Below are 144,179 nucleotides of genomic sequence, written 5' to 3' on the forward strand. Positions count from 1 at the left end.
AACTATAGATAAGGTGAATGAGGAACTATAAAGGAAAGAGTAGAAAAAGAAAAAGGTGAATTCTTTGAGAAAACAATCAAAGACTGTACTGAGCACATGGATTCACTATTATCGGCACTTAACTCAACAATTTTGGAATATAAAGAACTATATAGAGAAGATTACAAGCCTCACCACCTAACTGAAGATATTGGTGAGGAATATAAGAACACACACAAAAAAATAGATGATATTGCAGATAATATGATAGGTTCTTCAGGACTTATCTCAATTTTTGAGCAGGAAATTGCATTTTTTGAGGAGAAGTTGGAGAAAACTGAGAAAGAGAAAGCTAGAATAAGGTTAAAGGCCCGAGAACTGAAAAAGAAAACTTGGTCCAAGATTGGACAGTCTTATCACTCAGCGGGTTGAGCTATCAAAGGCATCAATTCAAGGAGAACAATCACCGGAGCAACAGATGCACTATCTCACCAACTTGATCTAGCAAACAGAGACCATTCTTTCTGATAATAGCAAATTCATGCAAACCTTGAATTTAATTTAAGTAGACATTTTTCAACTTTTACAAAACCGGTTATAAGCTATGAGGTAGCATTTTTGTATTCTTTGATTCTTTTTGACATCCTTTGCCATTCATGTCAAAGGGAGAGTAGTATGGAGAAAAATAATGCATAGATGAGATCACTTGCTCAGGGGGAGCACACTCTTTTGGGGATCAGATTTTGGACTTCTTTTTTGCATAACAATTTTGAATTTTTCTCATGAGTGTTGCCATCAATGTCAAAGGGGGAGATTGTTAGCATTCTACACTCTATGAGAATATGGTTAATGTTGTCATTGATGGCAACCAATTGGTAATAGGTTTCTACATAGGCACTGACATCACAAACATCATAGACCAGCAGGCACCAACACCGACAGGCACTTTCACCGACATCCAGATTACACCAACAATGAAGTATACCGGCTCTCAGTCCGACATGAGACAAATTTATGTTTATATGAATTGTATTGTAAATGTAATTAATTATATGTAAGCCAACATGATGTACTGTAAAGACTCATATTTGTATGAGATCTTATATATCATTTTTTATGCATATAGGACATTTTTATAATAGCATGGAATAGAAGGATATTATGTAAAGACAGTGAAAGGTTTTTGGTTAAGGTATCTGATTGAGCATAAACTAGTATTCAACCAAGCATTTGAGATGCTATTTTGAGCATTACATTGTATTAGATTTTAATTATCCATTTTGTAGTCAATGAGAATCTTCTATTGAGTAGTGAGCTCTAAGCTGTTGGCCTTCCTGGATGTGCAGGCTCATGTTATAAGTAATATTTATTCATATTGGCCAGTGAGTAAATATTGTGGGTCACAAATCCCACTAGGGTTTTTCCCACACTGATTTTCCTCACCAAAATATTTTGTGTTATGGTGTGCATTTATGATGTTTCTATTATTTCTCTTTACTGCATTATTTCTTGTTTACCAATATATTTATTTGGGTTACAAAGTTATAAATAAGTTTAAATATTCCTTTAACTGGTTAGACACTGATTTTGCCCCCCTCTCAGTGTCTTTGGGGCTGTCATTAAATCTAACAACCCCCCCCTCTCAGTAATCTACTGGATTCTTATTCTTTCATCATACCATCACAAGGAGGGTCCCCAATCTCACTTGTCCTTGAATACTCACACATACATGGCTAGACTAGAAGGAATACACTAAACAATCCCGAACTAACTCAAAATCTAACCAAATAACTATCTCTCATTGATGAAAAGAGTGTGGTCAATCAAGTATCTTCTTTGCAATATCAATGGTAACACACGAGTGTCCTCTAACCAAGGCTCACACTGTACATATGGTCATCAAATAATAGTCCATAGAATCAATGACACATCTCCAATACTCCAACTTACCTAGATTATGTTGAGTAATGATACCTCTATACAAATAAACAAATGGTTGACCATCTCCTTGAACTCTATCATGTACTAGCTATGTTATAGCTCTATACTCCCAATACCAAATCTGTAGGAGCATGCATCTAGTAGAAAAACTCAAGCCGCCATCATACACAACCTGATGCAAATTATGATATAAATGTGCCAACATACACACACCCCACACATGATGAGTCTTATTCTCCATCATTCTCTAAAGAATACTGCCCCATCCCACAACAAACCCTCATGACCTCCTATCCGAGTAGAGGAATCCACCAATCAAACCGGCAAGCACAATTGGGAGAGTCTCATATTGCATGATCGTATCCTCCCATCTAATCTCTCCATCATCTATGGTGTCATCTCCAAAAATAGTCATGAGTGCCTCAGTGCCTCCCATGTCCTGATAATCATACTGGACAAGCTCTCCAGTGATAGGGATGCATAAAATCCCATAGACATCCTCTAGGGTAACACTGATCTCACCAGTCGGCAAGTGAAATGTGTTATGCTCATTGTGCCTTCTCTCTGCTAAAGTTGTAAGTAAACCCCTATTATGCGTAATATCTGACATATACAAGAGGTGATGAATACAACAAGCATCAATGTCTCTCACCTCAACCTGAGATAACTTTGTAACTAAGTGGCGCATCACAAGGAATTTCTCCACACACTGGTGAACACCAAGTTTCTCCTATTTAATCAGACAAGTTTGTCTATCAATCATCTATGCTATCAATCAAACATTTCAAGCAAATCTTCTCTTTCAGTAAAATCACACTATCAATCAAATGATCAACATCAGTTTGGTCTCTTAGAGCTCCTATCAAATTACTCAAACCATCAATCATGGTTTTAACATACAACTATCCTATCTATCAAAACATCTATCAAGCAATCAAATTGTTTATCAATCAGCAATCTGTCTATCAATCAAACATCAATATATCCAATTGAAGAATAAAACATCAAATCAAAGGCAATTAAAGTGGATTTAATCATTGGATCAATCAAAGTCCTAAAAACAAAACAAAGTGTTGTGCATTATAACAAATACGCAACCCAAATGTGCATAGGCGTAAATAAATTGAGTGCAATAACCTATATCACAAATGCGTGACAAAATATACGAAGGCGCAGTCCCAGGTAAAAACAATAACCTATAGAATATATGCACAACCCTAGCATACAAAAGCACAACCCAAGCAAAAGTGCTAACTGGGATGACATATGCGTGGATACATGGGGTGAATGCATGAAACAAGCAAAAACGCTAACCTAAAGAGAGGAATTTTGTAATGCGAAGATTATGTAAGCGGTTATTCTGGTAAGGGTTTAGGGTTTCAGAACCAGAACAGTCAGAGCTTGAACCAAGCCTCTATCAGGCATAGTAGATGCATTAAATGAGCTCATTTTTATGTTTTCTTATTCAAACTGACTGTAGTCAATGAGACTCCTTTGTGATGAGCAGTGTGCTCTAGGTTATAGGCCTTCCTACAAGTGCAGGGCCCCATATTATGTAATATCTTTTCATATGGCCAATGTATTGATATTGTGGGTCACAAATCCCACCGTGGTTTTTCCTCTTTGAGGTTTTCCACATATAATTCTATGTGTTATGGTATTCATTTTTATGATTGGCTTATCGATTATTTTACTTCTTTCAATCTTATATGTATCAGTTTACCGGTTGGTGAATGCATGTTATAATAAGGTTAAAATTGAAAATTCTAGTACAACACTAATTCACCCCCACCCTCCTCTCAGTGTTATTGGATTCCAACAATTGGCATTAGAGCCTTGTGCCTTGGAGGCAGTCTAACAGCTTAAGGGAGATCCTGAATCTAGAATCCATGGATATGAGTTTGGAGAAGTGGCTTGAGGTAGAAATTGAAGATTATGATGTTGAAAGGATGAAGAACTTGAAGTTACAAGATGAATTGAATTTGTCCAAGGAATTAATTCTTATCCTACTGGAGAGCCTATCATATGTCCAATCCAGGAGGAAGGAACTTCTGCAAAATCAGGATAATGAAGAGAAAGATGCCCTTATTGAAAGATGTCAGAAGCTGAGAAAGTAGAACACGGTCATGAGGAATGAAATGCAAGCCCCAACTATGAGGATGTCAAAGGAGATTGAAGACCTGAAGATAAATGAAGAAAACCTTGGGAGATCTTTGAAAGATAGATCTAAAGAATGCATCTAGTTGGTTCATGTAAATGATATGTTGATAACTGATTTAGTGCAATCCCAAAGAAATGAACAAGAACTTGAAAGACAAATGATAATTCTGAGAGATGTTCTGACTATTGCAAGTGAGTACAAGGACAAATTCAAGGTTAGTTTAGCATAGCTTGATGAAGTATTGAAAAACCAAAGACAAAATGGATATTCTACTCGACTTGGATTTAATCAAGGTCAATACTCTGGTACTGAAAATGAAGATCAAAACCAAAAGGCACTGGTAATGCAGCTTAATGATTACAAATTTAATGGTAGATACTTTGTTTGTAATAAATTTGGTGACATGGATAGGAAATGTAGAAATTGAGAAAATTAGAATTATAATTATACTCTCGTTCAGTGTTCTAAATGCAATAAGTATGGTCATAAGAGAGAAGATTCCAGAATGGATGTAAAATGTTATGCATGTGGAAAATTTGGACATATGGATAATCAGTGTAGGTCAAGCAATTATACGGGTTATAGAAAATCAATTCAAAAGAACAATGTTACATGTTATGCATGCAACAAGATTGGACACATAGCTATATTTTGTAGAAGCAAAAATCCACCAATTAACAATGATGGATCAAATGATAAAGGGAAGGAAAAATTAAATGAAATCCAACAAGATCATATAAAGAAATGGGTCAAAAAGTTAGATGATCAATTAGTAGATGGGAATGCTCCAGTTACTCAACCGACAGAGGAGGTTGTTCCCGGATTGGTAGGAAGCTCATCTGATAACTGAGGTAGATGACTTAGGGGTAGATGAAATTCATGATAATATTGCTTAAGCCCTAGGAAGGAGTTCTAGAAGATGTTCCAGACATTGGAAAGATTTATTCGGCATGAAGATGTTTGACTGAGATCTGATATGTTCCACTAGAATTTATTGAGATCAATGATGGATTAGGGTTTCTTTAAGGTTAAAAGGTTGAATCCACTTAATTTTTGATGACCTTGCATTTAGAGCGATTAAGAGTGATACAGAGCGAGTCTAAGGCAATTCAGTGTGATTAGATATCTTCTTCAGCGATTCCACCAACAATCAAAAGAGTTCTTTAGGGTTTCATCAGAAACCGTTTCTTGGGTAATTATTGAAATCATATTTTCATGATCGAAGCGGGATCATCCTCTGCATCTACTATCATTTCAAATCCTACTGTTGTCAAGGTCAAGGATCATCCTAGGCCGATTTTCAAGCAATGTCAACATATTGCCACCTTGGATGATTCGGTTGGTGCATTTTCTTATGTTCCAGAAGGAGTTATATATGTGGAAGACATCAGAGTATACATTCATTACCACATTGAGTATTTGGTTACCAGTGATATCAAGAGCATGTATATGAGCGAGTTTATGGGAGACTCTAGAAAGATCAAGCCTAAGTATAAGCACATTGAGGATCTAGGGTTTATTGACATTTTGGATATCTCTCAATTTGAAGATGAGATTATCATATATGTATTGAGTAAAGTGCATGGAGAATTCATTTGTTTGGACATAACTTATAAGATCACGAAGGAGGCCATTAGGGCCATCACCAGTTTGTCGTAGATTGGTCAGCATCCATAGAAAAAGATTTCTAATGATCAGGTTAATAAGCTCACCAGTGCAACTTCACACTAATGATCGATGAGGGTCAACACCATCACTGATAGAGACATCAAATTTGGCAGCATGATCATTTGATATAGGGTAACTCAATCCAATCATCTCAATTTTGTTTCTAGCTCCTACATTTATGCCGCACATAAGATCATGGGGGAAAATGAGAAATTAGATCTCTGTGGATGGATGTTAGATGATTTGTTAATTAACCTTGGGAAGAAAAAAGGAGAGAAGAAGGGGACATTCCGGTATGGAAATCTTATTGCCTATTTGATTCTATTTTTCATTAATTAAACACCCTATTTTGGGAAGAGACAATGGGCATTTGATATCCTAGTAGGAAGACAACTGAAATAATCTATTGCTACTCTAGGTCGCTAGTGAGATGATAAGGTTTGGGGTTACTTCAAGGCATTCTAGAAGGCAATGAAATCTAGGAAGAGGGTTCCTAAACAAATTTTTGAGAAATATTTAACTGAGATTTGTTTTATGGTTAAAAAGGATGAAACCTTGATGGAAGCAGTCAAACCCCAAAAGATATGGATAAAAGAGATGGGATATGAGGTTGATGTTGATATTTTGGATGCTTAAGCAAAGATGTTAATTGATGCACCTATTGATGAAGCTGAGAAATCCTTTGGTACTGTAAAACAGAAGAAGCAAGAGGTTCAAACTGAATTTAACTGGAAGAAGAGGGAGAAATAGAAAGGCAAGACCATCAAATTTGTTGAACAAATATCTTAGGACATCAAGGCATTAATGGATGTTGTTCTAGAAATAGGAAGGAAGAGGAAAGAGCCTGAAGTCTTTATTGAGCCTATTCCATTAGACTCTGGAACTGACGATGACACACCTTTATCATTTAAGAGGGTATTGAAAAAGAAAGGTGAGGAGACTAAGGAGGAAGCAATGAAGAAACAGGTAAGGAAGGTCACAATCAAGGTACTGACAAAGAAAAGAGCTCCAAAGGAGACACCTTTTGTACCATCCGATACTAGAAGAAAAAAGAATATGGAAACCTTGTTATTGTATATGTTAATGTAACTATTATTCCACCTAAGACTTGTGCATGATTGCTAGATGAAATAACTAAGGATGGTATGTTGAAAAATGTATGATCACTTAGATAATGATGAGTAGAAAGAAATTGAGGAAGCAATTTTATTATATTTGGATATATATAAGAAAGCTTTGTTGGAATTGAGAACCAAATACTGGCACAACTATATGACAACCTAGATGTTAGGAGATTATCAGCTATGGAGGAGGATAAGAACATAAAGATTCAATAGTTATTGACTACTTGTGGATCCATTACTCCAAATGATTTGGATGTGACACTTGAGGTTGCAGACAAAACAATTTTTCATAGTAAGCACATGATAGTTAGTCTTATGTTAGGAAGGGTTAATGAGATAATCACTGAGACCCACAAGGCATGGGTTCAATTCTTTGCTGAAAACCCAAGTTTCTACACTTCATTGAAAGCCAAAACAAACACTACTAACATCCCAGTTGAAGGGAAACACAAAGGTATAGTGGGTACCTCATCTACAATTTTGAAAGATAATAAGGCATTGGATGTGGAGCTCCTGATAGAATCTAATGTACATGACACAAAGGTGATACCGACAAATGTAGAGATACCGACTTATTCATAGAATGTACAGGTAACAAATGTTGAGGATAATAGTCCTCTGGATCAGAATGTATAGGTTGAGGACACAGTTCATAAGGAGGAACCGACAGTAACTGATATGGCACCAAGTAGAAAAGCCACCAGTGCAAAAGAGGAAGCTATTAATGTTAATCAACCACAAAAGGAGAAGAAAGAGGAATCCGGCAGGGAACCGGTAGTGAGCACATCATTGTTGTCAATTGACACCTCATAGGTAGAGCATAATAGCATAACTCAGATGAGTTCTACTGAGATCATGATGATGGTTTCTTAGAAGATAATGAAGGAAGGATCAGTGGACAAAGGAATTATTGATCAGTCAATCCCAATTTTCCATAGACTTGTCCTGGAGTGCCATTTTGACAAAGGAGCAATCCCATCGGGCAAGCTCAAAATAATCACAGAGCACATTTCTAAGGACTTTCAATCTTTACAGCACATATCTAACCAACATGAATTGGAGAGATTCACACAAGCTAAGAGAGATACTTTTGATCAGATGATTGAATCTGAGAAGAAAGAGATTTTTGATAAATTGAAGTTGATTGTGTTAGATAGTTCAAATAACCGGAAGACAACTGAGAGGGAGGGAATCAATTGTCTTAGATTACTGAAGCTATTAGCAATTTAAAACTTTAATACTGGAACCTAAAATGTCAATACCAGAATAATAGTTAAACCAATTACACATAAACAATAATCATAGAATACAAACCATCCACATGACACCAAGATTTATACGTGGAAAACCCAGTAAAGGAAAAAACCACAATGGGAATCCTACCCATAGATAGATAATACTTCTACAGTAAGTATGTGAATTACAATTGAGGGGCTTTCACTTGCAAGAAGACCAACAACCTAGAGCACACCGCTCATCACAAAAGGAGCCTCACTGACTATATAGAAATCCGGACTACAATCAAGAGAAGTGTTGAACTACAAAAGATAGTATCTTGTATGCCTGAGTATAGTTCTGGTTAATCTCAAAACCAAAGGACTCAATCCTCTTACATAAACCCAATTTGATCTCCAATTATCAACCAAATCCTCTACCTGAATGATATTACATTATTCGCACATTACATTCCTTGACCATGACCTTTTTCATAACCATGATGATCTACAATGAGATCTTACATCTATATATACAAACCCTCGACCGTAAACAATTAGGTCAGCCACCACATAATAAACCAATTATATAATTACAAACCATGTTAGCCTTAGACCAAACAAATAATATCCAGCACATAAGACATCCTAGAAACACATCGAGAGGTCCAATCCACACGTTACATTAAAGTCGATCCATAAACTAGATCAATTGGGACCCAATATAGGTCCACATGCTACAACAATGATCTCCATCCACCAAGTCTTCAAACATGATCACCAAAAGCATCCTGAAACTCCACCAAAAGCTGCACCAACACCACTTATGCAATTCATGAAAGATATTCATCAAAAGCTTTGCTGGTGAAACCATCGCCGAAACCAGAAACTAAGCTTCTAAGCAAGCATGATAGCATTTGATCACCAAACCGAAACCAACTGACCAACTATAAGCATGAGTATCATGAACAAGCCAATTCCATAACCAAATCATACCAGAGCCTACCGTATCATGCTAGATCCAAATCAACCAGAAACTACTCAACCTACCGAGACCGAAAGCGTGTCGGTAAATCATCCAAACAACTAGTGTTGGCATCAATGACAAAACATCAATGCAACACATAATTAATTCTACCAAATGTCCAACAATCTCCCCTTTTGGCATTGATGGCAACACTAGATTTGAAAAACATCTAAGTACCAACAAATGCCAAACAAGTCTCCCCCAATAGAAGACAACCAACAATCTCCTACATATAGCTCTGAATGTCAATATCTCTCCCCTTTACTTTTCTTACTCTAATCTCTCCCCCTTTGACCTTTTATTTTTCTTTCCCTATCTTTTTCACATCAATATCTCTCCCCCTTTGATAATGCATGCCGAATTGATGTCAAACAACATTAATCAAGTCTCTATCAGAGGGGCAAAAACTCCCAATCTGTCTCTTAGGTACCCAAATGTTTCTGTGGGCAAAGGTTTAATGAATATATCTGCAATCTTCTCTTTAGTGTTCACAGGAATGAATCTAACTTCATTTCCTTCCACCTTTTCCTTCAAAAAGTTATACTTGATAGATATGTGTTTTTTTAAGAATCAAATAACGGATTCTTTGATATATATATAGCAGTAGAGTTATCATAGTAAATGACTACTGATGCATCACAATCTACCTTTATATACTTCAACATTTGCTTCATCCATAAAACTTGCATACAGTTAGTAGTAGCAACAACATACTCAGCTTCAACATTAGATAAAGAAGTACATGGTTGTTTCTTCTTGATCCATGAAACCAACTTCTTTCCAAAAAAGAAAGCTCCACCGGAAGTGCTTTTTTGGTCATCAATATCTCTAGCCCAATCAACATCTGTATATGCACATAAAGTAAAGTTATTATCCTTAGGATACTAGAAGCCATATTCCGATGTACCTTGCAAGTATCTAAAAACCCTTTTCACCGCAATCTCATGATTTTCTCTAGGATCACTCTGAAATCTTGAAACAATACAAACAACATTCATAATGTCAGTCCTAGTCTAAGTCAAATAAAGTAGACCTCCAATCATAGATTTGTATCTGTTGGTGTAAATAATTATTCATCATGGATATTATTACACTTACTTAAGTTTACTTAGGATAATGCATTTCATAGTAGTTTGGATATGAGACACTTGGGTGTTTGTGCCACATTGGGATAGTGTGTGTAGGAGAAATTCCACCTCTTATGGTGTTGATCTTGTTATTACACTATCATATCCACTTATTGTGGAGTGATAATTCCACCTTCGGTGGGTGATCCACCTCATGTGGAATATTATATTATTTCTCCTACCTACCCACACCTATTTCCTACCTACCCTTGTTTCTTATTGAGCCACATGTCATGTTTGTGTGCTCATACATATCCCTAGCCTTGCCTATATAAGCAGGCTCATCTACATTGTATGTAATAACGATAATCCAGTTGATTATTGATCATTTTCTATTGATAAGAATATAGTTTATTCTTGTCCCATATTATGTCTCTTTCATGTACATTTCAATGACTTCTTGATCTTGGCAAAATCCAACATGGTATCAGAGCTATTGGAGCTTCATTGATTCGTCTTGAAGAGGCATTATTGTGACATCAAGAGGCAGATCTGAGGAGCATCATCATTTGGAGGCATCCTAGACCAGATCCGACCTCTCCATTGCGTCCGGAAGGCCATTTCCATGAATTTTGGTTATAAAGTTGGCCTATTTTGGTGAGAAAAATTTTTTTCCCCAATTTTGCTTATCGTATGGATTTTTCGAATATTCATTATTTTTTCAAAAAAAAAATTTCTGCATTTTGTTTTGAAAAATCGAAAAAATCAAAAAAAATTTTTTGAAAAAGCATATCAAAAAAAATTTGAAAATAAAGCAGAAAAATCAAAAAAAAGGGGGAGATTTTTTTGGGGGGTTCGCAGACCCCCCCGTGACCTGTCGTACTGCAGGTACTGTGCCCGCAGATCGTACCTGCCGCCACACTGTATTCCACACGCCGTACCTCGTCCCCTGCGCCGAAGTCTCGCCGCCGCCTGTCAGCCGACCTCGTCCCTCCGCCCATCGTCCGCAGGTTCCCCGGCCTCCCGGCGCCGCCCGCGCCAAGCCCCCGGCTCCGCCCAGGCTCCCGACCACCTCTCCACAGAGCGCCCGAGTAGTAACCGCCACCGCCACCTGAGCGGCTCCTCCAGTTCCGCTCCCCCTACAGCTTCACGGCGCCACCCTCCGGCAGCTCGCGGCTCCGGCAGTTTCCGGCAGCTCCGGTCTCTCGGCCTCCGGCCCGTCTGACAGGACACAGTCAACCGCCACGCAGGTTCTTCTGCCACGTCAGCTTAGCCAGCTCTTCGTACACTCATCCGCCACAACACGCAGATCAAACCGTACGACACGTACACAGTACGGACTGCCACATCAACAGCCAAATCACTCTGCCACGTCGTCTATACCGTACAGTACGGAACGTACAGTCACAGGCCACATAATCCGTCCGTACAGTACGGACGCCCAATCAGCCAGGTAGCAAAGTTTTGGTGACGGTCATATGGCCGTCAAATTTAACCTAGTGTTTTTCTGACGTCAGCGCCACATCAGCAGGGTTTGGAAATTTTTTGACCCCCTCTCATTTGCATTTTTGATTTTGCAGTTCAACTTCAAATGGCCATAACTTGCTCATTTTTGCTCCTTTTTGGGTGCAATTTTTTTTGAAATGGGCTAGAATTTCGTGCTCTCCGCAGTGGTGAAAGAATTTTTTAATTTTGATGCACGGATTTTTCAGAAAATGCAGTTTTTGGTGACTATCCCTGAGTAATCCCAGTTTTTGCAACTTCAGAGGCTTCGTTTGGGGTCATCTGACCTCCTTTTCAGGTGCTGTTTTTTTTGAAAGTGCGTATTTTTTCATCTACTTTCACATGATGCTATCAGATTGATGTCATTGTAAGTAGAAATTGTACTTTCAGATCTTGGCCTTTTTTGGCTCTCTTGGTACTTGTATATTTGCTTGAATCTCAGTTAGATTCATTGCAATATTGATTGAAGTCTCTTGTATCTCATTTGAGAAGTTGTAAAACTTGCATCATAAGCCCACTTTGCCTTGTTTTGCAAGTGGCTCATTGTAATCGCACTAAGTATAAAGTGCCAAAATCATCACTTTAGGGGGGGTACTTTGATTGATTGAATTTGGGGGGTGTCTCTTGTGCTTGTGTGCTCTTGTGTTCTTTCCTTTTTGCTGCTATGGGTTCTTCTAAGTTTCCTCTCTTAACTCCACATAATTATGCTACTTGGAAAATTGATGCATGGAGTAAACTTATGGAAAAAGGAATCACTCATTACATTGATGGAACTATTGTTGCTCCAGCTGATCCTAAGGCTGATCCAGTTGGTCACTTAGATTGGCTCACTAAAAATATCATGGCAATTGGTACCTTAAGAAAGTATGTATCAAAGGATCTCATTTTTCATATTGAGAAATGCACTCTAATCAAGGATGCTTGGCAAAAGTTTCAAGACTTGTATGGTCAAGTTGATGAGATTAGGGGATATCAAATTGATAGTGATCTCACCATGTTAGATCCCAAGAACTTTGATACTATACAAGATTATGTCACTAAGGCAAATGAGTTGAGGGCACAACTCAAAGATTGTGGCATTGATAAAAAGGATACTCAATTGATATTCAACTTGATAGGGAAGCTTCCACAAGAATATGCAGCATTTGTTTCTAGTTTCCAAACTCATAGGATGACAATGGGTTCAAGCTACAAAATGCCTACATTTGATGCTTTCAATGAAATGTTGATGATGGAACAAACTAAGTTGATAAGCATGGGCATTCTTAAGACTTCTTCTAAGTCTCAAGCACTAGTGGCAAATCAAGGAAACAAAGGAAATCAAGGAAAGGACAACTCAAACAAGAAGAAATGGCAATCAAAGCCTAAGGATAAAGCACAATCTTCTCCACAACAAGGAGATTCATCTTCTTCCAAGAAAGATAATTCACCAAAGAGAGAGAGACCTACTTGTGCTTATTGTAAAAAGATTGGTCATGAGGAACATCGTTGCCATACTAAGAAGATTGATGAGCTCACGCATATCATCAAAAAGCATAACATTGATTTGCCTAAAGTCTACAAGAAGGATGATTCATCAACTTCCACTTCCTCACATTCAAAAGGAAAAGGGCAAGCATTCATGGCTTCTACAAGTGGAAAAACTCACTCTTTTGGAACAAGAAAAGTACAAGCTCTATGTGCTACAACAAATCATACTTCAGAGAGATGGCTTCTAGATTCAGGGGCTTCTCATCATATGGCATCTTCACAATCTATGTTCTCTACATTTGAGCCTTGCACCATGCCACAGATTTTGATGGGCAATCATACATACATGGATGTGATTGGGAAAGGATCTATTGACATTGGGGATAACTCCTTCAATGATGTGTTGTGTGTACCCCACTTGACAAACAATCTCCTTTCTATCTATCAAATCACACATGGCGCAACTAAGAGAGTTGTGGAGTTCACACCTGACTCAGTTTTTATTAGAGACATAGAGACTAGAGCTATCATTGCGACTGGGGTGGTTGATCATGCATCTCGGTTATACTCCTTTTCAGATTTTGTTGATGATGATGATTTCACATTTGATGATTCTACACATGTTGATCACACTTATTGTGATGATTCAGATTTTGAGGAGAACTTTGGACACTTGAACATGGGGATTCTCACATGTAACCCAGTTCTTGAGTCTTGTACTTCATCTTCTCATATTGATATCACATCACCTATTGTACCTAATGATGCAGATAGTGCAACAGTTTTGCCTTCATGTGATTCAGTACAGCAAGATATACATTGTCTTCCAGCTTCAGATTCATGGGATGATTACATGACAGATATTGTAGGTTTGTTTGTGGAATCCTACATTGCAGATTTGGGAGACATCATTGATGACATTCATCTTCTCTTTGATGAAGATGATCCTTCTTTGATTGTTGCGAGGGCACACTCTGACCCTCTTGTTCATTCTCTACATGATCATTCTTTCGAGGTTGATATGATTGTGGATACTTATGTACAGCAGTTGGAGGAGGTCTCTTTATTCTTTGAGGAGACACATGAGTCTTTGGACATTGTTCTACATTCATCTTCACTAGATGTTGGAGTTCCTTTTTCAGCAGTATGGCACAGTTTACCATCTTTGGAAGGGGTATCTTTCAGCATTGACATGGGGACACTTGAGCAGTTTTCAGAGATTCCTTTCATCATGAGTTTTCTTCATACATCTTCCCTTCATGATTGGGGAGACTTCATGGATACACCTTTGGTTTTGTTTCTTCCTAAGGGGAGGAATGTTGTTCGACGTTCGTGGAGCAGTTTCTTCATACATCGAGCTTCTATCATTGGTGCAGATTCTTCATTGAGGGATGATCACAGTTTGACTTCTCTTCTTCTCTCATATGGGGGGGACTTTTTCCTCACATGGGGTTTTGTTCCTCACATACTTCTTTGAGAGTTCTCTTGTATAGCTTTCATCTCTCTTTTGGGGGAGGGTTTTTTCCCATTGGGTTTTTCTCTCTTTCCCCACTTTGTGAGAGATTTCATTGCATTGGTTTGCATGCATTTGCATTTGTGCATGGGTACCTAACATGGCCTCGTAGCCGGGACCCATCTTGCATTGCTTAGTTGCATTGTAGACTTAAGTGCATTCCCCTAAGTTGCACTTAAGGGGGGGTGTTGGTGTAAATAATTATTCATCATGGATATTATTACACTTACTTAAGTTTACTTAGGATAATGCATTTCATAGTAGTTTGGATATGAGACACTTGGGTGTTTGTGCCACATTGGGATAGTGTGTGTAGGAGAAATTCCACCTCTTATGGTGTTGATCTTGTTATTACACTATCATATCCACTTATTGTGGAGTGATAATTCCACCTTCGGTGGGTGATCCACCTCATGTGGAATATTATATTATTTCTCCTACCTACCCACACCTATTTCCTACCTACCCTTGTTTCTTATTGAGCCACATGTCATGTTTGTGTGCTCATACATATCCCTAGCCTTGCCTATATAAGCAGGCTCATCTACATTGTATGTAATAACGATAATCCAGTTGATTATTGATCATTTTCTATTGATAAGAATACAGTTTATTCTTGTCCCATATTATGTCTCTTTCATGTACATTTCAATGACTTCTTGATCTTGGCAAAATCCAACAGTATCTTGTAGGATTTACCAGTGGAGAAACATCTTTCCTTGTCAATTTCTCACTTGTAACCATAGGAGTACTTACCGGTTTGGAATCTCCAATACCAAATTTCTTCAATAATTCCTAAGCATATTTAGTTTGACAGATGAAAATAATTTTGTCAGTCTAAGAAATCTCATTAGTTGTCAGTCTTCTTCTTGTAATCACTAATTTGATCTTCTAAATGATTCAATCTCACGTACTTAGGAGTCTTCTGACTTTTTGGTCCTCTTCTCCGTTCTTCAGTTACTGTAGAATTCTCTGATACTGTCAGAGTAACTGGTTCAACACTCTATTTTGGTAAAGGTGCTACTGGCTTAGATATAATCATTTCCACTATCAATTCCTTCTCATAAACTTTGATTTGACTTCTGTTCAACTCATCTACTTTGACATTAGCACTCTGCAATCTCTTATTATAACATCTATATGCTTTTCTTTCATAAGAATAACCAATAAATATACCTTCATCACATCTAGGATCATATTTTCTAATGATATCATCTCTCCTGATCTAAAATTTACTACCAAAAATACTAAAATACTTAATTGTAGGTGTATTGCCAAACCATAATTCATAAGGGGTCTTACCAGTTTCTCCTTTGATATGTACTCTATTGAATGTATAAACCACTATACTCACTACTTCTCTCCAATAGATATGAGGTAGACTATCTTCCATCATCATTGTTCTAGAAGCATCCAAGATTGTTTTGTTCTTCCTTTCCACAACTCCATTCTTCTAAGGTGTCTGAAGAGCATAAAATTGTCTTCTTATACCATGATTCTCACAAAAGTTATTAAACTCACCGAATGTGAATTCTCCACCATGATCTGACCTCAAACATTTCATCTTCAATCTAATCTCAGTTTCCACTTTCACCTTAAAGATTTTAAACTATTTAAATGCTTCAAATTTCTCTTTTAGAAAAGTAACCCACATCATATCAATGAATAGCATGAAATATCTATCACCTTAAAAACTTTTAACTCTACCAGGGCCACACAAATCAGTATGAGTAAGTGTTGGCCATTTGTTGGAATTGATTATGTTTTGCATTGATGTTTTGTCATTGATGCCAACTCTAGCTGTTTGGATGCTTTACTAGCACCCTTCTAGTGTTGGTAGGCTGATTGGTTCTCATTGATTTGGATCCGACATGATTCGGTAGGCTCTGGTATAGTTTGGTGATGGAATTGTCTTGTTCATGATACTCATGCTCATATTCCATCAGTTGGTTTTGGTCTGGTGATTGGATGCTATCTTGCTTGCTTAGAAGCTTAGTTTCTGGTTCCAACGAGGGTTTCACTGAAAAAGATTTTGATGAAGATCTTTGATGAATTGCATAAGTGGTGTTGGTGCAACTTCTAGTGGAGTTTCAAGATTCTGTTGGTGATCATGTTCAAGACTTGGCGGATGGAGATCATTGCTCTAGCATGTCAACCTATACTAGGTCCCAGTTGATCTAGGTTATGGACTGACTTTAATGTAACGTGTAGATTGGACCTCTCGACATGTTTCTAGGATGTCTTATGTGTTGGATATTATTAGTTTGGTCTAAGGATGACATGGTTTGTAATTATGTAATTGGTTTATTATATGGTGGCCGCCTTAATTGTTTATGGTCCAGGGTTTGTATATATAGATGTAAGATCTTATTGTAGATCATCATGGTTATGAAAAAGGTCATGGTCAAGGAATGTAATGTGCGAATAATGTAATATCATCCAGGCAGTAGATTTGGTCCATCATTGGAGATCGAATTTGGTTTATGGAAGAGGATTCAATCTTTTGGTATTGAGCTTAACTGGAACTGTACTCAGGCATAGAAGATGCTATCTTTTGCAGTTCAACACTTCTCCAGATTGTAGTCTGGATTTTTATGTAGTCAATGAGGCTCCTTTTGTGATGAGAAGTGTGCTCTAGGTTATTGGTCTTCCTATAAGTGCAACACCCTCAATTTTAATTCACATACTTACTGCAGAAGTATTATCTGACTATGGGTAGGCTTCCTACCATGGTTTTTCCCTTTACCAAGTTTTCCATGTATAAATCTTGGTGCCATGTCGATGGTTTTTATTCTATGATTATTGTTTATGTTTAATTGGTTTAACTCCTATTCTGGTATTAATGTTTTGGGTTCTAGTATTTTTGTTTTAATTGGTAATAGTTTTGGTAATCTGAGACAACTGATTCAACACCCCCCCCCCTCTCAATTGTCTTCTAGTTATTTGAAGTGTCTAACAATTGGTATCAGAGCTTTGGTCCTCTTTGTAGAAAGCTTAACCACTTGAGGAAGATCATATGGTGACTAAAAATTTAAGTTCATCCTATTCTTCTGGAGTTATCTTTCAGAGGGATATTCTGAGATGGGATGTTAAAAATAAGATAGTAAAGAAGATTCAGATGGAGACTCATCTAAGATGTCTTGATAAGGAGATTTGGGAGATCACATAGAATGGTGTCACACATTATAATCTGGGATTTGGGAATCCTCCTCTAGCAAACCTAGACAAGGAGCTTGAGAATGATTGTAGAGAAAGAGTGTTGGTATTTTGGATATGTTGATATGGTTTTGTCATTGATGTCAACACCTATTAGCACTTATCAAATCTGGCACTTTGGAGGATTGGCAATGTTCACTGGCAAACAAGTGACTTTATACACATTCACCAGTATATGGTTCACTGGTGGGATATATTGTTCACCGGCACTTGGAATGACATGGAAAATACTTGGTTAAGTTGAAGACATCATTTGGACACTTTGTCTTGGAGATTTTTTCATTGGTATATTCATGTTTTCATATTTGTTATTACCGGCAAATAGGTCTAGAATAAGTACTGACAGGCTTATCTATTCCAGATCAACACGACATGCTATGGAGATGATTTTGTTGTTATTATAAATGCATTGAGCTAACATCATGCATCGGATATTATCTTATTTATAATTTATTTTATTGTAATATCTTTTAGAGTTGACCTACTAAAATTGGTCTTAGGTTATGGTATATACGTAATATCTTATTTGTAAGATTGATATGCGATTAGGAAAATAAATTGTAAGAAGGTATATGTGAGAATAAGAAGAGCTATACACGCAGACATCATTTGAAGGTGATGGAAGGTTTCTCTGAAGGCATATCAGAACTACACTGGTACTGAATCCAACATATGAAGATGCTATTTTGAGAAATACATCATTATTGGATTTAACCATCCAATTGTAGTCAGTGTGACTCCTATTTGTGTTTGAGTAATGAGCTCTAGGCGCTTGGCCTTTCTGCATGTGTAGACCCCATTTTTATACACATACTATCTACAATAGTATCATCTGATTGTGGGTAAGGTTTCCCACCATGGTTTTTCCCCTTACAGGGTTTCCATGTATAAATATGGTGTTATGTGTTATGGATGTTATTGTCTTTTTGTTTCATGCATTAATCTTTACCAGTACTGCAATTAACTGATAAATTGTCTACCAACATAAAGTTTGGTTTATCGATATTAAGTATTAAGGTTGGTTAAGTTTTTTTTGGTTTAAATTTATTTGACAACTGATTCACCCCCCCTCCCTCTTAGTTGTCTTGGGGACCTAACAATTGGTATCAAAGCCTAGTCCTCTTTTTGTAGAAGTTTAACAGCTTGAGGAGATCCAATGTCTACTAACTATTTCAGGAAGGACAGTCCTAAACTTGATGGAACCAACTATGGCATATGGAAGATCAAGATGGAGTCACATCTGAATTGCATCTGAATCCACCTACATTAGGAAAAGATGAGGAAAATGATTGCAAAGCAAGGGAAGCACTTTTGAGCATATTATCAGATCAGAAAATCATGGGATTATCTGATAGATCTATTGCTAAAGCTATTTGGGACCATTTGGAAAAATTGAATGAAGGATATTCCACAGTCAAAATTGCAAAACTTGAAAGCTTCCAAGTCATGTATGAAAATCTTAAAATGGAAGAAGATGAAAGGATTTTTGTTTTTATGGAAAGAGTTAATGAAATTGGTTTGGGTATTAAATGTTGTGGAGGAACTTTAAGTGAATATGAAATTGTTTCAAAAGTTTTAAGAGGATTGCCACCAGCATACAAAATGAAATTTACTGCTATAAATTAGTTAAGAACAATGCCTAATATATCAGTAACTAGGGACACATTGATTGGAAAACTTTCAGCTTTTGAAACTGAAGAATTTGGTCATGTTGCTACTATAAAGACAGATTTAGCTTTTAAGGCATCAACATCATCTGCACCATCATTTGATAAATCTGATTGGAAAGCCTTTTTTGCAAGAGAACTTGAAGAAAGCGGGAGAGAAAATGAAGAACTTGAAGAACTTGAAGCACTATTTGCAAGAAAAATGACCAAAGGTCCAGTTGGAAGTAAGTATGAAGGTAAAGCACCCTTTAAATTTTTTAACTGTAATAAGATTGGTCATATGGCTTCAAGATGCCCTGATAGACATGCTAGATTAAGAGCTGAAGATAGAAGAACATACAAGCCTAACATTGAATATTAGAGATAGAGATTTAAGAAGAATAAAGACAAGTCTTGTTATCTTGTTGATGAAGGAGTCACTGATGATTTTGATGAGGATTCGGCAGATAATGGATGGGTCTTTGTTTCTCTAACAGAATATAATGGAGGTCTAGTAAGATTTGGAGATGATAAATCTTGTTTGATCAAAGGAAAAGGTACTATATCTCTTGATGGTAAGCATAATACTGACAATGTTTACTATGTTGAAGGTTTAAAGCATAATCTATTGAGTGTTGGTCAATTAATTGAAAAAGGATTTCAGTTACAATTCAAGAATGAAAAATGCAAAATTATGAATAGAACTGGTTTGGAAATTGCAACTGGTAATCAAACTAGAGGTAACATCTTTTATTTAAATAATAGTGAAAAGACATGCTTGATTGCACATATTGATGAAAGTTGGCTATGGCATAAGAGACTCTATCATATAAATTTTGATTGCATTGTGAAAATCAGTACTACCAAGGTAGTTAGAGATTTACCTAAGATTGTTAAACCTCACAATCCGGTATGTAAGGAATGTCAATTTGGAAAACAAGTTAGAGCATCTTTTTAAAGTATTCTAGAAAAATCAAATAATGCTCTTGACTTAATTCATATTGATTTATGTGGTCCAGCTAGAACTAAAAGCTTACAAGGTGACAGATATTTCATGCTAATTATTGATGACTATTCTAGAATGTGTTGGGTTACTTTTCTTGGAGAAAAATCAGAAGCAATTGGGAAATTCAAACTATTCAAGCTGATGGTAGAAAATGAAACGAGTAAGAAAATCAAATGTTTGAGATCAGATCAAGGAGTTGAATTAACATCTAAGGAATTTAATACATTTTGTGAAGTGAATGGAATTAGAAGACAGTTATCAGCACCCCAGACACTACAACAGAATGGAGTTGTAGAAAGGAAAAACTAAACTATCTTGGATGTAGCTAGAAGTATGTTATTAGAAGCAAATCTACCACATGTATATTGGAGAGAGGCAGTAAGCACAACAGTATATACATTCAACAAAGTTCACATCAAAGGTGAAACCGGTAAGACCCCTCATGAACTATGGTTTGGCATTACTCCTACTCTTAAATATTTCAGAATATTTGGAAGTAAATGCTATATTAGGAGAGATGAGTATATTGGCAAATTTGATCCTAGAAGTGATGAAGGAATATTTTTTGGTTATTCATCTAAGAGAAAAGCATATAGATGTTTTAACAAGAGATTGCAAAAAATTGTTGAGAGTACAAATGTGAAAATTGATGAACAGTTTAGAGGAACTTCAAGGTATATAGACTCTGAACCAGCAATAGAGATACTGACAAATGAACCTACATTGAACCCACCAGTACAAAATGAAGATCTAGTTACACCGATATCATCTGAAAATTCCACTGTAACTGAAGAACAACGTCAAATGAAGACACCTCAGTATGTAAGATTGAACCATTCTGAAAATCAGATAATTGGGAACAAGTATCAAGGAGTTATGACAAGAGGAAGATGTGAAAATGAAGAGGTGTGTCTTATTTCTCAAATTGAACCATTATCAATTAATGAGGCATGTGAAGATAAACACTGGATTAAAGCTATGGAAGAAGAATTAGAACAAATTGAAAAGAATAACACATGGACATTAGTTCCCCGGCCTAAAGACAAAAATGTAATTGAAACAAAATGGGTATTCAGAAACAAACTTAATGAAGATGGTAAGGTAATCAGAAATAAAGCAAGACTAGTATGTAAGGGATATTCATAGAAAGAAGGAATTGATTACAATGAAACCTTTGCATCGGTAGTTACAATTGAGGCAGTAAGATTATTCTTGGCTTTTGTAGCACACAAGAACTACAAAGTATATCAAATGGATATTAAATGTGCATTTCTAAATGGAGATCTTGAAGAAGAAGTTTACATTGAGCAACCTGATGGATTTTCTTTGACAGATAACAAAGATATGGTTTGTAGGTTAAGGAAAGCTTCGTATGAGTTGAAGCAAGCTCCAAGAGCTTGGTATGCTAGATTGGATAAATATCTTTTGAAGATTGGTTTTTCTAAAGGTAATGCTGACAACAACTTATACTATAAAGTGCCTAATGATGACATCTTGGTTATAGAAGTTTTTGTTGATGATATAATCTTTGGAGGAGAAGATGGATTATGTAAAGACTTTTGTATTGAAATGCAGCAAGAATTTGAAATGTCTATGATTGGAGAGATAAAATTCTTTTTAGGATTGTAGATTTCATAAACTGATAAAGGTATATTCTTGAGTCAATCTAAATACTTGAAGGAGTTACTAAAGAAATTTGGGATGGAGAACTCTAAACTAGTAAGCACACATATGACTACAAATGACAAATTATCACTAAGGGATGAATCTACACCTATTAATCCAACTAGGTACAAATCTATGATAGGAGGCCTACTATATTTAACACAAACAAGACCTGATATTATGAATGCAGTATGTATTGTTTCAAGGTTTCAAAGTAATCCTAAAGAAAATCATGAAAATCATGAATCAACAGTAAAAAGGATTTTTCGGTACTTACAAGGCACTACAAATCTTGGTTTATGGTATCCTAGAGATGAAAACTTTGAATTATGTGCATACACAGATGCAAATTGGGTAGGAGATGTGGATGACAAAAAAAGCACCACCGGTGGAGCATTTTTTCTTGGAAGCAGATTAATTTCTTGGTTGAGTAAGAAACAAAGTTGCACATCTTTATCAACAACAGAATCAAAATATATTGCAGCAGCAACTAACTGTACACAAGTATTATGGCTTAAGCAAATGTTGAAGGACATAAAGATAAAATGCAATGAACCTATAACTATCTATTATGATAACACTGCAGCAATTGATATATCTAAGAATATGGCTCTACATTCTAAAACTAAACATGTTTTTATCAAACTGAATTTTCTGAAAGAGAATGTTGAAGCAAAATAAGTAAAACTAGTTTACATGAATACTAAAGAGCAGATTGTAGATATTTTCACTAAGCCTTTACCTAAAGAGACTTTTGAGTATCTCAAAGATCGTCTTAGGGTCATACCCCCACCGGTAGAGACTTAGACAACTGATGTTTGTCATCAACTGACATAATTAACAAAGAAATCTTTTACTTTGGCTTTGATGAGGTGAGCTACTTCTCAAGGGGAGTAGTTGGTATACTGAATTGGATGGTATTTTGTATTTGAACCTGGATTTTGTATTGGCTTTGGCATTTGATCTCAAAGGGAGAGAGATTGATATGGAAAAACACAAGGAAAACACATGTTACTCCTAGGGGGAGTGATTGTTATTTTGGGAGAGATTGATTACTCTCTGTACCTAAATTTTAATATTTGGTTATGATCTCTTTTGGGAGATTGTTGGTTTTTGGTATTTGGCACTTTGATGGTTTTTCCATCTTGTGTTGCCATCAATGCCAAAGGGGGAAATTGTTGGTATTTTGGATATGTTGATATGGTTTTGTCATTGATGTCAACACTTATTAACACTTATCAACTCTGGCACTTTGGAGGATTGGCAATGTTCACTGGCAAGCAAGTGACTTTATGCACAGTCACTGGTATCTGGTTCACCAGCAGGATATATTGTTCACTGGCACTTGGAATGACATGGAAAACACTTGGTTAAGTTGAAGACATCATTTGGACACTTTTTCTTGGAGATTTGTTCATTGGTATATTTGTGTTTGAATATTTGTTGTTACCAGCAAATAGGTCCATAATAAGCATCAGTAGGCTTATCTATTCCAGATCAGCATGACATGCTATGGAGATGATTTTGTTGTTATTATAAATGCATTGAGCTGACAACATGCATCAGATATTGTTTTATTTATAATTGATTTTATTGTTATATCTTTTAGAGCTGACCTACTAAAATTGGTCTTAGGTTATGGTATATATGTAAGATCGATATGCGATTAGGAAAATAAATTGTAAGAAGGTATATGTGAGAATAAGCAAAGCTATACATACAGACATCATTTGAAGGTGAAGGAAGGTTTTTCTGAGGCATATCAGAACTACACCGGTACTGAATCTAGCATATGAAGATGTTATTTTGAGCAGTACATCATTATTGGATTTAACCATCCAATTGTAATCAGTGTGACTCCTATTTGTTTTGAGTAGTGAGCTCTAGGCACTTGGCCTTTCTGCATGTTCAAACCCCATTTGTATACACATACTATCTGCAGTAGTATCATCTGATTGTGGGTAAGGTTTCCCATTATGGTTTTTCCCCTTACAGGGTTTCCACATATAAATATTGGTGTTATGTGTTGTGGATGTTATTGTCTTTCTGTTTCATGCATTAATCTATACTGGTACTGTAATTAACTAATAAATTATCTATTGGCATAAAGTTGGGTTTACCGGTATTAAGCATTAAGGTTGGTTAAGTTGTTTCTGGTTTAAATTTATTTGACAACTGATTAACCCCGCCCCCCCCCCCCGGCCGCCCCTCTTAGTTGTCTCTAGGAACTAACAAAGAGAAGCCTTCTTGTGTGCACTTTTTGATCAACAAATAATGAGATTAATCGACAAATCATCTGCAAAGGCTATATGGGATAAGTTGGAGACTCTTAATGAAGGTGACCCTATAGTGAAGATTGCTAGACTTGATGGTTACTAGGTAGATATGAAAACCTAAAAATGGAAGAAGATGAGAGGATTACTGCATTCATGGAAAAGGTAAATGAGATTGTTATGGGAATTCAATGTTGTGGTGGAACATTGAGTGAAGATGAAATTGTTTCTAAAGTCCTGAGAGCCCTACTACCAGCTTACAAAATGAAGGCTACTGCTATTAATGAGTTGAGAACAATAGCTAGTACATCTGTCAAAAGAGATACTTTGGTTGGGAAACTATCTGCTTTTGAGCTTGAAAAATTTGGACCTTCTAGAGTTTTGAAGTCTAAACATACTTTTCATGCATCTACATCTAGAACTAGTAAGCAAGATTGGAAAGATTTGTATGTAAAGGAATTAGAAGATTTGAAGAGATAAGATGACGAGTTTGAGAAACTTGAAGCACTATTTGCTAGAAGAGTACCTAAAGGACCGGTAGGAAGTAAGTATGAAGGGAAAGCACCTTTTAAATATTTTGCATGTAATAAGATTGGTCATTTTGCATCTAGATGTCGTGAAAGGAATTCAAGTTTTGAAGAAAGAGTTAGAAGATCATTTAAGTCAAACCCTAGATATTTGAACATGTAAAACTACAAGATAAAGAAAGACAAGTCATGCTACATAGCGGATGAGAAAGGCGTTACTGCTTCTAATAATGAATAGGTAGAAGACTTTGCTAGTAGTTCTGGAAATGGGAAGGAATGGGTGTTCTTGGCTATCAAAGAAGATGATCTGGCACTGGAAGTGAATGTACTTGAAGAGAAGGCATTTGTTACTAAAATTGAAGACAAGGATGAATGGGTAATTGATAGCGGTTGTTCACATCATATGACTGGAGATAAAGGGAAGTTTCTATCTTTACAAGAATTTGATGGTGGTCTAGTTAGATTTGGAGATGACAAAGTATGTATGATCAAAGGAAAAAGAACTATATCATTGGATGGTAAGAACAATACTGACAATTTTCATTATGTTGAAGGTTTGAGGCATAATGTTTTGAGTGTAGGAGAATTGGTAGATAAGGGATTTCAATTATAGGTCAAGGATGGAAAATGCAAAATCATTAACATATCTGGTTTATAGACTGCAATTGGTACATAGACAAACGGTAACATATTTTATTTGAACTCTGGTGAGAAGATAAGTTTGATTACACAGATTGATGAGAGTTGGCTATGGCATAAAAGGCTATGTCATGTGAATTTTGATTGCATTGTGAAGATCAGTTCAACTAAGGCAACTAGGGATATACCTGAGATTATGAAGCCATATAATCCAGTATGTAAAGAATGTCAAATGGGTAAACATGTCATAACCTCTTTTAGGAGTATACAAGATAAATCAAATGATGTTCTTGATCTTATTCATATTGATTTGTGTGGGCCTGCTAGAGTTGAAAGTTTTCAAGGTGATAGATATTTCATGCTAATCATTGATGATTATTTTAGAATGATGTGGGTTACTTTTCTAAAAGAGAAATCTAAAGCATTTGAAGATTTTATAATCTTTAAGGCTGAAGTGGAAACTGAGATGAGATTGAAGATTAAATTTTCGAGGTCAGATCATGGTGGACAATTTACATCCGGCGAGTTTAATAACTTTTGTGAGAAGCACAGTATAAGAAGACAATTTTTTTCTCCCCGAACACTTCAACAGAATGGAGTTGTGGAACGGAAGAACATAACTATCTTAGATGCTACTAGAACAATGACAACGGAAGCTAGTATACCTCATATCTACTAGAGAGAAGTAGTGAGAACATCGGTTTATATATTTAATAGAGTACATATCAAAGGAGAAACCGACAAGACACCTTATGAATTATGGTTTGGCAATACACCTAGAGTTAAGTATTTCAGAATTTTGGGTAGTAAATGTTATATCAGGAGAGATGATATTATTGGGAAATTTGATCCTAGATGTGATCTAGGAATATTTCCTTGGTATCTAATGAGAGCAAATCATATAGATGTTATAACAAGATATTGTAAATAATTGTGGAGAGTGCTAATGTCAAAATAGATGAGCTGAACAAAAGTCAAATCAGAGTTTATGAGAAGGAACCGACAGTGGAAATGATTATATCTGTAATGGTAGCACCTTTCTCGGAACAGAGTGTGGAACTAGTTACTCTGGCAGTATTAGATAATTCTATAGTATCTGAAGGACAAGGAAGAGGAACAGAAAGTCAGAAGAATCCTAGGTATGTGAGATTGCATCATTCAGAAAATTAGATCATTGGGGATAAGACAAATGGAGTGATGAAAAGAAGAAGACTGGAAACTAATGAGGTATGTATAATTTGACATGTTGAACCAGTATCAGTAATTGAGGCATGTAAAGATGAATATTGGTTGAAAGCTATGGAAGAAGAATTAGATCATATTGAGAAAAATAACACATGGACCTTGGTTCCCCAACCTAAAAATAAAAATGTTGTTGGAACTAAATGGGTTTTTAGGAATAAATTGAATCAGCATGGTCAAGTTATAAGGAGTAAGGATAGATTGGTTTGTAAAGGACATTCTTAGAAGGAAGAAATTGATTATAGAGAGACTTTTACACCTGTAGCTAGGATTGAAGTTGTAAGATTATTTCTTGGCTATGTTGCTTATAAAAACTACAAGGTTTATTAGATGGATGTTGAATGTGCATTTTTGAATGGGGATCTTGATGAGGAAGTTTATATTGAGCAACCTAATGGTTTCTCACTATTAGATGATACAAGTATGGTTTACAAGTTAAGGAGAGCTTTATATGGATTGAAACAAGCACCTAGAGCTTGGTATCCTAGGTTGGATGAATATCTTTTGAAGCTTGGTTTTACTAAGGGAAGTGCTAGTAGTAATTTATATTATAAGATCACTAATGATGATTTGCTGATTATTGAAGTATTAGTGGATGACATTATTTTTGGAGGTTAAGACAAGTTATGCATAGAATTTTATAAGAATATGGAGAAAGAATTTGAGATGTCTATGATTGGTGAGATGAAATTTTCCTTGGGTTTGCAGATTGCTCAGACTGACAAAGGTATTTTTATATGTCAAACTAAATATTCTAATGAATTGTTGAAGAAATTTGGTATGGGAGATTGTAAACCGGTAAGTAATCCTATGGTTATAAGTGAGAATTTGACAAGAAAAGATGTTTATGCACCGGTAAATCCTACAAGATACAAATCTATCATTGGAGGTCTGCTTTATTTGACTCAGACTAGGCCTGACATTATGAATGTTGTTTGTATTGTTTCAAGATTTCAGAGTGATCCTAGAGAAAATCATGAGATAGCAGTGAAAAGGATTTTTAGATACTTGCAAAGTACATTAGAATATGCCTTGTGGTATCCTAAGGATGATAACTTTACTTTATGTTCATAAATAGATGTTGATTGGGCTAGAGATATTGATAACCGAAAAAGAACTTTCGGTGGAGCTTTCTTTCTTGGAAAGAAGTTGGCTTCATGGATCAGGAAGAAACAGTCATGCACTTCTTTATCTACCTATGAAGCTGAGTATGTTGCTACTACTACTAATTGTACACAAGTTTTATGGATGAAGAAAATGTTGAAGGATATAAAGGTGTATTGTGATGCACCAGTAGTTATTCACTGCGATAACTCTGTTTCTATTAATATATCAAACAATTTAGTATTTCATTCAAAAACAAAGCACATATCTATCAAGTATAACTTTTTGAAAGAAAATGTGGAAGCAAATGAATTTAGACTAGTTTATGTGAACACTAAAGGGAAGATTGCATATATTTTTACTAAACCTTTGCTCAAGGAATCATTTGAGTACCTGAGAGATAGATTGCGAGTTCAGCCCCTCCGATAGAGACTTGATTAATGTGGTTTAGCATCAGTCCGACATGCATTATCAGAGATACTATTCATTTTGACACTGATGTGGGATGCTACTTCTCAAGGGGAGGAGTCAACTTTGTGATTAAGTGGTTTATGTTTTTCCTTTGATATTTTTGTTAGATTTCTAGCATTGATGTCAAAGGGGAAGAGATATTGAAGTGAAAAAGACAAATAAAGAAAAAGAAAAAGTCAAAGGGGGATAGATATGAATAAGAAAAGTAAAGGAGATAGATATTGACATTCAAAGTTGTATGTGGGTGATTGTTGGTTGTCTTTAATTGGGGGAGACTTGTTTGGCATTTCTCCTTCCTTAGATGTTTTTCACATCTCATGATGCCATCAATACCAAAGGGGGAGATTGTTGGACATTTGGTGGAATTGACTATGTGTTGCATTGATGCCAACACTAGCTATTTGGATGCTTTACTAACACCCTTCTGGTCGTGGTAGGTTAAGTGGTTTCTAGTTGATTTGGATCTGACATGATCCGATAGGCTCCGGTATAGTTTAGTGATCAAATTGGCTTGTTCACAATACTCATACTCATATTCGATCAGTTGGTTTTGGTCTGGTGATCGGATGCTATCCCGCTTGCTTAGAAGCTTAGTTTCTTGTTTCGGCAAGGGTTTCACTAGCAGAGCTTTTGATGAAGATCTTTGATGAATTGCATAAGTGGTGTTGGTGCAGCTTCTGGTGGAGTTTCAAGATGTTGTTGGTGATCATGTTCAAGACTTGGTGGATGGAGATCACTGTTGTAGCGTGTGGAACTATATTGGGTCCCGATTGATCTAGGTTATGGATCAACTTTAATGTAACGTGTTGATTGGACCTCTTGATGTGTTTTCGGGATGTCTTATGTGTTGGATATTATTATTTTGGTCTAAGGCTGACATGGTTTGTAATTATGTAATTGGTTTATTATCTAGTGGACAACCTAATTATTTATGGTTGAGGGTTTGTATACATAGATGTAAGATCTCATTGTAGATCATAATGGTTATGAAAAAGGTCATGGTCAAGAAATGTAATGTACAAATAATGTAATACCATTTAGGTAGAGAATTTGGTTCATCATTGGAGATCGAATTGGGTTTATGTATGAGGTTTCAGTCCTTTGGTATTGAACTTAACTGGAACTGTACTCAAGCATAGAAGATGCTATCTTTTTGCAGTTCAACGCCTCTTCGGATTATAATAAGGATTTCTATGTAGTTAGTGAGGCTTCTTTTATGATGATAAGTGGGCTCTAGGATATTGGCCTTCCTGCAAGTGTAGGCCCCTCAATTGTAATTCACATACTTACTGCAGAAGTATTATCTGACTGTGGGTAAGCTTCCCATCGTGGTTTTTCCTTTACCAGGTTTTCCACATATAAATCATGGTATCATGTGGATGGTTTTTATTCTGTGGTTATTGTTTATGCTTATTTGATTTAATTGCTATTTCGGTATTAATGTTTTGGGTTCCGGTATTAAAGTTTCAAATTGCTAATAGTTCTAGTAATCTAAGACAACTGATTCACCCCACCCTCTCAGTTGTCTTCCGGTTATTTGAACTGTCTAACAATAAGAACATGAACATCATCTAATTTATCTTGTATACTCCTAAAAGAGGTTCTGACTTGTTTACCCATTTGACATTATTTATATATCAGATTATAGGGATTCATAAGCTTAGGTATATCCCTAATTGCCTTGGTTGAACTGATCTTCATAATGTAAACAAAATTCACATGATACAACCTTTTATGCCATAGCCAACTCTCATCAATCTATGTAATCAAACATGTCTTCTCACCAGAGTTGAAATGAAATATGTTACCTTTTGTCTCTGTACTGGTTGCAATCTCTAAACTAGATCCATTAATGATTTTGCATTTTCCATCCTTCAACTGTAATTGAAATCCCTTATCTACCAATTTTCCTAGAATCAAAATATTACGCCTCAAACCTTCAATATAATAAACATTGTCAATATTGTTCTTACCATCCAATGATATAGTTCCTTTTCCTTTGATCATACATGCTTTGACATCTCCAAATCTAACTAGACCGCCATCAAATTCTTGTAAAGATAAAAAATTCCCTTTATCTCTACTCATATGATGTGAACAATAGGTGTCAATTACCCATTCATCCTTGTCTTCAATTTTGGTAGCAAGTGCCTTGTCTTCAGGTACATTCACTTCTAGTGCCGGATCATATTCCTTGATAGCCAAGAACACCCATTCCTTCCTATTGTCGGAACCACTAGCAGAGTCTCCTCTCGGTTCTATTGGCATTATGGATGAATTGATTATGTGTTGCATTGATGTTTTGTCATTGATGTCAACACTAGCTATTATGGTTGGTTACAGGTAGACAGATCTGGTTACTAGTAGAAGATCTAGTGTTACCGGTAGAAGAGACTATCTATTGGACACTTCTGACATATTTGGATCAATGGAGTATGTTTGATTTTATGTGTTACATGTTCCTTGAGCATGTTTTGGTTAGTTGGTATTGACTTGGTAATCGGATGCTTTCATACACTCTTGTAAACCCTTACCGGCATTAGTTTAAGGTTTAACCGACAAAGCTTTCACTGAGGAATCTTGATAGGATGCATAAGTGGTGTTGGTGCGGCTTCTAGATGGATTTCAGGATTCTGAAGATGTTCTTTGATTGTCCTTCAATTGCTTGAAGACATTGTTTTGGCGTGGTGGACCCAAGATAGGTTCGATACCTATCTAGGTTATGGACTAGACCAATATCATGTTAACATGCACTCTACACATTACTGGGATGTTTCAGGATGTTCTATGGATTGGTTATTATTGTTTTGGTATTAAGCCGATATGGTATATCATTGTAATATGAATTTATGTAATGATCTTATTATAATATCTTTTATGTGACCAACCTAATTGGCTTAGGCCTTAGGGTTGGTATAAAATTATTTAAGATCTCATTGTAGATCATATGATGGGAATTAAAAAGTATTTGTGGTCTTGAAATTCAATATCATATGTGAAGGAGATTTGGTCGATCATAGGTGATCGAATTAGGATTAAGGAAGAGTTCAAAGGCCTCTAGTATTGAGCTTAACTAGGACTGTAATCAAGCATGGTAGATGCTATCTCTGGTAGTTCATTATACTAGATCATTGTCCATTTATCTTGAGGTGGTTTTAACATCTTTGTAGTCAGTGAGACTCTTTTTTAATGAGCAGTATGCTCTAGGCAATGTGCCTTCTTGCATGTGCGGGCCCCTCATTGTATCACATACTTTCTGCAAAAGTATCATCTGATTGTGGGTAGGATTCCCACCATGGTTTTCCCCTTTTCAGGTTTTCCACATACAAATCATGGTGTTATGTGGTATGGTTGCATTGTGTTGATTATCTGTTTCATTGTTAAGTTTTATTGCTTACCTGTATCTATTTCTATTTTACCGGTGCTTAATATGGTTAAAGGTTATTAAGTGGATTAAATGATATAATCTATTAACAATTGATTCACCCCCCCCCTTCTCATTTGTTCACCAATTATCCTAACAATTGGTAACAGAGCTCTAGTCCTCTTTTGCAGAAGCTTAATTGCTTGAGGTATATCCTATGGAAACTAACACTTCAAATCCACCGGCAACTTTTTTCAGAAGAGAAATCCCTAAGCTTGATGGAACAAATTATGGGATATGGAAAATTCGAATGGAGACTCATCTTAGATGTCTTGGCAAGGATATTTGGGAGATCACCGAGAAAGGATACACACCTTATGATCCAACATCTGGGAATCTTGCTCCTCCAGACTTGGACAAAAATATTAAAAATGATTGCAGAGCTAGAGAAGCCCTCTTCTGTGCACTTACTGATCAACAAATCATGGGATTGACTGATAAATCATCAGTAAAGGTTATGTGGGATAAATTGCAAACTCGGAATGAAGGTGATTTGACTCTCAAAATTGCTAAACTTGATGGTTACTGGGTAAGATATGAAAACTTAAAGATGGAAGATAATGAAAGAATTGTTGTGTTTATGGAAAGAGTAAATGAGATTATTATGGGAATTCAATGTTGTGGAGGATTTCTGAGTAAAGTTGAAATAGTTTTGAAAGTCTTGAGAGCCCTTCCATCGGCTTACAAGATGAAGGCAATTGCAATTAATGAGTTGAGAACAATGGAAAACTCTTAAGTCAACGAAGACATTCTAATTGAGAAATTATCTTCTTTTGAGCTTGAAGAATTTGGATTTTCTTGAGTTGTAAAGTCTGAATTTGCTTTTCATGTATCATCATCATCATCTACATGCAAAAGTGATTGGAAAGTTGTATATGCAAAAGAATTGGAAGACATGAGGAAGGAAGATGGAGAATTTGAACAACTTGAAGGCTTATTTGCTAGAAGAGTACCTAAAGGTCCGACAGGAAGTAAGTACGAAGGAAAAGCACCTTTTAAATGTTTTTCCTGTAATAAGATTGGTCATTTTCTATGTAATCAATTGTCTATTAATTTCAAAACCAAAACAAATTAACCAAACTTAATACATAATACTGGTAAACCAAACTTTAATACCGATAGATAGTTTTAACAGTTAGTTATAGTACCGATAAAGTTTAATGCATGAAATAGAAACACAAATAACATACACAACACATAACACAGATATTTGTACGTGGAAACCCTGTAAGGGGAAAAACCATGGTGGGAAACCTTACCCACAATCAGATGATACTACTGAAGATATTATGTGTGTACAAATGGGGTCTGCACATGCAGAAATGCCAACTGCCTAGAGCTCATTGCTCAATCACAAAATGGGAGTCACATTGACTATAATTGGATGCTTAAATCCAATGATAATGTATTGCTCAAAATAGCATCTTCATATGTTGGATTCAGTACTAATTAATCTCTGATTGTCTTCCTCATACCTTCCTTTAATCTTCAAATGATTGTTGGCAAATGCACACTCCAATGATAAATTGTAGGTGATTGAAGGTATTGTCATTGATGGAAACCTTACAATCCTATGGCACCAGCACTAGCAGACTCTACATCGGCATATAGTTCATCGGTAGTGAAAAATGTTCACCAACACCCTGGCTAACAAGATTTTGTATATTGTATTTAGTATTCAATTGTAAAATATTTTTGTAAGTCAACAAGGTAAATTGTGGTAAGGCTCATATATAAGTATGAGATCTTAGAGAAAATTTGTAAGAGTAAGGAATATGAAAGATAGATAATATGTGTGAATATTAAGGCAGATTATGGAATAAGGTTTATGATTGTTGCATGATATTAAAGTGGTACTGAACCTAGCATAGCAGATGCTGATCTAAAGCACTACATGACATTGGATTTATATAATCCACTTTGTAAGTTAGTGAGACTTCTATTTTGTATTTAAGAAGTGAACTTTAGGCAGTTGGCCTTCTTGCATGTGTAATATTCATGTCTTATGGTGTGCTTTCTATGTTGTGGTTGTTGTTCTTATTTACTGCATTAATTCTTGTTTACCGGTATACTGTTTTGAGATGCAATTCATTTAATAAGTTAATAAAATCCATTAACTGGCAAGATAATGATTCACCCCCCCTCTGAATATCTTTGGGAATTATAACAATGATGTCTGCATGTATAGCTCTGCTTATATTTGCATATACCTTATTACAATCCTCTTCCACACTCCTTTACTACTTTATAATCTCACAAATGAGATCTTACATATATACTAAAACCTAAGACCAAATGTGTAGCTCGGCTTACTAAATATATTACAATAAAATCAATTACAAATGAATCAATATGCGATGCATGATGTTGACTCAATGTATTTACAACAATAACAAATTATCTCCATGAGGTGCCATGCTGATCTGGAATAGATAATGCTTGCCGGTCCATAACCTAGACCTATTTGTCGATAACAACAAATATGAAAACTTGATTGCACCAATAATCAAATCACCAAAACCAAGTGTCCAAACAATGTCTTCGACATAACCAAGTAATCTCCAGATGGTAACAGATCATCCTCAATGTCGGTGAACAATATAACCTGCCAGTGAACCAAATACCAGCATCTATAGATAAGTCACTGAACATGCCGGTGAACATAACTAAAGATCTCCACAAGGATAAGTGTTGACAAGTGTTGACATCAATGACAAAAAACAATGCAACACATCCATAATACCAACAATCTCCCCCTTTGGCATTGATGGCAACACAAGATGGAAAAACCATCTAACTGCCAAAGTAGAAATACAAAAAACCAAAAACCAACAATCTCCCAAAGAGATTTTTAAAATATTAAAATATAGATATAAAGAGTAATAATCTCTCCCCCAATGAATAATCTCTCCCCAAAAGCTAATGTGTTTTTCTATAGATATCTCTCCCCCTTTGACATAAAATGCCAAAGCAATACAAAACCAAATACAATCAGTTCATAGAACTTGTTACAAATATCAATTGTTATAACCACATTTATTCAATCTACTCCCCCTAAGAAGTAGCTCTCCTTCATCAAAGCTAGAAAACGGTTTCTCTATTAATTCTGTTGGTCTGATGCCATGCTCCAACTGTCTAAGTTTCTACCAGTGAGGGTATAACTCCAAGTTGTTCTCTTAGATATTCAAAAGTTTCTTTAGGCAAAGGCTTAGTAAAAATATCTACAATCTGCTCTTTAGTATTCACATAAACCAATTTCATTTCTTTTGCTTGAACATTCTCTTTCAGAAAATTGAATTTGATAGAAACATGTTTAGTTTTAGAGTGAAATACCGGATTCTTTGATATATCAATTGCTGCCATATTATCATAGTAAATGATTATAGGTTCCTTGCATTTTACCTTTATGTCCTTCAACATTTTCTTAATCCATAATACCCATGTACAATTAGTTGCTGCTGCAACATATTCTGATTCTCCTGCTGATAGTGATGTACAACTTTGTTTCTTGCTCAACCATGAAATTAGTCTTCTACCAAGAAAAAATGCTCCGTCGGTGATGCTTTTTCTATCATCTACATCTCCTACCCAATTTGCATCTGTGTATGCACATAAATCAAAATTTTCATCTTTATGATACGATAAGCCAAGATTTGTTGTGCCTTGTAGGTACCGGAAAATCCTTTTCACTATTGATTCATGATTTTCCTTAGGATTACTCTAAAATCTTAAAACAATACATACTACATTCATAATATCATGTCTTGTTTGTGTCTAATATAGTAAACCTCCTATCATAGACTTGTATCTTGTCAAATTAACAGGTGCTAATTCATCCTTCAATGATAGTTTGTCAGTTGTAGGCATAGGTGTACTTACTGGTTTAGAGTTTTCCATGCCAATTTTTTTAAGTAATTCCTTCAAGTACTTTGATTGATTTATGAATATAACTTTATAAGTCTATGAAATCTGCAATCCTAAAAATAATCTTATCTCTCCAATCATAGACATTTCAAATTCTTCCTGCATCTTATTAGAAAATTCTTTACACAATCCTTCTTCTCCTCCAAAAATTATATCATCAACAAAAACTTCTATAACCAAAATGTCATCATTAGTCACTTTGTAATATAAGTTGTTGCCAAGATTATCTTTAGTGTAACCAAGCTTCAAAATATATTTGTCCAATCTAGCATACCAAGCTCTAGGAGCTTGCTTCAATCTATATAAAGCTTTCCTTAACCTGCAAACCATATCTTTGTCATCTGTCAAAGAAAATCCATCAGGTTGTTAAATGTAAACTTCCTCTTCAAGATCACCATTCAAAAATGCACATTTAACATCCACTTGATATACTTTATAGTTCTTGTGTGCTGCAAAAGCTAAGAATAATTTGACTCCTTCAATTCTAGCTATTGGTGCAAAGGTTTCATTGTAATCAATTCCTTCTTTCTATGAATATCCCTTACACACTAATCTTTCTTTGTTTCTATTTACCTTACCATCTTCATTAAGTTTGTTTCTGAATACCCATTTAGTTCCAATTACATTTTTGTTTTTAGGCCAGGGAACCAATGTTCATGTGTTATTCTTTTCAATTTGTTCCAATTCATCTTCCATAGCTTTAATCCAATGTTTATCTTCACATGTCTCATTAATAGTTGCTGCTTCAATTTGAGAAATTAGACATACCTCTTCATTTGCTAGTCTTCCTCTAGTCATAACACCTTGATACTTATTCCCAACTATTTGACTTTAAAATTGATTCAATCTTACATACCTGGGTGTATTGACTTGTTGTTGTTCTTCAGTTAGCGTGGAATTCTCAGATGATGCCAATGTGACTTGATCAACATTCTATACCGGTGTACTCATAGTAGGTTCATTTGTGATTATCTCAACTATGGTTTAGAGTCTATAGACCATCTAAATTGTTCATCAATCTTCACATTTGCACTTTCAATGATTTTCTGTAATCTCTTATTAAAACATCTATATGCCTTGCTCTTAGATGAATAACGAAGAAATATTCCTTCATCACTTCTATGATCAAATTTTCCAATATAATCATCTCTCCTAATATAACATTTGCTTCCAAATATTTTGAAATATTTAAGAGTAGGAGTATTACCAAACCATAGTTCATGAGGGGTCTTACCAGTTTCACCTTTGATTTGAACTCTATTGAATGTATAAATAGTTGTATTGACTGCTTCTCTCCAATACACACGAAGTAGGTTTGCTTCTAATATCATGCTTCTAGCTGCATCCAAAATAGTTCCATTCTTCCTTTCCACAACTCCATTTTGCTAGGGTGTCTAAGGTGCTGATAATTGTCTTCTGATTCCATTCACTTCACAAAATGTATTAAATTCCTTATATGTGAATTCACCTCCTTGATTTGATCTCAAAAATTTGATTTTCTTACTGGTTTCGTTCTCTACCATCACTTTGAATAGTTTGAATTTCCCAAAAGCTTATGATTTCTCCCTGAGAAAAGTAACCCAACATATTCTACAATAATTATCAATGATTAGCATAAAATATCTATCTCCTTGTAAACTTCTAGTTCTTGTTGGACCACATAAATTAGTATGAATTAATTCAAGACCATTATTGGATTTTTCTGGAATACTCTTAAAAGTTTCTCTAACTTGCTTTCCAAATTGGCATTCCTTACATATTGGATTGTGAGGTTTAACAATCTTAGGTAAATCCCTTACTTCCTTAGTTGTACTGATTTTCAGAATGCAATTAAAATTTACATGACACATTCTATTATGCCATAACCAACTTTCATCAATATGTGCAATCAAGCATGTCTTCTCATTGTTATTCAAATGAAAGATATTACCTCTAGTCTGATTACTGGTTGTAATTTCTAAACCAGTTCTATTCATGATTTTGCATTTACCATTTTTGAATTGTAATTAAAATCTCTTTTCAACTAATTGACCAACACTCAAAAGATTATGCTTCAAACCTTCAACATAGTAAACATTATCAGTATTGTGCTTACCATCAAAAGATATAGTCCCTTTTCCTCTAATCAAAAAAGCTTTGTCATCTTCAAATCTTACTAGAATTCCATTGTATTCTTGAAAGGTTAAGAATTTATTCTTATCACCAGTCATATGATGTGACCATCCGGAATCAATGATCCATTCATCCTTTTCTTCAATTTTAGCTTCCAGGGCCTACTCTATCAGTTGAATAGTAGGTGTCAGTTGATCTTTTGTTATTGCAACAAAATCCCATCCATTGTCTTCCGGTTCCTCATGAGAACCATCAGTAACTCCTTCATCAGCATAGCAACATGATTTGTCTCTATTGTTCTTAAATCTTAACCTTTGATATTTAGAGTTAGGCTTGTATGTTCTTTTAGCTCCTTATTTCAATCTTGTATGTCTATCAGGACACCTAGATGCGATATGACCAATTTTATTGTAGTTAAAACATTTAAATGGTGCTTTACCTTCACACTTACTTTCAAATGGACTTTTAGGCATTTTCCTTGCAAATAGTGCTTCAAGCTCTTCAAGTTCTTCATTCTCTCTTTTGATTTCTTCAAGTTCTCCAGCATAGAGTGCTTTCCAATCAGATTTTTCAGATGATGATGATGATGCTGCAGATGATGAAGGTTTGAAAGCCAAATATGTCTTAATTGTAGCAATAGGACCGAATTCCTCAAGTTCAAAAGCTTACAATTTTCCAACCAAAGTATCTCTAGATACTGATGCATTAGGCATTATTCTCAATTCATTTATAGTTGTTACTTTCATTTTATATGTTGGTGGCAAAGCTCTTAAAACTTTAGAAACAATTGCATCTTCACTTAAGGATCCTCCACAACATTATATGCCCAAAACAATTTCATTAACTCTTTCCATAAAAGCAGAAATCCTTTCATCTTCTTCCATTTTAGATTTTCATACCTTGCCCGGAAGCATTCTAGTTTTGCAATTTTGATAGTGGTATCACCTTCATTCAATGTCTCCAATTTGTCCCAAATAGCTTTAGCAGCAGATTGATCTGATAATCCCATGATTTGCTGATCTGACAATGTGCTCAAAAGTGCTTCACTTGCTTTGCAATCATTTTCTTCATCTTTAGCCAAGGTTGGTGGATTAGGTTGACCTTGAGTAGGATCAACATAGCCATTCTTTGTAACATCCCATATGTTCTTTCCAATGCAATTCAGATGTGTCTCCACTCTGATCTTCCATCTACCATAGTTAGTTCCATCAAGCTTCGAACTGTCCTTCCTTAAATAGTTAGAAGATATAGGTTCTCCTCAAGTTGTTAAACTTCTGCAAAAAGAGGACTATGCTTTGATACCAATTGTTAGGTCCTAGAGACAACTAAGAGGGGGGGTGAATCAGTTGTCTATTAATTTCAAACCTAAAACAACTTAACCAAACTTAATACATAATACTGATAAACCAAACTTTAATTTCGGTAGACAGTATTAACAATTAATTACAGTATCGGAAAAGTTTAATGCATGAAATAGAAAGACAAATAACATACACAACACATAACACAGTTATTTGTATGTGGAAACCTTGTAAGGGGAAAAACCACGGTGGGAAACCTTACCCATAATCAGATGATACTACTACAGATAGTATGTGTCTACAAATGGGGTTTGCAAATGTAGAAAGGCCAACTACCTAGAGCTCATTGCTTAATCACAAAATGGGAGTCACACTGACTACAATTGGATGGTTAAATCCAATCATAATGTACTGCTCAAAATAGCATCTTCATATGATGGATTCAATACTGGTTAAGCTCTGATCGTATTCCTCATACCTTCCTTTAATCTTCAAATGATGTCTGCATGTATAGCTCTGCTTATATTTGCATATACCTTATTACAATCCTCTTCCACACTCCTCTACTACTTTATAATCTCACAAATGAGACCTTAAATATATACCAAAACCTAAGACCAAATGTGTAGGTCGGCTTACAAAATATATTACAATAAAATTGATTACAAATGAATCAATATGTGATGCATGATGTCGGCTCAATGCATTTACAACAATAACAATTCATCTCTATGATGTGTCATGGTGATTTGGAATAGATAATGCTTGCCGGTCCATAACCTAGACCTATTTGCCTATAACAGCAAATCTGCAATCTCAATTTTACCAATAATCAAATCACCAAAACCAAGTGTCCAAACAATGTCTTCGACATAACCAAGTAATCTCTAGATGATAACTGATCATCCTCAGTGCCGGTGAACAATATAACCTACTGGTGAACTCGATACCTGTCACTGTGCATAAGTCACTAAACATGTCGGTGAACATAACCAAAGATCTCCACAAGGATAACTATTGACAAGTGTTGACATCTGTTTATGGTGAAAATGGATAACAATAATAACAAAATTGAAAGACTAAAATGGATTCAACCACCAAACCCTAGCCTAACAATGAACAAAGATCCACCATAACATATGAAGATAACCTAAGACAATGCAAAATAACTCAAAATCATAAAAATTATACCATCACATGTCCAATAGGGTTTTGATCTCCATTCTTCCTATCTCCATTGATCTTGCTTGATATACTTGCTCTCAGATTTTTGTATGCACAAGAGCTCAACAAAGAACGAAATGTGGTTGCAAGTGGAATTGTAGTGTAGTCAATTGATCAAGTAGTTAGGGTTTGACAATGAAGAAAGTATCTCCTTAAATAGAAGACACAATAAGAAATGGAGGGTTAAGATTGAGAGGTGTAAAAAGAGAGGTCGGCTAGGATTAGAGGGTAGGTAAAGTAAATACCAAAATAATGAAAGAGGTAGGTAGTGTAGGAAATAAGAGATGAATGACATGTGTCATGTGTAGAAAAAGATAATGAATTAATTAAATAAATAAATATTTATTTAATTAATAGAAGAAGTAGGACAATTAAATAAATAAAATATTTATTTAATTTAGGAAAGGGATAATTTAAATAAATAAATGTATTTATTTAAATGAGAAATAAGGCTAGAAGAGGATAAATGAATTAATTAAATAAATAAAAAATTATTTAATTAATAGAAGAATTAGGCTTAGATAATTAAATAAATAAAATATTTATTTAATTAGACATGACAATTTTGAGTGTCTACATTTTGCCCCTCTTTGAGACAATGCGGCTTGTCGCGTTGTTTCAAAGAAGATAAGATGAACTGATACAGAGTTGCCCCAAGATGGGAATTATATGCCCCCTCGAGAGATTGGATGAAAATGTCTGAAAAGATTGCAGACAATCTCTCGATAAGAAAGATGGGATAGAATGGGTTGATTGGATAAAGTGACAAAGTCAAGGGATAAGGAAGACTGACTCGGGAAATGAGGGCGAGGGCTAGGGTAGGCTATAAGATAGGCCACGGGCAAAACACATCCTCATTGTCATCCACACCCTTAGAAGATCATAGTGCAGAGCGAGAAAAGAGCAGCAGCAGTCAGCAGCGATGGCATTCATTCATAGATTCGACCGTGTTCGCCGATTCCAGCGACCAGCCGATGCAAGAGAGCCGGTAAGTACCCAAAAACCTCCTCGTACTTTCACGCATTTCAAGTTTTATCATAAATGCATGTTTAGGAGCAATAAATGCGCTAGGAATAGGATAGTTGAAAAGTGCAAAAATGCGCAACCGCGTCTGTGTCAGTTCCAGGCGCGTCTGTGTCAGGTCCAGGCGCGTCTGTGCCTGGAACCGCGTTTGTGTTGAATGCGGACGCGTTTGTGAAATGTAGCAGCGTCTGTGCTTTTTAGGAGCGTTTATGTCATGTAGGGACGTCTGTGTTCCCTGGTCACGTTTATGTTTGGCATAGGCACGTTTGTGTTCAGAAAATGCGTCTGTGTAGCAGAAGCGCGTTTGTGCAGTCTATAAGCGCGTTTAGGTGTCAAAAGTGCGTTTGTGTGTTTAAATGCATGGTTTTAGTCTTTTAGATCAAATCGGCAGTTCTGTGATGAACATATGCTGTCGATTGGATAAGCTGCTGAGAGGATACACTCAAGCAGGTCCTCTAGGAAGATTAGGATAGATCAAGGCACTTTGTGATGAACAGGGAGCACCAAGATAGGCAGCACTTTGTGATGAACAGGGAGTGCGAATGTGAGTGACACTTTGTGATGAACAGGGAATGTCACACACGTAGTACTTTGTGATGAACAGGGAGCACTACTTAGGGTAGATAGCAACACTTTGTGATGAACAGTGAGTGTCACTAGGATAGATAACCAGATGCATTTAGGTAGCAAGTAGCATTTTGTGATAAACAGTGAATGCCACGATAACTGACAAGATTGATTGTGTGACTGCAGGAGTATTTGCCGATGTTAGAGTCACGGGAGAGATTCCCGTCGACTTAGAGACTGCGACCAGAGTTGTCGATCCAGGACATGATATCCATTGAGGAGATGGGTCTCACACATGTGCTCTATGTGCCTGAGTTTCGGGCAAACATGGGGTTGCTGACTGCGTTGGCTGAGAGATGGCACTCGGAGACGTGCACGTTTCACCTGCCGATGGGTGAGATGACAGTGACATTAGAGGATGTCTACAGGATACTGCATATCCCCATTGATGGAGAGTTGATTCCCTATGACCGTGACGGTGATAGGGAGGCATTGAGACGGGTGTTTCAGGATCCCGGTTTGGAGATGCGAGCAGGTCATGTAGCTTGGGATACCATGACATGGACAGGATTAGCACTACCAATAGTGTTGGCAGGAGTTATCAGTGGGTTCCTCTGTCTGGATAGGACGACACGAGGGGTGGCTGTAGGGGACACAGGGGCCAGGAGAGTTGATCTTGGGGTGGGTCCTTCTAGGGCTCAAACTCCGTTGAGGCCAGGCGGCTTCGAGGGAGGGAGTTCATCATAGCCTTAGAGGGCTCCCTATGTATCAGTATTGTACCATTTTTGTATTGTAGACACATGCGGGTGATTTTGTAGCCATATGATTCTTTTTAACATCATTGTATCATGACACTTTTGATTATATATGAAAGATGATCCATTTTTGCGGCAGCTATATGCATGTGTACCTTATGTGATGAAATGTTCTTATGTGATACATGTTTTATGATATGGATGCTTATATGATGCAATGCAATATATTTTTGTTCTTTTATGTTGTATATGTGATGCATGATGCAAATGTGAATGTATGTAATGCAAATGAATATGATAATGCAAATGATTATTTACATAATGAAAATGTGAGATGTGCTAACATGTGTTGTATGCAAGATGTGATGCAATTGTGATATCTATATGTATGTATGAAATGCTTATATGTGGTGATGTAGGTGTAACTATATGAAATGCAAATGTTTTTGGTGTGTCATTATACTCAGTCATGTGATAGCGGGCTACGCGGACTCGAGAAGGACAATGGAAGTCAATCAAGAAAGGGGGATGGAAGACAGAAGATATGAACGTGAAAGAGCTTCTTGTGCATTATCATCATTAAGCTTATTATGGCAAAATAGGTTATGACAATCGAGGCATATGTTTGACCCAGAAAGTCATTGTACCCATTTGCATGGAGATAAGATAGTCACAAACAAGGAATGCCCCAGTTCATACTAGACTCATAGTGTCCTCATATCCTTGGACAAGTCATAGCATTACTAAGAGACAATCCATAGATAGCAAATGCAAATAGGTGACGATACCCCATCCTCGCCTTTCTAGTCAAAGACATCTTGGAGATAGAATCTCTAGTCAAAGACATCCTGGAAAAGCTAAAAGACATGTCACCAAAAAGAAAAAATCAAAAGAAAACCAAGACTCGACACCAACATCCACTGTAGTCCTCAAGTTTAGTGTCTCTTGTCACTTGTTTAAGTCTTATTCGATTGTGGTCACAATGTTCACTTTCACAAAAAGGATAGATAGCACTGAACCATATGTTGTCTGAGTCTGTTGAAAGATTTGATTTATTGAAGCCCATTGTTGCTGCTGTGTCTCATTTGAAACTGCCTGAATCCATGAAACTGATACCTTATTGCGGAGAAGGCGGAACTTTATTGCAGATCTGGCAATGCAAATGTTGCTTTATTGCGGATTGTGCGCGGACAGACTGAAGAAAGCTGGAAGAAACTGTACTCCTTGAACACATGACGTTCTTAGTTCCACACCCATTACTAGACTTAGGAATTGGTCGTAGTCACAGATAGGATCCGATTTATTATGGATGAAAAGGGGGTGAAAAGGGAGGGTTATGGATGGCTAACCAATCTTAGGTAGATCAATAACAAGCCATGATGGGAATGGGTAAGTTTATTGTGAACAAATAGGTTGTGAGTGTGTGCGAAGTGAAAGGATGGAAGAGAATCCTGAAGGAGAGAGGAGCAAAGTCTCTACGCATGGCGCTGGTGACCCAGTTTTCACCATGGTACTTGCCCAGGGCGCCACCGAAGTGGTTTTCACCATTGGACGAAATTATTTCTCTTTACTTTTTTTTGATTTTTCAATTTTTTTTTTTTTTTGTGTGTCACAAGGCGCCTGTTTGCCAGGTTTTCACCATGTAACGATTTTTTTGTTTTATAATTTTTTTTTGTATTTTTGAAAATTTTTGATTTTTTTGTATTTTTGAATTAGGATATTCCGAAGAGCTTATGTGTAGAACCTGCGAAGGTGCATGCTGTTGATAGGATCCTCCAAGGGTTCGCCTTCTGTAGTTGAGAGCTGATATGCCCCATATCCATATACTGCTGCGATGATGTAAGGACCAAGCCAGTTGGGTTCAAATTTGCCCTTCTTATCTCTGTCTTGCTGATTTTTGGGGTTCTCTCTGAGGACTAAGTCACCTACCTCAAATGTGCGAGGCTTGACCTTGTGATTGTAACTGCGACTCATTCGTTGTTGGTAAGCCTCGAGATGATTAAAAGCAGTGTGTCTTCGTTCCTCCAGCAGTTCTAGTTCTTGTAAGCGAGAGACCCTGTAGTCTTCATCGTTGATTATGTTTCTCAAGGAGACCCGTAAAGAAGGTAACTCGACCTCAATAGGCAAGATGGCTTCAGCGCCATAGACAAGTGAGTAGGGTGTAGCTCCTGTAGGTGTGCGGACACTTGTGCGGTACGCCCAAAGTGCAGGATTGAGTTGGACATGCCAGTTACGGCCAGCGTCGTCGACTGTCTTTTTAAGGATTTTGAGAATTGTTTTGTTAGACGCCTCAGCTTGGCCATTACCTTGAGGGTAATATGGTGTGGAGAAACGATGAGAGATATGGAAGCGCTCACAGAGTTCACGAACATCTTGGTTCTTGAAAGGACGCCCGTTATCAGTAATAATGGAAGTAGGGATCCCGTATCGGCAAATGATGTAGTTCAAAATGAAAGTAGCGATTTGTTTCCCAGTAACTTGTGTGAGAGGCACGGCTTCAATCCACTTTGTGAAATATTCTATGGCTGTGATAATGAATTTATGTCCATTGGAAGAAGGAGGGTGAATCTTGCCTATGAGATCGAGTCCCCACTGACAAAAGTGCCAAGGAGATGCAAGTGGTTGTAGTTCCTATGCTGGTGCATGTATGAGGTCTCCATGAATTTGACACTGTTTACACTTCTTGACAAACTGATATGCATCTTTTTCCATAGTAGGCCAGTAGTATCCAGTCCTGATGAGTTTCTTGGCCAAGGTAGGACCACTAGTATGCGGACCACATATCCCTTCGTGCACTTCTCGTAACGCAATCTGAGCTTCGTCACTCTCTAAACATCTAAGAAGGGTGCCATCTAGACCTCATCGGTATAGGATATTAGCTAGGATAACGTATCGGGAGGATTGGCGAATGAAAGTGTGGCGTTGGTTGTTTGATAGATCGGGAGGTAAGATATTGTCGCGAAGGTATGTGAATATGGAACCATATAACTGGGATTCAGGACCAACAACACATATCATTTCTGTAGGAGTGATCTCATATGACGGAATCAACAGGTTGTCAACCAGGAACTCATAGCAGGTCTCATTTTGTGGTAGATCAATGAGCGAAGCAATTGTAGCCATGGCATCAGCAGCACGATTCTGTTCTCTTGGTATGTGCTCAAACTCTATCTTTGCAAAGTCCTATTTCAGATCATCTACCAGTTGTTTGTAAGGCATTAGCTTTTCATCCTTTGTTTGATAATAATCAGTTGCTTGACGGATGACCAGTTGAGAATCCCCAAAAACATGAAGTTCTTGGATCTTCCACTGAACTGCAATTCTTAGCCCAGTTGTTAATGCCTCGTATTCTGCTATATTGTTGGTGCAAGGAAATGATAAGCGGCATGACTTTGGTATAGAATCGCCTTGAGGAGTTATAAAGAGTATTCCCGCTCCTGCCCCATGCTGTGTGTATGAGCCATCAAAGTATAGTTGCCATGGCTTTGCAGGTGATATTGTTAGAATGGACTCATCTGGAAATTCTGACTGTAGAGGAACATCATCTATCATGGGAGCATCTGCCAGTTGATCTGCGATGGCTTGTCCTTTTATGGCTTTTCTGTCCACGTATTCAATGTCGAATTCACTCAAAATCATTACCCACTTGGCTAGCCGCCCAGTAAGTGTAGCTTTGTTGAGAAGATATTTTAGTGGATCAATTCTGGCAATCAACTTAGTCTTGTGAGTGAGCATATAATGTCGTAATTTTTGTGAAGCAAAGACCACAGCGAGACATGCACGCTCAATTGGTGTGTAGTTCAGCTCATATCCCACCAGTGTGCGACTGATATAGTAGACCGCTTTTTCCTTGCCGTCAGGTATTTGTTGTGCTAGGAGTGCCCCCAGTGCTGTTGGAGTAGCTGATATGTAAAGTAGCAATGGTTGATCTGGAATTGGTGGCATCAAAACTGGCAGGTTCAAAAGATAGTCTTTGAGTGCCTGAAAAGCCTGTTGACAGTTCTCATCCCATTTGAACTTGATGTTTTTGTGTAGCAGGTGCTGGAAAGGATTACACTTATCTGCAAGTTGTGCTATGAATCTTTGTATAGACTAGAGTCTCCCTTGTAAAGACCGAAGTTGACTGATATTCTTGGGTGGCGGCATGTCCAAAATAGCCTTGACTTTTGCTGGATCAGCTTCTATTCCTCTTTTAGACACAATGAATCCTAGAAGCTTCCCGGAGGTTACTCCAAAGACACATTTTTTAGGATTTAGTCTTACCTTGTACTTTTCCAACCGATCAAAAGCGACTGAAAGTATGTCCAAGTGTGTATTTCTGTCTATTGATTTAACCAAAAGATTGTCAACATAATCTTCCACGGTTATGTGCATGAGATCATGGAAGATAGTAGTCATGGCTCGTTGATACGTGGCACCTGCATTTTTCAGCCCAAAGGGCATGACATTCCAGCAGAAGGTTCCCCATGGACAAGTAAATGATGTTTTATGTTGATCTTTAGGTGCAATCCTGATCTGATTATATCCAGAGAATCCGTCCATTAAAGATAACATCTCATGGCCTGCTGTGAGATCAACAATTAAATCAATGTTTGGTAATGGGAAATCATCCTTCGGACAAGCCTTGTTGATATCCCTGAAGTCTGTACATATTCGGATGCTGCGATCTGGTTTGCTAACAGGTACTAAGTTGGAAATCCATTTGGGATAATCAATTGGGCGTATGAATCTGACATCCAGTAATTTTTCCAGCTCTGCCTTGACTAATAATGCCACTTGCGGATGCATTTTCCTCAATTTCTGCTTTACTGGTTTTGCCCCCGGTTTGACTGTTAAATGATGCATTACTAAATCAGGGTCTAGTCCAGGCATATCAGCATAAGACCATGCGAAGTTAACTTGTCGTTCCTTAAAGAAGCTTATGAATCTTGCTTTCTCGGCCTCTGTCAATGATTGAGCCAAAAATATGTTATGGGGAACCTCTGTTGTACCAATGTTTGTCTTTATAGTCTCCTCTACCAACATGGATGATTTTTCCTCATATGATGCTGGGAGAATGTCAAGCCTTCCATCTTCGGGCGCCTCAGAGAGGTTTTCACCCTCAGATACGTCCTTTCTTTTTACTTTTTAAAAGTCAGATAGCGCCACAGTGTGGTTTTCGCCATAAGACCCTTGTTTTGTTTTTATTTTCACATTTTTGCGACTAGAAGGCCCGACACCCTCACCAAAGTATGCCATGTTATTAAGCTCTATGGCATATCCTGCTTTATGGTCTCCAAGAGGAAGATCGTCGTGAATGCCAAGATAATCGACAATAGCTTCGTCATTTTGAAATGTATCAAGCTGTGCTGGTCCATCCTGATCCTAGTCAATGAGTTGGGGGTGAACGAGTGGAAGGTCTTTAGTGTTTTCAGAGTTCGCAAGGCTAATAGTGAAGATGTGGTTATATTCAGGTATGTCAAGATAGTCATCGAGGTCGTCAATGGAACTCTCCTCATCAGTTTTGATCGTGAGTGAGTCCAAATTATCATCACTAGTAGCACCCTCAGGGACAGGTGTCCTCATCCTATGTGATCTTGACCTAGGGCCTTGAAACGAATCTTGTGTAGGATCCTCATGGGTCGGTTCTTGACCAACTCTGAATTTCTTGTAAAACTCCTCCTCCTCTGTAGGTTCCTCTGGCTCTCTAAATGTCTCGTTGAGCTCATAGTCGCTGGAGGATTTGTCTGAACCCCATTCCCATTCGTTGGAATCTATAGAATAGTCATCTTCTTGTTGAACTTCAGCCGCTTTGACTCGCCATATCTGTTTTGTTCTTTTATTGTGAATCTTGGGATTTAGAAAACCAAGCCCCTTGGAGCGTTCCCTTCTTGTAGTTAGCTCAGGTTGTAAAGGCTCCATGACACCTTCTTTGCATAGTCCAAGAGGACTTTTTCCATCATACCCGAATCTTTGCAGAATTTTGAAACCTTTGCCATAGTTCTCACAGGGTATTATAATTTGATCATGTGTATCCTCTTCAGTGTCCTTATATAGCATTTTATATAAATTTTCTTCCTCTAGTTCGCCCCATTTTTGAAAGACGGTGGGATCCCATTTGAGTAGCATGATGGAGATTTGCTTATTAGGATGTGGCCTCCCATATTCCTTGGGAGAGGTCATGACTTGTCGTAAGAACATTGTTTGATTCAGAGTGTATTCTCCCATGCCTTTGTCTTGAAACTTGGCTCTAAGTTCACCTTGTTTGGATGTCAAGGGCTTTAATGACTCAGGATCAATATATGCTGAAGAAGGAGTAGCCTCACGATTGCTGGGAATGATAGTCTCAGTATGTGATCTCAAGTTATTGCAATATATGAATGGATTTGGATCACCATTGACCGTTACCTCGACTCCATTATGAGGAAACTTAATGCATTGGTGGTATGTTGATGGGACTGCCCTCATTTCATGAATCCACGGACGTCCTAGCAATATGTTATACGTGAGGTCTAGATCCAGGACTTGACAAACCATGTCCTTTGTGACTGGCCCTATTCTTAGTGGTAAGGTGACTGTACCCTTGGACGAGCGCTCTTCATCATCATAAGCCTTAATAGTGATTTGGTTTGTAGAATTTACAGCTTTGTCAGAATATCCCAACTGTCTGATGGTGCTCAATGTACAAATATTAAGACCTACTCCTCCATCTATCAGGACTCGTTTTATTCGGTGTTTATGTATGAAGGCTTCAATGTGTAGAGGTGCATTATGAGGCTGACTTATGGAGGCGTCATCGGCTTCTGTGAATGTGAGGGAGTGTGGAACAGATAAATATCCCACCATGGCTTGAAACTGGTCCACATTAAGATCAGTAGGGACAGCAGTATCTCTCAAGGTTTTATCAAGGATAGCTTTATGTGCAGGAGATATACGTAAGAGCTCAAGAATAGAGATGAGTGCGGGTGTTTTCCCTAATTGCTCTACAAGGTCATACTCAGGCTTAGTTGACGGAAGATTGGTATTCTTAGTAGAGGTACCTGGCAATGTAATCTTACCTCGGCGGGTTGTAACATGACATTCAGAGGTAGATGCGTACGAAGATCCCACACCTTTTAGGACAATTTTGGGTCTTTGAGAAGAATTCTCAGGATTTTTATTTTTGATAGTAATGGTAGAAATATGATTGTCCATTGAGATGTGATTAATAGTGGAATCATAATTGTAAGATGCTCTAGTGTAATTGGCTTGATCATCTGTGACTTTGCCTTTTCCCTTGTCATGTTTTGGGAATGGTTCCTTAAACACCTCATGCTCTTGGTTAGATGAATGTCCCTCAATCTCAATATCTCCTCTGTCAATGAGATCTTGCACAATGTTTTTCAATCGATGGCAATTACCTGTCTTATGACCCTTGCTCTTATGAAATTCGCAAAACTCATCATCATTCCACCAATTCGGTTTTACCTTTGGTTCATATGGAGGAAAATCTGGGACTGTGATCACTTTGTTTGCTACAAGCTTTTTGAATACTGATTCAAGTGGTTCTCCCAATGGAGTGTACTTCCTTCGTGGTTTAGCAGCCGTTTGATTGTTCACTTGATTGTTGGTAGAACTTGAACCAGAAAAGACGAACTTTGGTCTTACTGTGTTGGCATCAACAACACCATCATTAACCGTGTTCTTGTTCTTGTTCCAAAATTTTGGTTTGTCCTTTCCTTTGAAGTCCTCTTTGTTTTCTTTGAATAGTTTGATAACTCCTTGTTCAATTAAGACCTTTTCTATTGCTAGGCCCTTTTCAATGACATCCTTGAATGTAGACAAACAAGCTTTTCTGAGATCATAGCCAATAGCCTTATTAACGTTTTGTGTGAACATCTCCACCATTTGTTTTTGTAGGATCTCACAAGAGCATCTGCTAGCTAAGTTTCTCCATCTCTGTAAAAATGTTGCGAAAGATTCTCCTTCCTTTTGTTTCATATTGCACAAGGTAGTAACTGAGACATTTGTTTCAATGTTGTAAGAGAAATGCTGAATGAATGCCTTTGCTAAGTCGCCCCATGACTTAATACCGGGAGGTAATTGAGAAAACCATTCCATCGCTTGATCTCCTAAGCTCTGTGGGAACAACCTCATCAAGTATGTTTCTTCTGCTGCTACCTCAATGCAAGTTGTGAAGAATTGTCTTATATGTGCCTTGGGGTCTCCTCTCCCTCTATATTTGTCAAATTTTGGTGTTACAAAGTGCGGAGGAAATGGAGGCATTGGAATGCTCTTATCGAAGGGATAAGGGCATATATCTCTCATAGTATATGTGGGTTTAGATGTACTCATGTCCTCCACTTTCTTTTGTAGATCTCTAATTTGTTGTTCCAAATTATTCTTGGGAGGAGACTGATTTCTTGTAGCATACCCCATGTTTGAAACACCCATTTGAGGAGGAGCTTGTTGCATGTATGGATGATACTGATCGTAGACATGTCCATATGGAGGTCTATATTGTTGCGACATGTATGGAGCACTTGGCATAACTTCTTGTTGAGGGACCCCATATCTATTTTGTGTGTATAAACCATATTCAACAAGTCTTTCATTTTCCATTGTGTTGCCCCCAATTTTGACATGAGGTCTCCTTGTGTCAAAATTTTGAGGATGTCCTTGAGTATCCACTTGTCTTGATTGATCCATACCTTGAGCATGTGTTTGAGCATAAGGCCTCCATGATGGTCTTTGAATGTAAGTATCATATGTTTGAGCTTGTGTATGTGGGATTGCTGGTTTTTGAAGAAAAACTGATGGTGACTCAGGCATCATATTCAGTCCTCTATTTCCTCCACTATTTGGTCTCCTTTGATCCATGTTGGGTTGAGCTTGTTGTGAGGGTCGACTTTCCATAAGTTGAGATAAGTCAAAATCATGTGGTATTTTAGCTCCACTTTGTGCCATCATGTTTAAAAAGTATTGACGATCTCTCCTCATTATCTCTTCAACCAATCTATTGAATTGAGGATCCATTATGGATTCTTGTATGTCTACTAATAGTATTGAAGAGTTGTCAACATTGTCATTGTGTGTAGTATTGTTGTTTATAGCGTTTGCGCTTTCCACATTTGGATTGTTTCTATAAACATTCATGTCTGGTAATGTAGTGTGCTCAGGATTGTAGAATAGATCATTGTCATACTCATAAGAACTCATGTTTGCGGATTCTTGAGCTTCGTTAGCTATTCTCCTAGATTTTTGAAGGCAGGTTTCAACCATGAACTAGGTGTTTGACCAATATGTGAGAGACTAGATGAGAAGTGAAAAGAGTATGGAAGACCAAGAGTTGTATGGAGTGTAAATGAATCTTGAGGTGTACTTGCAATGTCCAAAGTGTAAGACCAAGTATGTAAGTAGTAGAGTAGGTGTGACTTCCAAAGAGAGGATAGTTTCTCTTGATGAGGTAAGCTGACCTTGACTCTAAGTAAGACCAAATGAGACCCAAAGGTAAGAAACCTTGATGAGGGACCACTTAGCAAAGTGTAGTAGTATGTAGTGTGTTGACAAAGTATGATGAGGACAAGCAAGTGACCTTTTGACTCAAGTTTAGACAAGTATGAATGTAAAATGAGATGTGAAGCAATGATGGACTATGTGAGACCTTAGAACAGGCTGAATGCTAGATGAAACCTGAAGAGACAACCTAGGAAGCTCAAGTATGCCGAAAATGATTTCTTTTGTTTGTTGGACTGTGAAATTTTTCCAATTTGTGAAGTTTTTGGTTGTGACCAAATCTGAATGTTTGACTATTTTTCGTGACAAGAGGACACAATATTGATGAGGACTCAATGTTTGCAAGTGTTTAGACTGACAATGACTCCAAGAAAAGTGTGTTGTTTGATGTAAAATTGTTTTGCATACACTTGAAGACACAAAAGACACAATGTTTTGTTGTTTGGTCTTGATTGTTTGAGTGTTTAGCATAAGACAAGCACAATTCTTATGGCTGGCCAAGACAATAGTTGTTGATCCCACATAGGGTTTTACCCCCGAGGCTACGCTATTCAGAGCGGATACTTAGATGCTTGACCTCACTGGCTCCACCCTCGGCACTCACTTCTCGGGTCAGCCAAGCATCAGTCCCCATGAAAACTCCCCATGGCGAACTTTGTATCTCTACTAAGAACCATATGTGTGTGGGCCGCTACTAGAGGTCCGACCTCCTGCCCCAACAACTAGAAGGATTTGGGCCTCTAAAACAAAAAGGTGCTAGTAAGGGCATCCGCTCGTGTGGCCATACATGCGGCACTTTCAGCTCTGTAAATACAGAAGGCTCCCAGCCGGTAGGGGTTACGCCCTACAAATGATCAAATAAATTTGATCAAACGGGTTTATGGGGAGACATAGTGTCGGTATGAACTAATCAGCACACGTTATTCATAGTTTTCACCATGAATACATTTGATTATAGTGGTTTGGATGAGGTGGGTTTTCCTCGCTACCACTTGGGTCGTTCTCTTCTCACTAGTAGTCCTAATGACCACACGGGAAGACAGGCCCTCTAAAGATTAAACAAAAAGAGCCTATTGCTCAAGACACAAAAGACAATGATTCAATTTTAGTGCACCAATTGAAGTGTTTGCTAGTCTATGAAAACAAGGCACACAATAAAAATCCAAAAAACCTTCCCAAGGACCTGCAACAAAGATTTATTAGTAGTTTGGTTTGTTTCAAATGATCACCCCTTCCTACAAGCACACAAGTTAGGTAAATTTTAGATCCAAAAGACTTTATGAAATAGGGGCCTTCAATAATGCGTTTTGTTCACCAATTCAAAGACCTGATTCATCATAAAAAAAGACCACCTGTAAAATTTCAAGATATTTCCAGAAATGTAAGAAAATCCAAAAAATTTGTTAATTTGCTCCAAAAATTAATTTTTTATGAAAAATCATAAAAAATTCATATAAAATGCAAAATCGATCCAAAAAATCTGAAATTTTTACTGGAGAGTCTTTATGGTCTTCCAAACTTGCACAAAAAATTTCCTGCAACAAATCCAAGCAGTTTGTGAGATATTATTTTGCAAAAAATAATGCAAAACCCTAATTTTCAAAGATCTAATTTTTGAAGAATTATTTTGCATCAAATTTAAAATTAAAAAGAACAAATCCTGTGTATAATTCTGAGAGATTTCCAAAAATGTAAGAAAATCCAAAAAATTCGCTAATTTGCTCTCAAAATTAATTTTTTATGAAAAATCATAAAAAATTCATATAAAATGCAAAATCGATCCAAAAAATCTTAAATTTTTATTGAATCTTTCTGATACTATTCCTGACCTGTGAAAAAAATTTCATGGAAAAATTAGAAACCGTTTGTGAGATCTGATCAAAATAAATAAAAACCCTAATTTTTAAAGATCTGATTTTTAGGGAAATATTTTGCATCAAAATTAAATTCACAAAGAACAGATCCTGTGTATAATTATGAGAGATTTCCAAAAATGTAAGAAAATCCAAAAAATTCTCTCATTTGCTCTCAAAATAATTTTTTTATGAAAAATCATAAAAAATTCCTAAAAATTGAAAATTTGCTCCAAAAATTCTGAATTTTGGATTGAGAGCTCCTGATACTTTCTTCAACCTACAAAAACAATTTGGTACAAAATTTCCAAGCCGTTTATGAGATATGATCGAATCTCTCCAAGATCTTGATTTTGTGTCCAAAACCCTAGCTGCACAAGGTTATTCTCCAAATTGTTTTACAAAATAGCAATATAGAGTTAGAAAAATCTGCAAAAAAAAACATAGATCTAAGAAAAATCCATGTCCCAGCAGGCGTGCCAAAATGTTTATGGTGAAAATGGATAACAATAATAACAAAATTGAAAGACTAAAATGGATTCAACCACCAAACCCTAGCCTAACAATGAACAAAGATCCACCATAACATATGAAGATAACCTAAGACAATGCAAAATAACTCAAAATCATAAAGATTATACCATCACATGTCCAATAGGGTTTTGATCTCCATTCTTCCTATCTCCATTGATCTTGCTTGATATACTTGCTCTCAGATTTTTGTATGCACAAGAGCTCAACAAAGAACGGAATGTGGTTGCAAGTGGAATTGTAGTGTAATCAATTGATCAAGTAGTTAGGGTTTGACAATGAAGAAAGTATGTCCTTAAATAGAAGACACAATAAGAAATGGAGGGTTAAGATTGAGAGGTGTAAAAAGAGAGGTCGGCTAGGATTAGAGGGTAGGTAAAGGAAATACCAAAATAATGAAAGAGGTAGGTAGTGTAGGAAATAAGAGATGAATGACATGTGTCATGTGTAGAAAAAGATAATGAATTAATTAATTAAATAAATATTTATTTAATTAATAGAAGAAGTAGGACAATTAAATAAATAAAATATTTATTTAATTTAGGAAAGGGATAATTTAAATAAATAAATGTATTTATTTAAATGAGAAATAAGGCTAAAAGAGGATAAATGAATTAATTAAATAAATAAAATATTTATTTAATTAGACATGACAATTTTGAGTGTCTACAACATCAATGACAAAACCAATGCAATGTATCCATAATACCAACAAACCTAACCAGGATAGATATAGATTCAAGATAAGTAAACAATGCTACATAGTGGATGAGGAAGGAGTAAGTGATGACTCTAGAGATGAACTAGTAGAAGACTCTGCTAGTGGATCTGTCAATGGAAGGGAATGAATGTTCTATGCTTTAAAGTAAGATGAACTGAAACCGGCTATCATAAATGAAGAAAAGTGCTTGGTAGCAAAAGTTGAAGATAAGGATGAATGGGTAATTAATAGTGGATGCTCACATCATATGACTGGTGATAAGAGAAAAAAAATTTCCCTGCAAGAATACAATGGTGGTCAAGTCAGATTTGGAGATGACAAAGTATGTATGATCAAAGGTAGAGGTATTAGTTCTCTAGATGGCAAGCATAATACTAATAATGTCTATTATGTAAAATTTTTCAAGCATAATCTTTTGAGTGTTGGTCAATTGGTGGACAAGGGTTTCCAACTTTAGTTTAAAGATAGAAAATGCAAAATCATTAACAAGACTGGTTTGGAGATTGCAACTGGTACTCAGACTGGAGGTAATATCTTTAACTTGAACACTAGTAAGAAGACATGTTTGATTGCTCATATTGATGAGAGTTGGTTATCGCATAAGAGGTTGTGTCATGTTAATTTTGATTGTATGGTTAAGACCAGTTCAACTAAGGTAGTTAGAGATATACCTAAGATTATGAAGCCTCATAATCTGGTATGTAAGGAATGTCAATTGGGAAAGCAAGTTAGAACTTATTTTAAGAGCATACATGATAAATCTAATGATGTAGTTGATTTGATTCACATTGACTTATGTGGTCCAACAAGGACTAGAATCTTTCAAGGTGATAGGTATTTCATGTTGATTATTGATGACTATTCTAGGATGATGTGGGTGACTTTTCTTAGGGTGAAGTCTAAAGCCTTTGACAAATTCAAGATCTTTAAAGAAAACGTTGAAACAGAAACTAGATTGAAAATCAAATGTCTAAGATCATATCAAGGTGGTGAATTCAATTCTTATGAATTTAACACTTATTGTGAGATAAATGGAATTAGGAGATAGTTATCTGCGCCTCAGACTCCTAAGAAGAATAGAATAGTGGAAAGAAAGAACATTACCATTTTGGATACAACAAGATCTATGATGATGGAAGACAAATTGCCTCACATCTACTAGAGAGAAGTAGTGAGTACAACAGTCTACACATTCAACAGAGTTCACATCAAAGGTGAAACCGGTAAGACCCCTTATGAATTATGGTTTGGACATACACCTACTATTAAATATTTCAGAATTTTTGGAAGTAAATGCTATATCAAAAAACATGATTCAATTGGAAAGTTTGATCCTAGATGTGATGAAGGGATATTTTTTGGTTATTCAATTCAAATCAAAGTATATAGATGTTATAACAAAAGATTGCCAAAAATTGTGGAGAGTGCTAATGTGAAAGTGGATGAGCAGTACATAAATCAATATCTATCATATGAAAGGGAATCGATAGTGGAAATGATCATAATTTAATCGGTAATGCCTCAACCGGTATAGGAAACTGAGATAATTGCACTTTCACAATTAGAAAATTCAACTGTGACTGATGATCAGAGCACTGAACCTGAAGTTGAGAAGACACCAAGGTATGTAAGATTAAATTGTACCAAACATCAAATCATTGTAGATAGGAACAAGGGAGTTATGACAAGAAGAAGATTGGCAAAAGAAGATGTATGTCTTATTTCTCAAGTTGAACCGGCATCTATTATTGAAGCTTGTAAAGATAAACATTGGTTAAAGGATATGGAAGATGAATTAGATAAGATACAGAAGAATGAGACTTGGACTTTAGTTCCTCGACCTAAAAATAAGAATGTTATTGGAAATAAATGGGTTTTTAGGAATAAACTAAATGAGGATGGTCAAGTTATAAGAAACAAGGCTAGATTGGTTTATAAAGGATATTCTCAAATGAAAGGAATTGATTATGGTGAGACATTTGCACCTATAGCTAGAATTGAAGCTGTTAGACCATTTCTTGCCTATGCAGCTTATAAGAACTATAAGGTTTACCAAATGGATGTCAAATGTGCATTTTTGAATGGTTAACTTGAGGAAGAAGTATACATTGAGCAACCTAATGGATTTTCACTGATAGATGATAAAGATATGGTTTGCAAATTGAAAAAAGCTTTATATGGGTTGAAACAAGCTCCTAGAGCTTGGTATGCAAGGTTGAATAAATATCTTTTGAATCTTCGATTTACTAAAGGTAGTGCTGATAGTAATTTATATTATAAGATCACTAATGATGATATTATAATTATTGAAGTATTTGTTGATGATATCATTTTTGGAGGAGGAGATAAATTGTGCATGGAATTTGCTAACAATATGAAGAATGAATTTGAAATGTCCATGATTGGTGAAATGAGATTTTTCTTAGGTTTGCAGATTACTCAAACTGACAAAGGCATTTTTATCTATCGAACAAAGTATCTAAGAGAATTGTTGAAGAAGTTTGGTTTGGATAATTCCAAACAGGTAAGTACTCCTATGGTGACAAGTGAGAAATTATCTATCAAGGATACTTCTACATTGGTAAATCTGACAAGGTATAAGTCTATGATTGGTGGTCTGTTATATCTAACTCAGACTAAACACAATATTATGAATGTAGTAAGTATTGTTTCTAGATATCAAAGTAATCCTAAAGAAAATCATGAATGTGCAGTAAAGAGGATATTCTAGTATTTGCAAGGAATAACAGAAAATGGCTTATGGTATTCTAAAATGATGATTTCACTTTCTGTACATATACTAACTTAGATTGGGCAAAGATATTGATGACAAGAAGAGAACTTATGGTGGAGCTTTCTTTCTTTGAAAGAAAGTGGTTTCATGGATCAAAAAAAATAGTCATGCATTTCTTTATCTATTGCAGAAGCTGCGTATGTTGCAGTAGCAACTAATTGCACTCAATTCTTGTGGATGAAGCAAATGTTGAAGGATATCAGGGTAAATTGAAGTGAACCGGTGGTTATCTACTATGATAACTCAGTAGCTATTCACATCTCTAAAAATCCGGTATTTCACTCTAAGACTAAGCATATATCAATAAAGTATAACTTTATGAAGGACAAGGTAGAAGGAAAGGAAGTCAAATTGGTTTATGTGAACAATAAAAAATAGATTGTGGATATATTCACTAAACCATTGTCTAAGGAATCATTTGAGTATTTGAGAGACAAGTTAGGGGTTTCTACCCCTTTGGCAGAGACTTCATTGATGTAGTTTGTCATCACTCTGGCATGCATTATCAGGGATATTATTCATTCTGGCATCGATGAGTGGTGCTACTACTCAGGGGTAGTAGTCAGCTTTGAGATACAGAGGTTTATATTCTTGCTTTGATATTTTTGTCAGATTTCTAGCATTGATGTCAAAGGGGGAGAGATAGTGATGTGAAAAATAGATTCAAAACTTTATAGAGATATCATTCACAAGGGGAGAGATACTGATATTCAAGAGATTGTTGATTGTCTTCCATAGGGGGATACTTGTTTGCCATTTCTTGGTACTTAGATGTTTTTCACATCTAGTGTTGCCATCAATGCCAAAGGGGGATTTGTTGGCATTTTTTATGATGATGTTGTGATTGTCATTGATGGACACACACTTTCTTTGAGATCACTTTTTGTATGTATGAGCTATGCTCAACTGGTATTTGTTCCAACCGGTATTATGTATTATAGTCTTTAAACTATCGGTGTTTTGTAGAAAGTGTTTACTAATCTCAAGTGGTATGAAGACCTCAAGAGGTTCAAGGATCCGAAAGTGCTTTGAAGAAACAAAGCACTTGTTATCATTTTTCGTAGTCTTCATTTTGACAAACCGGTGATTAGTAAAATATGTGAACCGGTAACAGGTAAATGTATGAACTGATATTACTCTGTGATGAGTTACCAATTGGTATTATTTTTGTGATGAGTTATCATCCAACAACACTTTGGCGGTGATTCTATGTCGTGTTACCAAATATGTCCAGATGCACTGAACCTAGGAACTTGCAATGTAGTCCTATCGGACCGACATGAAATTAGATTCCTTTATAAGGACATCATGTCTAGGGTTTTAGGAGTTGCTAGGGTTTAGGTGGTTGATGAGGTTTTTGCATGTGCGATCATAGAAGAAGATTCGGTCTGTGTGAAGAAACAGAGTGTGGAGATTTTGAAGATTGAAGTAATGTTGAAATGCATTAATAATGAGATATCAAGGATATAACCAAACATACTATGCTAGTATCTAGATCACTCACTTGTTGATTACTCACATCTTCGACAAGTCTGAAACCCTTAACCGGGTAGGCCTGGCAAAGCCTTTGTAAATCCTATAACAAGGTGGTTCCCAACTATGGATCTGAAATCCTCTCACAAGGTAGTCTTTAATCGAACTTATCTCCTAATAGAGATTGAGATTCCTAACAGGATCTGTTCTAGTAAAGAATGTTGTATGACCTTAACCGGTCTGGTTACTATTCTGTAGATAGTTACTTGTGAGTTTCATCTCACCGTGGTTTTTCCCATTTGGGTTTCCACATCAAAATCTCTTGTGTTATGGTGATTGTGCTTCTATGGGTGAATGCCTTATTTGTTGTTTGGTTTGCATTTGTGTTAATTGGTTTGATAGTAAAAATATTATACCGGTTTACTGCTAAACTGTTTAAGTGTTTGAGTTCAGTATTTTTGGTATACTGATTCACCCCCCCTCTTAGTATTCATCAATTGGTATCAGAGCCAACCTTTCTATAAGTTTAACCACTCGGAAGGAGATATGGGAGAATACACTGTGAGGGAGCTTCCTCATCATCTCACTCAGACTGAGAAAGCCTTTGATGAACTCAAAGTAAAATATAAAGCCTCTCTAGCAAAGAGAAGAGAGCATGCTAAGAAACTGATGGAGCTTACTTAAAATAGTTCTTCTGATGAAGGAAACATGCAAGCCCTAGTTGAAGAAGTTGAAAAACTAAATGAATCTAATGCTAACCTTAGAAGGGAACTGGAAGGACTGACTATCAAGATTGTGTCAAGAACTTGAGAACCGAAGGAAAGCTGAAGATCTGGTAAAAGACAAAGATCATGAGATCTCCAAGTTGAAGCAAGAAATCAATGCACTTACTGCTCATCTCCAAGAGAGTAAAGTGGAAAAGGAAGAAATGCAAGGTGAACTAAACATGGCTATTTTTGAGAATGCAACCTTGAAGGAAACCAATGCTGCTATTTCCAAAGAACTCACTAAGTCAAAGGAAATACTTGCCAAATTCAATAAGAGCACTATTAAGCTAGAATGAAAGCTTGACTCAGCAAAACTGATAAAGAATACCACTGGACTTGGTTTTTATGGTTATGAGGAAGGTGAGACCTCTGGAACAAAAGATGGAGCATCAAAGAAGCAACTGGTACCAAAGGATAAAGGTTAGCAAAAGTTCAAACCTGTTTGCTTTAATTGTCTCAAGGAAGGACACACTGTCAATGTATGTAGAAGTAAGGCTTACAATAATTTTCCCTACTTTCTAAACAATAAGCCTAGATCCAATAGATTCAATGGTAACTGTTATTCATGCAACAAGTTTGGGCATAGAGCATTTTGAATGCAAGTCTATTATACACAACACTGGAAGATATCCTTAAAGGAGTCAAGGACTTTTTCCTAAATCCTCTGTCAACTGGAATCCAAACCGGTATAATGCCTATGACCATCAGTCAGGTGGTGGTGGCTATCAAGCGGCAACCGGTTGAAGAGAACCTTGCTTGATCTATCATGGTCATGGTCACAATGCTACAACATGCAGAAGGAAGAATAGAAACATGAATAATGGACCATGGAGAGCTCCTAGAACGATTTGCTATCATTGCAACAAATCGGGACACACTGCAGAACCTACAGAATGAGAAAGAGCATATCAGATGATATATTGGTCACTCCGAAAGGAAAGATTGATGTTGAAACTGTTCAAGTAGATATGAAGACAACATGGAAGAAGAAACCTAAAGAAGTATCTCAAGAAGAACCAATTTCTGCACCTAGTGTGGAAGTCACTAAATCGACAAACTAAGCTTCAGAAAAGATTAGGGGGAGCAAATAGGTGAAATGTTTCGAACACCCAGTTTACACTGGGAAAAGACCTTAACTGGTATGTGATACCTGTCAATTGGCAGAAGACTGGACATGGTAAAAGGCAAATTAGGGTTTAAGCCCTAATGGTGGTAGGTGAAGAATTCATTTAAAAGGGATATTCAAGTCATTTTCACTTATCAATTTGCAAGCAAAGAAATTTTCAAGTGCAGAGTGACAAAAGGCGATTTGTCTTGCGATTTAGAGAGATTTCAAAAATTTGAAAGAACAATCCAAAGATAATATCAATCAGTCAGGTGAACAACACAAAGCGGCAATCCAGCAACTGAAGTAGTGTGTGGCAAAGTTGAAGTTGCAAACCCTAAATTGCAGATTTCTTAAGGTAAATATCAAAATTCTTGTTTATCCATTTGTCATGGCTTCTACATCGCACTCCAGTTCTAGTGCACCTGATGATTTAGTAGATTTTATCCAACGAAAGGTGAAATAAAATTCCCTATCCTAGATACCCATTGGTGTTATAGTTGAGGAAGGTATTTCAGATTATATTGATTGCAAAATAGAAGACCTAGGATCTCTAGTGGTCCATTCTCAGTTAAGTTTATTCTACAGGAAGGACAAGAACATCAAATCAAAATATAGAATCCTGGAAAGAAAGAAACTTCACAATGCAGTCTATTTCCTTAAAGAATTTATAAAAAATCACATCCACATCACTCTAAGTAGAGTGCACGGTGACAAAATGTATCTTGAGCAGACACATGACATCACACTGAAAGTGATTCATGTCGTCATCAGTTTCTGTAACATTGGAGATGTGTCAGCCCTAAGGAAAGTCATTAAGATGGAAATGACCAAGCTCATCAGTTCTTTGAGTGACCAATGCGAAATGATTGTCAATACCATCAAGGACGATCTGGTCAAGTATTCTTGTATGGTGATAGATTGCCAGATGTTCTATGCTAGCAGAATTAACTCTATCTCTGCTGCAGCCATAAATGTCGCCTACAGGATGATCATGGAAGATGCCTCATTTGATTTATGCACTTGTATGCAAAGGCAACTTCTGGTGAACCCAAAGTCTATTAAATAGGACAATGCCTTAAGATTTAAATTTGGACAACTGTTGGTAGGATTGTTTTTCTACTTTCAAGGCTATTTCCTAGGAGTCAGTGATATACAATGTTTTGCTGACCAGCCGGTTACCAAGAAAATCAAAGAAAGCCTCCAAGCAATAGGAACCAGTTATCCTGAAGTCTTGAATAAATACTTTGATGAGTTCAGATGCAAGATGAGCCAGGGGATGAGAATATCTGGTGATATTGTCAAGAAGTATGAAGAGGACATATGCTTTATCATCAGAGTAGATGAGTGCATAATGCAGGCGGTTGAGCCTAGAAAATAAGAAGTGGAGCCCATGGGATATGAGGTAATGTATGACATGCTAGACGGGTATGCCTCTACCCTACTTGCCTCACCTCTTGATCCTAAGAAGAAGAGAACTGGCACCTATTTAGAGAGGGTAACACTGGTTGAAGAACCTTCAGTGAAGAAAGGAAAGGCAGTGCCATCAGTATCGACTTCGATTACTTCAGCAAGTCCTAAAGTGACCAACCAGTCACCGACAAAGAAGAAACCAGAAGTTGCACCTGCCAAGGTCTTTGAAAGGAAGCGGACAACTAAGAACACCTCACCAGATTCCAAGGATAGAGATTATGTGGTATAGCCTAAAAAGAATAGGCAAACAAGAAAGAAGACAAAGACAACCAACAATGAACCGACATCATTAGCACCAGTAAATATAGACATTTCCTCTTACAAACCTTTGACACATTGTCAAAGAACTATCAAGAATATTAGGAGAAAAGTGTTAAGTGATTTAATAGATCATTTTGATGATTTTAATGACAATGAAAATAAGCAAGTTGAATAGGAAGTTATTCAACATTTATGTATTAATGACCGGTCACCATTAGAAATTAGATCTATGACACCAGATTCTTTATATAATTCTTTAGATAACAAATGGTGCATTGCCATAGAAAAGGAACAGGAAATAACAGAAGAAATATTTGCACAATATTTTCCTAATGTGTCAAATTCAGAACTTTATGAAGTTATGGAAAAGTGAAAAGGCCTCTTCTTCATGAGAAGAAGAAGACTCCTATTATTGGAAGGGAAAGTTCATGAAGTGGTAAAAGATACCCACTCGCATGCCAAAGCTGCTCTAAGGTTGCACCAAGTGTCTGAAGCCATCAAGAAGGCTGAGAAAGAACCAAAAACTAGAAAATCAGATGAGGTCTATGATAGTGAAGGAGAACTGGTCACTGAACAAATGGACACAATTGATGTTGATGCTTTGGATGGTGAAAATGTCACTTTGGATGCCGCAAAGGACAAGGCTAACAAAGAGAGAGTGGAAAAAGAAAAGGTTGATAAAGTGGAAGCAGAGAAAGAGAAAAAGAATAAAGAGGAAGAGGAGAAGAAGAAAAAGGAAGAGGAGAAGAAGAAAAAGGAAGAGGAGAAGAAGAAAGAGGAAGAGGAGAAGAAGAAAAAGGAAGAGCAGAAGAAGAAAGAGGAATAGGAGAAGAAGAAAAAGGAAGAGGAGAAGAAGAAAGAGGAAGAGGAGAAGAAGAAATAGGAAGAGAAGAAGAAGAAAGAGGAATAGGAGAAGAAGAAATAGGAAGAGGAGAAGAGAAAAGAGGAAGAGAAGAGGAAATAGGAAGAGGAGAAGAAGAAAGAGGAAGAGAAGCAGAAAGAAGAAGATAGAAAGAAGGAAGAAGAAAAGAGAAAGAAAGAAGTAGAGGAGAAAAAGAATGATGAAGAGGAAAAGCAAAGAGTCAAAGAGAAGGAGGAAGAGGCAAAGAGCACACAAGTGGAGACCCCAAAGGCAACCAGTAGTCAATCCAAACCGGCTGACATTACTAGTCCCATTGACCTCCAATCTGCAAATGAGACAGAGCTGCTCCATAGCATTAAGCTTGCCCAAGACCAACTAGAAATGCTAAGGAGGAAGAAGGAACAAGATGTTATTCAAACTACGGTGGAAACTCTTACTAGTTTGATACCCGATACCAACCTCCCCAGTACTGATTCCTCTCTGTCTCAACTGAAACTTTTATGCATAGTTGTAGAGGACTAGGTGCAATGCCTGGAAGATGTTGCTCAAGACAATGCACAAAAGAAGCATCAAAAGGCACTGAACACTGCCTTAGTGAAGAAATTAAATGGGCTACAGTCTGAACTTCAGAAAGTGCAGAAAGACATAAGAGATGCTATGGATGAGGGGAAATTATTGCCCAGTAAGATAAGCCAACCCCATCTATTATGTGACGATGTGCTTGCTCAGAAAGAACAAACTGCAATTTGATTTGCAGGCATATATAAGCACCTTCAAGATGCCCTATGATTCCTTCACCACACTTGGGCAAACCATTCACTGGTATCCACTCCAGACATCCAGAATAGAGTTGGAGATCACCAAGCAGACCCAAGATTTGTAGGAACTTCAATTGGTTCTACTACCTTGACTACAAACACCTCAAAAGCGCTATCTCAATCTGGATGCCTTAATAGTAACTCAAGAGATGAGTACCCTGGACACCATGGAGGAATAGGTATCCCTAATGCAAACAAAAAGTGAGGTTGCTACCTCACTTCTTGAGTCATGGTCCTTATCCATGAAGACATTTATGCAGGATTTTAAATCGGTTTTGATAATTTTCAATCATTATTGTCATAAACATTTATTATATTAATGATAATGAGAAATAGGGGTTTTTCTGCATACTTTGTCATTGTTGGAAAAGGGGGAGTAGTATTTTGTATTTAAAATTTTGATGCACGTTATGTATACTTTCATGTTTATCTCTTAAAGGGAGTAGTATACATTGTATTTTCTGCAAAAGGGATAGTGTATATGCTTAGGGGGAGTAATTTTGATTATGGCATATTTTTCTTGTAAAACACTTAGATGTCAAAATTTTTCCTAGGTGTTGCCATCAATTCCAAAGGGGGAGATTGTTGCCATTTTTGATGATGATGTTGTGATTGTCATTGATGGACATACACTTGCTTTGAGATCACTTTTTGTATGTATGAGCTATTCTCAACCGATATTTGTTCCAACTGGTATTATGTATTATACTCTTTAGACTATTGGTGTTTTGTAGAAAGTGTTTATCAATCTCAAGTAGTATGAAGACCCAAGCGGTATGAAAACCTCAAGTGGTTCGAGGATCTGAAAGCGGTACAAAGAAACAAAGTGGTTGTTATAATTTTTCCCAGTCTTCATTTTGACAAACCGGTAATCGGTAAAATATGTGAACCGGTAATAGGTAAATGCATGAACCGATATTACTCTATGATGAGTTACCAATCGGTATTATTTTTGTGATGAGTTATCATCCACTGACACTTTGGTAGTGATTTTGTGCCATGTTACCAAATGTGTCCAAATGCACTGAACCTAGGAACTTGCAATGTAATCCTATTGGACTGACATGAAATCAGATTCCTTTATAAGGACATCATGTCTAGGGTTTTAGGAGTCATTAGGGTTTAGGTGGTTGATGAGGTTTTTGCATGTGCGATCACAGAAGAAGATAAGTGTGTGTGAAGAAATAGAATGTGGAGATTTTGAAGACTGAAGTAATACTGAAATGTATTAACAATGAGCTATCAAGGATCTAACCAGGCATACTGTGCTAGTATCTAGATCACTCACTTGTTGATTACTCACATCTTCGACAAGTCTGAAACCCTTAACCGGGTAAGCCTGGTAAAGCCTTTGTAAATCCTCTAACAAGGTGGTTCACAACTGTGGATCTAAAATCCTCTCACAAGGTAGTCTTTAATTGGACTTATCTCCTAATAGAGATTGAGATTCCTAACAGGATCTATTCTAGTAAAGAATATTGTATGACCTTAACCAGTATAGTTACTATTCTGCAGATAGTTACTTGTGAGTTTCATCTCATCATGGTTTTTCCCATTTGGTTTTCCACATCAAAATCTCTTGTGTTATGGTGATTGTGCTTCTATGGGTGAATGCCTTATTTGTTGTTTGGTTTGCATCTTTGTTAACCAGTTTGTTAGTAAAATTGTTATATTGGTTTACTGCTAAACTGTTTAAGTGTTTGAGTTCAGCATTTTTTGGTATACTAATTCACTCCCCCCTCTTAGTATGCATCAGATATTGTTGGCATTACAGATTAATTGATTATATTTTGCATTGATGTTTTGTCATTGATGTCAACACTAGTTGTTATGGTTGGTTACCAATAGATAGGTTTTGGTTACCAGTAGAAGATCTAGTGTTACCAGCAAAAGAGACTATCTCTTGGACACTTCCGACATGTTTGGATCGATGGAGTGTGTTTGATTTTATGTGTTACATGTTCCTTGAGTATGTTTTGGCTAGTTGGTATTGGTTTGGTAATAAGATTCTATCATACACTCTTGTAAACTCTTACCAACATTGGTTTAAGGTATAACCAATAGAGCTTTCACTAAGGAATCTTGACAGGATGCATAAGTAGTGTTGGTGCGACTTCTAGATGGATTTAAGGATGTTGAAGATGTTCTTTGATTGTGCTTCAACTACTTGAAGACATTGCTTTGGCATGGTGGACCCAGGATAGGTCTAGTACCTATCTAGGTTATGGACCGGTATCATGTTAATGTGTACTCTACACGTTACCGAGATGTGTCAGGATGTTCTATGGATTGGTTATTGTTGTTTTGGTCTAAAGACGACATGGTATATCATTGTAATATGGATTTATGTAATGATCCTATTATAATATCTTTTAGGTGGCCAATTTAATTGGTTTAGGCCTTAGGGTTGGTATAAAATTATGTAAGATCTCATTGTAGATCATAGGATGAGAATGAAAAAATATTCGTGGTCTTGAAATGCAATAAAATATGCGAAGAAGATTTGGTCGATCATAGGTGATTGAATTGGGATTAAGGAAGAGGTCAAAGGCTTCTAGTATTGAGCTTAACTGGGACTTTAATTAGGCATGGTAGATACTATCTCTGGAATTTCATTATTCTGGATTGTTTTCCATTTATATTGAGGTGGTTTCAACCTCTCTTTATTTAGTGAGACTCTTTTGTAATGAGCAGTATGCTCTAGGTAGTGTCCCTTCCTGCATGTGGAGGCCCCTCATTGTATCACATACTTTTTGCAAAAGTATCATCTGACTATGGGTAGGATTCCCACTGTGATTTTTCCCTTTTTGAATTTTCCACGTACAAATCATGGTGTTATGTGGTATTGTTGCATTGTGTTGATTATCTATTTCATTGTTAAGTTTTATTGCTTACCAGTATCTATTTTTGTTTTATTGGTACTTAATTTGGTTAAAGTTTATTAAGTAGATTAAATGATATAATCTATTAACAACCGATTCACACCCCCCCTTAGTTGTTCACCATTTATCCTAACAGGTTCATTATTAGAATCAGTAATGCCTTCCTCATCCACTATGTAGCATGATTTGTCTTTGTTTTTCTTGTATTTGTACTTGTTCTGATATTTAGGATTAGTCTTAAATGATCTTCTATCTCTTTCTTCAAATCTTGAATTCCTTTTAGGACATCTAGATACAAAATGACCAATATTATTACATGCAAAATATTTAAAAGGTGTTTTTCCTTCATACTTATTCCTACCAATCCTTTAGGTACTCTTCAGGAAAATAGTGCTTCAAGTTGCTCAAACTCATCATATTCTCTCTTCATATTTTCTAATTCCTTTTCATACAAACCTCTCCAGTATTTCTTACTGGTTGTAGATGTAGATGCATGAAAAATAGGTTCAGACCTCACAGCTCCAAAAGGTCCAAATTCTTCAAGCTCAAAAGTAGATAGTTTACCAACCAAAGTATCTCTATTGACAGATGTATTAGCCATTGTTCTCAACTCATTAATAGAAGTAGCCTTCATTTTGTAAGCTGGTGGTAGGGCTCTCAGGACTTTAGAAACAATTTCATCTTCACTCAGAGTTTGACCACAACATTGAATTCCCATAACAATCTCATTTACCCTTTCCATGAATGTAGTAATATTTTCATCTCCTTCCATCTTCAGGTTTACATATCTCACCTAGTAACCATCAAGTTTAGAAATATTTACTATAGGGTCACCTTCATCAAGAGTCTCCAACTTATCCCATATAGCCTTTCCATATGATTTGTCGATTAATCCCATTATTTGCTGATCAAAAAGTGCACACAAGAGGGCTTCTCTTGCTCTATAATCATTCTCAAGCTCCTTGTCTAGGTTTATCGAAGGATGATTTCTAGATCCCACATTATAAGGTGTGACACCATTTTGTGTGATCTCCCAAATCTCCTTGCCAAGACATCTCAGATGAGTCTCCATCTGAATCTTCTATATTGTGTAATTTGTTCCATCAAGCCTATGAATATCCCTCTGAAAGATAGCTCTAGAAGAAATAGATGAACTTGAGCTATTAGTCGCCATAGGATCTTCCTCAAGCTGTTAAGCTTTCTATAGAGAGGACCAAATCTTTGATACCAATTCTTAGATAGTTCAAATACAAGAAGATAACCGAGAGGGTGGGGGGGGGGGGTGAATCAGTTGTCTCAAATTATCAAAACTATTAGCAATTTAAAACTTTAATACCAGAACCCAAAAAATTAATATTGGAATAGTAGTTAAACCAATTAAGCATAAAAAATAATCATAGAATAAAAACCCTCCACATGACACTAAGATTTATATGTGGAAACCCCAGTAAAGGGAAAAACCATGTTGGGAAGCCTACCCACAGTCAGATAATACTTCTGCAGTAAGTATGTGAATCACAATTGAGGGGCTTGCACAACAACCTAGAGCACATTTCTCATCACAAAAGGAGCCTCACTGAATACATAGAAATCTAGACTACATTCCAAAGAAGTGTTGAACTACAAAATATAGCGTCTTCTATACCTGAGTATAGCTTTGGTTAAGATCAATACCAGAGGACTGAATCCTCTTACATAAACCCAATTGGATCTCCATTTATAGACCAAATCCTATGCCTGAATGATATTACATTATTCGCACATTACATTCCTTGACCATGACTTTTTTCATAACCACGATGATCTACAATGAGATCCTACATCTATATATACAAACCCTCGACCATAAACAATTATGTCAGCCACTAGATAACAAGCCAATTACATAATTACAAACCATGTTAGCCTTAGACCAAACAAATAATATCCAACACATAAGACATCCCGAAAACACATTGAGAGGTCCAATCCACATGTTACATTAAAGTCGGTCCATAATCTAGATCAACCTTGACCCAGTATAGGTTCACACACTAAAACAATTATCTCCATCCACCAAGTATTCAAACATGATCACCAACAACATCCTGAAACTCTACCAGAAGTTGCACCAACACCACTTATGCAATTCATCAAAGATATTCATCAAAAGCTTTGATGGTGAAACCTTCGCCGGAACCAGAAACTAAGCTTCTAAGAAAGCATGATAGCATTCGATCACCAAACTAGAACCAACTGGCCGAATATAAGCATGAGTATCATGAACAAGATAATTCCATAACCAAATCATACCATAGCCTACCGGATCTTTTCCGATCCAAATCAACCAGAAACCACTCAACCTAGTGGGACCAGAAGGGTGTCGGTAAAGCATCCAAACAGCTAGTGTTGGCATCAATGACAAAACATCAATGTAACACATAATCAATTCCACCAAATGGCCAACATATTGATAATTCTTTAATGAAATATACTAATATATATAGATTATGTTGTAACATAGGATTATTCACTGTAGATATTTATAAAGGGATTAAGGCTTTTTAGGAGAAATTCTAGGTATAGTTAATCCTTTTGATGGTTCAAATTATTTGACTACATCTATTGATGGTCAGATTTTGGTATTGGAAGCTCAAGTTTTAGCTCTTGAAAGGGAAAAAGAAAAAATCATTAGGAGAGCTAAAGGACTACTTAGAGGTTTGGTGAGTCCCCGATTGGACTCTTTGAGTGTACATAAGAAGGAATGCATTGATATGGTTGGCATACCCACACTAACAAAGCTTAAGGATAAAGAGTCATATTCTCACATGCTTAATGGATTTGTATTAATATCCAACACATTCAAATCTGGTTGGGATACTTATCTAAATCTTTTGGAGAAATCCTATCCAGAAATTTTCAAGTATATTCAGCTCCGGTAAGGTATTTTAGGATATATTCTTTCTACAGTATTTCATCCTGGTTGTTGGTTATTTTTTGGCATTAATGTCAAAGGGGGAGGTATAGGTGAAAAATATATTCTTGACATTAGGAGCTATGGAGATATGTAGTATTTTGTATAGATTATGATCACAGGTGGATATTCAGCTCAAGGGGAGCAGTCTCAGGGTGAAACCGGTAGATGGAAACCATTATCATTTTTCACATGAGTGTTGGTCTCAATGGCAAAGGGGGAGATTGTTGGCAATTGATACTTGTTTGATTGGTTTCATATGTTTTCATTGATGGTAACATGTTATAGCTTTCATTCTTTGCTTTGGTTGTTCACCGGCAGACGCTTTACCATCACCGGAACCAGCACCGATGGGTATCTTTATTGGTAGGAAGGAATCTATGGGTACCGGCTTTGCAAGCCGACATGATTTACATTTAGGATACCAGTATTGGAGGCGAACATCATTTGGGAAATTTGACAATCTACAATTGATTTTGATATTTATATATACATGTATTGAGCCAACATGTATATGTTGGAATCCAATAACACTGAGAGGGGGGAATGAATTAGTGTTATACTAGGAAGTCCAATTTTAACCTTATCAAAGCATAAATAAACCAAGTGGTATACCGGTACATACAAAATTAAAAGAAGTAAAGCAACCAATAAGCCAATCACAAAAATGAGAACCATAACACACAAAGTTGTACGTTGAAAACCTCAAAGAGGAAAAACCACGGTGGGATTTGTGACCCACAATATCAATCCACTGGCCATATGAAGAGATATTAAAAAATATAAGGGCCCTGAACTTGCAAGAATGCTTATAGCCTAGAGCACACTGCTCAATCACAAAAGGAGTCTCATTGACTACAAATAAATCTAGATGACAATCCGAAGAAGTGTGTGAACTACTAAAATAGCATCTTCTATGCCAAAATATAGTTCTGGTTTAAGCTGTGTTTGTTCTGGTCTGAAACCCTAAACCCTTTGCTATAATAACCCTTCCATAAATATCCTCACATACATGATCACTCTGATATATTTTGCATAATATCACATCCACATCTCCATTACCATTACAATTCCCATTTTTTCATTACCATTGCAAAATGATCTAACCCAACTGACCTATATACCCTATACAACTTAGCATGCCATATATCGACTTACAAAGATGATTACAATATCAATATACATGTTAGCTGGATAACATAAATATATGAATATAAAAAATAATTGCCAATGTCGAATCCAAGAGATGTTAACGTCCAATACTAATAACCATATTCTAAACCTTGCCGACCTACATTGCCAGTAACCAAAGAAATCCTTCTATCTGTCAGTGTCGGTGTCGATGATAGTGAAGTGCCTGTCGATACATAATTAAACTAGAATATGAAGCCGAAATTAGATACCATGTTGCCATGAATGACAACATAGTGAAACCAACCAATTGAGTGTCAATTGCCAACAATCTCCCCCTTTGGCATTGATGGCAACACTCATGTGAAAAATGGTCATGGTTTCATCTGTCAGTTTCATGTTGCCTACTCCCCCTGAGCTGAATATTCATCAATACAAAATACTCCATACTCCATGTATCCCCCTAATGTATACAACTCCCTTTTTCTTTTTCACATCTATATCACTCCCCCTTTGACATCAATGCCACAAAAAATGCTAAAAAGAATGTCAAAGATCCAAAAAGTGTTCAATGAATATCCCGAAAATATCTTACTGGAGCTTAACAAATTTGAAAATTTTCATATATGCCTTCTCTAATAGCTCAAGATAAGTATCCCAACCAGTTTTGAAAGTGTCAAAAATAGATACAAGCCCATTTAGTCTATGAGCAAATGATTCTTTCTCAATTTTCTTTGTCAGTGTGGGCTTTCCAACCATATCCATACACTCCTTCTTGTGTACACTAAGTGAATCCAATTGGGGAATCACCAAGCCTCTAAGACTTATGGCTCTTCTTATGATTTTGTCTTTTTCTTTCTCAAGAACAAAAATTTGGGCTTCCAAAACCAAAATTTTTCCATCAATGGATGTAGTCAATGAAGTCAATCCATCAAAAGAATTATCTATACTTGCAATCATTCTCGAAATTCCCTTTATCTTCTTATCCATATTAATGATAAGTATATCTATGTTACAACATACTCTGTATATATTTGTACATTGCTTGAAAGAATTATCTATCAGTTTCATCTTTTCATCAATCTTCTTCTTCTTAGATTCAATCACTTGATCAAATGCACTTCTTTTAGCTTGTGTAAACCTCTCCAGTGCTTGCCTATTTGAAATCTTTTGCAAGGATTGAAAATCCTTTCAAATTTGCTCAGTAATTATCTTAAGCTTGTTGGATGGGCTTGTTGGATGGGCTCCCTTCTCTGTCAATCTTGCATGTTGGGACTAGTCTGTGTAAAATAGTTATAAACTGATCAATAATCCCTTTATCTATAGATCCCTCCATTATTTTTTATGCAGCCATCATCATGAGTTCAGTAGGACTGATCTCGGTCATGTTTTTATTTACAACCTGTGAGGTGTCAATTGACAACAATGATGGACCTACTACCAGTTCTTTGCTAGATTCCCCTTTATTCTTCTTTGATGATTTATGCTTTATAGCTTCCTCACTTACACTGGTGGCTTCGCCACTTGGTGCAATCTATGTAACTGTTAGTTCCTCTTTAGGAAATTTAACCTCAAATTGTACATCTATATCCGGAGGACTGTTATCCTCAAAATTAGTATCATGTACATTATCAACCTTTCCACTCTCTGTATTTGTCGGTATCTCTACATTTGTCTGTACACTTGTATCGACCATGGGCTTGATTTCCACTATCTTAATGTTTTTCAAAATTGAGGGTGAAGTACCCATAATACCTTTTCATTTTCCTTCAACCAGGGTGTCTACAATGTCTGTCTTTGATTCTGATGAAGTAAAGAAACCTTGGTTCTCTCCAAGGAACTTAACACATGCTTTGTGGGTCTCCTTTATTATCTCATTTACCCTTCCTAGCATCAAACTAGTTATTTGATGTTTGTTGTTAAAGACTCTTCTATCTGCCACCTCAATTGTCCTATCCATTTCATCTAGAGTAATAGAAACACAAATAGATAATGGATCTTGAATTTGTATGTGTTTGGATCTTCTTGCATTGTTGATAGTCTCCTACCATCTAACATATCATACAATTATGTTGATATTTGATCTTCAATTTCTATTAAGGATTTCTTATAAATATCCAACTATAATAATACTGCTTCCTCTACCTCTCTTTGTTCATCATCCTCTAAATGTTCACAATAAAACTATACATTAGATTTAACATGCCATCCTTAGTTATTTCATCTATTAATTTTGCACAAGTTTTGGGTGGAATGATAGTTACATTACTAGATTGAATAGGCGTATCAATGCCATTCTTCTTCTTCCTTTTTGCAGTACCAGATGGAGTTGAAGGTGTTTCTTTTGGTGTTTACTTTTGTGCCGATATCTTGAATGTAACTTTATTGATTGGTTGGTTTTTAGCCTCTACCTTGGTTTCCTCTATTTTCTTCCTTATAACCCTTTTGAATGCCAGGGGCGTGTATCCTTAGATTTGGACTCAACTCCGATAGACTTAATGAACACTTCTGGTTCTTTCATCTTCTTGCCTTTCTCCAGGATAGCATCAATTAATTCTTTGATGTCTTGTGAAACCTTCTCTACAAACTTGCTTTCTTTTGCTTCCTTTGTCTCTCTCTTCTTCTGGTTGAACTCTATTTCAACCTATTAAGTTTTCTGTTTAGCAGTACCATAGGGCTTCTCTGGCTCATCAACAGGTGCATCAATCAACATTTTTACATAAGCCTCTAAAATTTGTGCATCAACATGATAGCCCATTTCCTCAATCCAAATCTTCTGGGGCTTAACTGCTTCCATAAGTGTTTTATCCTTCTTCACCATGAAGCATGTGTCAGTTGAATATTTCTCAAAAATATGCTTAGGAACCCTTTCCCTAGATTTCATAGATTTCTAGAATCTCTTAAAATATCCCCATACGTTATCGTCCCTCTAACTGCCCAATGTAGCAATTGACTATTTTAATTGTCTCCCTACCAGGATATCAAATTCCCATTGTCTCTTCCCAAAACTGAGAGTTTCATTCATGAAAAATAACATTAAGAGGACAATGAAGTTTCCATATCGGAAAGTTCCTTTCTTTTCCCCTTTAATCTTTCCTAGCTTTATTAATAATTCATCTAACATCCAACCACATAGATCCAATTTCTCATTTTCTCTCATCATTTTGTAAGTTGCAAAAATGTAGGAGCTCGAAATAAAATTTAGTCAGTTTGATTGAGTTACCTTATAACCAATGATCATGTTACCGAATCTGATGTTTGTGTTAGTAATAGTGCTTATTCTCATAGATCTTCTGTTAGATGTTGTGTCGGTGATTTTATTGACATAATCATTAGAGACCTTCTTGTTTGGATGTTGCCCAACCTGTGGTTAACCAATGATTGCCCCGATGGATTCCTTGGTGATCTTGCAAGGTCTATCCAACTAGGTAAACTCTCCATGTACTCTTCTCAAATCATACCTACTGATTTCATCTTCAAATTCTGGAATGTCCAGAATGTCAGTAAACCCTAAGTCCTTAATGTGCTTGTATGCGAGTTTGATCTTTCTAGAATCTCCCATAAGCTCGCTCATGTACATGCTATTTATATGAGATGTCCCTAAATCCTCAATGTGACAATGTATGTATGCCCTAACATCTTTGACATAAACAACTCTCTCTAGAACATAGGAAAATTCTCCAACTAAATCTTCCAAGGTAGCCACATGTGGATACCGCTTGAAAATTGGCCTGGGACAGTCCTTGACCTCTACAAAAATCGAGTTTGCAACATAGATAGGAATAGATAATGATCCCGCTTCCATGATTAAAGATAAATACCTGATGATTATTGGAAACCAATAACACTGAGAGGGGGGGTGAATCATTTTTATACCAGAATAAAATATTTTAGCCTTAACAAAACATACATACACCAATCGGTATACCGGTATAACCAAAATTGAAAGAACTAATGCAACCAATAATCCAAACACATAAATGAGAACCATAACACATAAATTTATACATGGAAAACCTCAATGAGGAAAAACCACGATGGGATTTGTGACCCACAATATCAATTCACTGGCCGTATTAAGAGATATTACAATATATGATGGGCCTCCACTTGCAGGAAGGCTTACAACCTAGAGCACACTGCTCATCACAAAAGAAGCCTCACTGACTACATAACAATCCAAACAATAATTCGGAGAAGCGTGAACTGCTTAGTATAGCATCTCCTATGCCAAAATACAGTTCCAGTTTAAGCTTTGTTTGTTCTGGTTAAAACCCTAAACCTCAATACCGCAATAACCCTTACAATGAATTCCTCACATACATAGTCTTTTAGATATATTTTGCATTATATTACATCCATAACCTTATCCATCCATATCAAAAGTGATCTAATCAATCTCCCCTATATAACCTATACAAATTTATGCCTTATGCCAACTTACAAGGATATATAAAATATCATATTACATGTTGGCCTTATAACATAAATAAAAAAAAATTAAAACAAGTTGTTGAAGCTGGATCCAATTTGTTTCAGCCTCCAATACTGATATCCTTTACCATACCATGTCGGCCTGCATTTCTAGTGACCAAAGAAATATTCTATCCTGCCGGTGTTGGTGAAGAGTCTGTGAAGTGCCTGTTGGTACACCATATGAAGCTGGAACCCAAAATCATGTTGTCATCAATGACAACATAATGAAAACTAACCAATAGAGTGTCAATTTCCAACAATCTCCCCCTTTGGCATTGATGGTAATACTCATGTGAAAAATGGTCATGGTTTCAACTATCGGTTTCATCCTGTCCTGCTCCCCATGAGTTGAATATGCAAAATGCTCCAATACTCCAAAATTCTAGAAACTCTATACCTCCCCCTAATGTATGAAACCATTGTAATCCTTTTTTACATGTATACTACTCCCGCTTTGACATCAATTCTCAAAAATTGTAAAAATAATGTCAAAGAATGATAACTGTAAATAGAATACCTCCAAAAAAATGTCTTACAGGAGGTTGACCAATTTCAAGATTTTCGGGTAAGCTTTCTCTAATAACTCCACATAAGTATCCCAATTGGTTTTGAATGTTCTAGAGATAGATATAAGTCCACTCAGTGAATATGCAAGTGATTCTTTCTCATTAACCTTTGCCGGTGTGGGATTACCAAGCATATCCATGCATTCCCTCTTATGTACACCAAGTGAATCCAATCCTAGACTCACCAAACCTCTGAGACTTCTAGCTCTCTGAATGATCTTATCTCTTTCTTTTTCAATCCAAAGTCAAAATTTTTCCATCAATAGATGTGGTCAGTGAAGTTAGTCCATCAAAAGAGTTAGCAATACTAGCAATTTTGTCCTATAACTCTTTTATCTTTTCATCCACTTTTCTTGTAAGAATATTTGTATTGCAACATACCCTATATATATTAGTACCTTTTTTCAAAGAATTTTATATCAAAATTAACTTCTCCTCAATATTTTTCTTCTCTTTGTCAATGATCTGATCAAAAGTGGCTTTATTAGCCAAAGTGAATTTTTCAAGTGCTAACCAGTTATAGATATATTGTAATGATTGAAAATCTTTAGAGATGTGTTCTGTTATTACCTTAAGCTTGTCAGAAGGGCTCGCTTCATTCTCAATCTTATAATCTGGGACTAATATGTGCAAAATAGTTATGGAATCATCTATAATCCCTTTGTCTATGGTTCCCTCCTTCATCAGTTTCTGAGGAACCCTCATCATTAGATCTATGGGACTCATCTCTGTGATGTTTTTCTTTTGTACTAGAGAAGTGTCAATTGTCAATAATGATGTGCCAACAACCGGTTCCCTACCGAATTCCCTTATTTTCTCTGGTTATTTATCCTTTATTACCTCCTCACTTGCATCAGTGGCTTCGCTACTTGGTGCAGTCTATGAAACTGGTGGTTCCTCTCTAGGAACAATATCCTCAACTTGTACATTAGTATCCTGAGGACAATTTTCCTCAAAGTTAGTATCCTATACAATGTTTTCATCATTAACTGGTGTCTCTATATTTGTCTATGCATTTGTGTTAACCAATGGCTCAATTTCCACTATTTTAATATTTTTCAAAACTAAGGGTGGAGTACACATAATTCTTTTACCTTTCCCTTCAATTGGTGTATCTATAGTGTCTTTTTTTGTCTCCAGTGAAGTGAAGAATCCTCTATGCTCTCTAAAAAATTTAATCCAACCCTTCTATGTTTCCTTGACTATCTCATTCATCCTTTCTAACATCAGGCTAGTTATTCTATGTTTGTTGTTAAAAACCTTCCTATCTGTAGCCTCCATTGTCTTCTCCATTTCATCTGGAGTTATAGCAACACATATAGCTAAAAGTTCTTACATTTTAATGTGTTTGTCTTCTTGCATTGTAGATAACCTTCTAGCATCTAACATGTTGTATAGCTCTGCCAGTATTTGATTTTCTATTTCAATTAATGCTTTCTTATATATATCTAAATATAGAAGAATTGCTTCCTCTATCTCTCTTTGTTCATCATCTTCAAATATATGATAATAAGACTTAACATTATTCAACATCCCATCCTTAGTTGTTTCATCTACAATTTCAGCACAAGTCTTAGTCACATTACTAGTCTCTAGTGCCAAATCAATGTCACTCTTCTTCCTCCTTCTGGTAGTACCAAATGCAGCTGATGGTGTAGCCTTGGGTGCCTGATTCTATGTCGGTAATTTGATGGTAACCTTTCAATCCGATTGTTTCTTTGGTTCCACTTTGGATTCTTCCGATTTCTTCCTGACAACCCTTTTGAAAGATAATGGTGTCTCATCATCAGTCTCAGAATCTGCAGCCAAAAGTTCAATGTGAACTACCAGATCCTTCCTCTTTCTCCCTTTCTCCAGGACAACATCAATGAGTGCCTTAATGTCCTTAGAAACTTAATGTACAAACTTGCTTGCCTTACCTTCTTGTTTTTCCCTCTTCTTCCAGTTGAACTCAATTTCAACCTCAAAAGCCTTTTGATGTGATGTTCTACAAGGTTTTTCTATTTCATCTATGTCTGCATCAAGTAGAATTTTTGCATATGCATCCAAAATTAATGCATCCACCTCATATCCTATTTCCTCTATCCAAATCTTCTGGGGCCTAACTACCTCCATGATAGTCGCATCCTTTTAAACCATTACACAAATGTCGGTAGAGTATTTTTGTACTATTTGCTTAGGTATCCTTATTCTAGACCTCATAGATTTCTAAAAAGCCTTGAATTAACCCCATACCTTATCATCTCTAAGACTTCCCAATGCAGCAATTGATTTCTTAAGTTGTCTTCCTATCGAGATGTCAAAATCCCATTACTTCCTTCTAGAACCGGTGGTATCATTCAAAAGTATAACATTAAGAATACTAACAGATTTCCATACTGGAATGTCCCCTTCTTCTCACCTTTAATCTTCCCTAAATGGATCAATAACTTCTCAAGCATCCAGTCACAAAGATCTAACTTGATAGTTTCTCTCATCATCCTATATGTGGCTAAAATACATGAACTAGAAACTGAATTCAGTCGGTTAGACTGCGTTACATTATAGGCTATGATCATGCTACCAAATTTGATGTCAATGTTGGTGATTGTGTTCACCTTCATCGATATCTTATCTAATGTAGCGCCGATGATCTTCCTTAAGAATTCATTTGATACTTTCTTATTTGGATGTTTCCCTATTGATGACAAACCAGTAATTGTCTGAATTTCTTCCTTAGTGATTTTGTGGGGTCGGTCCATCCATATGAATTCCCAATGTACTCTGCTCAGTACATATTTGACAATCTCATCCTTGAATTCCAGAATATACAAAATATCAGTGAACCCTAGATCTTCGATGTGTTTATATGCCGGTTTGATTTTACCAGATTCTCCCATAAGTTCATTCATATACATCCCTTTGATCTCCAAAGTGCATAAGTCCTCTATATGACAATGAATATAGGCCCTAACATCTTCTACATATACCACTCCCTTTGGGATGCAAGAAAACACTCCAACTGAATCTTCCTTGGTAGCCACATGTGGATATCATTTGAAAATTGTCCTGGGGTGGTCCTTAACATCTACTAAAGTTGGATTTGCAACCAAAATAGGAGTAGAAGATGATCTCAATTCCATGATTCAAGAAAAATACCTTTAGAAAAATGCCGATGAAAACCTCTTATCAAATCTTTTCAAACACCGGTGTGATCATTCAAGATGAAATCTAATCACCTCTAAATAGCTTTTGATTGCACTAAGTTGCTTTGAATCGCTCTGAAATCATTTTGAATTCTAGGTGAATAATAATGAAGTGTAATCGACCTTTTATCCATCAAGAAAACCCTAGTTTTCTAGTTGACATAAATGACTATCAGAGAATGATACTGGATCTCACTCTAAATATATCAATGCCAGATAATCCTCTCCAATATCTGGAACATCTTCCAGACTCTCCTCCATTGGCATATGCATCATCTTTCATGAAATTTTCCTACCCCTAAGGCATCTGCCTTATTTACCAGATGAGCTCACTGCCAGTGCAGGAACAACCTTTTCTACTGGATAGGTAGTCAGGACATTCCCATCTAATGATTTCTCTTCAGTCTTTCTAACCCATCTCTGAGTATGATCTTGTCGGATTTCATTTACCTTCTCTTTTCCTTTATCAATTGATCCTCCATTTCCAACTAGTGGATTTTTGCTTCTAAAGAACTTAGCAATATGTCCAACTTCATTGCATGCATAACATGTAATATTGTTCTTTTGAATTGCCTTGCCAAAACTAGTGAAATTGCTTGACCTACACTGATTAGCCATATGTCTAAGTTTTTCCACAAGCATAGCATTTATATTCAATCTACAATCTTCTATCTTATGACTAATTTTATTGCATTTAGAACATTTACAGGGAGCAGAATCAGCGTTCTAATTTTCTTTGTTTCTACACTACCTAGCCATGTGGCCAAATCCATTGCAAACAAAACATCTACCATTGAATTTATAAACATTCAATTTTCTTACTGGTGCCTTATGGTTTTGATCTTCATTAGTAGTATCAAAACTTTGTCCTTGCTCAAATCCAAGTCCATTGGAATCTCCAATCTGCCTCTGTCTCTTCAGTAACTCATCAAGTTGTGTTGAGCTGATCTTGAATTTTTCTTTGTACTCACTTGCTATAGTTCAATCATCTCTTAGTACTGTCATTTGTCTCTCAATCTCTTGTTCATTACTCTGGGATTGTACCAAATTAGACCTTAATATCTCAATTTCATGAGTCAACCTACCACATTCTTCAAATTTGTTCTTCAGGGATACAACAAGATTTTCTTCCTTTCTCTTTCTATCCTCAATATCCTTAGACAACCTTATAGTCATAGTTTGCATTTCATTATTTATAACCATATTCTCCTGACTCAATTTCTGACATTGTTTCTTAAGGGCATCTTCATCATCCTGATTTTGCAAAAGGTCCTTCCTCCTAGCTTGAACCTATGATAGTATTTCTTGTAGGACCAGAATAAATTCTTTAGCAAAACTCAACTCATCTTGTAGCTTTAAGCTCTTCAATCTTTCAGCATCATAATCTTCAAGTGCCATCTCAAGATTCTTCTCCAAAGCTATATTCAATGATTTCGGTTTTAGGATCTTCCTCAAGCTGTTCAACTTCCTCTGAGGCACAAGGCTCTGATACCAATCATTGGAAACCAATAACACTGAGAGGGGGGTGAATCAATTTTATATAGGAATAAAATATTTTAGCCTTAACAAAACATACATACACCAATTGGTATATCGGTATAACCAGAATTGAAAGAAGTAATGCAACCAATAAGTGACAAACATAAATGAGAACCATAACACATAGATTTATAGGTGGAAAACCTCAATGAGGAAAAACCACAGTGGAATTTGTGGCCCATAATATCAATTCACTAGCCATATCAAGAGATATTACAATATATGATGGGCATGCACTTGCAAGAAGGCTTACAGCCTATGAGCACACTGCTCATCACAAAAGGAGCCTCACTGGCTACATAACAATCAGGATAAGTGTGAATTGCTTAGTATAACATCTCCTATGCCAGAACACAGTTCTAGTTTAAGCTCTGTCTTTTTCGGTTATAACCCTAAACCTCAATATCGGAATAACCCTTACAATGAATTCCTCACATACATAGTCTTTAAGATATATTTTGTATTACATTACATCTATACCCTTATCCATCCATATCAAAGTGATCTAATCAATCTCCCCTATATACCCTGTACAAATTTATGCCTTATGTCGGCTTGCAAGGATATATAAAATATCATATTACATGTCGGTCTTATAACATAATTGTAAAAGTATTAAAAGAAGTTGTCGATGCTGGATCCAAGATGTGTCGGCCTCCAATACCAATATCCTTTAACATACCATGTCAGCTTGCATTATCGGTGACCAAAGAAATCTTCTATCCTGCTGATACTAGTGAAGAATCTGTGAAGTGCCTTCTGGTACACCATATGAATCTGGAACCCAAAATCATGTTGCCATCAATAACAACATAATGAAACCTAATCAATTAGAGTGTCAATTGTCAACAATAATCGCTTCCAGTGAAACCCTTACCAAATTCTTCTAGTCACCAATGAAATCGCTCAAGAAGATATCTGATCGCACTGAACAACCTTTGATCACTCTAAATCAGTCTTAATCACTCTGAAATAACTCTAAATGCAAGGTGATAAAAAATAAGTGAATTTGTCCTTTTATCCTCCAAGAAAAACCCTAATCTTTCTTTGACATCAATGACTGTCAGTAAAAGGTACCGGATCTCGAACATAATATATACATGTTGAATAAGCATATCCAATGTCTCGAACATCTTCCAAAACCTCTTCTCGGGGCATATGCAACATCTTCATGAATTTTTCCTACCCCTAAGGCATTTGCCTTAGTTACCAGATGAGCTACCTACTGATGTAGGAGCAACTTCCTCTGTCAGATAAGTAACTGGTGCATTTCCATGTGCTGATTGTTCTTTAGTCTTCCTGACCCATTTCTGAGTATGATCTTGTCAGATTTCACTAACTTTTTCTTTCCCTTTCTCATTTGATCCTTCATTACTGACTAGATGATTTCTGCTTCTTCAAAATTTAGCAATATATCCAACTTGATTACATGCATAACAAGTGACATTGTTCTTTTGAATTTCTTTGCTAAAACCGGTATAATTGCTTGACCTACACTGATTAGCCATCTATCCAAATTTTCCACATGCATAGCATTTAATATTCTTTCTGCAATCTTTTGTCTTATGACCATACTTATTTCATTTAGAATATTTACCAGGAGGAGAATTAGGGTTTTGATTTGCTCTGTTTCTACATTACCTAGCCATGTGACCAAATCTATTGAAAATAAAACATCTACCATTAAATTTATAAGCATAAACTGCCTTATCAGTGCCTTATGGTTTTGATCTTCATTAGCAATACCAGAACTCTATCCTTGCTCAAATCCAAGTCCACTGAAATCTCTAATCTGCCTTTGACTCTTCAAAAAATCATCTAGTTGTGTTAAACTAGTCTTGAATTTTTCTTTATACTCACTTATAGTAGTTAGATCATCTCTCATAATTATCATTTATCTCTCAAGCTCTTGTTCATTACTCTAGGATTGTATTAGATCAGTTCTCAACATATCATTCTCATCAACCAACCTACCACATTCTTCAAATTTGTTTTTTAGGGATACATCAAGATTTTCTTCCTTTTTCTTCTGGTCCTCTATCTCTTCAGACATTCTCATAGTCATAGCTTGCATTTCATTTCTGATAACCATGTTCTCCTGACTCAATTTCTAACATTGCTCCTTAAGTGCATCTTTCTCTTCATCATCTTGATTTTGCAAAAGCTCCTTCCTCCTAGCTTGAACAGATGATAGCCTCTCCTCTAGGACAATAATGAATTCCTTAGCAGAATTCTATCCATCTTGTAGCTTTACGTTCTTCAACCTTTCAGCATCATAATCTTCATGTGCCATCTCAAGTTGCTTCTCCAAACCCATGTCCATGGATTCTGGATTCAAGATCTCCCTCAAGCTGTTAAACTTCCTCTGAGGCACAAGGATCTTATACCAATTGTTGGAATCCAATAACATCGAGAAGGGGCGGGGGGGTGAATCAGTGTTATACCAGGAAGTCCAATTTTAACCTTATTAAAATATGCATACACCAATTGGTATATCAATACATACAGAATTGAAAGAAGTAAAGCAACCAATAAGCCAATCACAAAAATGAGAACCATAACACAGAAAATTATACATGGAAAACCTCAAAGAGGAAAAACCACGGTGGGATTTGTGACCCATAATATCAATCCACTGGCCATATAAAGAGATATTACAAAATATAAGGGGCTTGCACTTGTAGGAAGGCTTATAGCCTAGATCACACTGCTCAATCATAAAAGGAGCCTCACTGACTACATATAAATCCAGACTACAATCCAGAGAAGTGTGTGAACTGCTAAGATAGCATCTTCTATGCTAGAATATAGTTCCCCTTTAAGCTCTGTCTGTTTCAGTCTAAAACCCTAAACCCCTTGCTGGAATAACCCTTACATATAAATATCCTCACATACATGATCAATCTGATATATTTCGCATCATATCACATCCACATCTCCTTTACCATTACAATTCCCATTGTTTCATTACCATTGCAAAATGATCTAATCCAACTGACCTATATACCCTATATAACTTATCATGCCTTGTTGGCTTACAAAGATAATTACAATATCAATATACATGTCAACTAGATAACATAAATATATGAATATAAAAAGTAATTGTCAAAGCGGAATCATAGAGATGTCATCCTCCAATACCGATAACTATATTCTAAACCTTGTCGGCCTGCATTGCCGGTAATCAAAGAAATCCTTCTATCTGCCGATGTTGGTGCCGGTGTTTGTGAAGTGCCTTCCCATACACAACTGATCCAAAACATGAAGCCAGAATAGGATACCATGTTGCCATCAATGATAACATAGTGAAACCAACCAATTGAGTGTCAATTGCCAACAGTATATTCATTTCGTAATTATCTATGTAAGCCTACATAAGGCATGAAAGATTGTAAGGGTATATAATTCAGTTGATTAGATCATTTTGTGAAATCAAGGATATGTTAGGTTATGAGAGATATGAGAGTGATATTCTGTAATGAGAGGAATGTTGTAATGTGAAGATTATTTAAGAGGCTATTCCAATAAGGTTTTAGGGTTTCAAAACCAGAAGATTCAAAGATTGAACCGAAACTCTATCGAGCATAGCAGATGCATTAAATGAGTTTAGTTTTATGTTTTTTTATTCAAAGTGAGTGTAGTCAGTGAGCCTCCTTTGTGATGAGCAGTGTGCTCTAGGCTGTAAGCCTTCCTCCAAGTGGAGGCCCCCATATTATGTAATGTGTTTTCATATGGCCAGTGGATTGATATTGTGGGTCACAAATCCCACCATGCTTTTTCCTCTTTGAGGTTTTCCACATATAATTATCTGTATTATGTTATTAATTTGAGTGATTGGCTTATCGATTGCTTTACTTCTTTCAATCTTATATCTATTGGTTAACCGGTTGGTGAATGCATGTTATAATAAGGTTAAAATTGAACATTCCGATAGAACACTGATTCAACCCCCCCTCTCAGTTTTCTTGGATTCCAGCATCATCAATTAAAGAATTTTTTAATTATTTAATCTCCCTTTCAAACTCATCTCATCTCCACATCATTTCCTTTTTTGCTAACTCATCAATTGGGTGGCTAAAGATATTAATATTTTTTAATATTAATACATCATTTATCTTCAACTTCCAAATCATTTAAATCAAAGAATGTGTACGTACACACATTTCTCAACTTTCCTATATTCTCCAACCTTCCTACATGTTTGGAGGGAGTTGAATCTATTTGTCGTCATATCCCTAAATCTTCTCCAACTATCCTATATTCTCTCAAGTCTTCATACTCAGTCAAGGTGAGCCTTCTAACACTTGGCTTCTCCTTCCACCTTTTCCTCCATTCTGTAGGTGTAGCAGGAACATCTTCCACCTTTATCTCTCACATCTCAGCCTCTTATTTCATAGCCATCCAAATTTCAATATTTAATCGGGATCGTTCATCTCTGCCACCTAAGCTTATCCTTTCAAAAATCTACAAATACAAATCTCCTAAGCCATTGTTGAAACTAATAGCTAATCTCATAGTGAATATAGGAGTCTTTATTTTGCATCCATGAGTTTTGAGTTTGAAGAAATTTAGCATTTTAGGAGTTTTATCATAGCATATCATTATCTTTGCATATTAGCTTAATATCATTTAGCAATTATTAATCAACAACTAGTTGTCTGTCCATTCTTCATGTGCCATCTTGGAGACCTTTCCAACATTAAAAAGTCAAACAAAATTGATAAAGATAAAAATAATATTTTAAATAGGAAAAAAGAGCAAATGTCTAGAAACAGCTATAGATATTTTATATGGCAGAAGGTAAAATGTCACCAAATATAAGAAACAACCATACAATAGAAAAAAGAATGCCCAAGAATGAATACAAATCTCCTTTTAAAATAAAAGAACATTGCAGAGGGAAAGAATATAACCACTTAGTGCAGTCATTAGTTAGGAAGGACCTCAAAGAGATCAATCCAAATCTAGGAGCAAGACTAAACACAATGGAAACAAGAGGATATGATGGAGGCAATACAAAATTGCGTGAATTAGATCATGAAAATTGATTATAGATGACCAACATCATCTGGATTACAAGATTCAACTCATTGACCTGCTATATAAATGCTTAATTGCATAATGGGTCAACTTTGGACCTCTGAATCTAAGGGTATATCTTCTATATTCTCTCTAACTGATTTCTAATGCTCAATTACAATGAATTATATGGTCTAGAGTGATGTGTTTGGTCCAAGATGGATCAAATGTCGAAGAACAAGATCAAACGTGCAAAACCAACAGGTTGGCCTCCCCCAAAGAGATTCATCCAAAAAATCCAAAGGAAGAAGTGCAGATCAAAGGGAAGGTTGGTCGCATGCCAAGGAACAATGGAATCAATGAATGTGGGCTCTAAAAGCTATGGAAGGGATCCGATGGATTGACCAATGCAAATAGGTCCAAGCGGGTCTAGTTCCAGAAAACTATCTCGGAATCTAGAATGATAACTTGCCAAAAAATGATCCAAATTCTCCACGGTATTCTTAGTGCAGTCACCGGCTAGGAAAGACCTCATAGAGATCAATCTAGACTGGGAAGCAAGACTAAACACAATGGAAACAAGAGGATATGATGGAGGAAATATAGAACTAAGTGAATTAGATCATGAAAACTAATTACAGATAACCGACATCATTCGGATTACAAGATTCGACTCACTGGCCTGCTATATACATACTTAATTGCAAAATGGGTCAACTCTAGACCTCTGAATCTAAGGGTATATCTTATATGTTCTCTCTAGCTTATTTCTAATGCTCAATTACAATGATTTATATTGTCTAGAGTGATTTGATCTTCCCAAGAGGGATCAAATACTGAAGAAGAAGATCAAACATGTAAAACCAAAAGGTCACCTACGCCAAAGAGATTGCTCTAAAAAATACAAAGGAAGAAGTGTAGATAAAAGAGAAAGTTGGCCACATGCCAAGGAACATCGAAATCGATGAACTAGGGCTCCCCAAGCTACATAAGGGATCTAGTGGATTCACTAATGCAAATAGGTCCAAGCGGTTCCAATGCCAGAAAACTGTATCAAAATCCAGAATCGATAACTTTCTGGAAAATGATCCAAACGCTCCGTAGTTTAGGAATAAGGAAGATGATCATGTCCTCAAGAAAAATCCAGCTATGCAAGATTTCGTGAGTCAATGCAAGAAAATGCAGAAAGAAATGTTGAAACTGTCAAACAGAAAACAAAAAGAAAAGAAATATTTTTTTTTGGCTGATGCAAGATTGCGAAGAACTAGGGATGCTCCTACATGAGATATCCACCTCTTCTTGAGAAATCCAAGATGAATCTTAAACTTTTTTATCCTTCCACTTCACAAGATACTCCTTATACTGACTATTTTGGGTGCTACGCCCAATCCTATTGTCCAAAATGTATTCAATTTGATCTGGTTCCTTCCGAGTCAACTGTTTATCTAGATCTGAAATAACAAATTCTTATTCATGATACTGATGTAGATCTACAATGTTAAATATAGGTGAAATATTCAAACTATCTGGTAACTCCACTTCATATGCATTTCTAGAACTGAACTTGCTCAAGATCTTACAAGGTCCAAACTTCTTCATCTGCAACTTGCTATAGGTTCCAACTGGAAATATTTCTTTTGTCAGATACATAATCACTTCATTGCTAACTTCAAATTCCTTATGTCTCCTCTTCTCATTTGTTTTCTCCTTATATGTGTTGTTCATATGCTCCAAATGTTGTAAAACCTGAATATGTTAGGCTGCCATATGTTATACAAACTCTTCGGCTTCTGCACTCCTCTTATCCTCATTACTGATATCTCTCAATTTCGATATACCTCTAGGGTGTGCTCCGATAACAATCTGAAAAGGTGTCCTTCTAGTACTCCTGTTCACTTAATTATTGTAAGTAAACTCTGCTTGTGCAAGAATCAAATCCCATCTTCCAGTTTTATGTCCAACTAAACAACTTAAGAAATTTACCAAGCTCATGTTCACTACTTCTGTATGTCCATCATTCTATGGGTGGAAAGTAGAACTAAATTTCAAATCTATCTTCATCTTCTTCCAAAGTGTTTTCAAAAAATAACCAACAAACTTAGTGTCTATGTTTGAAACTATGCTCTTAGGTAATCCATGCAATCTTACTACTTCCTTGAAAAATAGGTCAGCTACATGCACTACATCTGATGTCTTCTTACAAGGTATGAAATGAGCCATCTTTGAGAATCTATCCACCACCACAAATATAGAATCATTCCCTCTCTATGTCTTAGGCAATCCAAGTTTGAAATCCATGCTTATGTCTTCCCAAGGTTGCTCTGGTACTATCAAAGGCTTATACAATCCCACATTCTGACTACTACCTTTTGCAACTTGACAAATTCTACAGCTGCACAAATTTCCTAACATCCTTATGAATCTAAGGCCAAAAGTAATGCTCACTCACAATTGCTACTATTTTGTCAACACCAAAGTGTCCAACTAATCCTCCACTATGCTTTTTCTTTATTAGATTCTCCCTCATATAACTCTTAGGTATACACAAATGAACTCCTCTGAATAACATCCCATGCTGAATCAAATAATCCAGCCATTGACTTCTATCCACCATAACCAGTTCTCTACATGCTTTCCGAGGCTCTGCAAAATTCGGGTCATCATCATACAAGGTCTTCAATTCCTCAAATCCTAATACTATCCCTCTCATCTTTGTCAACAAATTCCTTCTTCTAATCAATGCATCAACAACTTTGTTTGACTTCCCACTTCTATGCTTCAACACAAAGGTGTAACTCTGCAAAAATTCTACCCATCTCATATGTCTTTGATTCAACTTTGACTTTTCAAATACTGTAAGGTTTGATGATCAATATACAACACAAACTCCTTAGGCAACATGTAATGTCTCCATTTCTTCAAGGCTTGAACTATGGCATAAAATTCCTGATCATACACTAAATATCTCCTCCTGGCATCATTCAACTTCTCACTGAAATAAGGTACTGCTCTCCCTTCTTGACTTAACATGGCTCCAATTGCATTCCCACTTGTAGCACATTCCATTTGAAATACTTTGTTGAAATCTCATAAAGCCAACATAGGTTGCTCAATCACTTTCTGCTTCAACAATTCAAAACTTTTATTTGCTCTAGTTGTCCACTTGAATTCTTTCCTATCTCCTCTTGTTGTCTTAGTCATAGGGTTACAAACTGAACTAAAACTTCTGATAAAATTCCAATAGAAGATAGTCAATCCATGAAATGATCTTACCTCTCCAATGCTTTCCAGTGTATGCTCTCCAATGCTTTCCAGTGTACGCCACTCAATAATTTCTCTCACCTTCTCAAGGTCCATATTCAATCCATTCACAGATATTACAAATCCCAAATAGACTAACTCTTCCTTCATGAAAGTATGCTTCTTAATGTTTATCAACAACTTTTCTTCTCTCAACCTTTGCAAAACTTGTCTTAAATGCAACAAATGCTCATCTTTTGTCTTACTGAAAATAAGAATCTCATCCAAATATACAATAACAAACTTACCCAAGAATTTCTTCAATACCTCATTCATCAATCTCATGAAATTACTAGGTGCATTAGTCAACCCAAAAGGCAACACCAACCATTCATACAATCCTTCATTTGTCTTGAATGTTTTCTTTCATTCATTTCCTTCTTTGATTGTGATCTAATGATATCCACTCTTCAAGTCTATCTTTGTGTAGTATTTGGCTCCACTCAACCAATACATTATATCATCCATCCCATGTAAAGGAAACCAGTACTTCAATATGATCTTTTTTATTGCTTTGGAATCAATACACATCCTCCATTCTCCATTCTTCCTAGGTGCTAACACTGTTGATACTGCATAGGGACTTAAACTTTCTCTAATCAAACCTTTCTCCAACAACTCCTCATTCTCTATCGGTGTCATCTAGTTTACAATTTTGTTAGGCAAACTAGCTCTGAGAATCAAGGCCATGCAATGACTGATACTTCTCACAAGTGGTAATCCATTAGGCACATTATCTAAAATGATGTCTTCATACTCTGTCAGCAACTCATTTATCTCTTCCAGTTGTTCTTCTTCATGCTCTAGATTCTTAGTCCTCTTAGGAACTAGGGAAAAACACACATTCTCATGTCTCATTCCATCCCATAATATCCTTCCATCCACCAAATAGATTATGGCATTCATACAAACTTCAATCTTCAAAGGCTCCTCCAAGGGTAACAAGGTCTATTTCATCCCATTCACTATAATAGTGTATATGTTCTTTCTCCCATCATTTATTTCCTATCTATCAAACTGCCAGGGTCTACCCAACAAAAAGTGACAAATATCCATAGGCATAATACCACACAGAACTTCATCATGATAATTCCCAATTTTTTATTTTACCAACTATTGCTCACTTACTGACAACTTATGATCATCCTGAATCCATGCTATCTGATAAGGCTTATGGTGTTTCAATCTTTCCAACTTCAACTTATTTACCATCTCTTCTTAAACAAGATTATCTGAACTACCACTATCAATAGCTACTTTACAACACTTACCAGATACCTTAAATTTGGTCTTGGACAAATTTTGCCTCTACAAGGGCTCTTCATCTTCTCCGGTATGACACAAATCCCTCCTCATCATCAAAAGCTCTCCATCTTCCGTTTTGTTAGCTAATCCAGTTGGGCTTTCTTCTACCAAGGTTGTTCTCCCAATATTTCTATCTTCTTACATTCGAAAGAAGGATGTCCTTCTCCTCCACACTTATAGCTGTTTATGGTGAAAATGGATAACAATGATAACAATATTGAAAGGCTAAATGAATTCAACCACAAAACCCTAGCCTAACAACAACAAAGATCCACCATAACATATGAAGATTACCTAAGACAATGCAAATCAAACGAAATCACAAAGATTATACCATCACATGTCCAACAGGGTTTTGATCTCCATTCTTCCTATCTCCATTGATCTTGCTTGATATATTTGCTCTCAGATTTTATATGCACAAGAGCTCAACAAAGAATGGAATGTGGTTGCAAGTAGGATCGTAGTGTAGTCAAGTGTATAAAATTCATTAGCTCATTAGGATGATTAGGATGCATAGAACGATTAGGGTTTGATAATGAAGGAAGCATCTCCTTATATAGAAGACACTATATGAAATGGAGGGATAAGATTGAGAGGTGTAAAAGGAGGTCGACTATGATTAGAGGGTAGGTAAAAGAAATAATAAAATAATGAAAGGGGTAGGTAGTGTATGAATTAAGAAATGAATGACATGTGTCATGGGTAGAAAAGGTTAATGAATTAATTAAATAAATAAAGATTTATTTAATTAATAGAGGAAGTGAGATAATTAAATAAATAAAATATTTATTTAATTTAGGAAAAGGATAATTTAAATAAATAAATGTATTTATTTAAATGAGAAATAAGGCTAGAAGAGGATAAATGAATTAATTAAATAAATAAAGATTTATTTAATTAATAGAAGAATTAGGCTTAGATAATTAAATAAATAAAATATTTATTTAATTAGACATGACAATTTTAGATGTCTACATTTTGCCCCTCTTTGAGACAATGCGGCTTGTCGCGTTGTTTCAAAGAAGATAAGATGAACTGATACAGAGTTGCCCCAAGATGGGAATGATATGCCCCCTCGAGAGATTAGATGAAAATGTGTGAAAAGATTGCAGACAATCTCTCGATAAGAAAGAAAGGCTAGAATGGACTGACCAGATAAAGTGACAAAGTCATAGGATAAGGAAGACTGACTCGGGAAATGAAGACAAGGGCTAGGGTAGGCTATAAGATAGACCACGGGGGAAAATACATCCTCATTGTCATCTACACATCCACAAGAGTATATTGCAGAGCGAAAATAGAGCAGGAGCAGGCAGCAGCGATGGCTTTCACTTACAGATTCGACTGCGTTCGCCGATTTCAGAGGCCAGCAGAGGCAGGAGAGCCGGTAAGTACCACCATACCTCCTCGTACTTTGACGCATTTAATTTTGTCATTAATGCATGCTAGATAGGGTCATAAATGTGCTTAGAGTAGGGTCCAAAAAGTATCAAAAAATGTCCAGGTGCGTATGCGTTGGTGCCAGGCGCGTTTGTGCTCGCTAGGCGTGTATGTGTTTGTGCCAGGCGCGTCTACGTTTAAACCCGCGTCTATGTCAATTGCGGCCATGTCTATGATGTTCAGGCGCGTTTGTGCCAAGAAGGCACATCTATGCAGTCTTTGAGCGCGTTTATGTCATGTAAGCGCGTTTGCATTTGAAAAGTATGAATTTGCATCTTCTAGGTCAAATCGGCAGTTCTGTGATGAACATACGCTGTCGATTGGATAAGCTACTAAGAGGATACACTCAAGCAGGTCCTCTAGAAAGACTAGGATAGATCAAGGCACTTTGTGATAAACAGTGAGTACCAAGATAGAGTACTTTGTGATGAACAGGGAGTATTGAAATATGAGCAGCACTTTGTGATGAATAGGGAGTGCAAATGTGAGTAACACTTTGTGATGAACAGTGAGTGTCACACACGTAGTACTTTGTGATGAACAGGGAATACCACTAGGATAAATAGCAACACTTTGTGATGAATAGTGAGTGTCACTAGGATAGATAGCCATATGCATTTAGATAAAAAGTAGCATTTTGTGATAAATAGTGAATGCCACTATGACTGACATGAGTGATTTGCTTGACTGCAGGAGTATTTGCCGATGCTGGAGTCACGGGAGAGATTCCCATCGACGCAGAGGTTGCGACCTGAGTTGTCGTTCGAGGACAGAGCTACTATCAAGGAGATGGGATTGAGACATGTGCTGTATGTGCCTGAGTTTCGGGCAAACATGGGTTTGCTGACTGCGCTGGCTGAGAGATGGCACTCTGAGACGTGCACGTTCCATCTGTCGATGGGTGAGATGACAGTCACCCTAGAGGATGTATACAAGATATTGCGGATACCAATCGATGGGGAGCTAATCCCATTCGATCGAGATAGAGATAGGGAGGCCTTGAGATGGGTGTTCTAGGACCCTGGACTAGAGATGAGAGCAGGACACGTGGCATGGGACACCATGACAGGCACTGGACTAGCGCCGCCGGCAGTGATAGGAGGGGCTATTAGTGGGTTCCTGTGTCCGGATAGGGTGACACGGGGTTTGGCTATGGGCTGGGGAGGAGCACTAGAGACATTGGTGATGCAGCACACCAGATATGTCTAGGGACCGTGTGTGCTAGCGCATTTGTATTATGAGCTTCATCAGTTCGTTTATCACAGATCAGTGGGATTGGGCTGTGGAGTGACACTGCTGCAAGTATGGGCCTATGAGCATCTGCTGGTTACCCAACCGATACACTTCAGGGGCAGGGGTCATGGACGCAGCTTTGTACAATTGTATGATATGATCATATCACAGCCGCGGATTGGCAGGTTAGAGCACTGGCGGCGAGTGTTGGACGACATTGATGTGGTCATATGGAGACCATATCTTGGCTGTGAGGAGTGGGAGGATGACGCAGTTGAGCTGCCCTACACCTTCCGGAGTAGGTACCTGACTGGGCAGATGCCCTATGTGTTAGAGAGACATCTGGTTGACAGGGTTGGCTAACAGTTTGGCCGGATTCAGAGGATGCCCCGGGGCTCAGGCATGTATGCCTGCATAGTTAGAGATCAGGCACAGTTTGGGTTATTTCTGTCATATGATCAGGCAGTGACACAGCTGGTAGAGATGATGCCCCTACCCTGGGACATGTGGCCTGAGATCAAGGATGCCGACATGGATGCCTAGTATACAGCTTATTGGGCAAAGCATCCATTCTCACGGTTGATAGATCTGGGAGAGACATTGGAGGGAGATGGTGGGGGAGATGATGAGGAGGGTGGAGGTGATGGGGGCAGAGGCTGACGGAGGAGAAGGGGAGTAGTTGGAGAGAGGCGGGTTGCACCTTGGAGGGAGGGTGGTGAGGAGAGGCAGGCTCAGGTGGTGAGGGGTCGTGGTGGATTGCCTTTACAAGTGCCAGCAGCACAGGGTCTCAGGCAGGTACAGATATAGGGACAGGGATAGAGATAGGTACCCATACAAGCACTAGTATAGGTATAGGGGCAGGCACCCGCAGAGGGGGAGCCACAGGCAGAGGCAGAGGGGGTGGACCCATTGGAGGATGAGCTGCTAGAGCTAAGGGAGATCTGCCAGGGCCAGGCAGATGAGATCTAGGAGTTGGAGAGGGAGAGGGATCAGCTCAAGAGGAGGCTCAGAGATACTGAGCGGGAGCGGGATCAGGCTATTCATCATTATACAGAGGCTGAGACATCACTGAGGGCAAGGAGGCAAGCAGCTAAGGATATAGAGGTAGGATACGCTTATGTCCTGTGGACAGGAGAGGAGATAGCCTACTGGAGGGACCTCTACTATGGTGCAGTGCCAGCAGATCAGCGGGCGAGGAGCTTCCATAGACTGTCGCGTATAGCGACAGCTACGAGAGGGAGCCAGAGGAGACAGGCATCGAGTGGTGGGGTTATGGGCTCTCCACCACCACCAGATACAGGGGACAGACAGGATGATCCTGGGGTGGGTCCTTCAGGGGCTCATATTCTGTCGAGGCTAGGCGGCTCCGAGGGAGGGAGTTCATCATAGACATAGAGGGCTCCCTTTGTATCAGTTTTGTACCATTTTTGTATTTTAGACACCTGCGGGTGCTTTTGTAGCCATATGATTTTGACATCATTGTATCATGACACTTTTTGGATTATATATATGAGATGATTCTTTTTTTTTGTGGCAGCTATATGCATGTGTACCTATATGATTAGATGCTCTTATGTGATGTTTGCTTTATGCTATGGATGCAAATATTTATATGATGTATTGCAGTATTTTTTTCTTTTATGCTTTTAATGTGTATGTGTGATGCAAATGTGAATGTATGTAATGCAAATGTAAATTGTGCTAACAGTTGTTGTGTTCAGGATGTGATGCAATTGTGATATCTATATGTATGTATGAAATGCTTATATGTGGTAATGCAGGTGTAACTATATGACATGCAAATGTTTTTGGTGTGTCATTATACTCAGTCATGTGATAGCAGGCTACGCGGACTCGAAAAGGACGATGGAAGTCAATCAAAAAAGGGGGATGGAAAACAGAAGATATGAAAGTGAAAGAGCTTCTTGTGTGTTATCATCATTGAGCTTTATTATGGCAAAATAGGTTATGACAATCGAGGCATATGTTTGACCCAGAAAGTCATTGTACCTGTTTGCATGGAGATAAGACATTCACAAACAAGGAATGCCCCAGTTCACACTAGACTCACAATGTCCTCATATCCTTGGACAAGTCATAGAATTACTAAAAGACAATCCACAGACAACAAATACAAATAGGTAACGATACCCCATCCTCGCCTTTCTAGTCAAAGACATCCTGGAGATAGAATCTCTAGTTAGAGACATCCCGGAAAAGCTAAAAGACATGTCACCAAAAGATAAAATCAAAAGAAAACCAAGACTCGACACCAACATCCACTGTAGTCCTCAAGTTTAGTGTCTCTTGTCACTTGTATAAAGTCTTATTTGATTGTGGTCACAATGTTTACTTTCACAGAAAGGATAGATAGCACTGAACCATAATGTTGTCTGAGTCTGTTGAAAGATTTGATTTGTTGAGGCCCATTGTTACTGTTGTGTCTCATCTGAAACTAACTGAATCCATGAAACTGATACTTTATTGTGGAGAAGATGGAACTTTATTACGGATTTGTGATGTAGATGCTGCTTTATTGCGGATTGTGCGCGAATAGACTGAAGGAAGCTGGAAGAAACTGTACTCCTCAAAACATGTGATGCGGGCAGAAGAGGAGATAGCCTACTAGAGGGACCTCTGCTATGGTGCAGTGCCAGCAGATCAGTGGGAGAGGAGCTTCCATAGACTGTCGCGTACAACGACAGCTACGGGAGGGAGCCGGAGGAGACAGGCATCGAGTGGTGGGGTTATGGGCCCTCCACCACCACCAGATAGAGGGGATAGGCAGGATGATCCTGGGGTGGGTCCTTCAGGGGCTCATATTCTATCGAGGCCAGGCGGCTCCGAGGGAGGGAGTTCATCATAGCCATAGAGGGCTCCCTTTGTATCAATTTTGTACCATTTTTGTATTTTAGACACCTGCGGGTGCTTTTGTAGCCATATGATTTTGACATAATTGTATCATGACACTTTTTGGATTATATATATGAGATGATTCTTTTTTTTTGTGGCAGCTATATGCATGTGTACCTATATGATTAGATGCTCTTATGTGATGTTTGCTTTATGCTATGGATACAAATATCTATATGATGTATTGCAGTATTTTTTTCTTTTATGTTTTTAATGTGTATGTGTGATGCAAATGTGAATGTATGTAATGCAAATGTAAATTGTGCTAACAGTTGTTGTGTGCAGGATGTGATGCAATTGTGATATCTATATGTATGTATGAAATGCTTATATGTGGTAATGCAGGTGTAACTATATGACATGCAAATGTTTTTGGTGTGTCATTATACTCAGTCATGTGATAGCAGGCTACACGGATTCGAAAAGGATGATGGAAGTCAATCAAAAAAGGGGGATGGAAAACAGAAGATATGAAAGTGAAAGAGCTTCTTGTGTGTTATCATCATTGAGCTTTATTATGGCAAAATAGGTTATGACAATCGAGGCATATGTTTGACCCAGAAAGTCATTGTACCTGTTTGCATGGAGATAAGACAGTCACAAACAAGGAATGCCCCAGTTCACACTAGACTCACAATGTCCTCATATCCTTGGACAAGTCATAGAATTACTAAAAGACAATCCACAGACAACAAATACAAATAGGTAACGATACCCCATCCTCGCCTTTCTAGTCAAAGACATCCTGGAGATAGAATCTCTAGTCAGAGACATCCCAGAAAAGCTAAAAGACATGTCACCAAAAGATAAAATCAAAAGAAAATCAAGACTCGACACCAACATCCACTGTAGTCCTCAAGTTTAGTGTCTCTTGTCACTTGTATAAAGTCTTATTTGATTGTGGTCACAATGTTTACTTTCACAGAAAGGATAGATAGCACTGAACCATAATGTTGTCTGAGTCTGTTGAAAGATTTGATTTGTTGAGGCCCATTGTTGCTGCTGTGTCTCATCTGAAACTGACTGAATCCATGAAACTGATACTTTATTGTGGAGAAGATGGAACTTTATTACAGATTTGTGATGTAGATGTTGCTTTATTGCGGATTGTGCATGAATAGACTGAAGGAAGCTAGAAGAAACTGTACTCCTCGAAACATGTGATGTTCTCAGTTCCACACCCATTACTAGACGTAGGATTTGCCTTAGCCATAGATAGGATCTAATTTATTCTGGATGGAAAGGGATGAAAAGGGATGTTTATTACGAATGGCTAACCAATCTTGGGTAGATCAATTGACAAGCCATGATGGGAATGGGTAAGTTTATTATGAACGAATAGGTTGTGAGTGTGTGCAAAGTGAAAGGATGAAAGTGAATCCTGAAGGAGGGAGGAGCAATGTCTCTACGCATGGTGCTGGTGACCTAGTTTTCACCATGGTTCTTACCTAGGGCACCACCGAAGTGATTTTCACCATTGGACAAAATTATTTCTCTTTACTTTTTTTGATTTTTCAATTTTTTTGTGTCACAAGGTGCCTGTTTGCTAGGTTTTCACCAAGTAACGATTCTTTTTGTTTTATAATTTTTTTGTATTTTTGTATTTTTTTTTATTTTTTTGTATTTTTGAATTTAGGATATTCCGAAGAGCTATGTGTAAAACCTGCGAAGGTGCATGCTATTGATAGGATCCTCCAAAGGTTCACCTTCTGTAGTTGAGAGCTGATATGCCCCAGATCCATATGCTGCTGTAATGATGTAAGGACCAAGCCAGTTTGGTTCGAACTTGCCCTTCTTCTCTCTGTCTTGTTGATTTTTAGGATTTTCTCTGAGAACCAAGTCACCTACCTCAAATGTGTGAGGCTTGACTTTATTATTGTAGCTGCAACATTCCTTGACTAAATGATGTGTATCTCGAGTGACTGTCTTCCTTGATGAAGGAACTGAGATAGAATTACTAGTGTGTGGACTACACAAGCCCGTATGCATGTCACCTAAAGAAGTTTGGGCATCCCTGATAACAAAGTCCCTTGAGGAAGCTCCATTAAAGGTCCATGATGTATCGCCAGAAGGGAAAGGATGTGCGGAACAAGTGGATGAGTGATGAAGGCTTATGATTGTGAAAAGAAGAGAAAGTAGGATAGCATGATGGAGACTTAGGATCAACAAGTATGCTTTTTGGCTTGAAATTATAGAACTTTTGCCCCTAGTTATTTTGATATTAGGGGAGATCAACTCTTTTTCTTTTTCTTTCATAGGATTTTTATCCTTGACTTTGATTTTTGCAGATTCCAATAGCTTTTGATTTTGATTTGGACTAAAGGACTTTTCTTTATTTTTGACTTTCAGATTTTTCTTTTCAAGGTTTGATTTTTGATCCCCAATGAGTAAGGGCTTTTGTAATTCTTGTTGATCCAAGTCTGGAAGTGGAGTGGAAATGGAATGAGTGGATGATATGGTAAGGCTATGTGAGTTATCAAGAGGGCTGGTGATATGCTCAATAAATTCTTCGCTGGAACCACTCTTAGGACTATTGGTATCAAGAGTTGCTTGCACCACTAGAGGAGATTTGCATTCAAACTCAGTAGCCACAACACTAGGTGGTTCACACCCAATTCCTTGTAAATTGTTTATAGACTATTCTTGTCGACTGAATGTCTTAGGAGATAGTGGGAGTTGGTCAACATGAAATATATGAAATACATACTCACCACATCCTAGGTCTTTAACCTTGAATTTTTCTTTGAGTTCTGTTTGTTTGGATGTAGAAGCTTTCAATGATTCTAGATCCACATATGCTGAAGATGGAACAGCTTCTCGATTAGCTGGAATTGTTATTTCTGATCTAGGTCACAGATTGTTGCAATATATGAATGGATTTGGGTTTGCTTTGATAGTCACTTCAACTCCATTGTGTGGAAACTTGATACATCGATGATATGTAGAAGGCACTGCGCTCATTTCATGAATCCATGGACGTCCCAAGAGTATGTTGTATGTGAGATCTAGATCTAGGACTTGACAAACCACATCCTTTGTAACTGGCCCAACTCTGAGAGGTAAGGTGACTGTGCCCTTGGATGAACGCTCTTCGTCATCATATGCCTTAATGGTGATTTGATTTGTAGAATTCATAGCTTTATCAGAATATCCCAATTGTGTAATAGTGCTTAATGTGCAAATGTTTAGATCTGCTCCTCCATCTATCATGACTTTTTTTATTCAATGTTTGTGTATGAAGGCTTCAATGTGTAATGGTGCATTATGTGGCTGACTTACGGAGGTGTCATCGGCTTCTGTGAAAGTAAGGGAGTGTGGAATGGAAAGGTATCCCACCATGGCTTGAAACTGGTCCACGTTCAGATCAGTAGGAATAGCAGTATCTCTCAAGATTTTGTCAAGAATGGCTTTATGTGCGGGAGATATGCGTAAAAGTTCAAGGATGGAAATAAGTGCGGGTGTCTTCCCTAACTGTTCTATAAGGTCATACTCAGGTTTGGTTGATGAAGAAGCAGTGTTTTTAGTTGGAGCACCTTGCAAAGTGATTTTACCTTAGTGGGTTGTAACATGACATTCAAAGGTAAGTTTAGAAGAAGATCCAACACCTTTTAGGACAATCTTGGGTCTCTGGGTAGAACTCTCAGACGCTTTGTCCTTGATGATAATAGTAGAGACGTAATTGTCCATCGAGATGTGATTGATAGTTGAATCATAGTTATAGGATGCTCTGGTATAGTTGGTTTGGTCATCTGTGGCTTTATCTTTTCCCTTGTCATGTTTTGGGAATGGTTCCTTAAACATCTCATGTTCTTGATTAGACGAATGTCCCTCAATCTCAATGTCACCTCTATCAATGAGATCTTGTATGATGTTCTTCAGTCTATGACAATTTCCTGTCTTATGACCCTTGCTCTTATGAAATTCACAATACTCATCATCGTTCCACCAATTTGGTTTAACCTTTGGTTCATATGGTGGGAAATCTGGAATTGTGATCACCTTGTTTGCCACTAGCTTCTTAAAAACTGACTCAAGTGGTTCTCCCAATGGGGTGTACTTCCTTCGTGATCTAGAAGTTGTTTGAGTATTCACTTGATTGTTTGTAGAACTTGATCCCAAAAAGATGAATTTGGGTCGCACTGTATTGGCATCGACAACACCATCATTGACTGTGTTCTTGTTTTTATTCCAAAATCTTGGCTTGTCTTTTCCTTTAAAGTCATCTTTGTTTTCCTTTAATAGCTTGATGACTCCTTGTTCAATTAGGACCTTTTCTGTCACTAAGCCTTTTTCAATAACGTCCTTGAAGGTGGACAAACAAGCTTTCCTTAAATCATAGCCAATGTCTTTGTTGACATTTTGTGTGAACATTTCTACCATTTGTTTTTGTGGAATTTCACAAGAGCATCTGTTGGCTAGATTCCTCCATCTTTGTAAGAATGATGTAAAAGATTCTCCCTCTTTTTGCTTGGTGTTGCACAAAGTAGTGACTGATATGTCTGTCTCTATGTTGTAGGAGAAATGTTGAATAAATGCCTCTGCTAGATCACCCCATGACTTAATACGAGGTGGAAGTTGGGAGAACCATTCCATAGCTTGATCACCTAAGCTCTATGGGAATAATCTCATCAAATATGTCTCTTCTGCTGCTACCTCAATGCAAGCTATGAAAAACTGTCTTATGTGTGCCTTAGAATCCCCTTTTCCTCTATACTTATCAAATTTAGGCATCACAAAGTGTGTAGGAAATGGAGGCATTGGAATGCTCTTGTCAAATGGATAAGGACATATGTCTCTCATTGTGTATGTTGGCTTTGGTGTATTTATGTCCTCCATTTTCTTTTGTAAGTCCCTGATTTGTTGTTCCAAACTGCTCTTTGGTGGAGATCGACTTCTTGGACCATATCCTATGTTTGAGGTACCCATTGGAGGGGGTGCATGTTGCATATATGGATGATATTGATCATACACATGTTCATATGGAGGAGGTTTGTAATGATGCTATGTATGTGGACCACTTGGTATAGATTCATGTTGAGGAACACCATATCTATTTTGTGCATGTATACCATATTCTACAGGCATGTCATGTTCCAATGTGTTGCCCCCAAATTTGACATGAGGTTTCCTTGTGTCCAAATTTTGAGCATGCCTTTGAACATCCAATTGCTTTGGTGGTTGATCCTTAGCATTAGTATGTGATTGAGCATATCTATCTGCATAAGACTTCCATAATGGTCTATGAAGGTAAGTATCATATGCTTGACCATGTGTATGTGGGACCTCTAGTTTTTGAAGCAAAGCTGATGGTGATTCAGGTACCATGTGTGGTCCTCTATTTCCTCCACTATTAGGTCTCCTTTGATCCATGTTGGAGTGAGGTTGTTGCAAAGGTCTATGTTCCATTATTTGAGACATGTCAAAATCATGAGGTATCTTGGCTCCACTTTGTGCCATCATTTGTAAGAAGTATTGTCTATCCCTCATTATTTCCTCAACCAATCGATTGAAATGGGGATTCATAATGGATTCTTCCACATCTACTGAATGTACTGAAAAGTTGTCCACATTGTCATTGTGTGTAGCATTGTTGTTTATAGTGTCCATGTTCTCAACATTTGGAATGTTTCTATAGGCATCCATGTCAGGTAATGTAGTATGATCAGAATTGAAAAAGATATCATTGCCATACTCATATGAACTCATGTTTGCAGACTCTTGAGCCTCTTTAGTTTCTCTCCTAGATTTTTGAAGACGGGTTTAAACCATGAACTAGGTATTGACCAAGATGTGTGAGACTAGATGAAAAATGGAAAGAGTATGGAAGACTAAGAGTTGGATGGAATGTAAATTAATCTGAAGTGTACTTGCAATGTCAAAAGTGTAAGACCAAGTATGTATGTAGTAGAGTAGGTGTGACTTCCAAAGAGAGGATAGTTTCTCTTGATGAGGTAAGTTGACCTTGACTCTAAGTAATACCAAATGAGACCAAAAGGTAAGAAACCTTGATGAGGGACCACTTAGCAAAGTGTTGTTGTATGTAGTGTGTTGACAAAGTATGATGAGGACAAGCAAGTGACCTTTTGACTCAAGTTTAGACAAATGTGAATGTAATGAGAGATGTAAAGCAATAATGGACTTTGTGAGACCCAAGGACAGGTTGAATGCTAAATGAAACCTTGGAGAAATGACCTAGGAGGCTCAAGAATTCCAAAACTGACTGTGTTGGCTTGCTGGACTGTAACAGTTTTTCAATTCTGGACATAGACGTGCTTGTATACTTCACAGACGTGGTTTCCCGACACAAACGCTACTCTATTTAACACAGACGCATTTCTGAGATTTTTTTGCAAAGTGTAATGTTGATTTTGTGGACACAGACGCGTTTTTGCCCTTCACAGACGCGGCTAGACAACACAGACGCTATTATGCCTGACACAGACGCGTTTCTGCATATTTTGTGCAATCTTTCCAGTCTGTGAAGTTGTGACCAAATCTGAATGTTTGACTATTTTTCTTTTCGTGACAAGAGGACACAATGTTGATGAGGACTCAATGTTTGCAAGTGTCTAGACTCCAAAATGACTCCAAGAAAGTGTGTTGTTTGATGTAAAAAAAATGTTTTGCATACACTTGAAGACACAAAAGACACAATGTTTTGTTGTTTGGTCTTGAATGTTTTGAATGTTTAACATAAGTCAAGCACAATTCTTATGGCTGGCCAAGACAATAGTTGTTGATCCCACATGGGGTTTTACCCCCAAGGCTATGCTATTCAGAGCGGATACTTAGATGCTTGACCTCACTGGCTCCACCCTCGGCACTCACTTCTCGGGTCAACCAAGCATCAGCCCCCACGAAAACTCCCCATGGCGAACTTTATATCTCTACTAAGAACCGTATGTGTGTGGGCCGCTACCAGAGGTCTGACCTCCTGCCCCAACAACTAGAAGGATTTGGGCTTCTAAAACAAAAAGGTGCTAGTAAAGGCATCCGCTCGTGTGGCCATACATGCGGCACTTTCAGCTCTGTAAATACAGAAGGCTCCCAGCTGGTAGGGGTTACGCCCTACAACTGATCAAATAAATTTGATCAAATGGGTTTATGGGGAGACATAGTGTCGGTATGAACTAATCAGCACACGTTATTCATAGTTTTCACCATGAATACAGTTATTTATAGTGGTTTGGAAGAAGATGGCTTTTCTTTTGCTACCACTTGGGTCGTTCTCTTCTCACTAGTAGTCCTAATGACCACACGGGAAGACAGACCCTCTAAAGATTAAACAAAAAGAGCCTATTGCTCAAGACACAAAAGACAATGATTCCATTTTAGTGCACCAATTGAAGTGTTTGCTAGTCTATGAAAACAAGGCACACAAACAAAAAATCCAAAAAAAACCCTTGCCAAGGTCCTGCAACAAAGAGTTATTAGTAGTTTGGATTGTTTGAAATAATCACCCCTTCCTACAAGCACACAAGTTAGGTAAATTTTAAACCCAAAAGACTTTGTGAAAATAGGGGCCTTCAACCAAATGATTTGGCCTTCGAGACAAGCTACACCACTTTTGTTAGCTAGATCTGAAAATGTTAGTTCAAAATAAACTAGATCTGAAATCCTAAATGCAAAATCCAAAAAATTGAATCAATGAAAACCAAAAATCCGAAACTGATGAACATAGACGCGGTTACCCTCTACACAGATGCGCCTTTGTGACATAGACGTGGTTCTGCGATGCACAAACGTGACTAAAGAACTCAGACGCGCTTCCTGGACACAGACGCGGATAAAAACATCACAGACGTGCCTTTACAACACAGACGCGCTTTCCTGGAACCTGCAAAATAAAATATTGCCAATATCGCAGACGCGATCCCAGATGTCACAGACGCGCCAGAAAATAAAAAACGTGATCCGAAAGTGCGCAGACGCGAAAATGTCGAAATGTTGCCGAAAACGTCAGATCTGCAACTTCAAAATACAAAATCTGCAACAAGATATTAAATGCAAAAAGGGACAAGGTCCCACCGGGCGTGCCAAAATGTTTATGGTGAAAATGGATAACAATGATAACAATATTGAATGGCTAAATGAATTCAACCACAAAACCCTAACTTAACAACAACAAAGATCCACCATAACATATGAAGATTACCTAAGACAATGCAAATCAAACGAAATCACAAAGATTATACCATCACATGTCCAATAGGGTTTTGATCTCTATTCTTCCTATCTCCATTGATCTTACTTGATATATTTGCTCTCAGATTTTATATGCACAAGAGCTCAACAAAGAACGGAATGTGGTTGCAAGTAGGATCGTAGAATAGTCAAGTGTATAAAATTCATTAGCTCATTAGGATGATTAGGATGCATAGAATGATTAGGGTTTGATAATAAAGGAAACATCTCCTTATATAGAAGACACTATATGAAATGGAGGGATAAGATTGAGAGGTGTAAAACGAGGTCGGCTATGATTAGAGGGTAGGTAAAAGAAATAATAAAATAATAAAAGGGGTAGGTAGTGTATGAATTAAGAGATGAATGGCATGTGTCATGGGTAGAAAAGGTTAATGAATTAATTAAATAAATAAAGATTTATTTAATAAATAGAGGAAGTGAGATAATTAAATAAATAAAATATTTATTTAATTTAGGAAAAGGATAATTTAAATAAATAAATGTATTTATTTAAATGAGAAATAAGGCTAGAAGAGGATAAATGAATTAATTAAATAAATAAAGATTTATTTAATTAATAGAAGAATTAGGCTTAGATAATTAAATAAATAAAATATTTATTTAATTAGACATGACAATTTTAGGTGTCTACAATAGCAAGTTCCTCTAAATACTCTATTATCTTGTTTTCTATCATCTTTTCCAAAACCCTCATTCCGGTAACCATTAGGTTCTCTTCTAAACTAGAAATTTTTGTCATCCTTCCAGTATGAATTGCCTGCTTTTCTTACTTCCTTGTCCTTGTTCTAAATTGTATAGGTTCCTCTTCCTACGAGATATCCTCTTCCTTCTTGAAATCTTCCTCCAGAAAACCTTCCACCTCTACCTCTCTATCTCTGCTCATGTCTTTTGTTCAACTTCTCTTCTTCTTTCGAGGCATATTGGTAAGATTCTTCAACACTCTGCAACTTGATCAAACTGAGTTTATCTTGTATAGACATTCATAATCCATTCAAATATCTCACAACTTGTTCAACCTCATCATCAACATGTCGAGATCTGATATTCAACTTGTAGAATGCTTCAGTATACTCCTTCACAATAGATTCTTTCTGCTTAAAGTTCTGCAACTTCTGGAAAAGATTTACTTGATAATCAACAGGCATAAACTTCAATTTTAACTTAGCAACCATCCACTCCCATGAATTGATCTTCTCTTTTCCTCTTCATTATTGATCAACCTACAAATGTTCTCACCAAAGGGATGCATGACCTCTCAACCAGGTACAACAATATTTCACTTTCCTTTCTTCTGCAGTGTACTCAAAATCAAAGTACTTTTTCATCTCTGAGATCCAATCCATCAATTCATCCGAATCCAACTTACGATCATACTTCGGTGGGGTAAAATGTGGTTTAGTGTTTGTCGTACTCAAAACCCTCAAGAGCCTCTCTTCATCTAGATCAATCGCCGGTGGGTTTTCTACCACTTTCATCAGTGCTTCCTCTTCTTCATCTTCACTCACATCTTCAATAGGTCAGCCTCTTCTCTGGGTTGTCTCAATGACTTCCAACTGAGCTACAATTCCTCACAACATTTCCATCACAATAGGGTTTGCATTCCCACATGTTCCACCATTCCTATTTCCTCTTCACTCTATCTTCACATCAGTCCTCTGTAGCTGCAGGTCGGATCCATAGTCCACCACCCTACCACAAAATTCTCAGGAGAATGTAATCTTTGCAAATGAAATATCGCTCTGATACCAATTAGTGCAATCACTAGTTAGGAGGGACCTCAAAGAGATCAATCCAGAATGAGCAACACGAGTAAACACGATGGAAACAAGAGGATATGATGGAGGCAATACAGAATTGAGTGAATTAGATCATGAAAACTGATTACATATAACCAACATCATCTAGATTACAAGATTCAGCTCACTGGCCTACTACATACATGCTTAATTGCAGAATGGGTCAACTTCGGACATCTGAATCTAAGGGTATATCTTCTATATTCTCTCTAACTGACTTCTAATGCTCAATTTCAATGATTTATATGGTCTAGAGTGATCCGGTTGGCCCAAGAGGGATCAAATACCAAAGAACAAGATCAAATGTGTAAAACCAACAGGTCGGCCTACACCAAAGAGATTCATATGGAAAAGCCAAAGGAAGAAAGGGAAGGTCAGCCACATGGGAAGGAACATTGAAATTGATAAACTGGGGCTCCGCAAGCTACTAAAGGGATCTGGTGGATTAACCAATGCAAATAGGTCCAAGAGGTTCCAGTGGCAGAAAACTGTCTCGAAATCTGGAAACGATAACTTGCCAGAAATTGATCCAAATGCTCCGCGGTTTAGGAATAAGGAAGATGATCATGTCCTCAAGCAAAATCCAACTCTACAAGATCCGGTTAGCCAATGCAAGAAAATGTAGAAAGAAATGTTGAAACTGCAAAACAAAAAAACAAATAGAGAAGAATTTTTTTTTTTTAATTTGGTTGATGCAAGATTACCAAGAATCGGGGATGCTCCTACATCACCAAACATCTAGAAATAGTTGTTTAATTGAGAAAAGAGAGCGAATGCGCAGAAATAGCCATACTTTTTTTTAAATGATGCAACATTGCAAAAAGAGGAAAAGGTCACAAAATGGACAACAATGGCTGGTAAAAACAGAAAACAAGTTTCATTCGTTTTTATAGGAAACAGCCTCGTCCTGTTATGTTTTTGATAACAGGGTTCTTTCAAGAAAAGCAAAAGTTCAAAGTAAATTTTAAGTCTAGAGTATGTTAGTAAACTTTGAGTGTTTAACACTTTTAAGCTTAGAAATATATTCTTAGTGTAACCACACACCTTAAGCAACATATTAAGCCTAGAAAATGCCAGTCAACACTGAGTATTTTACACTTTTAAGACTAAAAATGTAAACTTAATGTATGTAATTTAAACCATTCCCCAAAAAAATTCTCACACTTAATATCTGAACAAAAATAATTCACCCATCACAATCTACAGCTCTTTTAAGACCTGGATCTACAGCTCTTTTAAGACCTGGAAAACCAAATTGCTTTGAATAATAAAACTACGATTGACGAGCCTTTTGGAAAGGTGGACAAAATTCATTTATTTTAGTTTACCTGCTTTAATAGGTAGAGATCGCCAGCTCCCCTCCCAATGAAATGTAATATATTCTCTCAAAATCTTGTCTTCTTTCGCAGTCCAAGCCCCACGGCTAATGGCAGAATCTTTAGAACAGCAAGGAGAGCTACCCATTCTTATGTGATGATTAACAATTTCTTCGTAATGACTTTGTTAATAAGGCTCACATCAGCACATTTATATATCTCTTGGTTGAATAACAAATTAATTTTTGCCAATGCTGATCTTGGGACAGTGAAAGCTAGCAATAATATTTTGTATAGGGTTCTATTCATTTAATGGAATTGTTCTCCATCGTACCTATTTTCAGGTTTTCCTCGCAAAATCTTGAAAAGATTTTTCTGTTTTCTTTTTTATTCATCATTTTGTTCTTAATTAATTGTGGTACATCAAGATTCAAATGTTGAGTGGTGATTTTGGTGGAATGGATACCTTTAGTCTTTGTCTTTTAGTGAAAAAGGTATTGCTATATTAAAAGTACAGAGTTACCAAAGTCTATGATATCTGTTTGTGACAATTTCTTGGATTTGACAGTTTGAATTTTTATCATTAAGGTTTCAAATCAAACTTCATGATCCATTATTAATTAGGAATTTGTGATCCTAATAGCAGATCATGAATTTCGATATGAAACATTGATGATAAAAAATTCAAAACATTCAAATTAGGGAACTTGTGATTAATTGGTATCACAATAGACTTGTCCTCTCATATTGAATATCAGACTAAACTCAAAATTTTAGGATACTATATGAATTTTTATTCATCAATGTTTTGGATCAAACTTCATCATCCATCATCAATATAAGAATTAGCGATTCTAATGATGGATTAGAAACTCGATGACAAAAAAAAATGAAACAATCAATTCCAAGATCTAGTGAAAAGGAGGTATTAGTATAGACTTGTACTCCCATATTAAATATCAAAATGAACTAATGAATAATATACAATACTGATGGCTCTTCTAGGGTAAGTCATGCTCATGCAAATATAGATAGTATTGGTATTTATAGTTCTGATGATGTGAATTCACTTTTTCTTTTCCATTTATAAAGGAATTCATGTGAATAACTTCATGTTGGCTCTTGCAATCTTATATGCTATGGTGAGAGGTTGTGTTCTTGGTTGGAAAAGGATTATTTGTGAATTTGATTCACAACTGATAGTGACCTTTTTCTCGTATTCCAAGGGAGCAAAATAGAGTAGTAGATTCCCTAATGAAATGAGCATATGATTGAATGCAATCTTGGAATATCGAGGATAGGGGACATTTTCTTTTGGATTTATCTCATATGTTAGAACAATTATTTGTGGAGGATAGAAATGTGTAATTCATTATTCTTTGCTGGACTGTTGACCATTCTTATTTTGCAGCTCTCATTTATGTTTAGGGGAAGCGTTCCAGTAGTAGTTATAGCTAACTTCACTCACTCATAGATCTTAAAAAAATTGTTGTCTCTTATGCACAAGGATCAAAAAGACACATTTCAAAGTGTCACTCCATACCTACTTAAAGATGCTTCAAAAACCGTCCAATCAAAATTGCCAATACTTGTGGACAAATGTCCCAATAGTTGTGCACAAATGTCCTAATAGTGGTACACAAATGAACCAATTATGGATTTAAGAAACTAAAAAGTGATTGGCTATTGATACATGTGAAACTTATTAATGAACTTTTCATTATTGTTCTTTAAACTTTTTCAAAATTCACAAAGAGTGATTGGTTATTGAAACATGGTCCACTACTGATGCTAAACATAATAAAAAAAACATGAATCTATTTATTTTAAAATTTAATCTAATGACTTAAACTTTTTGAAAAGCATGACTTTTCCTTGGTATAATCTCAGCTGCCTTTCCTTCGATTGGGATTGGCAAAAAACACAAAAGTTTGTTGTGAAGACACAAGCTGTCAAAACTCAAAAGAGAGCAGGAGCAAGAGTGGTGGTCCATACGTATCAGACGGAGTCTTTTCAACAACAGTTAAGGCTTAATGGTGTCATGCTTTATCGATTCGTCAACACTGATATGATGTTCAGTGTTGAAAAAGCCTGAAAATAAGGCACCACTAGGGTCATATAATTGGAGTCCCACGTGAATTACGCCCACTGGAAAATTTATCACTTGGAGATTAAAATACGATTTATGATGTAGGATTTCAGTGCCCGCTTCTACCAATGATGTATGTAGCCCTAATATTTCAACATTTTTTCCATCTAATTTAACATCAATCGAGACAAGATGAGTTGGAATTCTTGTTTTCATCAACCAAATCCGATAACAGTGAGTTGATGAAGAGAGATTTGGCGGATGGTAGCCCATTATCAGTGTAGTTTCTTTGTTAAACTTATACGTTTTGCTTTATTTGTTCAGAACATTCTAGTAAAGTAATAATGGAGGCCCATTGTATTCAAATGGGTCATCATGAATCCCCACTATAAAGAACGAACACAATGATTATAAATATATTGAAATGACTTACAGGGAAAGCGTCAATGCAATATGAAAAGAAACCTGAAAGTCATGGGAACTAAGAAAGTTGAAGAAAAAAAGGCGAAGCTATATGTTGTGTTGAAGATGAAGTTAATAGCTTTGGAATTCAACAATCAATTTGATGAAAACCTGAAACATTTATAGTAATGATAATGATTAGGTTATGACTCCTATGAATTATTAAATAAAAATTAATCTTGAATTACATAGTTAAAAGGTGATAAACCAATATATGATTTAATATGGTGTGAAATTGTGATCTGTTTGTGGGAATAATAATTTACTAAATTTTGTAGTGAATAGCTGATAAGGTATAATATTTGTCGAAGGTATTGAAAATAATTAGAAAGTAAATGAGTTTAATAGTGGTGATAATCTATCGATAAGCGTGTTTGAGCTAAAATATGATTAGGATGGCTAATCTCTTAGAAATTCATGTTAATTTATATATATAAGCATTACCTAAATGAAATGAATGCTATGTAGATTATTCATGGTCATGAGAGATGAATGCTTATGAGTTATTACTCATGAAATGTGATTCACACACTCTTAGATAGGATTGAACACTATTCATGGTCGTTTCGGCCAACCTTAGTCACTCATGCAATAACATAAAACATTTTTTATTGCTGATAGATGATTTGGAAAATAAAATGTTATACCTTCTAGTTTCCTTAGCAATCATCTAGCCCTTTCCCTATGATGATTATGTTGTTTGTGTTAGACTCCTTTCCAATTATTGATATGTTCAATAAATTTACCAACATTGATATAAACAAGCATTATAATAGATATTTTATGTTTTCTGTTAATTCACTATTATTATTGCATCTAGCTAGGTCTTTGTGTAACGCCTCGCCAGGAACCCAGAGGACAACAAACAAAAGAAACAAAAAGACATATTTTTTTATTTGTTTTAAACATCAGTAAGAACCCTGTGATTCTCATTAATTAACATTACTCATTATAATGATCAACTTTCCAATGAACATACAATCTTAAGTTTTCCCAATCAGTCTACAAAATAAGGATTAAAAAACTTTCAACATTAGAGAACAGTATGATGATCATTACATATTTACTAAAATGAAATGAACATCTTATAGTTTACTTTTCTAGGAACATAGATACATTCCTAGATCAAATTAATAAAGAATGGCATAACATCTATTGAATAGTCATCAAATACCAATTCCTACTCTATACAACACTAGCTAAAGATCATTCCATTACATCAAAGTACCATGTTGCATTCATTCTAAGGTAGGTTCGTTAACACCATTATGTAGTATAACATAGATATAAAAGATATATAAATGACATTATCCATATATGAATTAGTTACACCATATAACAACCAATTAATAACATTACACTGCCTCATTTACTATAAGGAATAATAATGATACTAAACATAAGCACGATTAATGAAAGGAGAATAATTCCAACATGAAGATCAATATGATACTACACATTGTCTTAACATAGTTTTCTATCACTCAACATGACACACCGTCATTCCTTATAACATGCACCAATAAGAAGTGTGACTAAGGCATTCCTCATAAAGAATATGCCTATAGCAAATAACCATCTACCCATTCCAGTCATTCCATTTTCAATAAATGCTTATCCTAATTCATAAGAATGAAACATCCTTTAAGGAGCATATATAATTAGAATACATCTCATTTAATGTTTAGGATCTTAGGTTCATTCATTAGCCAGATCTCATATGCCTAAGACTAACATTAATCATGATGAAAAAGATATAAATATCACAAGAGAACATGAACGAAACATAATGAAATAACCTAGATCACCAACTATCATCGTTAGCCTCCTATTTCATTACATTATAATACACTATCCTCCAAATAGAAGTAGTCCAAGACTGGTGTACAACTAGAATATTCCAATTATAAAATCTGATCTTGAAATATAGGATCCAAAGCATAAAGCATTAAGAACCAAAAGAATCATCACATGAAGACACTTGAATCTGTCCATGCACTTGATCAAGGCCATAGATACCCGATGAAGATAGTCAACCACCTGACTATGTGGAAGCCAAATGCCCATCACCCATGCTAGGGGATAGACATAAGGCCCTCAAACAAGCAAGGAACCAAATAAGGGTAACTACCTATAACCAAGGGTTAACATACAAGAAAATTCAAAGGATACAATTCAGACAAGAGTCATTTCAGGGTCTTACTAGCCAACTCACAAGGGTAGAACATTGTACTTAACTAAATCCAAGGTTCTCTACAAGTGATGCATGGTTACAACATCAAAATCCATCAAAATATGATTCATCATAATCCATATATAGCCATGATCAATAATATTATCAAATATACTAGTAAAACGATCCATGTTCATCATTTAAGTACACATTCCATCTTGAATCCATCCAAAACACATCTCAAATAATCAATAGGTCCTAAAAGAATTCACAAGACATCATGAACCTTTCCTACATAAATAAAATAGATCAATATACATGATTTAAACAAGGTCATAAATTGAACATTCAAGTCCCATAAACAAATTTGTTTCAAAGTGCTCAAATCACCTCCCAACCTCACCAGACCCATTACAACTTTATGAAACTGAAGAGAAATCATTATAGGGCCATACAAAACCAAATTATATCTATAAACATTTCATAAAAAATAATTATAGATCCAAAAGGAAAAATAATTTATTTAATGACTTTTGCAAACATATCTCCAAAAATAGCCGTTAAAATCATGAGACGGGGGAGGGTGAAAGGAGCATTCATTAGCCGATAAAATCACAAAAATACCTTTATTTTCAAAAATAAGAATACACAAAAAAAGAATATGAAAACACACCATAGATATTTTATTCAAATATCATTTGCATGAAAGGATAAAATGTTCAAAAACCCTACCTCGAATGGGGAGAAATGAAGACAAGAAGGAGAAGAAACTGATGTAGAAGTTCCTAAGCACAATGGCCAAGGAAACATCCAATCTAGAATAATATCTAGACCACAAAAACACCAACAAACAAATCCACACACCCTCCAGAAAAATCCTTCCAAAAATATTCAAAATCCTCCCCCCTCTCCTCTCAAAATTATCTAAAAACTCACATAGAATGAATCCAAAAATACCCTCACAAAAACTCCCCCAAACTTCCTCCAAATTTTCTAGCAGTCAATCCGAAAACAACTTATTTCCAACATCAAACAAGTTGCAAAAATTGTATCAAGGAAGCCCGCAAGAGTCTCCCCTCAAATATGAAATTCAAAAGACTCTTCAAAAGTCACCTCTCAAAAGCCATTTAGGGGAATTTGAAATCAATTCTTAACTAATAGGTAATAATTGAAACCATAAAACAATAATAAACTTCCACCAAATATAACAAAACAAAACATTAAAAAAATAAATGAGAATAACATATATAAACTTAGCTATGGTTTCTGACGAAAAGATTTAAATATTTAAAGTGGGATAATTCCCCTATAAAATAGCCACTCCAGATTATACAATAGACACAAAGCATCATGTTCCTGCCATTAATTTAGAATAGATAAAAGTAGAGATTAAGATAGAGGGGGAGAGGAAGAAAGAGAAATAGATAGAGAGATAGAGAGAGGTAGAGAGTTAAAGATAAAAATAGAGAGATACTAATAAGAAGATTGATAGATAGAGAGAAAGAGGGAGAGGGAGAGATAAAGGTAAAGAGAGATAAATAGAATGAGATAAATAGATAAATATATAGGGATAAAGTTGCTGCCAATATGTGATAAGTTTGGAGTATATAAAGTAGAGATGAATAGAGAGAGGGGAAGATGAAGAGGGAGGTGAATAGATAGAAATAGAAGAGGCAAGAGAGATATGTCTAGAAGGGGAGGGTAAGAGGGTTATGGAGACATAGAGATAGAAAGAGGGAGATAATGGAGGAGGAGGAGATGGAAAGGTAAATATATAGGAGGTGATATTTAGAGAGAATTAGAGAGAGGTACATGGCAATATTAGTAAAATAGTTATGTCACTCATGAAGTGGGTCTCCACAAGAGTGAAAAAATCATTGAAATATGAGAAAAAATGAGGTCCAATAATATCATTTGAAGATCTTGTTTTATGATTCAATTTGTTTAAAAAAATAATAATATCAAAAGTAATGAAGAATAAAGATGAAGAAAATGAATGCAATGTGTTGTGGCAATGAATGCCTTTGAGTCAATTGTTGATTATTGTGACCTAATACATGATTTTATTGGAGATTGTTTTTAGAGTGTATGTCATTTTATTATTAAAAATATTATTTTCTAATGTTTGACAAAGGATGTCTAAGATAGTGATGTACTTGCAAAAGAAGAAAAGCTTTGGTACCATTTCAAACTATGCTTTTCTATTATTTGATGATGTGCAATTGCCTTAGGATGATGTCCTTAAATTCATAACCCCATTTGAATTTTGGCACTCATGAAAACAAGTATTGATTAAATCCTAAGAATGTCCGTCTTGGAATGTGGACATTCAAAATTTCAAAGTGGAGGACATGATCAAGCCATCGATCTTGTTTATGGACAAATTTGTAAGCACGATCTTATCAAGCATACTTAGATTGCTATAAGTAAAAAAATATTATGAATAGAACGATGTAGTTTGATAAAATGACATATTAGATCTTGAGTCAATAAATACACCAAAATAGTCAATTATGTGCTTAAATTATAAATCCAAAACATCATGTCCAAAATAGTTAATTATGCACTAAAATTATAAATCCAAAATAATTCAATGCAAGAACAAATATTATACGTACACGTTTCTTCTTAATATTTTTTATTTTCAAATATTTAATAAAAATATTCTTTTCTTGAAACATCTTAAAAATGTGTATTTAAACTATTTATAATTTATTTTATTTTAAAAGAAAAATATTTATAATTTTTTAATTTTTTAATTTTAAATATTGTGATGATTCAAAATTCTTGTTAATTTGAATTAATATATTTACAAGTATTTTTTTTGTTTTTTAAAATTATATGAAAATTAAATGATGATGAAAATCCACCTCCCTTTTCAATAATATTAACTTATTAATATAATTATATAATTTAATTTATATATTTAAATTTATATAAATTTTTAATACACTATTTTTGGAAAATATAAATTTTTACTAAAATTTAAAAAATAATACAAATGAATCAAAAAATTATCAAAAACTAATACCTAATTTATTTATTTAAAAAAAATAAAAATGAAAATAACCATGACCACAACTTTGTAGGAAACAAAAGTGGAAGATATTTAATATCACAAGTTAAAAAGAAAAGTGGTAACTAACTAAATTACCATCAGACCTCAAACCTGAAGATGCATTATAACACAACCGAATTTGTGGTGCTAAAAAATAGGAAAATGAAAAAGAATCCAACTCATTAATTAGGGTTACATAGTTATATAAAAATATTTAAGGAATCAAATTCAAGATCAGGTTTTATTAGTTCTTGCCACGGAGGATATTTATGCATTCACTTAGGTCATTTATTTTTTTAGCTAACCAATCATATTTAAGAATTTTAAACAAGTCTATAGTTCATATTTAATTTATATTATATATAATTATAAAAATATCATTTTTCTTCATTCTCATTGGATCATATTGAAAATTGAATCATATTGAAAATAATAGATAGATTTTTTATTTTTTTTTCAAAAAAATACAAAAAATTTCTACTTTATTAATTACAACAGATTATTATTATTAGTACCATTTATTACTCTTGTACCTCTTATGGAATATGTGCTTGTTTAAATCGTTTTTATGATTTAAATAATAATAACGCCTATATGCAAACAATGGGGATATGAGCTAAATGCAAAATTCAATTATTATCCGTATGAAGTACACTGTGAAGATATGGGCCCGCCAAAAGGCTGGCGACCCAGCGGGGTCCATTTTGAAAAAAATTATTTATACTTTTTGATGAATTTATTTAATATTTAAAATAATTTATTTATATTTTATATAATAAATTTTAATTATATTTTAAATAGATTTTTAATATATACTATTTTATATTATTTTGTAATATGTTTTTAAAATCTACTTTATTTAATATTTATTTTATTTGTTAATATATTTTATTTATATAATATTTTTTTATTTTTTAATATATTTTAAATTTTATATATTTTTATTATATTTTACTTAATAAATTTTAATTATATTTTTAGTAAATTTTTAATATATTTAATTCTATTATATATTTTATTTAAATTATTTCTTCTATATTTTAAATATATATTAATTATATAATTTTAAAACTTTTTTAATATCTAATAGGAAATGCTAATGTAAGCATTAAGGTAATCATTAGCTTTCTAACATAACAAAAAGAAATCATAACAATCTATATAAAAATATAACATTAAATTTGTAACATTAGCATATATAACTTTAATACATTATGAAAATTTAACACTAAATCTAATTCTAAGTATATATATCTTTAATAATTTTATATAAAATTCTAACATCAATAATAATATTATCCCTATCCCTAACTCAAATTCTAACCCTAACTCCTCCCATCACAATAATTATTACCCCAACCTTATAATTAATTATATATCTAACCCTAACCCTAATTTTAAAACTAACATTACTTATTTTATAATAATAATGTTATATTTTTTTTAATTGAAAATATACAAAAGAATTGCAAAATAATGTTATACTTATTATAAATGTTATACTTATTAAAGATTATTTTAATTCAAAGTGAATAAGTTTCACTTATCAAATTTATTCAGAAGTGAATAAATTTTATAATTGAATAAACTTTATAAGTGAAAGTTTATTCACTTTTGAATTTTTGAATTATAACTGAAACTTTATCTCTAACTAACCAAACCATATCTCTCACACTAACACCATTTCTAATCCAATAAACTTTATAATTTTTTAGTAACAATTATAAATTAATTTTATTATATATATATAATTAAAAATATAACTTTATTATTACTTATTTTACACTAATAATGAGAATTTGTTTAATGCTTAATATAATAATGTTGTACTTATTATTATAATAATAATGCTATACTTATTTATAAAGTTTATTATTATACTTATTATGAAGTTTATTTTAGTTCAAAAGTGAATAAATTTTATAAATGAAAGTTTATTCACTTTTGATTTATAAATAAAAGTTTATTTGAATAGCTTTATTTCTCCATCTATATGTAGCCATCTCTTCCTCTTTATCTCTATCCATTACTCTCATTCTTCTAATGGCAGGAACTTGACGCTTTGCGTCCTTGTTTATACATAGAATTGGATGGATTTTAATTGCAGCTTACATAAGTACGTATGGTACAATCCTACAAAATGACATGTCTTTCCCTAGCATGTGAATTAACTCCAATCAAACCATTGTTGCCTAGTGAATTGCATCGAGCTGGCGGGTGACGTCACAATTTATTTAATGCATTCAATGTATAAAATTTGTATTTTTTATTAAAAAATTGAATTTACTATGTATTGTTACCAATAAAAATAGAGAAAAATGTTCTTTTTAGCATTAATTAAAATAAAATTTTATTTTATTTTATTTTATCCATAAAAGGCCGAAGCTTAATTTTTTTATTAATTAAAGAAAGTGATTACAAACTCCATTCATTGTGGGTACTGGTAGGAAAGAATGGAGGAAGAAAACCTCCGGTCTCACCTAGATCCCTTAGAGGATCGAAATCTAATGATACACATAACAAGAATGGGAACAAGATACAATAGTGACAGGAAATACACTACAAAGCTCCAGAACCCTCAAGGGGAAGGCCCTACTAGGCTCATCGTGACCAAATCTGCATAAAACCTTCAGACTTGTCCTACATCAATCACTTCAATAGATGTTAGCCCGAAAAAACTGCACAACTAGTGGTGCCAAGCCTTCATTATTAATCTACAACATCCATAGAGACTATAAGTAATGTTAAGAGATTATGAAGCCCAAATCATAGTATAGCAATATCATAGCACTATGCTAGGAGATAGAGCCATTCGAAAAGGATAATAAGAACAAATCTTTTCAAAGTTAGATCGTATCTCTCCTGCTTACTACAAAGAGAAATCAAGATGGCTTCCACCTTTAAAAGCATAAACAAACATCCTACGTAAGAAAGGAGGTAGAAGGAGAAAACCCTGAATCGGATTACAGAAAGAAGCTCGCATGATCCACATAGAAGCCTTTAGATGAAGTCGAAGACAACCTCCTTACTAAATCATACATTATCATCCAAAGGAAAGCAAAGGCCAAACACTGCTTAAATGAAACTAGATAGATATCTCTATTCATCTAGATAAGATTATATATTTACTTTAATATACCCATATATATGAATATATTTATATATATATGTGTGTGTGTGTGTGTGTGTGTGTGTGTGTGTGTGTGTGTGTGTGTGTGTGTGTGTGTATGTATGTATGTATATATATATGTATATATATGTATGTATGTATATGTATATATGTATATATGTATGTATATGTAATATATACATATATATATGTATATATGTATATATATACATATATACATACATACATATATACATATATATATATATATATATGTATATATACATATATATGTATATATACATATATATGTATATATGTATATATACATATATATATGTATATATGTATATACATATATATATATATATGTATCCAAAACAGATAGAAAATAAGATAGCAACTGATTAAAAGCTTGGAACGATAAGATAAATAAATACTACCAAAAAGTATAGATGATAAGCTTAATATACTTAATCCATGTATACACTTGCAAAAATCTAAGTCCGAGCTATGAAGGGATGAACCAGCTTATGGGATAAAAACAGAGCTAAAGTTTGAGTAAAACTCCTACTAAACAACTATATGTCTAAAGAAAGATTTGTTTGATCTGGGTCAAAAAACAAACTTTAAACACTTGAGAGTCATAAAGAGGCGAGAAGCCTGAAACCATAACAGACCCATCTAACCAGCCCGACATCTCCTTACCCACTCCTGTGGAGCCTTTTCTCCAGAGCTGGCTGGCAAATTAGCAGGGGAGGAAGCAAGGGATGGGGGAATTTCCACATCATCTGGGACCACTTCAATATTCTCCGCTTCTAGATAGTTAGCCAACCACCTGTTGCATGTCGGTTTCCTAACCTACAGAAGCCACATGAGGAAGAAGACATTCCTTCGCCTAATTGGGTTATAGGCTTCAAAGGCTATCAGATCCTCAATTGATAAGATTGGTTATCTAGGCACCCGGTTGTTCATCCAGATGAGAATATCATTTGAGGCTTTGGAGCAGTGAGCTCCTTGTCAATATTAACCACCACACGGTCCAATTCTGCAAGCAGTTCCTTCTTGAAGACCTTTTTACAGAGTTTCATTACCACATTCCTGTCATTCTCAAAATGCATGGCCACTATGAAGAACATTGCGACAATGTCTGAATTGGCTCTAGTGCGGTCTTCATTCATAATATAATCATTCCCCAGGATTTTCATGACCACCTTGATGACCAGGGGATTTGGGAAGACCAGGATGCCTTTCAATCTCTCCTCCTTAATTTCCCCTACAAAAACCATTTTCCGCCAGAGCTAGAATATTAGATAAGACAGAGCTAGAATATTAGATAGGAGTTGCTAGAATATTAGATAAGCCAGAGCCCAAGCAAGTAATAAATTAAATAGAGCTAGTATTAAAAGGCACCATGAAATACAACTCATCTTACATAAGAGGGATGATAGACACTAATGGATGATAGAGATCGAAGGGCCAAGATGCAATTGAAACAATCTCCAAGATCAAGTTTATTAATATCACTGCCTCTATAGGAACGGGATACTAAGAAAATGTTGGCTATCGCGGTAAGGGAAGTCACATCAACACCATAGGTATGCTGCCAAGTTGGTACTAATCGGGTGGAATTGCTGACAGAAGATGTCTTGAAAAGGTATCAGCTGCCTCTCAAATATGGCTAAAAGCCATTGATAAATATGATCTAAATCATTACTATAAAATACATATAGAATATAAAATAAATTAATAGATAATTCTAACACTTAAAGCACCATAATCTCTTATTCCTATTGGTGTACAATATCTATATAAATATTTATACATATACAACCATGCATATATATATATTTATTTATATATATGCATGTCTATATAAATATGCATATCCATATATGCATATGTATACCAATAGACGTTAAATCTTATAAGGCTCTAAAAGGAGATCTAAAGAAAATATATGAAAATAATCTTTCCACGGAAAAGACCAGAGAACCATAAATATGTTCTGAGAGCTTAGAGTGAGGCTCACTAAACTGCCCTAGCTTAGAGCGATGTTAAGAACACTTCCTTCCATCTTCGATCTAGGATTAGCCCCCAAAGGTAGCAGAGACTCACCAGAAGCCTGGGATAACCAACCCATTAGCTAAAACCAGAGGAGGAGGACTCCCTCCTAACTAATGAACTATCCATCAGCTCCTGCATTAGCTAGTTCATCTACCCTAGAGTTTCCTTCACTATAGATATGGTTTAAGTTCGGTTTCTTGAACTATTTAAGGAGACCTAGAGCTCTAGACAAGAGCACATTTAGCTTCCAATTAGGCAGAGAACCTTTTCTAAGGCCATTGATAATAATGGTCGAGTCTCCTTCAATGGCCAGTTTGCGAATAACCCTATTTTGACAAACAAGGAGACCTTCAATTAGGGCTAAGATTTCAGTTTTGTTATTGGATTCAAACCCTATAGGTTTGGCTAGCCTAGCCAATTCCCTCCCACCCCCATCATGCAGACAACATCTGATATCTACAGGATTTGGGTTCCCACGGGAGGCTCCATCAAAGTTTAGCTTGACCCAACCCCTTTTTGGGGCTCTCCACTTGAAGGCCTTTCTTAGAGACAGTTTGTTAGAGTTGCTAACTCCAACAAAGGGAGGGATCTTCAAACCAAACCACCACCCCCTCATCTTCTCATCCCAGTAGGTCATCTCTGAGAGATTACTACGAAATTTATAAGTTCTACTATTCAGAGTCTCCATAATTGAGGCTTCTATTTTATTCACCACAAGGGTCCACTCCATCTTCTCCTCCTTAAAGAGTCTCCTATTGTGTTCCTTCAAGAGTTCCCAGATAACCAAAGAAGGGGCTAGGTTCCAAAGCCCACCATATAGGGAGTTCTTGAAAAGGATTGGACATGCCTGAAACATCCCAAGGATGGTATTGGGAAAGGCCGAGTACCACCCTAATTTGTTGCACAACCATAGCCAACACTTAGAGGCATAATTACAATTAAGAAGGATGTGGTCTTTATCTTCTTCAGCCTCTTCACATAAAGGATGCTAGGGCCTTAATAGCCCATCTTTCTAAATCTATGTGCTGGTAAAATCTTATTCTAGAGAGAAAACCCTGAGAACAATCCTGCCTTTGCTAAACACATCTTATCCCAACATAAGGCTGAATGGACAGAAGTGGAAGAGGAGAGCTAGTGACTCAGGAGGAGATTATATCCATCTTTTGAGGTATATTCTCCCGATTTCGACCCATCCCAGACAAGAGTATCTGACCCTATGTTGAAAGTGACCATCCTCTTAATAAGGATGTTTAGAAGCAAAAATTTCTCCCTTGCAAGGATGTCCACCTGATCAAGGGATCTCCAAGACCATTCCTTGGCTAAGTCTCCCTCAGAAGGCATGATGTAATCCTTAACGTACCTACCCCAAATAGATTCTAGCACTACTTTGGATGATTCTAGGCTAACGTTTTGCTGAAGGACTGGGAAACCTCCCCAAGAGACTTACCAGAAAAGGGCTTTATCACCCTTGCCCAAATTCCATGATAATTTGTCTAAGATTATTTTTCTACAATCCAGCATAAAGTTCCAAATATGCGAGCCTCTTGGAGGGGAGGAGTCCCTTAAGAGGCTCATATGGTCCCTACCTCAAAGATATTTATGGTAAAGGATTTGGGCCCACTTAAGAGTAGGAGATCTAAACATTCTCCATACTAATTTGTCCCCCAACGCCCTACTCTGATCCTTAATATTCTTAATCCCAATACCCCCTACCAGCTTGGGCCTACGGATCTTATCCTAGGCCATAACAGAGATCCATTTCTTCTATTCCACCCCTTGCCGAAAGAAAGATCTTAGATGTCTGTTTAGCATTTCCTTTTTGGACTGGGGTAGGCTAATATATGATAGCTGATAGATAGGCATAGCAACCAAAACTGATTTGACCAGAGTAGCTTTGCTCGCAAAGGATGGCCACTCACCCTTCTAGGTTGCTACCCTGCTTCTAATCTTATCTACTAATCCATCCCACAGATTTGATGACCTAGAGCCCTTATCTAGGGGAAAACCTAGATACTTACACGGAAGACTTCCTAGATTGAAATTCAAAATGCCATAGATGTCTTTTTGTAAGCTTAACTTAGTGTTGAAAAAGAAGACTTTAGATTTAGCTGGATTGACTTCCTGACTTGAGACCTTAGAGTAAGAGTCCAAGATCTACTTAAAAGCCCGAGCCTCACCTAAATCACTAAACCCATATAACATAGTGTCATCCACAAAATGTTGATGTGATATAGGGTCAAGGTTGCTAGTAGTTCTAATTCCTTCAATCTGACTGTTCTCCCTAGCTCTAGAAATCGATCTCCCTAAGGATTATGCCATAATGATGAAGAGAAAAGGGGATAAAGGATCTCCTTGCCTCAAACCCATAGAGGAGATAAAAAGACCTTCAGGGGTACCATTTACCAACACTGAGAATTCAGGCATAGAGATACATTCAAAAATCAAGTTAATCCAGGCAGAGGGGAATCCAAAAGCTTCTAAACATCTACATAAAAATCTCCAATTCACCTTGTCATAAGCTTTCCTAATGTCAAATTTTAAGAGCATACTGGGAGTTCCATTCTTCTGGACAGAGTGGATGGCCTCCTGAGCTCTAATAACCCCATCATAAATAGATCTTCCTAGAACAAAACCTATCTGTTCCTCACTGATCAACAAGTGAAGGAGTTTTTGAAGCTTATTAGCTAGAGTTTTAGAAAAAAGATTATAGATAGTGTTGCACAAGGCTATGGGTTGAAGCACATCAAATCATTTAGCTTTATCCTTTTTTGGGATAAGGGCCAAAAATGTGTTATTGACTTCCTTGAGGATATTACCTGAGTTCCTCATCCCCTCAAGAGTTGTCGTCACTTCCTCACCTAAGAAGGGCCAATATTTTTTAAAGAAACAAGTTGGAAAGCCACCCGGGCCAGAGGATTTGTCTGGGCTCATCTACATAAGAGTTGCTTCTACCTCTGCTAAAGAAAATTTAGCAGTCAGAGAATCAGTTTGGTCCTTACTCAGAAGCTTTGGGATACACTTAATAAACTTGTCCTGGACAGAGCCATGAGGGCTCCAATCGGAGTTGAGGATAAGAGAAAAGAAATTAGCAGCCTCCTCGCAATGATTATAAGGTTAGCCACCTCAGAGTCATCATGCAAATTTATCTTGGATATATGGTTAATGACTCTTCTCATCCTCACACTATTATGGAAGAATCTAGTGTTCTTGTCACCCTCCTCCAACCAAGTCTCTCTAGATTTTTATTTCCAAAAGACTTCTTCTTTATCAAGAATGGATTCATGATCCGCAAAGAGTTTCTTTTCTCTCAGAAATAGGGCCTCATCCATCCCATGTCTGATCATTTCCTCATTAACTTCTGCCAAATCAGCTTCCACTTGGGCCTTTTTGTCAAAAATATTGCCAAAGTGCTCCTTATTCCAGTGGATGAGATTTTGCTTAATAATCCTAAGTTTTTTAACAACCTTGTAGATCCCAGACCTAGAAACCTTGGCCGAATTCCACCATTCCTCTAGAAGCTTAAGGATATTGTCATCTTTTAGCCACATATTCTTAAATTTAAAAGGGCATCTTTTCAGGCCAACCTTGCCCTGAATGCCAAGTTGAATTGGGAAATGATCTGATCTGGAGAAAGGTAGAATAGAGGCTTCCAAGGTATAGGGGAATTTGATGAGACTACCTAATACAAAGAATCTATCAAGTTTCTTTGCAATGTTTTTGAAGCCTAACCTTTGGTTATTCTAGGTGAAGGCTTCCTTTACCATATTGATCTCTATCATGCCACAATGATGGATCCAATCTGCAAAGTCAAGAGAAGCACGAGAATTTTTACCTGAGCCTCCTCGCTTATCATGATGATGTAAAATTGAATTAAAGTCCCCTCCTAAAATGCATAACTGATTAAGGGTGACCGTGAAATTCTCAATTTCCTCCCATACGCTCTTTTTATCCTCATTAAGGATTGGCCCATACACATTAATAATGACAAAATCTAGATCATTTTTTAGGATAGTAACCTTCCCGCTCATCTAGTTGCTATGTGACTCCATAAGTGAGAAGATGATATTGCGTGGATCCCAAATTATAGCAAGTCCTCTAGAGGCCCCACTCGTTGGAGCCCCTTTAATCTATCTAAATTCTAATCGCTGCTTAAGTTGGAAAGAGAAAAGGAGTGAATAAAAGAAAAGGCTAAAGATCTAAAATGGAGACTTACTCCAAATTTGGACTACCTCGCCTCCTTAAGAAAAGAAATGTCTGATGCTTTGATTCAAGGACAGAAAACATTGGCAGAGCAAATGCAACACCTCGCCGATACAGTTTAGAGGACAGAGGCCACAATAAAAGACAACAAAAAGTTCATTGAAAGCTTGAATCTGGTTTTGGTAGATCTTTTTCAGATTGTAACCAACTAGTTACTAGGGTGAAACTGGAAACCACACTCAATTGACACTTTGACAACCTTTATCATTGATGCCAATGGGGGAGTAGTGGAAGAGAAAAATAATCAGTAAATGACTCATCAACTTAGGGGGAGTACACATTCTTTTGGTACTCAATTTTTTGGTAAGACAATTCCAGTAGATTCCTTTTGGATGACAGTTTTTGGATTTTTCTCATGAGTGTTGCCATCAATGCCAAAGGGGGAGATTGTTGGCAAATGCACACACCAATGAGATATTGTAGGTGATTGAAGGTTTTGTCACTGATGGAAACCTTACAATCCTATGACACCGACAAGGTAATTTATAGGCACTAGCAAGGTCAGACTCTGCACCGACACACAGACCACCAGCATTGGTAGTGAAAGGAACCATACTGGCACAAAAGCCGACAGGAATTTTGTTTGTAATATATTTTGTTAATTATTGTAAAAGAATTGTAAGTCGACTTGGCAAGTTGTAAAATGACTCATATATATAAGAGATCATTATAGAACATTTAATGTGACATGGAAGAAAATATATAGGCAAAATAAGGCAGACCTATTATGCGAATTATAGGTGAAGGGTTTATGTACGAAGCAGAGCTATAAATTGGTACTAGATCTAGCATAGTAGATGCTATTTTGAAGTAGTACAAGACATTGGATTTATATAATCCATTTTGTAAGTCAGTGAGACTTCCCATTTTGTAATTGAGCAATGAGCTCTAGGCACTTGGCCTTCCTGCATGTGCAGGCCCCTATTGTAGCAGTAATATTTTGTTATGGGCCGGTAAGTGAATATTGTGGGTCACAAATCCCATCGAGGTTTTTCCCACAACGGGTTTCCTCATTAAACTACTGTAATATGGTGTGTTTTTCATGTGGTTGCTATTATCTTTGTTTATTGCATTATTTCTTGTTTATCGGTATATAGTATTGATATGCTTTACATGTTTTAAGTTAATAAAATCATTTAACTGGTTAGATACTGATTCACTCCCCCCTCTCAGTATCTATGGGAATCCTAACAATCACTTGCCGAAGGAGGCTAAATCCTCATTTCCTAATTTGTTCTCTTGTGACAGAGCTAATTCTACACTGTAAAAGGATAGGCATCGCTTGACTATCCTTTGTTTGTTAGGGGCATTTAAGCCCCCTAACATTCCATGAAACAACTTTCATGATGTAACGGGAAGGAACTTCCCCTTCCCTACATGACACATGTCTGTGAGTTCAACCTGACCTTCCGTAGAACCATCATTAGCTCTTAGCTCTGATACAGATTTCCTACCTCTCTTTTTGCAGAGCTTGGCATAGTCCGGAGTAGATTTTTCATCTGCCCAGAGTTTGATTCCCAAGGTTTCATTTTCCTTGTTGTCTAAATCTAAAAAAAGTCCCTCCATATCTGAGGCCACATGGGGGGAGATAAGCCCAAAATCTCTTTTCTAAGCATATTTTTCTGAAGATCTTTCTCATGCTTGTCTATTATTTCATCCAATAGTTTCTTCATTATTTCCTTAGTAACCGAGTCACATAAATAGTTTATAATGCAATTTACCTCTTCTTCTTTGCGGGCTTGATCCTCCTATTGATCAACCCTTTCCAATCTAATGGGGCCTTCCTGCAAATGGGGAGAGCCATTAGAGTTTCTCCGACCATCCAAACTAATAACCTGATCAAGGGAAAGAGGAAGGGATTCCTTCTCCCCACCCTTCCCATCCTTAGAAGCTAGAGAAATTTCTCCCTTATTGACAAAGGGTCTATCTGGATAAGCAGTCCTACCTAGCTTATCCAACAACATTTCGTCAAGGTTGTGAAGAGAAGAGGTGATCACCCATTCATCCATGCTCTAGTCTGCTATAATTTCCCCCTCTTCTTCCTCCTCAGGTTGCCTAGTTAGGAAAGAAACTTCCTTGATCACAAACCCTCCTTGCTCCATATTGAAACTGATGTCTAAGATCTAATCGGGAGCTGGGTATAAATACAGAAACCCTTTATAAAATTCAGGGTAGATAAGGAAAGATGACACCCCTATTCTAATTTCAATGGGCCTTAAAGATTTAACAATAATGTCCATGTTAATTATCATTACACAGTTCAAATATTTCCTATTTTTATCACTAATCTCTACAAATTTGCCCAAGTGATTACCTATTTTCCTAATAATTTTTATGTCCATTAGTTCTACTAGTAGGTTAGGGATCCTATCTAGCCTATCTGCCTTAAAATATTTCAGTTTGTTTGGGTTAAAATTTGATTGCCATTCTAGAAAAATAAAATCAAAACCTTTGAAAGTTGGAGTTTACATGTTAAGAATTCCTCCTTATGCCTCAAAATTCCACAATCAATATACAAAAAACCCTCAGTCAAGATACCTATACTTACTATCCATTTGAAGGAGGACTTGAACTAGTATACAATAGCCTTTGATGGAAATCCAAGTCCCCGCCATCTAGCGAAAACCTCAAAATCCTTGCAAGATTGTTGGATCCTCTTAACCAAATTGTCATTAATCTCCAAAATATTTGCCGAATCTAAATTAGGGCACATATTTGTGACCAGCTCAGCCCCTGAGGGTTTAGGAGGCGTAAAAATTTTCTTTCCCTTACCCTCAGAAGCCCTAGGTCTAGTATAAATACCAACTGACCTTCTGTAAACCTTATTTCATGTGCTTCTAACATTAACGGAATGAGATCTGACCCCGGGAGCTAGTTTTATGAAACCTTCCTCAAGATTCTGCAAATGGTTAAACCTATTGGAGATGACTGGCTTAGTTCCGCGTTGGCAATGGTTGTTCATTTTACTGTGCTCGCCAATTCCAGCCAACAAAGAGTTTTTCACAGTTGCCATCTGAAACCTCCTAGGTTTCACCACTTGCCATTTTGAATTAGCCTGAGGTAGGCAAGCCCTATTCCCGGGGTTGTAGACCATGGGTGCATATTTGGTTTGTTTGAAGAACCACCTCTATTGATCAAGGTCTGGAGATTTCCGTAGAGGAAATCGTGATGATAAATTCGACCGGCTCATTCGCTTCATTTTTTTTCGCGTAGTTTTTATAAAATCAAGTAAAATTTAATTTTACATTATAGTTTTTTCATTCAATTTTTTTAATTTTGTATGTTGATTGGTTAAATTAATTAAAAAATCAAATTGAATGAATGCAATAGTATCCTTCCTTGGCAGGAACTAATAATAAACTAAAATATAAATATAATTATATGCACACCAACAATATATAAATATTTATTTATTATAAACCATATTATTCATATACATTATATATTCATGCACACATATACCTACATAAAATATAAACATAATATCTCAAGGAGTTAATTAATTAACTATTGCAACAAAAGTTTGTACCCTTGATGATCCAAGAAACCTTTGTCATCAACCTTGTGAAACATGGTAACAACCTCTCAAGTGTGGGACCTTGCTAAATATGAGATTGAGTCTCCGGAGAAGGCTGGCTTCCTCTTCAATCTTCGGACTAATCCACCACAAGTGAAACTAATCTATGATCTGACAGGGAAAAGGGAGAGAGAGAAGGGTTGCATGAAAGAAGGGAAAAAGGGTTTGCACCTAGACTGAAATGATGATATCCCCTACCTTATGACTACATAAAAAATAAATGAAAGCACCCAAATCATACACAAGATTCAATCTAAATTAGTTATCTAAGAAAGGATGAAGGTTGGGCTCTTATGAGATACAAAGAGAGATGATAATTGGCTCACAATTTGTATTAAAAGACAGATTCAACACAACCAACCAAGATTGAGAAAACTCAAAGAGATGCATTCAAACAATAAGGTAAAACCTTACATAGATTGAAAGAACTGAATAAGGAAAAAACAGGTGAATTCCATTCATACAAGGGCAAGGAAAAACTTTATAAGTGCAGAGAAACATGAAGAGTTCTGTAGGAGAAAAGAAGGGAGAAGATTATGAGAAAATTACAAAAACTACCTTTACAGTTTAGGCATAACTCTGGATTGTTACTATTGAGAAAACCACAACCCTACCTAGATTAGGTTACCAAAATTAGAGAGGAGAAGAGATCAGATCGATAGATCTGATGGCATGTTATGTTAGCTCTGCAAGTTGGTCCTCTATCTCTCGAAGTGCGAAAAACAACCCTCGGTGAAGTAATCCCTGAGCATGGCTGAGCACACTTGCTGGGACAAAATTCTTTATTCTGCATTGAAGAGGGCATAGTGGCATTTGAAATCGGCCCGTAGAAGTCACCTCTAGAGTTATGGCATGCAAATCTAGCAGATGGAAGAAAATCTGATTCAATTTGTTGTGCCGACTAAGAAAAATGAGGACCTCGGCCATCGAGTCCACAACCACCCTTGACAAAGAGCATTCAAACTCCAACGACCACCAAGAAAATTAAATTTTGGTTGTTGATCAAGAGATCTCATACATAGATGGACGCGAAAGATCTCGCCATGTAAGCACGCTCAAAATCCCAATGCAAGATTATAACATCATCGTTGGATCGAGATTTATGAAGATCCAATGACCATGAATAGCTGACGTGGCACCCTGGATCCATGCCTCAATCACTGTGTTCGACCACTGAGTAGTCCTGCATACCACACGGAATAAGTATTTTCTTTGTTTTACCTTACTTTGTTATCCCATGGGCCCTTTTTTACTCTCTACTCAACCTCAGAGGAGAAGGCTTCGTTTGTTTTTGTCTCGCATTGTTATCCCATGAGTATTGTTGAGCCACTCTTCCACCTCATGAGATAAGGCTTGAGATTTCTTTGTTTAGGCCTTCACTACCTCTTATCCCATGGTATCATATTGTGTTCCCTTGTCCTCCGCAAGGTAAGCGAGGAAACACATTCCTTGCATGTCTTTCTTATCATGCGAGATATTGTCGATGTTATTCTATCCCTGCAGGATAAGGAGAAAACACAACTCTTTGTTTTGTCTATTCCCGAGCCATCACTTGTGTCACCAATCTACCCCATGGGATAAGTGAAATGAATATTTCTGCTCTTAGTTTCTTTTATCCCACGACGCTATGTTGCATTTGAAAATCCTATGATTGGTAAGAGGAAAAGGAAAACCGACCCGCCAATGACCAGGAGCCCCTTCAACTAGTAGAACCTAAGTGAGTTGACCAGCTAGCTCGATCAACTCAGAAAAAGAACCAGAGCCCACCTTGCACCCTTCTTTGTTAATTTTTATTATCCCGCACAACCTAATGACTACCTCCTATGCACTGCAGGATAAGGGAGCAACCCTTAGCCGACTAAATCCACCAAAGTGGTCAATAACATGCCATGCCTCTGTTGTCACTGACATGACCTGATCAATAACATGACCTGGTTATTGACACGAACTATTGATATAGCATATGAGCTACGGGGGTCAATAACAGTCATATTATTGACACGTCATATAACCGTCGTGTTATATGACTTTCTACAAAAATTGTGAAGAAGTAGATAACTTTGTTGAGATTGATAACATGACGTCTTATCGATATTGACTAACACGAAGCGTTAGCCACACTGAAATCTTGGATCTGAGTTTTGCTAAAGTTGGCACAAAAATTGCCAACATTTCTGGCGACTTGAAGGGGTGACAAGCCTACTTGGCACATTAACCAGATGTCTTATGAAGTCCATTGGATGCAAATTCAAAACCTAAAGTAGAAGATGATCTTTGTCCCTCCAAAATATCAAAATTTTGCCATTCTAAAGAATAGCATGTGCACGCGCACTTCTTAGAAAGCTGGGAAAATCTAACTAATATTTACATTGTTAGAATAAGAGGCAAATGAAATCTTTTGCCTCTATAAAAAATGATCCTTTTGAAGGATTTGATCTCCCTTCCACCATGGTTGCAGTCACCAGGCAACTACAACAGTTGAAGTATCCAGCATGCAAACAATAGAGCATACATGCTGCTAATGTGGTGAAAAGAAATCTCACCATTTACCTTGTTTCTAAGGGGAATCCACATGAGATAAGCATATGAAGCACATGGAGGCACATAAAACACATGCTCATCAAGGGGAGGGGCATTGCAAACACTGCTACCCTGCTCGAAGTATGAGTTGAGACCAAAGGAAAAGGCCTCAAACTCACATGAGGATGACAAGTATACCATATCTTTGTCTTGATCTACACAATGGGGGTCCTTAGACACATCAAATTGGAAACCTTAAAGCTCAACTACACTATCAGATTGAGAAACCAAAAGACTATCTGCATGGTCAATGTGTCGCTGCTCAACAACATCTAACTTGGTATGTTGGTCGCAAGTGAAACACTCAAGCTCAGGCACCTCATCCCTCATGCTGAATGAGATATCTTCACACTGAATGAAGGCTTCATATTCAACATCATTACATCCAAGGACAGGGGAGAACCAACATACATCATAATTACATGTGCTGATATCTAGCTCATCAACACAAATCTCAAGCTCATGAGACACTTCACAAGAAGACTTAAAATCTTCAAATTGTCTCTATGTTTTTGTTCTTTCTTCTTCTTGGCAACAAACTATAGCAACCTTGGGATCTTGTCCAGAAACCTCTATCATATTATGTGTTGTAGAAGAAAAACTACCTGTGGCCACCTCAACATTAGCCTGGTGAAACCTATGTGGCAGCCTCTTCGTAGGAACATCCTCTTCCTCATCCTCCTACCAGTTTGAAAAGACAAAATCTCTTTGCGGTACTAAGGTCTGATGGGTACTCTCATTTCTGCAAGTGGCTTGAGAAACATCATTACTCCAATTTTCCCCTTGAGCAAGATTGCTCTGACACTGATAGCCTTGACTTTGTTGTTGATAAGGCTCGTTGTCCTGAGATTGCTGCATCATGACTAGAACCAACTCATTATTAAGCCCCTTAATCTCTTAAGGTGGAGGAGGTGCAGGTATAAGTGCTGAACCTGAAGGAGCCATCGGGAATAAGGGCATTGAAGGCCTAGGGGGAAGCTTCCCTGCTTGAATTAAAAACCTTTATTCCTTGATGGTAGTGTCATAAGCCTTTGGAAGGTTATCCCCTCCCAATGACTATATCATCACATCTATATCACTATTTATAGCCTCGAGGAATTATAAAAATGCACAATTGGCAGACGGCCTAACCAAAGAAGGGATTCTATCCCAAGTCTTTTGAATCCTATAATTAAAATCTACCATAAACTCATAAAGGGCTCTCTTTATGGTTGCTAACTATTCAACTAGTGGTAAGGGGTCACTTTAGTCTTCAAACTCCTTGCACAATCTCTCTCTCAACTCATCGCAGTTATGAATTGAACCAAACGGAAGACCCATAAACCATTGTAGGGCTTTTCCCTTGAAAGAAAAGGCAAGAAACCTCACTGCTACATTATCCTCTATGATGTCAAAAAAAAAGAAAAGGCCAGCCATATCTTGGATGTACTCAGCTAGGGTGACAGAGGTTTCCCTAGTAAAAAATGGTACAACCTTAAAGGCTGCAGTTGGGAAGATGCTCTTTTGGGATAGAGCTAAGGGGCTACCACCATTAAAGGTGACAAAATCATACATTCTGGGTATAGCCATAATTTTTCGTTACTCCCTCTACTTCTAGAATCTGAAAGTTCATATTATCAAAGAAAAATACCTCTAGAAGGTGCTCCTGTTCGACTGCTTGATATGAAATGGTTGCTAGTTCTGAACAAGGGTCTGGATTTGATCCTTAGAGTCATGAGGTGTTGAATGTGACTGCCTCCAAAGGAAAGATACTGAAAAGCATACCAAGTCTTCAGCTGATTAGAGCACTTGACTGCTTCACAACTAGATGTCTTCATTGTAGAGTTGCCAAATTTTTTGATTGATTGCCTCTAAAAGCTGAATTTCTAAGAGAAGCATTAAAATCTTAGCAAAATGAATATGACCAGTGACTAAGAGTTTGTACCCCCAATGGCCATCTATGAACTAAAAGTCCAACAGTCCCATCGGGCATGCCAAAAACTTTTGTCACAAAAGTTTGCACCTTTGATGACCCAATAAACCTTGGTCATCAACCTTTTGAAACTTGGAAATAACCTCTCACATGTGGGACCTTGCTAAATGTGAGGTTGAGTCTTCGGAGAAAGTCAACTTCCTCTTCAATCTGAAATGCAAGGGTGTTGGACTAATCCAATATCAGTGAAACTAATCTATGATCTGACAAGCAAAAGGGAGAGAGAGAGAGAAGGGTTGCATGAAAGAAGGGAAAAAAGGTTTTTACCCAGACTGAAATGATGATCTCCCCTGCCTATGTCTGCACAAAACATAAATGAAAGCACCCAAAGCAAACACAAGATTCAATCTAAATCAGTTATCTAAGAAAGGATGAAGGTTGGGCTCTTATGAGATACAAATGGAGCTGAAGATTCAATCTAAATCAGTTATCACAATAGACTTGTCCTCTCATATTGAATATCAGAATAAACTCAAAATTTTAGGATTTGACTATTTGAATTTTTATTCATCAATTTTTTGGATCAAACTTCATCATCCATCATCAATATAAGAATTAGTGATTCTAATGAGGGATCAGACACTCAATGACAAAAAAAATTGAAACAATCAATTCCAATGGCAATATTAGTAAAAGAGCAATGTCACTCATGAAGTGGGTCTCCACAAGAGTGAAAAACATCATTGAAATATGAGAAAAAATGAGGTCCAATAATATCATTTGAAGATCTTGTTTTATGATTCAATTTGTTTAAAAAAATAATAATATCAAAAGTAATGAAGAATAAAGATGAAGCAAATGAATGCAATCTATTGTGGCAATGAATGCCTTTGAGTCAACTGTTGATTATTGTGACCTAATACATGGTTTTATTGGAGACTGTTTTTAGAGTGTATGTCATTTTATTATTAAAAATATTATTTTCTAATGTTTGACAAAGGATGTCTAAGATAGTGATGTACTTGCAAAAGAAGAAACGCTTTGATACCATTTCAAAATATGCTTTTCTATTATTTGATGATGTGCAACTACCTTAGGATGATGTCCTTAAATTCATAACCCTTAACACATCATTTGAATTTTGGCACTCATGAAAACAAGTATTGATTAAATCCTAAGAATGTCCATCTTGGAATGTGGACATTCAAAATTTCAAAGTGGACATGATCATGCCATCGATCTTGTTTATGGACAAATTTGTAAGCACGATCTTATCAAGCATACTTAGATTGCTATAAGTAAAAAAATATTATGAATAGAACGATGTAGTTTGATAAAATGGCATATTAGATCTTGAGTCAATAAATACACCAAAATAGTCAATTATGTGCTTAAATTATAAATCCAAAACATCAAGTCAAAAATAGTCAATTATGCACTAAAATTATAAATCCAAAATAATTCAATGCAAGAACAAATATTATACTTACACTTTTCTTCTTAATATTTTTTATTTTCAAATATTTAATAAAAATATTCTTTTCTTGAAACATCTTAAAAATGTGTATTTAAATTATTTATAATTTCTTTATTTTAAAATTTTAAAGATTGTGATGATTTAGATTTCTCTTTAATTTGAATTAACATATTTACAAGTATTTTTTTTGTTTTCTAAAATTATATGAAAATTAAATGATGATGAAAATCCACCTCCCTTTTCAATAATATTAACTCATTAATATAATTATATAATTTTATTTATATATTTAAATTTATATAAATTTTTAATACACAATATTTTTTGAAAAATATAAATTTTTACTAAAATTTAAAAAATAATACAAACGAATGTAAAAATTATCAAAAACTAATACCTAATTTATTTATTTAAAAAAAAAAAAAATGAAAATAACCATGACCACAACTTTGTAGGAAACAAAAGTGGAAGATATTTAATATCACAAGTTAAAAAGAAAAGTGGTAACTAACTAAATTACCATCAGACCTCAAACATGAAGATGCATTATAACACAACCGAATTTGTGGTGCTAAAAAATAGGAAAATGAAAAGGAATCCAACTCACTAATTAGGGTTACATAGTTATATTAAAATATTTAAGGAATCAAATCCAAGATCAGGTTTTATTTATACATCGAATCGGATGGATTTGAATTACGGCTTACATAAGTACGTATGGTACAATCCTACAGAATGACATGTCTTTCCCTAGCATGTGAATTAACTCCAATCAAACCAATTTTGCCTAGTGAATTGCATCAAGCTGGCGGTGACGTCACAGTTTATTTAATGCATTCAATGTATAAAATTTGTATAATTTTTTTTTAATTTACTATGTATTGTTACCAATAAAAATAAAGAAAAATGTTATTTTTAGGATTAATTAAAATAAAATAAATAAAAAATTTATTTTATTTTTATCCACAAAAGGCCGAAGCCTAAAAATTTTATTAATTAAAGAAAGTGATTACAAACTCCATTCATTGTGGGAACCGGCAAGAAAGAATGGAGGAAGAAAACCTCTGGTTTCGCCCAGATCCCTTAGAAGATTGGAATCTAATGATACACATAACAAGAACGGGAATAAGATGCAATAGTCCTTGGGAAAATCCCATCAAGGCTGAGCTATATGATAGAGAGATATCAATCTAAAAATTATGAATTTCTGAAAGAACTGCTCATTCCGATAAATGATGTATGCATCACCCTTTATTGTCTGGATCTAGTCTCTCAGAAGCAGGTTACAAAATGATCCTGTTGGGGCTCATTAAATTTGAGTCAAGTTTAGAGGCCCATTTCAAAATTTTGCTCTACATTTCCAAATGAGTCAGTTTGAATGGCCTATTTTGAGAGAGGGTAAAATGGAGCCGGTTGATTTTCAAAGGGTAAGGCTTGGGAAACATGTCCTACACCTTTCATTTGACCTATGCAGTGAGTTGCAACTTTCAAAATTCAGTTTGGATCAGTTTATCAGGGACCCATTTCGAGGGGTGAGCTGAAAGTGCATTTTATGCACAAATGCAGATTTTACTAAGTAGCCTACTTTGAGTGCTTACATCTTTTGCCCTATTGATTGTCATGAAGAATTTCAAAATGGATTGAATTGTATGCATAAATGTAAGTCAGCTTGCAAAGTTTCAAGTCTTAATGAATCCATTTGCTCAGTTTTTGAAGATCAATCCATTTGTAGTTTGTGTGGTTTGACTAGTCCCTCTTTCAGCTGCTAGTCGGAGCCCTATTTTGCATAAGTGTAAAAGTTGCCTCAGTGAGTGTTATGCCAGAATGTTTGTTTCAGGCTATTTTTGGTATAAATGACAAGCTATGTTTCAAATTCCAAGCCTCTGCTAATCCGTTTAGTCATTTTTCAAAAGGGTTCATTGAACCATCGTTTTCAGTCTTCTGCACTTTCATTGCTATATCAGTTAAAGTGGCCATTTTCATGAGCGCACTATTTGTACCCAGTCAGACTTTTGATCAAACTGATAATTCAAAGATTTAATATGTACTTCAAGGTACCTGTGTTTCAAATTTGAGGGTCTACAGAGGTCGTTCGATATTTTTGAGAAAGGCATCATGTGTTGCCAGAACATTGACTTCATCAGGTCCACAATGTTGACAAAGCCTGTTGGTCATTTTCGACAATTAATATCTCTTCGTTCGGAATTCATCCTAAGAAACCATTTGGTAGAGTTCATGCTTGTATATCAGAGTACACGCCTGTCAGATGGTGAGGTCCGGAAAGGTGTTTTGATTGGTTTGAAAAGTACGTCTTCGCGATTAAATGCAAAAATGTGGCGCAAGTGCCTAAAAGTTGCAAAACTTAGTTTGATGATCCGAAAATGGTGTCAATCGATTCCAGGGGTAATTTTAAGGTTCCTGAGGTATTTCAAAGGTCAGTTGCATGAAAACGAAATTTATTTTAGTCGAGCCCACTTTGGGGCCTGACCTGGCTCAAGCCTATGCATTATTTTTACGGCGAAATTGTTCTTAGTAAATGACTTCATGACGCATTAAGATATGGGCTTGTATAGAAATGTTATTACTATTTCTTTTTGAACGTTCTGTAGACTAATGTATATGGGAATGGAAGTGTTCACATGGGCCGAGAGGAGAGATTCCACCTATGGTTCAATCCTATAGCTGAATTCCATGAAGTATAGCATTCTTTGGAACTACAATCACTGTGTTTTTTGTGGACAATATTCCAATCAGGGAAATACAACATATCGAGGAGGGCATTAGCGGTTTTAATCAACAAATGCAATTTGAATTCCCTTCTCCCACGTTGGGCATTGATGTTAGAAGAGTACCAAAAACAAAGCAAATGCAATATGGTTGGTGTCCAAGGCAGGTTCATGGGCTGCATAATGTCTAGAGTAGAGTAAAAGAGGCTTCACGTGGTGTTTACCAAACACAAATGCAAACAAACTTCAGTCGTAACTCCTCCCTCACTTGCCTCCTCATCTCCAAGCTTCACGTGGTGTTTGACAGAGGTTGTAGAAGACTTCATGCATTGCAAATTGGGCAGGTCGAATGCCAATCCAACCCCCCCTACATTTTTCCTCATCCTTCCCTGTTGGAGAGGGCGTTGAAGTTAGCAGTAGCAACAAACTTTCAAATTAATGGATTTGGCAGGTGTAAAGTGCCAAACTCCACGCCATTTTGCCAACATCCTCCCTGCAGTCATCTGGAGTGTCACGTGAGTTGAAAGGGGGCTGAGGAAAGTCTCAAAACAGGTGCAGTTCATAGTAGGTTGAAGGCACCATTAAAACTCAGAAAAAGTTTCAGTTCCAGGCATAAGGCATTAGTCCCACATTGGTTGGACGGGAGCATTTTGTGGTATTTATAACTAAAAACACACTCATCTATACTATCAAAGCCACAAAAGGCTTTTGATGAATGGTGCTAATGGGCACCCAAGCAGACCCCACATGCGCAAGCGCGCTTCCTGAGGCGACCAAGGAGGTCGGCTAAGCAATGACAAGGAAGACCCCATGCAGGCACGGATCCTAAGGTGGGTGAAATTTTGTAGACAAAGGGCAGATTAACCAGTGAGCAGGTCCAAAGTAGATTGACGGTTGGCATGATTTTGCAAGCCGAAGATGCTCGAAGGTTAGCTATCGTGAAATGGCGAAGATCTCAGGCCGAAAACAAAGCGTTAAAGAGTGAGCAAGTTCAGAGGATCCAATGGCTGTCATGATTTTGTGAAGGAAAGGGGTACGCCAGTTAGCTATCGAGAAATGGCGAAAGATAGATTGTAGTCCGGGTCCCGCTAAGGTGTTGCTGAATTGGCGTACAGGTGGCGATGACGTGGCAGACAGGTGGCTAACACATGACGGATGGATGAGGTGTCACCCAATGTGGCATCCAGTGGATCCCATCAATGAATCACAGGTCGCCACGTGCCAGGAGGTCAAGAGTTAAAATGGGTGAAAAATCAAAGTTAATTATATAGTGTAAACTATATAAAAATTGGGAAAATTTAAATGACAGAGGCATATTCAGAATTAATTCGCCCAGACGCTTATTGTTTGCCAAAATACCAAGTATCATATATCATCGGAAAGCTCTCGGGATTAGGAATCCAATTAGGTAGTTAATTTTAACAAAGTTTGGATATTTTGGGAGCAGTTTCCATGGGAAAGAAGAATAACGTGAATTCAGTTGGAAAAGGAGACACTTGGCATGTTCTAATGAGACCTAATGTTTTCGCCTCTCCTTCTTATTTGAATTTTCTTCTCATTGTAAGGGTTCCAGAAATTTGGAGAATGGCTCCATATTTTCATGGTTTCCAATTTTGAGTTTTCTTCAAGATTATAGAGGGCAAGGCTTTCTTTCAGGAATGGAGTTATTTTCTTGTTGTAGGTGTTTTCTGTTGTAGAGTTATATGTACGTAAGACATGCATAAATTCACACAAAATTGTCTCTGAATGTATATTTCTTTGTTACAAATTAAGTCCTTAAGGAGGCTGAGGTTTGTTATCTCAAGGAGATTGTTGTGATTGTTTGCAGGCATTCTTCAAGGAAGAATTTAAATTCTGTAATAAATCATAGATAATGGGATATATTTTCAAGATTTTGATGATTTTGTGAGTGAGCTGAGTAATGCATTTTTGTAAGGCATTAATGTAGGGATATTTAATGATGCAGGTGGATCTGCAGTAGAAGTTTTCATTTACAATTTGATGTATGACTCTGTTACCCCTGGATAAGGCACTAGTCTTGCAATTCTGGGGATTCTCAGAGATCTTGAAATATAAAATCAGAATATCTTTCTTTGATTTATGTTTTGTGGAAGTGTTCCACCTATCTCATGTTCAAACCTGTTGAGTTGTCAATGTAGATTTAGCCTACCTATAATACCCTTGTTGTCTTTGAACCTTTCATGAGATCTATCTGCTTTATTGATGCTATCATATGTGGGCAAATGGGTCGGATTCAATACATCAAAGGTACACCCACCTAGGTTTTGCAGAGCCTGAAAAGTAGAAGGATTCATATCCTTGTTATGTTGTCCAAGCCCTGAGATTCTTCATAGACTGAATTGGCTAGTTCATAGATGAAATGCAGGTATACTTGGGTTAACCAGATTAGGTGACCAACAAAAATGGTGACTCTGCTAGGGAAGTGTTGTAATAATTCATGTTGAATCGAATCCCATGAGTCTAGCCAAAATTCATTTGGGGAAGAGTCTTAGAAGTTTAGAAATCTGAAAGTCATTTTCAGATTTGAAAGTGTGTATCCTAGAAAGTTTTGTTGCTTTAAAATTTAAAATATTATGTGTCTCTGTTGTGTGCGGTTAGACCCAGAAATCTGAAAGTGTTTCAGAGTGTAGATCAGTGGTTTAAAATTTATTCTTCTTTAGGGAGGTGGCGACTCTGTAAGAACAAACCTGAGATTTGGAGGAGTTCTTCAAATTTTCAGTCAGAAGTGAAGTGAACAGTAGCAGTAAATTTGCCAGGTATTCCTCAAGGTATTCATGAAATAATTTTGTTCCTTATAAGGTGAAATAGTCACCATTGAAAGGAAAAGAAATTTGTAGTATGAATACTTCATGTTTTGAAATAGATTTCAGTCATAAGTGATGGGAGAAGTGTGTATAATCCTGAAAATTAATGACTGCATGTGCCTTGAAAAGAATTTATGAAACAGTAAGATGCATGGTTATAGTAATGGTTTAATAAATGTTGTAAAATTGATGGATCTATATGTGGTTCCTAGATCTCCAAATCCTTTGTCAAATCTGAAAGAGATTGATAAAGAGATTGCAATATGTCTTCAAGAGATCCAAGATAAATTTGTCTGGTTTTTAAGAAGGAAAGTAGGGAAAATAAAAGAAGAGTCATCATATGTTTTCTATGAAAGATTTATAGCTGCATTGAATGAGCTTTCAGTTGATGCTAGACCCCATGAGTCTATTTTGATTGAGTTATTCTTAGAGCTTGATGAGCCTGACTCAGTTAATTGGTCTACTACCTTGAGAGAAGAGAGTGTTGCATGTATTAAAGAATGGATAGATGAGATTGAAATAATTAAATCTGAAAATGTACACAAGATTGAGGATAGTGAGGGAGATGAATCCGTGAGTGGATATGCCTCCTATGATGTTGAAGGTGATTTTTATTCTCAGCATGACAGTTTAGATGTCTATTCAGAGCAAGAAGAAACTTGTGAGAACATAAGTGATTGTTCAAATAATCATAAGCTCGTTGAGGTTTTAGATTTTAATGATATGGATCACAGTATTGTTAAGTTCAATCCACAAAATATTTGCAATCAAAGTTATGAAACTATGTTGCAACATATAGCAACACTTTATGAGCAGCATGATAAGGCTATGATGCGGATGCGAGTTGTTGTAATGAAGAAATAAATGTGCATAGAGACCTGAGCACTGCTGATTTAATACCTTTATTAGATTGGGACAATGTTTATAGCTCAGAGGATGAAGTCAAGGAAAATGAAAATGAAGAAGAAGGTTCACTAAGTAGTGAACAAATTTCAGAACTCTTAGCTGCTAATCTTCAGAGGTATGCATCCAAAAATGTCCCCAATCTCTCACACCCAACCAGTACCTGTTTAGATACTGATGATGTTTTTGAGAGTGTGAAGTATGATACTTATGATTTTGGTATGCATTGTATGGATCTTGTTGTTAAAGAGAATGACAGATCTGAAATAATTTTCCCTAATTTGCAAGTGGGAAATGAACCACTGATAAGTGATGATCATGTGTTTTTACTTGTGCAAGAGGCTGATAGAAATTGTGATCAACATGAAGATGAATTGCAGTCATGTTATGAGGAAGTTTTCCTCTCTATTTTTTAAGCCATCATTGTGGAAGAGTGTTCATCATTTGAGCAAACTAGCAATAGAGATGTGCCTGATGTTCTCAACTTTCAGAATAAGTTAGGCCACTTTTCATTTCAGTTGGGAAAGAATGGTAAAGAGTATGGCACTCTTATGTCACCTAGTGATCAGCCCTTTCAGCATTTATTTTGTTTTCAAGGATTTTATAATTATGAACATGCTGTTGATTATGTTTTATGTGATCAGCTGATTAGAAATGGAAGTGTGATTGATCAGGAAGATGTGAATGAAACTTCCAGTTTACCTCCAGTTTGTGGAAATGAAAGTCATGTGTTTAACAGAGGTAAGAATTGATTTAAGTTTTGATGGCCCAGGGCCTTTTATAAGTTGTATATTTTGTACAGTTACTTTTCTTCAGTTGTGTGGTTTTCAATAAAATGCCCTATTGTTTGGGTAGAATAAAGAGCCTTATTTTTTAGAAGAGAAGAGATGTATTTCGTTTTTTGGGTTGTCTTCTTAACCATTGATTATAGATTCTTGTGTTGATCTTGCAATCAACCATCCCCAGTTAGAGCCACTATTGCGACTCATTAAATTTGAGTCAAGTTTAGAGGCCCATTTCAAAATTTTGCTCTGCATTTCCAAATGAGTCAGTTTGAATGGCCTAGTTTGAGAGAGGATAAAATGGAGCCGGTTGATTTTCAAAGGGTAAGGCTTGGGAAACATGTCCTACAACTTTCATTTGACCTATGCACTGAGTTGCAACTTTCAGAATTTAGTTTGGATCAGTTTATCAGGTACCCATTTCAAGGGGTGAGCTGAAAGTGCATTTTAGGCACAAATGTAGATTTTACTAAGTAGCCTACTTTGAGTGCTTACATCTTTTTCCCTGTTGATTGTCATGAATAATTTCAAAATGGATTGAATTGTATGCATTTTTATGAATCCATTTGCTTAGTTTTTGAAGATCAATCCATTTGCAGTTTGTGTGGTTAGACTAGTCCTTGTTTCAGCTGCTAGTCGGAGCCCTATTTTGCATAAGCGTAAAATTTGCTTCAGTGAGTTTTATGCCATAATTTTTGTTCCAGGCTAATGTTGGTATAAATGAAAAGCTATGTTTCAAATTTCATGCCTCTACCAATCCGTTTAGTCATTTTTCAAAAGGGTTCATTGAACCATCGTTTTCAGTCTTCCGCACTTTCATTGCTATATCAATTAAAGTGGCCATTTGTACCTAGTCAGACTTTTGATCGAGCTAAGAATTTAAAGATTTAATATGTACTTCAAGGTACCTGTGTTTCAAATTTGAGGGTCTACGGAGGTCGTTTGATATTTTTGAGAAAGGCATCATGTGTTGCTAGAACATTGACTTCATCAGGTCTGTAGTGTTGACAAAGCCTGTTAGTCATTTTCAACAATTAATATCTCTTCACTCGGGATTTGTCTTGAGAAACCATTTGGTAGATTCCATGCTTGTATATCAGAGTACACGCCTGTCAGATGGCGAGGTCCAGAAAGGTGTTTTCACAAGCTTGAAAAATACGTCTTCGTGATTAAATACAAAAATGTGGCACAAGCGCTTGAAAGTTGCAAAACTCAGTTTGATGATTCGAAAATGGTGCCGATCGATTCCAGAGGTAATTTTAAGGTTCTTGAGGTATTTCAGAGGTCAATTGCATGAAAACCAAAAATTTTTTAGTTGAGCCCACTTTGGGGCCCGACCTAGCTCAGGCCCGTGCATTATTTTTACGGCGAAATTGTTCTTAGTAAATGACTTCATGATGCATAAAGATATGGGCTTGTATAGCAATGTTATTATTAGTTCTTGTTCAATGTTCTACAGACCAATGTATATGGGAATGGAAGTGTTCACATGGGCCGAGAGGAGAGATTATGTTAGGTCCCAAAGACAACTGAGAGGGGGGGGTGAATCAGTTGTCAAATAAATTCAAATCAAAAACACTTTAACCAATATACTTCTTAATACCGCTAAACTAGTCTTATATGCCAATAGACAGTTTTAACAGTTAATTGCAATACCGGTAAGAATTAATGCATGAAACAAAAAGATAAAGTCATCCACAACACATAACACCAATATTTGTATGTGGAAACCCTGTAAGGGGACAAACTATAGTGGGAAACTTTACCCACAATCAGATGATACTACTGCAGATAGTAAGTGCACATAAATGGGGTCTGCACATGCAGAAATGTCAAGCTCCTAGAGCTCACTGCTCAATCACAAAATGGGAGTCACATTGACTACAATTGGATAGTTAAATCCAATAAGAATGTACTGCTCAAAATATCATCTTCATATGCTGGATTCAGTACTGGTGTAGTTCTGATTGTCTTCACAAAAACCCTGCTTCAA

The sequence above is a fragment of the Cryptomeria japonica genome, chromosome 10 (assembly GCF_030272615.1).
Source record: "Cryptomeria japonica chromosome 10, Sugi_1.0, whole genome shotgun sequence".
Taxonomy (NCBI): domain Eukaryota; kingdom Viridiplantae; phylum Streptophyta; class Pinopsida; order Cupressales; family Cupressaceae; genus Cryptomeria; species Cryptomeria japonica.